The sequence below is a fragment of the Geotrypetes seraphini genome, chromosome 15 (genome assembly GCF_902459505.1).
Source record: "Geotrypetes seraphini chromosome 15, aGeoSer1.1, whole genome shotgun sequence".
NCBI classification, from domain to species: domain Eukaryota; kingdom Metazoa; phylum Chordata; class Amphibia; order Gymnophiona; family Dermophiidae; genus Geotrypetes; species Geotrypetes seraphini.
In genome coordinates this window covers 60,486,282-60,630,460 of record NC_047098.1, presented here as the reverse complement: position 1 = coordinate 60,630,460, position 144,179 = coordinate 60,486,282, and the positions used below count along the sequence as shown (strand labels likewise).

General features: G+C 42.3%; 4 protein-coding genes and 1 long non-coding RNA gene across 7 annotated transcripts in view; 3 read left to right on the top strand and 2 right to left on the bottom strand.

Annotated features, from left to right (window-relative positions):
- The window catches only part of LOC117349102, a 19,608-nt gene extending 166 nt beyond the window's left edge, over positions 1-19,442 (top strand). The window contains exons 2-3 of the long non-coding RNA XR_004537115.1: positions 17,677-18,260; positions 19,167-19,442. This is a non-coding gene — a long non-coding RNA (uncharacterized LOC117349102). The remainder of the gene's footprint in view (positions 1-17,676; positions 18,261-19,166) is intronic.
- VKORC1L1 (vitamin K epoxide reductase complex subunit 1 like 1) overlaps positions 1-33,985 on the bottom strand; it is a 43,185-nt gene extending 9,200 nt beyond the window's left edge. The window contains exons 1-2 of the mRNA XM_033922106.1: positions 33,670-33,985; positions 12,938-13,047 (exon numbers count right to left, since the gene is read on the bottom strand). Coding sequence (XP_033777997.1) covers positions 12,938-13,047; positions 33,670-33,860 — 301 coding nt within the window. The 5' untranslated portion in view covers positions 33,861-33,985. The remainder of the gene's footprint in view (positions 1-12,937; positions 13,048-33,669) is intronic.
- Positions 33,986-57,496: 23,511 nt separating this feature from the next.
- CHCHD2 (coiled-coil-helix-coiled-coil-helix domain containing 2) lies at positions 57,497-69,458 on the top strand. The gene is made up of 4 exons (XM_033922751.1): positions 57,497-57,759; positions 61,527-61,767; positions 66,816-66,972; positions 68,820-69,458. The coding sequence occupies exons 1-4, from the start codon at positions 57,710-57,712 to the stop codon at positions 68,828-68,830; spliced, it is 459 nt and encodes a 152-aa protein (XP_033778642.1). The 5' UTR covers positions 57,497-57,709; the 3' UTR covers positions 68,831-69,458.
- A 7,134-nt stretch (positions 69,459-76,592) lies between these two features.
- PHKG1 (phosphorylase kinase catalytic subunit gamma 1) lies at positions 76,593-115,064 on the top strand. Its single transcript, XM_033922362.1, has 10 exons — positions 76,593-77,277; positions 81,044-81,173; positions 89,552-89,727; positions 92,822-92,876; positions 97,694-97,759; positions 99,496-99,659; positions 103,234-103,324; positions 109,146-109,299; positions 111,292-111,417; positions 114,644-115,064. The coding sequence occupies exons 2-10, from the start codon at positions 81,091-81,093 to the stop codon at positions 114,896-114,898; spliced, it is 1,170 nt and encodes a 389-aa protein (XP_033778253.1). The 5' UTR covers positions 76,593-77,277; positions 81,044-81,090; the 3' UTR covers positions 114,899-115,064.
- SUMF2 (sulfatase modifying factor 2) lies at positions 113,624-142,274 on the bottom strand. 3 transcript variants are annotated; one of them, XM_033922364.1, is made up of 10 exons: positions 142,083-142,274; positions 136,477-136,633; positions 135,375-135,489; positions 134,808-134,852; positions 134,164-134,314; positions 131,454-131,509; positions 126,704-126,788; positions 122,050-122,212; positions 118,540-118,642; positions 113,624-113,673 (listed from the first exon to the last, which is right to left on the bottom strand). In XM_033922364.1, exons 1-9 carry the CDS (start codon positions 142,150-142,152, stop codon positions 118,558-118,560), a joined length of 927 nt encoding a protein of 308 aa, XP_033778255.1. In that variant the 5' UTR covers positions 142,153-142,274; the 3' UTR covers positions 113,624-113,673; positions 118,540-118,557. The 3 variants fall into 3 exon arrangements, with proteins under 3 accessions (XP_033778255.1, XP_033778256.1, XP_033778254.1); XM_033922365.1 differs by lacking the exon at positions 113,624-113,673 and adding an exon at positions 138,809-139,000 and having other exon boundaries at positions 118,057-118,642; positions 142,083-142,271; XM_033922363.1 differs by lacking the exon at positions 113,624-113,673 and having other exon boundaries at positions 118,057-118,642; positions 142,083-142,272.
- Positions 142,275-144,179: the final 1,905 nt, after the last annotated feature.

Below are 144,179 nucleotides of genomic sequence, written 5' to 3'. Positions count from 1 at the left end.
GTTCTATGATGTCTATATTACTATAAACCACAGAGAATATAGAGATCCATGGTATGATAGAAATAAATAAATAAACTGAGCTATGGTGTCACAGCAAACATAGGCTGGTGCTTTAATCAGCATAGCTCATTATCCTGTTTGCTTATCAAATTTCACACTGCTGAACCAGCAGGAAAAACCATGTGGCAATGTCTTTTTTAGCAATCTGTTTATAGTGCAGAGACAGCAGGTGGGGTTAAAGTCTCAACCAATGGCTTAGGGGCAGGTTCATACATTACTTATGTATGACCGGGATGTTACAATAAGCATTAAAAAAAAAAAAAATTCCACCCTCTCTCGCCCATTATTTAAAAGTTTTTCATACTTAGTGCAATCAATTACATTGTATTTCTTTATTTTCCTTTTATTGTTTTGATAGTTACTCCTTTCACATTTTATTTTCAAATCAGTTGGAACCACTGCTGGAATGTGTCACAAGTTTTCATTCCTAACTACCCAAAGAATTTCTCATTTATTTTAACTGCATCTCCTATTTCTGGTCTGGACACTGTAGTAATGATGACAAAACAAGAAGGCAGCTGGTCCACTAGATCAGTGTTTCCCAATCTCCTCAAGCTAAGTACCCCCTAGATTGAAAACTTTTCAACCAAGTACCCCCAGTTCCGAGCAGCAGAGATTTTGAAATTTGACATTTTATTGCTAAACGGTAACTAATTAGGCATACATAACAAATACAGATCACTGGAACTGGTGTACAGATCAAGGCATACTTTACATGATCTCTTATATTTCGGTCTCATATAAACTGGTCTCTTGACAGGTGGTGTATCATTTTTACAAACTCAGTAAAAATGAATGATAATTAGTGTCTGTTTATAAGAACAGGAGAAAAGTGCCATTATTAGTAACAAATACAGTTTCTTCTTTTCTCTGGCAATATGAAATCTGATTGGTCACTATATGCAAGTTCTTTCACACTCCACTATGGGGTAAACAAAGAAGCAGACCAAACAAAATATAAATGTCTTTATTAGAAGTACTTCGCATTTCACCTATATGCCTGCAACAGGGAGCAAACCAGCTGGTGAAAGGTAAGCTAGAAACACCAAAGCTGCAAATACAAATGTATCTGGGTCATGAAGATTAGTTAAACACGGCCATGTCGGGCACATCTTTGCATTCCTGGGAGTACTTCTAATAAAGGAGTGTGTGGCACAGTGGTTGGAGCTACAGCCTTAGCATCCTGGGGTTGTGGGTTCAAACCCCGCGCTGTTCCTTGTGACCCTGGGCAAGTCACTCAGTCCTCCGTAGCCCCAGGTACGTTAGATAGATTGTGAGCCCACTGGGAAAGATAGGAAAAAATACTTGAGTACCTGATTGTAAAACCGCTTAGATAATCTTGATAGGTGGTATATAAAAAAATATAATAAACTTGATTTGGATTTTGTTTGGTGCACTGCAGTATTGATCCAGAGGAGAGGAACTATGTACCAAAGCTTCTTACCATGGATCATGACCCCTAAAATCCAGCTAATAAGTGTCCCTCCTCAAAGATGCAGACTAAGTCACAAGGTAAGGGTAGGGCAGTTGTTCAATAAGATATTATACAAAAATAGAGATCAAAAGAAGTCAATATGAAAAGAAAAAGGATCTCTACATATACAGTATATTCACGTTTTGTTTGTCACCATTCCATACACAGTGATTGGGTGGTGGGTCTGGCTATAGCAAACAGAATGCTGGGTATCATCAAGAAGGGTATCACGACCAGGACAAAGGAAGTCATCATGCCACTGTATCGTGCAATGGTGCGCCCGCATCTGGATTACTGTGTCCAGTATTGGTCGCCATACCTCAAGAAGGACATGGCAATGCTTGAGGGGGTCCAGAGAAGAGCGACGAAAATGATAAGAGGTATGGGAAACCTTTCGTATGCCGACAGGCTAGAACAGCTGGGGCTGTTCTCCCTGGAAAAGAGGAGACATGATACAAACTTTCAAGATCCTGATAAGGTAGACAGGGACAGATTCTTCAGACTGTGGGGAACAACAAGTACAAGGGGGCACTCGGAGAAACTGAAAGGTGACAGGTTTAGAACCAATGCCAGGAAGTTCTTCTTCACCCAGAGAGTGGTGGATACATGGAAGGCACTACCGGAGGTTGTGATAGGGCAGAAGACACTACAGGGATTCAAAGAAGGTTTGGATAAATTCCTGAAGGATAAGGGGATTGAGGGATACGGATAGAAGTAGTGATAGGTTTTTTAGGATGAGGCAGGAACCACTTGACAGGCCATGGACCTGAAGGGCCGTCGCGGGTGCGGACCGCTGAGCGCGATGGACCTCTAGTCTGACCCGGTGGAGGCAACTTCTTATGTTCTTAAATAGGAGCTTCGGCTCTTGGTCCGATTACACAATTCTGAGTGTATGTGAATTACTGTATTCATGATATTTGAAAAACGTGAATATATATGTAGCGATCCTTCTTCTTTTCATATTGGCCTCCTCAAAGATGACCATGAACAACTTCTCATCCACCCATCCACTCACCTGTGGAGATAGAGAATAGTGAACAAACCATCCCATATATGACAGAGCTTGTGTTCTCTATCTCAGTCTGCTGGTAGGTGGACTTTACCCACTCGTCTCTAGATTTATCTGCTGGATGACAAGGAACAACTTCTCATCCACCCCTAAAGACAGTATCCTCAAACCTAGTAAACCAGCAGTGAAGAGCATGCCTAAAGAGCCACCAGGCTAGTCCTGCAATATATCTCTTTTGCTCTTCATCAGGAAAAAAATCTAGCATTTGCAAAAATCACCCATACTTTATCTTAAATTAGCATCCAGCAGCAAGACTATATCCTTTTGAATTTTATGTGACGGTAAGATGCTCATAAAATGAAAGAACAGAGCTAAAACAAAAACTATGCCAAAAAAGTTTGGCCAGGAACCAACTGAGCCAGAGTGACCATCTATGTTTGCAACTCACTCCAGTGGAAAAATACGCAGTCCTCTGGAATGGAGAATGCAGAAGGTTGAACTTTCCTACTAGCATCAAGCAATTTATGCGAAATTCTCAGTGTGTTTTCCAGACATTTAAGCAAACAATCTGTGGACATTTAGTCTCTTTTTAAGTAATCCTGATCAGTAACACAGCTTTAATCTTGTCTATCAAATATTCACCAAATATATTTGGAGCAGTGGTTCTCAATCTTATTTCGGTCAGGATACATCTGGTAGACATGTCTCTAAGTCTGATTTGGACGTAGGGTGCTAGTTGCCCAAAGTCGGCAGCGGCAAAATGTCCATTCTCAAAAAGTATGTCTAAATTTTTATTTTTTTTTGAAAATCGTCTCTCTGTATGTCCAGGCATTTGATCATCCAGACTGCCACTACATCTATCTTTATATCACATTTTCAACCAAAAATTTGTCCAAAGTTCCAAACGCCCAGAACAAGACCTTCTGGATCTAGGAAGAGCCAGCACTGTGATGAACTGGCCACCCAGACATGGCCAGAGCAGAGAAGCACCTTACAGGGCACTGCTGTGAACTTCACACAAAGGGTGCCACATGAACATCTCACCAGAATTCCCTTATAAATTATGTTGAGCCCCCCCCAAAAAAAAAACACATCTCTAAAACTCACTATACCTACCTTTCTATGACCCCTGTATCCCTTATGGCTGCAGGTGCCACCTATATGGCAGTACAGTAGGGTTTTGGAGGGGGTTTTGGTGGGTGCACATGTTCAACCCACATGTAGTAGTTAGAGTGGCTTATGGGCCTGGGTCCTCCTCTCTATGATTCAGTAGCCCAACCACCAGACTACTTAAGCCACCTCTGTGCAGTTCTACTAGGCTTTCCTATACGAGGTGCTAATGTTCTGGAGGCAAGTATGTATGTTTTTATTCCGAATTTTGTGGAGTGCAATAGGGTCAGTGAACACCAAGGGGGGGAGTGTGTGTGGGTCTTTACTTTGCTCCTGCAGTGGTTATATGGTCACTTTGGATACTTGCTTTTACATCGTCTAACTCACAACAAATTTCACCTAGGTAGTCTCATGAAATATTCGATTATACCTGCAGGACGACCAAGTCTAGGTTGGCCCACATCCCACCCTAACCACTCCTTCAGAAATGCCCCTTTCAGCTCTAGGAATACAGTGGGATTCAGAGGCCTAAAAAGTCACTGAATATGTCCAAAAAGCCGTTTCGATTATTGGCACCAAGTGCTGACTTGGGCGGGTTTTTAGACATGTTTAAATTTTTATTAAGAGCCCCATAGCATTCATGACCCTCACAGACCTTTGGTCTGATCTTACGAATCAAATGTAAACATTTCTACATCCACAAAAAGGGATATAGATCGGAACTCACATTTTCTCCTTGGAAGTCACAATGCCAAAAAAAAAATTCTCATACCACCAGTAATAGTAGCACAAATCTCTCCATTAACAAGCACAAGTTTATGATACATTCCTCCTGCCAGCGATCTTTGCGGGGTTCATGGGGGGAGTTCAGCAAGAGGGATTGGGCATCCCTCCTGCCAGCGATGTTTTTGGGCTTTGTGGGGGGTGTCCGGTAGGAGGGACTGGGCATCCCACCTGCCGGTGATGTTTTTGGGGTTCAAGAGGGGTGTCTGGCAGGGGGGACTGGGTATTCTTCCTGCAGGTGATCTTTGCGAGGGGTGGGGTATGGGTTCCCCGATTCTCTAACCAGCACTTATGACAGACACCGGTTAGAGAATTGTGGTGTTAGGTGAAGGACTGGCCCCTCCTATGCCTAAAAGGTCTTGTTTTGGGCGTTTGGGATTTAGTCAAATTTTTGGTCGGGAATATGTTATGAAGATAGACGTAGTGGTGGTCTGGGCGATTAAATGCCTGGATGTAGAAGTAGACCATTCTAGAAAAAAGCCACATTTTGGACTTTTTTTTCAAGAATGGACATTTTTCTACTGCTGACTCTGTACGACTAGCACCTTAGGCCAAAAAAAGACAGACATTTTTATTATTATGCCCCTCTATGTTGTGGTAAAAGCGGATAGCGTAGCTGGTTTTAAGAAAGGTTTGGACAAATTCCTGGAGGAAAAGTCCATAGTTTGTTAATAACACATGGGGGAAGCCTCTGCTTGTCTTGGATCGGTAGCTTGGAACGTTGCTACTCTTTGGGTTTTGACCAGGTACTAGTGACCTGGATTGGCCACTTTGAGAACGGGCTACTGGGCTTGATGGACCATTGGTCTAACCCAATAAGGCTATTCTTATGTTCTTATATTCAATGCACGAACCGTCTTTATTCAAAGCCTTTACAAATTGTTTCATCAGGCCTTGCTTTATATGTAATGGTGGCAGTATAATTGTCTCTCATGCTACCAAAGGTTCATCGATTATATTTTGTCCTATAACCACCATATATTCCCTCAAAGGCCAATCTTTTTTTGCCCTATGGTCATGTTTGGCTCTACTATCCCAAAGGCATAAAAACCAAGGATACTTTGTGTAGCCAATTTGTTGACCAAGAAGACAATTAAGCATCTTCAAGTCTACACAAATCACTCATTGATTTCTTGGTAATTTATCATCTTTTCCAAGACTAAAGAGATGGCCTTGCTCAATTAGGGCACTGGTCTTTGACCTAAGGGTCACCGCAGGAGTGGACTGCTGGGCACAATGGACCACTGGTCTGACCCAGCAGCAGCAATTCTTATGTTTTTATGTTCATTCTTCTTTCATCCTGGTGGAGTGACCGATTGGAATTGAACCATATATTTTGCCGTTATCTATAGGAGCACATTTCAAACTATGTTTTGAACTGTTGATGAAAAGACGCCACTCACTTGGGTTACATTCTGAAAGATCCATTTTCTTCAGAAGGTTTCCGATGTCATTGCAGAATACTAAGTTGTTGTCTTCGGTAAAGAATAGAAGCAAGCCCTTTTCTCTCCTTCAATAAAATGTAATTTTTGTTCCTGGCTGAAGTATATTCTTTTCCTTTAGTCTGGAGGCAAGCAATTCAGAAGACTCCTTGGAAATATTTAAGGCCCTGATCAGATCACTCAATTAATTCTGGTCAAAATGTTCACTATGTGAAGCGGTTTGGGAATCGCTTTCACTGCTCCCACTTTCTTTACCTTCTGCGAAATCAAGACATGCAAGACTCATCCTCTGAGAGCTGTAGTAGTAGTTCAAAGAAAGGTGGAACAGGTACAAGATCTGAGTGTGGAACAGGTCTCCTGGCTGAAGGTAGATCAGGGTAAGACCACTTGTCACGATTATTTTGATTGATGCCTATGATATTAACAATACAAAAATAACAGTCAAACTGGTTTTTCAGTTCCCTCCAAACCATTGGTACTCCAAATTTCAGGCAGCTTCTCTTTCCATTTGTCCACTGGCACAAATGGCCATACAAGTTTTGCATATAATATGAGCAGCCCATGGCTTATCTTGATCTCCAAGCTCGACACCAAAATAACCTACATATGCTCTTTATTCAAATGTAGAAATAGGTTTCCTACTTTCTTCAGTGTGTATTCCCCACAAATACAGCAAAATACGTCAGGATGATTCAAGCAGCTCCTCCTTGAAGTAGCCATAACCTCTACGGTATTTGATCTGCAAAAATGAAATGATATGAGTGGGAATATACACACACCTCCTATATGATCATAACTATTATACAATTAAGTTACTTACCTTTTACAATTCAATGTTTTAGATGTAAAACTACAGTTGGAAATATGTAAACACTCTCACTATACCTGCTAACTTGTATACAAAAACACAAACCAGGTAACAGAAAACAAAGTTGAAAAACCCGTTAGAATTTAAATCCATGTGCAATTGTTTTGAACAGATCAGGATGAGAAACCTTTGAAATACAAATTTACGCAGTCTAAAGAAACCATGTTTACCATCTAAATTTTTTTGCACATAATTATGTAATATAACAGAACAAAGGCAATTTTGTCATTTGAGCTTTACATTTTTATGCCAGTGTGCATTATAGGAAAGGAAGTAGACAAATAGTTGTGAAAAAATGTCATTCATTATACAGAAAAAAATGGGTATTTTAAATACGTAAATTTCCCATTCAAAAAAGAAAGTTTGTTATGACATCCCGATTCTGCAGAAGAGATCTTTTAAATAGCAGTAAAAAAAAAATTAATAAATTCAACCATATCTAAGATACAAGAGCTGATGCAGTCTATCCAAAGCAATTTTCTGAATCAGTGCCCCCAAAAAAACAAGGCACCAAGAAAAAAATTTTTGGGGGGGGTCTATGTTTATTTTTCCAGGAGGGCTAGAGGTTTAGTCTAAAGTTTCCTCAAAGCAGCTGCTTCACTGGGCCAATACATTTACTAGGCCAGAATGAAGATGTGTTTCTCCTGTGCAGTGTGTCACATGATTTCTCACCAACTTGTTTCTTAGCCAAAAAGTGAAAATATGCTGTACAGTTCAATTGCACAAAGCAAAGTGGCAGCTTCTTGTTTTAGCCAAGAAAAACAAAAGCTAAAGTAAAGTCTGCCCTCTAATTACAGGTTGCATAACCAATTTCTTTCCCAATTTTGTTGCCTTGCTTGTGTAATTCTATACCACAGTCCTGCTGGAATAAGTCATTTCTGTCAAAATATTAAAAATAATCACCAAAATCTATAGCAATTTGGGATTTGTAACAGCATTAATCTCCCAGCCATATATATCGTATTTCCCCACATATAGGCTGCTCCTCTACCTAGGCCACAGAAAAGGGCAACCTATGTTTAAAAATCGGAAGATAAGCCACCCATGGTATTAGCCACAGCTTATCTTCCGGTATCTCCCCTGCCTTTTTCAATTATCCCCCCCCCACCCAGTATCTCCTTCAAAACACCCTCGTTGGACGGCTCGAATCTCCAGCGGTGCAGGGCAGCAGCAATCTCTTCGGCATCCGGTCTGCCCCCGCACTGCCCGCTGAATGGCCGACGTCGGTTCTCGTGAGAATTGATATCAGCCACTCAGCAAGCGGTGCGGGGGCAGGCCAGATGCCGAAGAGATCGTGGCTACCCTGCACCGCTGGAAATTCGAGCTGTGCGCCATCCAGCAAGGGGGCTCAAAAAAAGGCACCGGGAGTGGAGGGGATGATTTAAATTGCTACATAGGCCGCCCCATTTAACTAGGCCAAGTCCCATACACAGGTTTGTAAACTCCATGTATAGGGCACGGCCTATATATGGGGAAATACGGTACTGTGATGAATGCTAGACATAATCCTTTTTTCAGTTCTCTTTTGCTTTCTTCAGTGGCTGCTGGTCTAACTGCTAACTTGACAGATGGATGCTTTCTGTTGCTCCTTCTAACATATCACCACTTACAGAATCATGAACCTGTTGTCTTTAACAAAGCCAAAAGAGGCTCAAATAGCTATAATAGGTATTCTCTATAATAATAATAACTTTATTCTTTATACCGCCATAATCGTGTGACTTCTAGGCGGTTCACACTGAAGAGAGCTGCACAATCAGCACAAGGATTGTGTTAACCTGGTTCTTTTGGCTATCTGGCATTTGAACATTAGAGTTTCTGGAAGTTTGTGGGATTTCAGGTGTGTGTTAATTCACTTTAGAGTGCCATTGATATGGCATGCCTATCTTTTGATTGGGGAAATGGATGCTCTTACTGTCCCACAAGAATGAGAATTCTAGCTTACATAATGAGCTGTAGGGATGCACATGAAGAAAATTTTCATTTCAGATCAATTACCGGTACTCATTTTCAGATCCTGAATCTTGGTTGTAAACTGTTCCATCCTTTTGTAATAAAACTTGCTTAAACCTTTCTGGCAGACATTTTGATGGGCAAGATTGACTGGGGATTGCACCTGTCCAACTAGGCCACTAAATACCAGGGTTTTAAGGTAGGCCTGGGAAGAGTCTACTAGTGGTGGGAGGGTGGTACTTTTGGATTGGGGGAGATATAGTCTACTTTTAGTGGGGGCAGGTGTATGCCTGCAAACGCACAGTGAATTTTAGTCACAGATTTGGTTTTGACCAAAACCAATAAACCTAGTTTTGGTTGGCACAGAAGGCAACTGAGTATCTATTGCTTCAGCAGAGTTGGACACACAGACATCATTCCTATCACATGGAAATTAAGGGAAACCAAGTAGGTCTGTCTTTAAAAGCCATTCTATCTAAGCTTGGTGGTAGTTGCAAACAATGTGGCCTCATGATATTCCCTACTTGAGAATGCCTCTTTACTGGGCATGATGGTTGGTGGACAGGAAAGGAAATTTGGGGCATCCCTGACTGAGTTTGTTTATGTTTATTAAAATCTTTATAGACCACCTATACAGCCAAAAAGGATCAAAGCGTTTACATCATAACTAAATTTTGTGAAAAGAACTCCATTCAGAAATAAAAAACTTTTCAATTGAATCTATGCTCTGTTTGTTGGCTACAGCACAATACTTTATGTTTTCCCCTATTCCCTTTGCGCCTTTGTTATTACAATTCTAATTTTTCTTGCCTTTCCTTGATCTTTTTTTTGTCCTAACTTTGGGCCAGATGCACAAAACATGATCATTAAGACCGTATGAGTCGCTGTTGGCCGATTCTGGAACAACGATTGATGTTCCACCAAGTTTCCATGCAAATGATTTGGACAGAGACTTGTCGTAATTCCGTCCAATCATTTGCTGTGAAAGTGACAGAGAGTGACCATGTGCAGAGCCAGTTTGGAGAAGCCCAAACAGCTGAGTGGCATGGGAAGCCCCAAAGCAGCCTCCTGACACTCAACTGTTAAGAGGGTTTTTCTCTCTCTCTCCTTTTTTTTTTTTTTAAATGGCACAGATGTTACATCTGCAAATTTTAAAAAAATGACACCCCCCGACAAATGACCCCCATATCAAGAAATTGGCAGAAGAAATGCCTACTCCCTCCTACCGCCACAAACATCCCATGTATTAACACCCCCCTCCCCCATAAGGGTCCCCAAACCCCCTTTCCCAAGTTAGCAGGAGGGATATACATTCCCTCCAGCCACTGCAAATCAACTTCCAGCCCTGAGAGTGTAGCCCTGATGAATGATGGTCAACACCCAGAGATCTGTAGTGATGAGCTCCCAACAATTGATGTAATGTTGAAGCCGTCCTCCAATCAGCTGAGGTAACCGTTGGAGAATGGGAACTGTGGCTATGCTTTTGAGGAACACGTCAAAAAGGCTGTGTGGGTTTTTGTTGAGCAGCCTGTTGCTTAGGTTGTTGACGTTCTTGCTGCTTCTGCTTTCTAGGCTGAGGAGCAGGCTTAGCAGAAAATCTGCGTTGATAAGAAGAGGTAGGCCTGAAAGCACGAGGTGGTGGAGGCTTCTTCTTAAGTTTGACCAAAGTATCCCACCTGGTCTCATGGGCAGACAATTTTTGGGTAGCAGTATCCATGGATGGTCCAAAAGTTCATTCCCAAGATACGAAGCGTTAGCTAAATGATCTTAGAAACATAGAAAGATGACGGCAGAAAAGTCTGCCCACCCTACTGACCCACCCCCTTTAGTCTATGCCCTAATACCCCAATTCCTTAACTTAACCTTCGTAGGGATCCGACATAGGCATCCCATTTGTTCTTAAAGTCTGATACGCTACTTGCCTCTATCACCTGCACTGGAAGCTTGTTCCAATGATCCACCACTCTCTCCGTGAAAAAATACTTTCTGGAGTCGCCATGAAATTTCCCGACCTTGAGTTTGAGCGGATGTCCTCTTGTGGCCGAGGGTCCTTTGAGAAAGAAAATGTCATCTTCTACCTCGACACGTCCTGTGATGTACTTAAATGTCTCAATCATGTTTGACATCAAGTTCAGAGACACGGAGCCAGGCAAGACATCTCATAGCCACCAACATGGGTGCCGGTCGTGAGGTAAGCTTGAACGTGTCATATACTTCCTCAATTGTAGAACTGAAGCAATAAGATTTTTGAAAAGCTTGAGTTTTGCGTGAGGGAATATATTTTTGAAAAGATGAAAACTGCTTAACCAGATGTTTCAGGTAGAATGAAAAATGGAAATTATAGTTTCCAGCTCAGTTCGCCAACATAGCATTTTGGTAAAGGCGTTTACCGAATTTGTCCATCGCTTTACCTTCTCAGAAGCATAGACACTAGCACCTGCAGACTTCAAGGTCGATTCCACCACAAGAGACTCATGAAGAAGCTGAGGTTTATCAAACCCACGAATAGGAACCACTCTGTACAATGAATCAAGCTTTCTAGGAGCCACAGGAAAATGGAGTCTCCAGATTTTTATAGAAAGTCTCACATAGAATGTTGTGGAAAGGAAGCTTCAACAGCTCCTTTAAACTGTTGCACTCGCTGTCAGCTACCAGCTTGATGTGTCTCAAGAGAATTGATTTCAAAACATTTGGAGCAACACATTTATGGTTTGACTTAATTGCAAGACTGCTGAGGCAAGCCTTTTTGGGCTGAAACACGATCATGTCGAGTCTGATATTAAATAAAAGGATTGAGCACCATCTAGTTTCCTTCATTGTTGCTTTTGTGCTTTTCATTGTTAGTATAATGCCAGAAGACTACCTGTCCCTAGCGAGGTGCTCAATCAAGGATCCTCCTCCTTGTATCCCAGGATTCAGAGAGAGGAACCCCTTCCCCTGTGGGCCTTCCCCTTTCCGATCAATACATCCTGGGATGCACAGGGAGAGGCCAAAGGCCCCAAATGGCTCGGTTAAGCCAATCAGGGCCTTAGGCTCCTCCCTCTGTATCCTGGGATACAAAGGGGAAGAGCCTAAGACCCTGATTGGCTTGACTGAGCACCTCACTAGAGATAGGTAGTCTTCTGGCATTATACTAACAAAGCATTGCCAACTAATATAAACCAGAAATCTAATTTTAAATGTTTCAAAAAAGACCCTAAGATCTATCTGTTTCAAGAATTTGTTACAAATGATTCCTAAATATTGTAATATTTGTTTTCAATTTGTATCAACATAATTATGTAAACTGCTGTGAACTTCGGAGGTATTGGTGGTATACAAATAAAGACTATATTGTATTATAAATAGTTCTGAATGTATCCCAAGATACTGTTAAGTAAATGTATCTGCCTGCCTGTCCCTAACTGGAGTAACTAATCTCAATATCCTAACCTGGATGTAGAAAGCTGAAATCCAAAAGCTGCCAATTCTTCAGACATCAGATTGCAGTTTCAAGAACTGGCACCATCACCACCCAATCTTGCTGACTGCAATGAACTACACTTCTCCCTTGGTATTCACGGGGGTTAGGGGCAGAGACAGACCGTGAAGTGTGAAAAATCACGAATAACTTTGTGCCGGCTCTGACCCACCCCCGGACCTTACCTGGTGGTCTCCGCCTCCGATTGCCTCCTTCCGTGCTTGTTGCGTGTTTGCAGGGGCCAGTGCAGGTGCTTCGGTCTCCTCTTTCCCCGCTTTGGTGTCGGGCCGGGCAGAGCGAAGATCATTCCTCTCTGGGCTGGGCAGCCTGTGCCAGCCTTACCTGGTGGTCCAGCAGGCTTTCGGGGCAGAAGCAATTTTCCTACGCTCCTGCCCCGTGCAGATTGCCAATAGGAAATGGTTGCCGTGAGCTCCCATAATCTCTTGAGACTACAACAGGAGCTCACGGCAGCCATTTCCTATTGGCGATCTACACGGGGCAGGAGCATAGGAAGATCGCTCCTGCCCTGAAAGCCCGCTAGACCACCAGGTAAGGCCGGGATGCCGGGGGGAAGGCGGGAGGGAGGCAGGGAAGGTCCGAAATGAAGCTTTTTTTTTTCCCCCTAAAAAAATAAAATTGCGAATAACCAAATCCGTGGATGCTGAAACCGCGGATTCGGTGGGGGAAGTATATATTTTATCTTCATTTGTATAAATATGCAGACAAAAGTTAAAAGCTAAAAGATCAAGAGACATACAAAATGGATAAGTTCACTTACCAAGCAACATTTGTAGTATATAAAATATAAGTCCAAAGACACTATTTGGCTGATTCATTGCACTGTCCTTTCCAAAGATGGAACCCAACAGTCCAAATCCTCGACCCCATCTGTAAAAGAGGAAAAATGAAAGTGAGTAACCTTGCTTTTCATAATAAGAATTTCCTCCCCCAGCCAGCTAGCCTACTTTCACACTTCTTTCAGATACAAACTAAACTTAATAATATCAGCTTTTCCTCTGCAAAATTCATTTGTGTCGGCAAACCCAACAATTCACTATGATCACCACCATATTTCCAACATTAGACATTTTTGGTAGAACTAAATATTGTAGAAAGAAAACATTTCAGATTCAATAATAAATCAACCACCAATATTTTTCTTCTTTTTGGTCCTAACTCAAAACAAAATATTCTCCGAGACTGGTTTAACAAAACATTTTAAATAAACCCTAAAAAAAAAAAAAAAAAAGGAACAAGCAGCTCTACAATCTCCGGTGCAGCCAAGTTTGAGGAATACCGTATTTTTTGCTCCATTAGATGCACCTGACTATAAGACACACCCTAGATTTAGAGGAAGAAAACAAGAAAGAAAACATTCTGAACCAAATTCTCCCTGTCAGGCTCTGCACCCACCCCACACTCCTTGCCAAGCTCTGCACCCTGTACCCCCCTCTGGTGGTCTAGTGGTAGGCCGGGAAAGGGCAAGCAGGCAGGTAGGTAGGCAGGCCTCTTTTCCCCCCCCAGGCAGGCAATATGAAAGCCACAGCCTCTCCCTCCCTATTTTTAATTCGGCAGGGCAGGCAGGCCCCAGCCTTTCCCTCCTCCCTCCCTACCAGGCAACAGGTAGGCCCTGGCCCTCTTCCTCCTCCCTCCCTACCCCCTCAGGCAGGCAGTAAGCAGGCCACAGCCTCTTCCTTCTCACCCCCCAGACAGGCAGGCCCTGGCCCTCTTCCTCCTCCCTCCCTACCCCCCAGGCAGGCAGCAGGCATGCCCTCTTCCTCCACCCCGCCTCCCCCTGCGCGTACCTCTTTTTTCTTTTTAATACTTCTTGGCGCAGCACCTTGCTGAGAGCGGCGCAGCAGGCTGACTGCCTCGTTCCCGCCGCTTCCTCCGAGGCCTGCCGGCTACCTCCTCTTCCGTTCTCTCATGTAGTGATGCACCAAGTTGCCTGCCTGGTCCCGCGCCACTTCCCGCAAGAATTGAGTTCTTGCGGGAAGCAGCGCAGCCAGGCAGGAAACCTGGTGCGCCACTACGCGAGAAATCGGAAGAGGAGGCAGCCAGCAGTTCTCGGAGGAAGCAGCACAGGACCAGGTAGGCAATCTGGTGTGCCACTACACAAGAGAACGGAAGAGGAGTCAGCCGGCAGTTCTTGGAGGAAGCGGCAGGAATCAGGCAGCCAGCCAGCTTTGTGCACCGCTCTCAGGGAGGGAGAGCGCCGCATCCAGCGAGGGAGGGCGGCTGCATTAAAATAAGGTAACGGGGGGGGGCGCTTTGGGTATTTGCTCCATAAGATGCACCCTAATTTCCACTCACTTTTGGAGGGGGGAAGTGTCTAATGGAGCAAAAAAATACGGTAACTCGCATCACATTTGGAACAGACTGTCCAAGTTACTATGTCAAGATCTGTCTCTAGCAGTATTCAAATATAAGCTAAAAGGACACTTTTTTGAGGCTGCTTTCAACTCCTAACTCCCATTTAAAGTAAGATACCTATGAGCAGCATATCAAGAACTGGCCTATTCTGATGACAGTTTGTGAACAAAATCGAGAACAAATAGATGGCATTGTTACTGCCAAAATCCCTAACATTGGGTTTAACAGAAAATCCTGAAACCCATTCTGAAACTTTAAACAAAATACAGAAAAATACAGTTTTATTGCTGATGCTGTTGACATTTGGAAGGAACTGAGTGAGCACTTAAAAACAGAACTGCACAATGACAGAATTAAATTACAAGCATTACAATTACAGCTCATTTTCTTGCAAATATTATCAATATCCAGTACTAGGTTCAAACCTTAAATGCTGAAGAGGCATTAACTATGACATGGTGTTCCGCCACTAATTTCTGACAAGTGGGATGATCAGTGACACTCAGGAAAACACACAGACAATATCAAACATAAACAATAACACTTTATTATACTTATATATATATTTAAGAATAAAATAGCATCACCATATCTCACGTAAACCCTCCCTTCACCATTCGGAATCCCTCAATGGATAGGCGAGTAGGACACGGGAAACTGTCCCTTTAGGCATCTTTTATCCTGTCCATGGAGATGTCTTGGATTCTAAGGTTAGAGGCAAGTCCCGTCTTTTATATTGGGTGAAAAGCTGGGAAAACTGCTTGCCTCTTAGTAAGACAGCTGGTACTGGTCCTTTGTTATTTGTTTTGGCAACTCCTAGGTCAAAAAGGTCAAGATAGCAGATACTTGTCACTGTCCCTTTCTTTTTGATGTATTTTCCCATCTGTCTTTACTGATGATCATCTGGTTTTACTGTCCTTTGAAGATCAATGAGGTCAGATCTCAGATAAGCAAGGTTATTGTAGAGACCATCTGGTCTTACTGTTCTTTGGAGGTCAGGATGTCAGGTAAGCAGACTTGAGGATACATATCAGTAATATTCTGAACATGTCAGTAAGTAATATGCTGAACATGTCAGTAATATGCTGAGGTATAACACATGGGTATCCAGGAATCATACAACTATAATAAAACTTCAGGGCAAAGGAGGAACCATTTAAGAAATATACGTTTACTGATGACGTTTTAAAGAAAGTCACACCAGTGAACTGGTGGTGGGCACTTGTTAAGCACTTGGATTTAGAGCAGGGGTGTCAAACTCAATCACAGTAAGGGGCCGAAATCCAAAACACAGGCAAAGTCGCGGGCTAGACTCTGCCCCAGACCCTGCCCTTATAATAGTACTAATTATAACAATTTTTTCCATTCATTTTTCATATATACACACACACACAATATAATCTTATTAACACATAATGGTAATGGTTAACCACAAAATTAAACTACACAAAACACACTGTATGCTTCTCAACATTAATTCCTACCGGAACATAGATGCAAATACAGAGCCAAAAACTAAAAGTACTAATATATAAAAATGAAACTCTAAGATTCAAGACTGCATGCAGTACAACCCCAGAGAAAAATAAACAAATGCATTTCTTCCTGAGCAGGGCAAAAGATAGCCGATTAAAATTCTCAAAATTGACACAATTCAAACACTAAATTTAAAATAAAATCATTCCCCCTATCTTTGTCGTCTCCCTCCCTCACCACTACTCATGCTCCCTCACCTCTGCGCACATTGTACTGCTGGGCCAGGTGGAGCTGGAGGAAGTCAGGAGAGGAGGTGGAGCTGGAGGTGGAATCAAGAGGGCAAGCCTACGGTTATAATCAGCACCCCGTCACGCTGCCTCAATTTTCTCTTATGATCTGGCTTCCTCCTCTCTTCAGCAGTAATTTAACAGTGCCAGCCCGTAATTTACACCGCTGGTGTGGTGTCAACTTGCGCATGCCAGTAGCGCACCATAAATGAATTTAACTGTGCCGGCCCCAGTGATGCTTCCCAGCTGGGGCCGGCACAGTTAAATTCATGTCTGCTGCGCTGCTGGCACACGCAAGTTGACAATCACACCAGCGGTGTAAATTACTGGCCGGAAATGGGGTGAGTCACTGGGGTAGTTTTTGTTGTGTTGCCGACACACACAAGCTGATGATCACCGCGGCCCATGAGTGCTATTGTTGCAGTCAGGTGAGGGCCCCAAAAAAAAAGCAAGGCAACATTGTGAAGCACTGTTTACTCCCCCGTAATGCCGGCCCTGAACTGCGGGCCGCATAAAACACAGAGGCAGGCCGAATTCACACTGTGGGCCTTGTGTTTGACATATGTGATTTAGAGTGTTGCTGTTAAAAGTGAAACCATTTCTTCAGTAGCTGCTTCTGCTGGTATAGAAAGAATATTCTCTTCCTTTGGACTCATTCATTATAAACTGAGAAATCATTTAGAACCTGATAAAGCAGGAAAGCTTATTTTTCTTTTTACAGATTATGAACAAACAAGAAGATGAAGATGAGGGAGCTACAAAAGACAGTATTTTAAGGTTTTCATATGTGGACCTGGCTGATAGTCTAATTTTTTTTTTCCAAGATATTTTGTTTAACCGGATCAATTAACATGGATATTTAAGTATATACAAGAATATATATTCTATAATGCTACTGCTTTGATTAAACTAATCCATTTAAATTAAAGTAATTATTTTTCTCCTGTCAAAGTACAGCAGAAAAATTGCCCAAATATGAATAATTAACCTCACAATGATTTCATATTTAATATATGTATTTCTAATAATATAGCCAAATCAGTAATTTTTTATGTAACTGGTTCAAAGGTTCTTATATCAAGGACCTGAGAACCATATCCAGGTATTCCACACCAAAGGCCTAATAGAAACTATTATAAAGACCTGGTCCTATTAAAAAGAGCATTTGATCTTGAAGGAAAAAGAGAGACCCCTCTTTCTAGCCCTCTTGCAGAAAGCCCAGAACATGTTATCCTTGAAATACCAGATTAAGCAAGTCTTGATTCCAGTAAAATGTCTCAAATATTCTCCAGAGTTTAATGTAGACACTGAAGTAGAGACCTTGCTAGCTTTCAGCATATAGTTTATACTTTGGCTAAAAGTTCTCTCTCCTTCTGTCCAGGTGATAAGTGAATAAGCAGCAGGATCTTTCATTAGGATTGGCCCCTGCCATAGCAGATCCATCTTTTTGAATAAAGGAAGAAGCTCTGCTTCCACCAGCCTCCTAAGATCCCTGTACCATGGTCACCTGAGCCAGTTTAGGGCTAAGATCATCAAGTCTCCATAAAATGCCTTGGGAGCTGGCCATCTGCTGCCCAATGCCTAAGCCAAAGATCTCTGCAACCCAGACCCACCACCACTGGGCTGATGCCCAAATAAGATCATAGAAAGCATCTGCCAAGAATGCCACAGCTGATTCAAGGCCCAAAACCTTCAACCTTCAACCTGTTTCCTGAGTTCATCTCAGCAGAGCTTGGCCAACACTGCCTCCACAGTTACACCAATGCTTCCTCAAATACCCCCGCCCATCCCTTTCCTGTGGAAATGACACCCTTACAGCTAAAGATAACGTCCGCAGCCAAGGAGTGATTCTTGATTCAAATATGTCGCTCTCAGATCACCAACACATCCACCTTCAGAAGCTGAAACTTATCCAGCTCCTCCTGAATCACAGGATACAACACCAACTCTGCTGCCAGATTCTGGGTACTACTATTTATCATTTCTACAGCACTGAAAGGTGTACACAGCACTGTAAATGCGCATTTAACATGTAATAGACGGTCCCTGAAGAGCTTACAATCTAATTTAGATAAACAGGACATATAGGGGTTAAGGAGTTTCTCACAGAGAGAATGGTAAGATGGACATAGGTATCTTATGGTGAGTGGGAGTTAGAAGTTAAAAGCAGCCTAAAAAAAAAATGAGCTTTTAGCTTGGATTTGAATACTGCTAGAGATGGGGCTTGACATAATGACTCAGACATATGGCACAGCAAGATAGAAGGGGCAGAGTCTGCAGTTGGCAGTGGGGGAGAAGGGTACACGGATAGGAAGTCCTTACCCAACGAATGGAGTTTGAAGAGAGAGAATATGGGAGATAAGTGAGGAGAGATATTGAGGGGCTGCTGAGTGAATTCACAAATCTTAACCAAAGGGTAGAGGGTCAAATGACTCATCTTCAGAATAAAGGTTGAAGCTCTCTCTCTCAGCAGAGTGGGTACCAAGTTCATTTTGCATGTTATCTGCTGTACAAGTGGCAGTTTTGCTAGATAGAGCTGTCCAGGACACACTAATTCCAGCAGGCTTCTTCAGTGCCTAAACCTTCTGTTGCCCTTTGCACCTCCTCTCAGAATCTATATTACTGCTGCTATCATTATGTATCATACACTGCTGGCTAAGAAAGGAGGTTAAGAAAATCTTATAGAAAACTATTCAGTACTCACAAGGAACTAGCATACATAAGTATTTTCATCAAGCTCAGTATCCTGTTCCCAACAATGGCCAATTCAGGTTACAAGTAGCTGGCAGGATTCCAAAAAGAGAAATATGTAGAAGTTGATAAAGATAAGGCTGAATTGCTTAACAAAATATTTCTGTTCTGTGTTCACAGCTGAAGTGCCAGGAGCGGGACCATAGAAGACAAAATGCAAGTAGGGATGGAGGCGAGATAGACCCTGATCAATTTTCAGAGAGAACTGTGTTCGTAGGAGTTAGCTAAACTAAAAGGTGGACAAAGCATTGGGGCCATATGGTATACACTCAAAACTACTGAAGGAACTTAGGAAGTTCCAACAGTTCTGCTGGTTGACCTTTTCAATGCTTCTCTAGAATCGGGAGTGGTACCGGAAGACTGGAGAAGGGCGGATGTGGTCCCTCTTCATAAAAGTGGAAGTAAAAAAGAAATAGGGAATTAAAAGACAGTAAGTCTGACTTCTGTGGTAAGTAAATTAATGGAAACACTCTTAAAAACAGAAAATAGTGATGTTTCTGGAATCCTGTGGATTACAGGACCCAAGGCAACATGGATTCACTAAAGGAAGGTCTTATCAGACAAATCTGATCAATTTCTTTGACTGGGTGACCAGAGAATTGGATAGAGTGTATGCGCTAGATGTGGTATATTTACATATTAGCAAGCCTCTGACAGTGTTCCACATTGGTGTCTAATAAATAAACTGAGTGTCCTCAGGATGGGCCCCAACTTTGGGGTTGAGTGGAAGGCAACAAACTATAGTGGTCAACGGAGATCTCTCTGAGAAAAGGGATGTTACCAGTGGAGTGCCTCAAAGTTCGGATCTTGAGCCTGTTCTTTTTAACATTTTGTAAGCGATATTGAGGTTCTCTCTGGTAGCACTCTAGAAATAATTAGCAGGAGTAGTAGTAGTAGTAGACTGTACTGGAGAGAGGAAAGAAACAAGGTATCTGGTAATACCGACATGTCTGAGATAGCAAACAGGCTAATGAACATCTGGCAAGAGCAGGCTTCCAAAATGATTTGTATTTACTAGAAAGAAGATTATCAAGGTAGTGCAATAGGAACATCATTCTGGAACACATGGGACATATCAAAGTGGGGCAGGACGGATGAGCCTGCTGAAAGTACTGAAGATTCAAATATGATATCTAGTTTGGCTGCTACAGCCACCCTATAAAACTTTGTGGCCACTCTACAAATTTCTTCAGGGGAAACTGCTCTAGACTCTGTCCAGAAAGAAGATACGCTCCTAGTGGAATGGGCCTTTATGGCTATTGGTGATTGTTTTCCTCTGCCGATGTAAGCTGAAAAAATGGCCATACAAATCCATTTAGAAATGGTCGTTTTTGAAGCCAGCTAGTCCCAGTGGCTGGTACCCACTAGTACAGTGTTTCTCAACCTGCGGTGCGCATACCTCAGGGGGTATGCGGGCTGGCCACCTCCTGGGATCTCTCCCTGTCTGCCCCCCCTTGCTGAAGCCACCGCCGTGAAAGCCACCACCACCGATTACTCCCTGCCCCCACTCTCCATTCCCCCACACACACCCCACTGCAACAGGGAAAGGCCAGGCGTGTGCAGTCGCTGCACAAGCCTGGCCCGTGCTTGTTGTTGCAGTGGTGGGAATGGAGCATGTCGGGTGGCAGGGTCAGCTTCGGGGGGTGGGGCATGGAGGAATCAGGGGTGCCGGCTTCAGCAGGTGGGGCAGGCAGGGAGAAAGGAAGAAAAAGTTAGGGGGATGGAGAGTGTTGGGTGGCAGGGTTGGCTTCAGGGATGGGGTGGGGAGGCAGGGTGAGAGGAAGAAAAAGTTGGACTCGTGGAAGGACAGAGAGATGTTGGTTGAGGAATGGAATGAGGTCTGGATGAGAGGAAGCATGCAGGAGGAAGAAATAAATAAATAAATATTGGATGCACAGTCAGAAGGAAGTGCAACCAGAGACTCATGAGATCACCAGACAACAAAGATAGGAAAAACGATTTTATTTTCAATTTAGTGATCAAAATGTGTCAGTTTTGAGAATTTATATCCGATGTCTATATTTTACACTATAGTTGTCTATTTTTCTATAATTGTTACTGAGGTAATATTGCATATTTTAAAGTCATCTGCCTTGACCTCTTTGAAAAAAAACCCAAATATAAATGATAACTAACATTTTCTCTACATACAGTGTGCTTTGTGTTTTTTTAAATTTTGTGGCTACCATTATGTATTAATAAGATTATATTGTGTGTATATGAAAAATGGATGGAAGAAATTATATTACAATTACTACTATTATTATGGAGGTGGAGTCAGGGTGGGGGCACTCGTTGGTATTTGTTAGGGGAGTGCTTGGCTTGAAAAGGTTGAGAAACACTGCGCTAGCACAATGAACCAAATGTTGAAAATACATTACTTCCAGATAATACAGCAATACTCTCCAAACTTCAAGCAGTTTCAGAGCTTTGTCACTCTTCTTGAATCCTGTGGGCGTGAAGGCCAGCAACCGTATTTCCTGGTTGACATGGAAATTGAAGACTAACCCCCAGTCTTCGAAACCCTTAGAAAAAGTTCTCTGCAAGACAAAGCCTGTAGTTCAGAATTCAGACACCCAACATGCTAATGTGACTGCCACTAAAAATGCTGTTTTGACTGTCAGGTCCATCGATGATGTTGTCTCCAAAGATTCAGATAAAAACAACAGAATGTGGATGCTCTGAAAAGATGATTTTTATTCACTCTTCACAATAAAAGCACAAATAAAAGTCTGAATTGGTAATACATGTATATTTGTCCTGACGGACCCTACACGGTCTGTGTTTCGGCAAGACCGCCTTCCTCAGGGATCCTAAAGTGGATAAGATATATTGAAATGAAATAAGATAAATGAAAAGTAAAAATGACTTGAAGGTGACTGTGGTGCCAACCGTATGCATGCAAATTTGATGACTGACCTTGACCACAAGATAAAAAGAATTAGAGAAGTGCTAAGTGTGACCATGCTGCCTAAGGTGGCAAAGAACAACAACAGACATAAGAAAAAAGAGAATGTAAACGAATGGAGAGTACTGAGACTAGCCAGTGAAAATTCCATAGTGCATGATGTGCACAAACAGATGTGGGAAGAAGCACTGATGAATGTCATGATGTGACAGTAAAAATGTGCTGAGAAAACCATACACATAACGGATGATGTGGGTACAAAGATAAATATATGAGCTTTGAGCTAGGGATAAAAAAAATCATGTATGAAATTAAAACAAATGCACAGAGTACGTAATAAGCATATTCATTAAAAAAACATATCATAACAAGCATTACATAAAAAAACAAAAAACATATAAAAACTCACATTTTGTTTTTTATGATATGTTTTCATGAAATGCTTGTTATATAATGTTCTTTTTAAGTTATTGTGGTTATGATTGCTTTTTTTTAATTAATGTTAGGCAGGAATTCCCATTTGTTGCTTTCATTGTTTCATTTCATATTGTTATTCATTGCCATATGTGTTTTTCATGAGGGCACATTTCATACTTTTCTGTTATTATAGCTTATTACGTACTCCATGCATTTATGCTTCTGCTTTTTTCAGCTTTTTGCATTATAAAGCTTTATAACTTATAATCTATTTATATAAAAAAAGATTTAAAAGAATGAAAAAATATATATAAAAATTTACTGTGCACAGTAGTGGCTTTTCCCCTCTTTAGATCTGTTAACATTGTGTTGCGGGTGTGAGTTTTTTGCCAATGACAATAAGAATGCCAGCTGTAAATCATCAATGATTGCTGCGAGCTAAAAGTTTTTGAGGCTTTTTTGCCACCTATTTTGGATTTTAATGTTAGATCTTGGAGAGGTAGCCCACTGCTGGTGAGTGACTTTTTCTTGTAATATTTTGTTTAGTTGTCACTACGATTGTGTTCTTGAGAGACATTTAAATACCTACGTAATGTAAATGCACATGAGTCAAGTCTCTGTCATTTGAAAGGAAACTGCAGTGAGAGGTCATAGAATGATGATATACAAAAAAAAAAAAGAGCTGATAGGCTCCAGAGTAATCTAAGGAAATACTTTTTTACAGAAAGGGTGGTAGATGCATGGAACAGTCTCCCGGAAGAGGTGGTGTAAAAAGAGAATGTGTCTGAATTCAAGAGGGCCTGGATAGGCATGTGGGATCTCTCAGAGAAAGAAAGATAATGGTTACTGCAGATGGGCAGACTAGATGGGCCATTTAAGCCTCTATCTGCCATCATGTTTCTGTGTTTCACTGGAACAGCATTTGGACCTCCAGCCATAGTGCAGCAAGCACTCTTGGTGCCTCCTTGCTGGTTAACATAGGCTACTGCGGTTGCATTTTCCGAGAAAACGTACCGCTTTGTCTTGCAGTAAGCTTCCGAGCACCTATAGTGCCAGGCAAATGGCTCTCAGCTCCAACCAGTTGTCGACCACTTTCTCTGTGAAGGGGACCAACGTCCTGCACCAGGCAACCCTTGCAATGAGCTCCTCAGCCTTAAAGGATCACCTATGCGAAAATGCAAAGCGGCACTCTCGGGATAGAGACTATGGCTCCAGCCACCAGTTTAGACTGCAATGCGCCTCTGTTGTCCAAGGTAGGGGCATCTGTAACACATTTATTTGCGGTGACCAGGGGGATACGAGCACATCCTGGAGAGGGTATAAATGTGCCCTCACCCAAGGGACCACATCTATCATTGCTACCATTGACTCTAGCACCTGAGAATAATGCCAAGATGTTGGTGCTGACCTGTCCCAAAACTCCCTGATCCGACGTGTGAGCTTCGCTCTGTAGACTTATCTTGAGAGATACCTGGGGTGTTTAAACTAATAAAAATAAAACAAAAAAATAATACTCTTTTTTCACTAACTTCCAAAGGGCAGAAGAGTCCATATCAAGTTGACCAGGGATCAACGCTAAAATCTCCATCAAATTGAAGGAAATTTTATGTTGATGCTCCCTAGGGTCTCAAATTTAACCAATAAAATTTTTAGTTGGATCTCTATTGGTTCGAGACTTACAGGCAGCTGAATTGAGGTCGCTTCAGAGTGCCTCGCTCCACATAACACAAAACTACTATGTAGAGGTGCTGCAGCACAACAAAACCTGTCAGGGGACTAAAATATTTTGGATTAATACAACCCTTGGTACTAAGTTCCTGTGCAAGGTTTGGAACCTAACATGAGCTTGTCTCACTTTTTATGGGCCAACAAGCTTATGTGAAAATGTTACAATAATAAATTTAAGGCCTTCTTTGAGAAGAAGAAATCTGCCTCACAGATTCACTGGATGAACCTGGTCTTCTGGCTGCCAATGAGACTGAACCTCAATTCCCAGAAAACCACGCCGTGAAAGGGGGGGTGAGAGAAGAGCATGCATCCAGCCCACTATTAGTCCCGGCCAAGCTGGGAAGGAGCCCACAGCCTGCACTCAAGCTCCTGACTGAATCAGGAAAACGAGCAGCTATGCAGGGGATGACCCCTGAGCTCTAAAAACTACCCGCAAGCTGGCTAGCAAGGTGTCCCCGAGGGGCTGATCCTACTAGTAGCAGACTTCCACCGTGTGAGTCTGCCTTTTCTCCCTTGCAAAGGTACCACCAAGTGGGAACCTCCAGGCACAGAGCCTCCAAAGATCACAGAGCAAAAAAAACCTGAAAATAAAATCACAGAACAGATCAAAAATACTTCTGAGTAACTTGTTTGTAGAAAACAAACTGAAGGGGCAGGAGCAGTTCCCTGGGAAGGAGGTAGAGCTGGAAAACACGATTGACAGTTTTCTGCAAGCAACTTGATGGTTCAGATACAAGACCCTACAATTCAGGACCATTGCAATAAAATTGTTATTATTGTATGCCATTTTGACAGCATATAAAAGGTTTTTTTAAAAACAGAAATACCATCATCTGAAACTGTTAGATCAGCTCTAAAACCAACAGAGTTGATCAAGTTACATGAAGAAAATATCAACCTAAGATTCCAACACAGCAAATTCTCTCCAGATCCTCTGTGCTGTGTACTAAGCAGGGCTGTGGAATCGGTAGATAAATCCTTTGACTCCAACTCCTCAGTTTCTGGTGCCCACTACTCCGACTCTAGGTACCCAAAATTGTCTCCAACTCCAACTCTGACTCTACAGCCTTGGTTTTATCTATATGTTTTGAAATCAGGGCTTTGGAGTCGGTAGATAAATCTTTCAACTCCGACTCCTCAGTTTCTGGTACCCATGATTCCGACTCCCAAAATTGTCTCAGACTCCTCGAAACTGACTCCACAGCCCTGGTACTAAGTACATATGCAAACTATTCTACAAGAAAATGAACTTTTTCTACATAAGAAATCAACAAGATAGATAAGCCAGCAAGAGGAAAAGCAGGTATCAGAAATAGCTAGTAGCAGAACATCAAAGATTTTTTTGAAGATTGCAATACTTGTAGTCCGTTCTCCGTATTCGCTGTAGTACGATTCCAAAAATGTTTGCGAACTGCGAAATCGTGAATAAAATGCCAAGTCTATGAGAAAATAGAGGTTAGGTTCCAGCAGTATACGTCGTGCCTCAAAACCACAGAAAAGTGAACAATGGATCCTATTGGTGGGAAAACAGGGTTAGGTTCCCGCATGAGACAGCACTTGGAGTACCTGTAATTCACTCTCCGGACATTTGGGGAACATATCTGGAAACAAACGCCTGACTGCAAGGTGAAAGTGGAAGCAAAGCAAAGATAGCTTTTAAGAGCCAATCCGTGAATACACAAACACAGTGGCACGAATGGGTAATATTGGTATCAACTGTTACAACCACGGATACAAGAAACTGCGCATCGGGAACGCGTGAATAACAAGAACGGACTGTATGTCCATACTGCATAATGTAGACAACTCCTCCCTAACTACAGTCAGTCCTAAATCACTTGAGTTGTTTCTAGAAAAAGATCCAATTAGTGTGAGAGTGAAAGTGACTCGTGATTAAAGACAGTAAGGAAAAGTGGATGAACAAGAAATGCCAAGGTAATGTGTTTCGGATTCAAATGAAGAGTCTTCATTAACCTCCCCCTTTTACAAGACCGTAGCGTGGGTTTTAGTGTCAGACGTGGCGGTAACAGCTCCAACGCTCATAGGAATTCCATGAGCATCAGAACTGTTTCTGCCGTGGCCGGCACTATAAACCGCACTATGGTTTTGTAACAGGTGTGGTGGGGGAGGTAAATCCTTCACTACAAATTATGGATTAATTTTATCATCATCTCCCTAATGGCTCGTTCAAGTCCCTCGCCTTAGAGAGCGGCTGCTATAATAACTACATATGCAGCATTCCACTAAAAATAAAAATGTTGTTTTAGAACTGTGCTTCTCAGTCCAGTCCTGCATACCAAGAAGGCAGTGCAAGCTTATCTATTTCATCATATCCACTGTGGATATCCAGAAAACCTGACTAGCTGAAGATACCCTGAGGATTGGGTTGAGAAGCACTGTTCTAGAATGTGTTCTACAGACCAATCAAAGGCCACTGAAGTTTATAAATTACACACATTTATTTGGATTTGGCTCACACCATCTTCAGTTATAGCTCAAGGCAACCTCTGACTGTGGATCAAGACATTTGTAGACAAATATCTAACACTACCAATTCTTCAGAATTTTATCATTAACTAAAACAGATTAAGAGATAGAAGGTAGAAGTAAGGAGGAAAAATCCACCACGTTTTACTTAAGAATATTTAGGAATATCTTATCTGTAAACCAGAGAAACAATAATGGATATCATTTCGGTTATAGCTGAGTAAGCTGCCATCAGAATACAGTATTTGCAGAGTCAGAAAAAGAACAAAGTCCCACCCAGAAGGTCCTGCCTTCCAGTCTCAAAATCTAATCAGTTAACTAGCTAGCTATGCTTAAAAAGGGTTACAATTCCTACAAATACTGGTAGCTCTTTTTTCACAGGGAGGGTGACACAGAAAACCATATGGTAGATAGAGCTGAGTGCTTGCTGATAGTTGAGCACATGGCTTCTAGTGCAAGATAAGTGATTAAATATTCCACAAATGCAGTAATCTGAGATATAAATTCAAACTACACAAAACTTGCATGACAATCAGGGAAAGTAACTGACATATGCCCACAAGGCCCTTCAATATGGGCAGCTTACTATATGTATAACCAAAAAAAAAACCCCAAATAGCAGGTATATCTGTATATGTTATTCTGCCCCTAAATATCAGCCTCACAAAAGTTTCTTGCACATAAAATTTTCATAAGGCTAATACTATTTAAGCGCCGATGTGTGTAGTACTTTTGTTTTCAACTGTTACTATCACCACCCACAACGGTTAATTCCATTCTACCTTTTAAAATTGCAAGCACTTGAAATGGTCGCAGAAAAAAAGAAACAGTAAATTCTGAAAACTGGCATAAATCCTCTCAATTAAACCTATGCAGCCTCAGACCTGGCAATCAATTTCTCATATTGTATACATATTAAAATCTTCCACTTACTTCTCTGCATTGTGGTAAACTACCTAATGGCCTCATAATAGAGAGCTGCACGGGAATGGGGATGACAGAAATCCCGCGGGACCCACGGGGATCCCATAGGTTCCCCCTCCGGGTCACGGGGATCCCGTGGGGTTGGAGGGAGCTCTGTTAATACGCACCTTTCACTGCTCTCCATGTTGTAGTCTTCTTTGCAGTGTGCAGCGCTCTCAGCAAGCCACCAGTAGCTGACCTGGAAGTCTTCCCTGACATCAGAGGGAAGTCTTCGCGTCAGCTATGTGTAGCATGCAGGGCCCACTGCCCTGCGAAGAAGTGCGGCTGGAAATAGTGCTGCCCTTCAGCTACGGTAATTAGGGCAGCCTACAAAAAGATTGTAGGTGCACCTGAACTCTCGCTGTTAGTCACTGTGCTGGTTCTACGTTAATCGATATCTGAGTTCAGGTGCAAAAGAGCTGACTCTTGCCTTTGAGGTACAGAAATGAAGCAGTCATGTGACTAGTGTGATACAGGAGTGGCCAGTGCTAGAAGTCTGGCAAAGGGGGAATTTGGGTTGGACTTCACCTTGAGAGCTATGTCCATGAATTCTGAGAGAAACAGAGGCTGGATATGGTGTTGAAAGAGGCACTACAGAAAAGAGAGGGCAGAGATATCATCTGATCCAAAAATCCACATAAATCGGGCATAAGAGAAAAAGTTCCCTTCAGAGGAGACACCGCCTAGGAAAAGGATCTAGTCTGCCCTAATTAGCTGAAGGTGAAACTGGGAGGCCAGGGGAGAAACCGGAGGATGCTGCAAAGAGGAGAGGAGGGGGAGGATGCTACAAAGAAGGGGGAGGGAGGAAGTCCACTTGCATATGCTGGGGAGGAAGAAATAATGACTCTGAAAACAGGAGAGGGTGAGAGATGGTGGACAATGGGATTTAGGGAGGGAAGGAACAGAAAGGGAGAGAAGTTGGACACAAGGGATGAGTGGGATAGAGATACTGGATAGGAGGGTAGTTGGGAAGAGAAAGGGAGAGCTGGTGGACCCTGGGGTGGGGGGGCAGAAAAAGAGAGAGGGAGCGAGAGCATGCACACATTGCAACAAAGAGGAAGCACATTGGGCCATGGGAGGAGCCCAAATATGGGACACCGAAGGGGGTGGAGGGAGTGCATTTTTGAACATAGAAGGCATGAACTTGGGAGAGAGGATGGAGGAAGGGAGGGAAAGATGCTGAGGTGGGGGAGGGAAGGGAACAGAAAGGGAGAATTGGGCATGTTAGTGAGAGGGAAAGAGAGATGGTGTACACGGGGAATGGAAGAAAGTGGAGAATTTTTGGTCATAGGGAGAGAGGTACATATGATAGGGAAGAGAAAGATGAGAGGGAGAAATGTTGTGGTGGAAAGGGAACAGTGGGACAGATTGAAAGGGATGCAAGAGGGAGAAATGTTGGACATAGTGATGAAGGGAATGGAGGGAAAGATGTGCTGGAGAGGGGTGATAGAAGGAGAAATGTTGGGCATGGGGCTGGTGGACAGGGGCGAAAGATGCTGCACATGGTCCAGGGGATGAGAGAGGGATAAATGCTGGACTATGGTAGGAGGAACCAATGGACAGCAACAGAAGAATTTGTAGAAGACAGAAAAGCGGAAAAAAGAAACTGGGACCAACTTGATGAAAAAATAAGTCTCCAGACAACAAAGGTAAAAGATAGAATATATTAGCTTTGGGAAATGTATATAGCAGATGTCTTTGTATTGTGTTCAAAAGAAAAGGAAAAGCATTTCTGGTTTTATTTCTACAGTGTTAAAGTACTTGCTGACCCTTGCTGTGTCTGGTGGGGGACCCTCAAGCATCGCCAGCAGAGGACCTCCTCTAGAGACGACCAGAGCTCCCCTCCACCAAGCGCAGCAGTTGCTGGCAGCATCCATGAGCCACTGAGGTGCAAGCATCTATGACTCGGACGCTACTGCTGCCTGCCAAGCTTAGCAAAAGGGACCCCAGGCCAACTGCAAAGGAAGTCCTCAGCTGACAGCTTGAGGGTCCTCATCAGCTGAGTATTTACATTAGAGGTTCTGGTAGAAACCCATTTACAAAGTATGTATTCTTCTCAATTAATATTTCCAAATTAAAGTGTCTTTGCTTATTTGTAAATGGGTCTCTACCAGAGCCTCTAATTCAGTAGCATAATTAAATGAAATAACTACTTCTGAAATTTATAGGGACAGGCGGGGAAGGATTTGATTCCAGTGGATTTCTGTCCCTGCGCAACTCTCTACCTCATAACCATGTAGTGTGTGCTCATGCATGCAGTGCAAAGTAACTCTTGTGCCAAGTCCTTTTCTGCATTCTGGTCCATTAATGTGTCCGTACAACTCAAGGCAGCTTTCTGCATTGGCCGTTACCACTACTTATCCTACTAAGCAAGGCTGTGTTAAACAATAACAAAGACAAAGCATTGCTAGAACTGCTCTGAAGAGAGCAAAAAAAGCAATTGACAAGAGATCATTTAATTCCCAAAGTCATCTACTTGGAAAGAAAGCAAAAGTTGCTAATTAATACCAGAGGTGCCTAACATATTTATTCCAGATGAACACTTCCGCAGCCACCGCACGCGAGATACAAGAAGAACATGCAGAACTTGTGCTCATTGCAGCCAAATCCAATTCAAATGATTTATAAATAGACTAAACCCACCATGATGTGTTCCTGTTAAGACTGTTTTGACACTTGATGCTTTTTCAACCAAATCCTAAAGTCCCAGTATTCTCAGTAGAATATTCTTCCAGGATTTGTGACTTTGCTTTCTAGGCATTTTTAGCTTATGACTGCAAATGATGGCTGTAATTCTCCCAAGGCCACATAAAACCCCCCTCAACATGCTATTTTGTAGTCTGTTAAACTCCTCTTTCCCTCTTAGTTTCTCTCATATCCTTTCTTTTGCTTTGCTAGAAATACCCTCATGAAACTAGGAAGATCGTGTTGCTTAATATATCGGTAAAAACAGCCAAGCCTACTGTCTTCATAACCATACAAATCCCTTTCTACCAATGGTTCTCAGCCCAGTGCTCAGGATACATCCTAGCCAGACAGCTTTTCAGGTTAACCACAATGAATAAGCATGGGAAAGATCTGATTATAATGGAGATAATATACCAGAGAGATTTTGATGTAATAATTGTGGATTTCTGAAAACCTTACAGGCAAGGAGGGGGGGGGGGGGGAAACGGAGAGACATTTCCTAAACTGTTTAGACTCCTGCTTTATACAGAAGAGCAACATAATTGTCCCTTAAATATACTGACAGCCTTAAGACAGATAAGGCCCCATTAAGACATGTCAATGATCTTTTGAATTGACTAGGTCTCAGTTCTGCAATTTCCTGAAACACAAAAAGAGAGAAAACCCAAAGCACTTTAGAAACATAACAGAAGGCAAATTTCACCTCATTTCCCTTCTCTTTATTGACATTAAAAAGGTCACCCCAAACCTTTGTTGTAATATATTGTCATCACAGAAAATCGTACCCTTGTCTCTCAGTCTTGTACTGAAATCAGGGTGCACCCACAAGATAATAGAACCAAACCCGTCTCCCATGGGTTTGACAGCTAACAATCAAGGGTCTAAAAAGTCTTTTCCAAAGGCATCCCTAAGAGATAATGCTCAATTGCCTTTGCTGCGAGGCAAATGCTCCGACGCCCATTCAATTCCTATGGGCATCAGAGCATTTACCGTGCTGACCAGCACTGCCGATTTTAGTAAAATAGGAAAATAATTATTTTGGAGCATAGCAATAAAAAATGACTAATTTTTGAGCAATAGTATGTAATAAACTTCAATTGCACACAACGTTTCCCAACTCTCATGGAAAAGTTCCCAACTTTTAGAATTTATTGTTAGAAGTTCCAAGTCTAGTATACCAAAACATGTAACAAAAAATTTTAATTTTATCACTATTTCACTCATAACAACAGATTGATATACAATCAGAACCTTCAGTATTTACCTTCAGCAATTAAAAGAAGGTAATGCAGTGGACGTGGAAGAAAATGAACAGATGTTGGTTCCATGAAGTAACTCGTGCATTACAGAGAAATTCCTGAAGCTGAAGAAACAAAAGACATGTAGCATTTTGTGGCTATGCAATTTAAGAAAGGTGGGTACTCAGAACAACTTATAAAATGGATATATTGTTATGCCAACCTAGTTAGGGTAAGAAAGGAGTTTTGGATTTAGCTCACACCTTTTCAGTTGCAGTTCAGGGTCAATTATTATTCAGGTACTGTAGGTATTTTCATATCCCAAGAAGTCTTACAGGCTAAATTTGGTTGTAGTAGACACCAAAACAAAATTGAATCAATAATTAACTTTTTTTTTTTTTTTACTTGGAACTATAACACTGGTTTAGACTAACCTGGTATGGTGCTATCTTTTGCTTTATGTTAGGGCTTAATGTCTTGATATTTCTTACGCAGCCACTGAGCTAACATGAATTGTTACAACTGATTATATTGTATGTACTTATGCAATAACGTATATTCCCTCCAGCTGAATTGTAATTCCTAGTGATAGTCATCTTTTTGTTAACAGCAGTGAACGTCAAGGTATCTAGTAGAGTATAAGAGAGATAATAAAAGAAAACTGGACCATTTGAATTTGGAAGCTAATGGTGGAAGAAAGCTCTAAAATAAAATTAGTAAAGACCTGCAAAAGCATTATAATACTTGTCCAGGTTGTTTAATTTAGAACATGCAAAAATTACATCTTCACATTTATATTTGGAACAGCTGTCAGTGTGCAGATTGTATCCAGAACATAAAATCTAGCACACCAAAGTTTAAAGAGACAAGTATATTCTGACCTTTCATTGAAGTACCATGTCTTTTTTTGTTGCAGATGATCTTTTTTTGTTGCAGAGAAGTGGAATTAATCATTTTCATTTCTCCTTAAGGGTTGCACTATCATTTCCATTTTTCTCATGTATGTCCATGTTATCAATTTTATTCAAAAAGGTTTTATCATGGGGTCTATGCAACCTCGATCAACAAAAAACTCCATAGTTCCTAACTTTCATTTTTTCTGATGAAGGAAAAATTAGTGTAGCGAAAATGTGACTCGCATATAGCAAAAGTCAGGAGATCCAGAAAACAAGAACCAATGCTTTTAAATCAATATAGAGAAAATGAAAGAGTGGTGGTTCTCATGGACCAAACTGATCTCCTTCCCAATGCAATATTACTTGATCTCTGGTCTTATTCTTGTCTTCTTTATAGTTTAACTAGTGTCCCTGCTAGTGAGATTTTTCATGCTTTTTTGTCTTCCAAATTAAAGATAAGTGACTTTATAGGGAAATGGCTATTCTGATAATCAAGAATGAAAACTGGCAAAAATACTCTAGGAAAATATTTTAATTCTTACAATGTTATGAAGCCAAATACATATATATAAAAATACAATCACACTGGGCCAACGATCCTTGGGAGAACTGGAAATTTCATCTATTAAAAAATACTCCACAACTAAACATCATACTTTTCATACACCAGAGGCAATGTGCATTAACATATGACAGATGCAACATAAAATATGTCTATCTAGCAGGGTAAAAGCTGTTTTAATAATGATATTCAATGGGTCAATTTTAAGGCACATACTGAAGGAATTTTCTTGCTCATATTCAACCGCAAACACTACTCCCAAATCTGTACAGCCTACAAATATTTAAAGTGTTCTCCACACACACTCGTGAGTCATTCATGCTGGAATTCAACTCCAGAACAAGAAGAAGAAGGAACCAAAAAACCCACGAATGAGAAATTGACACATGTTGCCAAATGCTTCTAAGGGCAAAAGTCCTGTGATGTGTCCGAGGGTGAGGGCGGGGGTCGTAGTAACAGAATGAGTCACAGCAGAGGTAGCTCACTGGCAGCTCAAATAAAGAAACGAAAGCCCGGGGGGGGAACGAATTCTCTGTGGCACACAAAATATAACCCCTCCCCATTTATGAGGTTTGGAAAGCAGCAATCTCTTCACATTAGTCCCTAGGATGGGTCATTTGGAGCTATCAAAACCTGCACAGCCAACACGCTACAAGCACCCCTAATGAGCATGGAGCCGCACCCCCCCCCCCCCCCATTCAGCGCCCCTCAGCCGCTCCCCTGCATTCCCTCTCACCTAGAAGCAAACACCGCCGAGCACCTCACGCCGTCGCTCAGGTCGCAGACGGCCTGGTACTGCGGGTTCCGTTCCTTCTCGTGCTCCACGTGGTAAGCGTAGAGGGAGAGCAGGATGCCCAGGGCGCACACCAAATAGCGGGCGGCCCGCTCCCACCGCGGCACCGACACTCGCAGGACGGGCGCCGCCATCTTCCTCCCGGCCTCACAGGCACACGCAGCCACGTACCATTGGCTCGCCGGAGCGCGCGCGCAGGGCGGACGGAGACGCGCGAGCCTGACCCGGTGGGCGTGTCTGACGTCACAGGGATGGGAGTTTGTCCCTCTCCCGCCTTTCCTTATGGTATTTATTAGCGCCTCTCTTTATGTGGCGCCTGCCATCGCGTATTATTATTATTTTTTTAATGTTACTGTGGTTATACGTTCACTTTGTATTCCATTTCGCCCATTTCATGTGGAGTTCAAATGTAACCAGTCCCAAGAGGGAGACATTTTTGACTAGTAGTCTTGCTTTTTCACATACCTCTACCCAAAATGTGATAATGTCCCGAATGAAATCAGTGCTACTGCTACATATTCCATTATCTAAGCTGGCAGCTCTGTTGACTAGAGAAAATAGTTGTAGTTTTCACACTTTTTACAATAAATAAACCTGATGCAATTTCTCATGTAACACTTCTCATATAACCCCAATTTTTATGTAACTTTTCCCCTCTTGCATTCTGTAAGTCGCTGATTGTCCAGCCTTCTTTCGATGTGAACGGCCTAGAAGTCTTTCGACTATGGCGGTATAGAAAATAAAGTTATTATTATTATTAAATCGGTGTGTACTATTTTTGGCCCCACCTGTTGGCTTGCAGTAGTAATCTGTTTTAGCAATATTTTTCCTCCAGTGCTCAGTCTCTCTCTGCTGGAGAAACCAGGAACACAAGAGATGCCCTGACTCGCCTAAAGTAGATTTGTCCACCCTTTTGATCCACAGCAGCCTTTATTCCCCAAAAGTATTTTTTTTAAAAGCATCCTCAATTCTATACACATACCACGTTCCCATATCGCATATTTGCCAATATGTCCCCTCTCAGCCTAAGTATTTATATCAGTACTTCCCAAACTTTTTTCTTATATGAACACATTCATGTGGTCCCCTGGTATGCAATGCTTGAAGGTAGGCAGCAGCAAACACAGGTACACCCAAAAAATCCAGTGTTCTGCTTGGGTTTCCACAATAAGAAGAAACCCCTATATAGAGGGAGAGGACAGAACATGTGAGCATTCACTGACTCACAGGCACTATGCTGATTGTCACTACTAGGCATGGCTCACAAAACGAGTCCATTGGGGAGGGGGAGTTTTGCCCTATTTTGTAACTTTATCTACTAATAATATGACCCCATTTGGGGTCCCCCAACCTACAGTCTATATAAAATTAAAGGTTTGAAGGAGACCAGTGGTCTCAAACTCAAACCCTTTGCAGGGCCACATTTTGGATTTGTAGGTACTTGGAGGGCCTCAGATAAAATAGTTAATATCTTATTAAAGAAATGACAATTTTGCATGAGGTAAAACTCTTTATAGTTTATATATATTTCCTTTTGGCTAAGATTTAATAATAATATTGTAATTTATAGCTAAAGAGACATATGATCAAGAAACTGTTTTATTTTACTTTTGTGATTATGATAAACATACTGAGGGCCTCAAAATAGTACCTGGCAGGCTGCATGTGGCCCCTGGCCACGAGTTTGAGACTACTGAAGTAGTAAAGAAGATGCAATGTAGTTTTTCAAACAAATGGTCCTCATGTGTGAGTACACAGGACACAACACGGTCCGTGTTTCAGAAAACACTCCTTCGTCAGGGGTCCTAAGGGGGAAATTATATAATGACAATGTGAAATAAAAATGATATTTGACATAAATGTGAAAATAAAATTGGATAAAGTGATATGTGCATATTTATAAATGATATTGGCTGAACATGTGAAAATAAGTAAATAAGATAGAAACCCAAGGTAATATTGATGAGAAAATTTGGGTGAAGTGATATGTGTACTAGTATAATAAATAATGACTAACGTCTGGAAATAAGTGAATAATATGGAAAGGAAAGAAAGATGGAAAGGGAAACAACTTGGCAATGTAAAAGGAGCAACACTGAATGGCAGTGGAGAGAGAGGAGGAAACAGTGGATGGAAAAAGAAGGGGAGACGCTTGTTGGGAGGGAGAAAGAGAGGGAGGAGATGCTGGATGGAATAGGAGAGAGAGGATGAAAGAAAGAGAGGACACAGTTAATGAAAATGATAAATATGAGGAAGGGTGAGGGAATGAGATGGAGACCTTTAGTTAGATGTGGTAAAAAAGAAGGAAATTGAAAACTGGGTAGAGAGACAGAATATAAATGGAAGAAATTGAAATGAAAAGATCAATGCTAGAGATGGATGTAATGGAGGAAGTGAAGAAGACAGAAGAAGAGAGAACAATTAGAAATGGACAGGAAACCCTGACAAGAAAGAGTTAAGAGAAGACAGAGGAAGGCAGAAATCGGAGACTGGATTCAACACGATTAAAAAAATTAAATGACCATACCACAAAGGTAGAAAAATTAATTGCATTTTTTAGTTTAGAATAAAGTAGTGTTGTAGCTGTGTTATTCCATTCTAAAGGTTAATAGATAAAAATGCAACATATGTAGATGAAAATTAAATTAAACCCTTAAGAAGTCAGACATTGCACCCAATGCAACCCCACAGAAACAGTGACTTGTGTCCTCTTGTTTGATGGAAAATATAAAAATAGCAGGTGTAAATTTACAAAACTGACATATTATTGTGTATATTATAAATTAAATATAAATTTTTTAAAAATGGAAAATAAAATGCTAGCTTTCAAATGGAGTATGGTACTACATTTTTCAGAGATACAATGGAAGCATCCTTTCCTTCTGTGTTCAAAAATTACCCTATTGTACCTTTACTGTTGACGTAGGTATTGCCTCCCCCCACCATAAAGAATTAAACTAAAATTGTATTATGTGTTGTAATGGGGGGAATAAATACTCCAAAAATTTGTGAGACACACTACAACCTTTGAAACTTGGCTAAAGTACAAGATACCATTACCTGTTGTGGGTAATGGTATCTTGTACTTTAGCCAAGTTTCAAAGATTGTAGTAATAGGGGGAATGACAAGGAAGAGAGACAATTGGGTGGAGGGCTTCTTAATTACTGCCTTGGGCCCAATGTCTAAAACCAGCCCTTCAAAACAAGGTAATTAATCAACAAAATGTACAGATAAACTATAACAAGTCAGAAGGACTTTGCCCTGGGTGAGTTTATTTCTCATATGGAAGTGACGGAAACAGATGTGGGAAAAGGGAGGTGCCGGTGGATAACAAACAGCGGATTCCTTACCATGGCATAGCTGCTAACTTACCCAGCTCCAGTAGAGACATTTTAGGGCAGCCCTGGATTTCTGACAACTCTATCATGATTTGGGTAGAATCAAGGACTACCAACACCACATCAGGATGAATTGCTACAATATATTATCTGCATGCCTATTACCCTTCACAGGAAATCTCTGGAAGATTTGTCATATTGTACAATGGCACTGCGGGAGTCCCTTTTATTTTTTGGACAAGTTCTTATGCACAGTCAGACTTCACAAATTTGCCTGCAGAGCCAAAAGTCTACAGTACAAGTTTCACATGAAGAAACTAGCAGTAATTCTTCCCTAGTCTTTCAGATACTTATAGATTTTCTATCATTAATGTATTTGTAATCAAGAATTTTAATAAATTTAATAGCCCATATATAAACCCCACAAATTAGAAAAAGCCATATTATCTCTGGGACAAACTGCGGTATATAAAACGCACTACCTATTTCACCCTAATATTCTCTGTTTATCTCCTGTTCATATGAATCACCAATACTCTATTTTGTTTTTGGAAAGAGAAGTCAATATACTGTAATCTTCACAATCTTTGTACTTATTATTTACAATGACTTTCAGCCTCACTAAATAGAACAATCTGAAGTTTATTTTCAGTTTACTTAATCATGTTCCCATTGCCAGAAGTGTCTTCCTGTTCTTTGCTCTGGCTTTGTTTGGATCTATGACAATCACATCTTTCTTTCCCTCCCACAGTACAAGTGTCTGCACCTTAACTTTTTTTTTGAGGATTTATAATGTTGAAGGCATTGAAAAACAATTCACAATTGATCGTGAGTATTTTTTGTTGCTAATGTTGTGGGAAGGGGAATATCAGAGGAAGGAACGTCACTGTGATCCTGGACTGTAAGGAAGAGGGCTATCGTTCTCTGGTCCCCCCCTTCCCTCTGCATTGTGAAGCAGTTGCTGCAGTCTGTGAAAGGCAAAGTAGGGTCAGAAAGACATCTTTGTGGTTGGACTAGGGTTACCATATTTGTAAAAGTAAAAAAGAGGACATGTGACCCTGTTCTGTCCCAGCCCCGCCCACACACAATCCTTGTCTCCTCTCCTTCCGAGCTTGGGGATGAATCTAGAGCAGTGTCTTGCAAACTATTTCCAGCCGTGGCACACTAAACAGGTGGCTATGGCTCGAGGGCACCCGGAAGTGCGCAGATGTCAACGCAATGACATCCCGCGCACGCGTGACATCATCACATTGACATCTGCGCATGCGCAAAGACCCTACAGATGGGGGCCTTCAGCCAGCAGTGCCGGCGACTCTCCTCCTCGCTGGTGTCTCAGGGCACACTTCAAATCTCACCGCGGCACACAGTGTGTGATTCGCTGATCTAGAGGGTCTCCGAGCATATGTGGATGCAACGCAATGACATCACACACGTCTGGATGCATTGCATCGCATCCATGCATACTCGGAGGCCCTCCCGATGCAGTCCTGAGCTCTGGCAGAAGCAGGGCCTTCCAAAACTGGACCAACTGCTGGGTTTTCCAAAATCCATTCAGACACCCGGACAGTCCTCTAAAAAGAGGACATGTCTGGGTAGATCCGGTCGTCTGGTAACCCTAGCTTGAACCAACCAGTCTCTAGTCCTCCACCACTTCATCCCTCACCAAGTTTTTTGGTTGCTGGTAATACTGTGTTAGGCAAAATATTGGTGGAGCCATGGCCCCTGTGGCTCCTCCCATTGCATTTAAGGCAAAGTCTGTCTCCTTACATGACTGCCAAACTAATGCAGAATGGTGCAGGTATAGGCCTTGGCTAATCAGAAGGGAACAAATTCCAATACATGACAGAGTTATGGGCTAATGTTGAAATATGAAGATAAAGAAGCAGATTGAGTGAGACATTGCCATGAGATAAGTAATGGAGTTCAAAGTATGCTTCTCATATTATGAGCTCCAAGAAAGGACTAGTGAGACAAATCCTGAATGAAGTGGAATGGAGAATGGGAATCAATTGTTTCCTCTTTCAAAAAGTACAAAAACTAGGGGACACTCCATGAAGTTACATAGTAATACATTAAAACAAATGAGAGAAAATATTTTTTTCACTCAGTGAATAGTTAAGTTCTAGAATTCCTTGCCAGAGTAAGAGGTAAAAGCAGTTAATTTTTAGGGGTGCCCAGAGGTGGATTTTGGGGACCATGCATGTCCTTTCTGCTCCCCAACATGCAGGTCCAATGTCTCTCTCTGCTCCCACCACTCCGTGCAGGTCCAGCATCGATCTCTGCTACTGCTTACTCATGTCCCCCCCCCCCTGCATATCCAAAGTCTCTCTGCTCCCCCTACAGTGGTCCTCCAGTCATGGTATGTGACTGGCAGAGTCAGTGAAACAGATTGCCTGCAGCCAGTCCTGCTGGGGCCTCTTCTCATCTCCCCACAGGAATTTACATCACAGGAAGTAGGATGCAACAGAGGAAAAGTTCCAGCAGGACCAGCCATAGACAGTCTGTTTCACTGCCAGTCACACACTGGACTGGAGGACCAACAGCTGGGGTAGGGAAGGAAGCGAGCAGCTGCAGAGATCGATACCTGACATGCATGGTGGGATAAGAAGAAGAGCTGCTATATTTGAGGGGACCTGACTCCAAAGTAGGGGAAGAGCTCAGATCCCTAAGCGCCCCCCCCCCCCCGGTGGCTATTCTACTGGTTAATGCAGCTGAGTTAAAAATAATTGGACAAATTCCTGAAAAAGAAGATGAGGGAAGAAAAAAAAATGTTACGGCAAATCTGGAAAAGAATTTAGGAGAAGACTGACATAAAGAAAGTGGGAAAGAGACTGGAACCAACCCAGTTAGAAAAATAAAATGCCCAGACAACCAATGTAGAAAAGAAGTAATTTTTAAATAGTTTTTCATAGGACTGGATTGTGTCTGCTTTGAGAAATATACAGGAGAACAAGCATTTGCGTTTATCTTTTACCAATATTTGCACTGCTTACCGTCTGACTTTCTAGGGTGGTCTTTGTTATAGTTTTTGTCTGCATTTTTTTGTGGGTGTATGTGTGGTTTCTTTGTCACCTAGGATAAGGTGGACTAGTGATCTCCATGTCCTGCAGAGTCATCACACAAACAAAAGCCTGTCTGCTTTAAAGTGTCTGGCAGTGGAAGGTGTTCACACAGATAAACTATTGAATGATGCTATTAATTTTACTGGGTAGCTGAAAAAAAGCTTGAAAAGTGTAGGGTTTCTTTATTGCATAGAAGGCCCTGGTATCTTATATTGCTAATTTAAAAGTGGAGGATTTTTGTGTAGAAATGCCATTTTGGCTTGCCACCCCAAATATTTCTGTCTAGAGACACCACTGGGGAAAGAAAGAGGGAGCCCTATGGATGTATTGGAAAAGAAGATGACACTTTCATCTACCCTAGTGAATGAGTAGCCTAATAGTTACTACAGAAGGCTACGAACCAAAGGAACTGGGCTCAGTACCCACTGTGACTCTTATTGACCTTGGGCAAGTACAAACATTTAGTTTAACACAAGGTATCATCTTATCTTTATTATTATTTCTATTCATAACCTTGAAAGTGAACTAAGGACTACCGCACCATTTTCTGCAATAATGACAACAAAATAAATGAGATACATTTGCATATATTGGGAAAGCCTTTGTATACAACTTTATCTTGTGCATATTCTTTGCTGTCATCCTGAAAACTCCACTGGCTAGAAATGCGTCTAGGCTAGGGCACCCTATGGAGTCCAGGAGAGAGAAAGAACTGCCTTAGGACTAGGTGACCGCGTGATTCTTAAGTTTCCAAGTTTATTAGGTTTTTATACACCGCCTATCAAGGTTATCTAAGCAGTTTTACAATCAGGTACTCAAGCATGCCTGGAATGCGCTTCCGAGAGAGGTGGTGGAGAGGAAAACGGTGACTGAGTTCAAAGAAGCATGGGATAGAAACATAGACGATGACGGCAGATAAGGGCCATACCCCATCAGGTCTGCCCACTCTACTGACCCACCCCCAAGTCTACTATCCTAGGGATCCCACTCCTGGTGACAGGTTCCCTTGGCTTAACCCTCTAAGGGATGAACACAGAGGATCTAGAATCAGAAAACAATATTAAATATTGAACTAAGGCCAGTACTGGGCAGACTTGCACGGTCTGAGTCTGTATATGGCCGTTTGGGGGAGGATGGGCTGGAGAGGGCTTCAATGGCTGGGAGGGTGGAGATGGGCTGGAGTAGGTTTTGACAGAGATTTCAGCAGTTGGAACCCAAGCACAGTACCGGGTAGAGCTTTGGATCCTTGCCCAGAAATAGCTAAGAAGAAAAAAAATTTAAATTGAATCAGGTTGGGCAGACTGGATGGACCATTCGGGTCTTTATCTGCCGTCATCTACTATGTTACTATGTGTCCCGGTGGGCTCACAATCAATCTAACGTACCTGGGGCTACGGAGGATTAAGTGACTTGCCCAGGGTCATAGGGAGCGGTGCGGGGTTTGCCCAGCGGTTAGGCTGGATCTGCCAAAGACTTCTACAGAGAAATAGTTCTCATGCATGTTAATTGTGCAAATAGTGAAAACGGAGAGTTGCAGCCTTTGAGCCCCTGCTCCTAAGTAGCAGATCTTCTCGTCCATATGTTACAGCGTTTCCTAGTGGTTGGTGTCCTCCGGTGACGTCACAAAGCCACAGTGACCACGCCCGGGGGGGGGGGCGGGGCACGTGCTGCGGGGAGATGTTTTTGTTTACAAGCGGCGCCGGAGGAGGCGGAGTTTGGAGGCCCGGAGGTGGGAGGGGCCAGGGGCGGGAACCCCAGCGATCGGGCAGAGCGAAGAAGTGGAGTTCGGGGGGAAACATGTCGCACGAAGTGGAGACTCTGGTGGATTTCGAGGCCGAGCACTACGACGAATACGAGTACTACAACCTGAAGGACTACGGCTGCGGCGCTGGGGGCAAAGGCCGCACCAAGAGGGAGATCGAGCTGCATACGAACCGCCACGTGCCGGCCGGACACGAGCGCAAGATCGAAGAGAAGCTGCACAACAGCGAGCTGAAGCGCCGGAGGTCCCGCAGCTCGTCGTCCTAGGGCTCACGGTGAGCTAGAGGAACCGGCTCTGAGAGATCGCTTCCCCGGCAGCTTGCAATCTCTGAAAGGGGTGGCAGGGTGTTCGCATCCCGGGGCTGCCCCGCTCAGAGTGGAAACTTTTTTTTTCGTGCATCGACCGGACAGGGCGAACGGGATCTGGCAGGAATCGGGTTTACACGAGGCCAGCCTTGGCATTTTAAATATACTTTCTGTCTGAGGAGGCGGGGGGGGGGTGTAAAGCTGGGAAGAGTCATCCAGGCAGCAGCTGGCAGACGCCTTCCTTAGCGCTCAGCTGACGTTGCAGAAACGGAGTAATTAACCGTGGCAAATTAAACGCCAGAAAAGGCCTTACCATTAGGAAAACCCGCTATGCAAACAGAAAAAAACCTTAAAAAAAAAAAAAATCATGTATGTAAATTATAGATGGATAGAAAACGTGCACCCGTTTTGCAGGATCTGCGTGTAAGGCATTCGGGGAGGGGGGGAACAGTGTCATTGAAGCTGGGAACTGCACTGTATATACCATATATTTTATCAAGTTTAGCACGTACAGTTTATACCTTATTTGGAGCAAGTGTACGTGAAGATATGTGCTGTATGGGAGCCAGTTCAAGGTGTCTATGTTGCTTTATAAAATAGGTTTACAATAGGCACCTTTTTTATATAGGAGCTGTTATAAAATTACCCCCTATATATATACCTGAGCAGGAAATACAGCTACAGTGGTCCTAACATTCTAAGTAACAGTAGAAGCAGGGGTACATTTAATCCTCTGGCTGTCCTCTCTCCAGCAAAATTGTAAATTTGCAGCAATATATTAAGCGGTTGGCCTAAAATGACAGGGCGTATGTAGGGTCACCACTTTGTTGGGGCAACTGCTCCAAGGGTATTGCCTATTCTGCCTTTTGGTAAGCCTGCCCCAGCACACTGGAGCCTAGGGCAAAAGCTTAAGAGTAGGCCCAGCCAGAGTCAGGCAACCTGCAACTGTGTCTCAGTCCAGGGCTGGCTTAACCACTGGACCATATGAAACACTAGCTCAGGGTGCCACTGATTTAAAGCAGTGTCTCGCAAAAACTGTGTGCCACGAAGAGATTCCAGGTGTGCCGCGAGAGACTCCAGAATTTATTTTTAAAATTCCCTTCTTAAGAGATAATTCATAAAATAAATATACACTAGAATAGATGACATGTACTTTGTGTACATAGGAGTCTGTCACTGCCAGCACTGGCACCTCTCCTCTCCGCCCCTAGCATACCTCTGTAAATGTTCACCAGAAGTATCTTCCACCTGCTGCTTGCGCCAGCCTTGACATCATTTCCTGTCACAGGAGTAGGACGTGACATCAGAAGGGAGCTGAGGGCAGTGCAAGAAGCAGTGAACATTTACAGAGGTATAATTTCTGTTATACAGTAATGTGTCGGGGAAAAAAACCTTGCTTTGTTTAGTGTGCCGGAGCTAAAAAGAATTTGAGAGATACCGATGTAAAAGGTGCCGAAATCCCTAGCTTTTGACATCACCTGGTCTTATTGTTGAGTCTTTTTCTCTGCCCCAGAAGTCCAGCATCTTTCTCTTCCTCCTTCCTTTGCTCCCTCACCTCTTCCCCTCCCCCTGGCCCTGTAACCTATGTGTGAGTTACCCATAAGGCTGCTTTTGACCACATTCTGTAGCGTCCTACCCATAGGAAATTGCATCAAAGGAGGTGGAATGTGGAAGAAAAAAAGACCCAGGGCCTGGCCAAAGGCAGCCTCATGCTGCTGCTGCCGCCACGTACAGATAGAGGGAGAGAGGAGAAAGAGTGACATCAGACGTGTAAGGGCGGGGTGGTGCCACTGCTAGCTCTGGGCACCATAGTCACTTGAGCTGGACCTGCCTCAAAGACATTATTCAACTTTTCCAAGGTAGCCACTATGAGTACAAGTTTTATTGGAAAAATATATGACAACAAAGGAGAAGAGAATTCCACATCAAACAGTCATACAATCTGGCACGTTCTGCCTCTGCTTATTAAGGAAAACAGACTGCAGCTAGGTACAGGGCATAGATGGCGCCTTTTTTATTTATATAGCGATTGCCCTGTCTATAGCACTGGGGCATTTCAAAAGCCATTTGTTTTTTTTAAAATCAAAACTAGACAATTATGCTCCAAAATATTTCAGTTATATTTTTCAGAAAAATTGTGCATATCTAAGGGGCAATTTTAAAACAGGGCACCTATGTCAAAGTTGGGGAAAAAAAAAGATGCCTGTTCTTTAAAGGATACTTAACGTATACAGACATCAAAGCCCAGAATGGAATACTATTGAAAATATCACACCAAAAAGCCAATCCAGAAAACAAGGGGTTAGAATGGTTTCCCTCATATTAGAACTGCATTCAAATGTGATAAAACAAAGTAAAAAGGACCTTGGAGCCACAAGCCAATTTAAAACAAAATGCTGACTTTCACACGGTCACCCAGAATCAGGTCCAATAGCTATGAATCTTCATACATCAGTGTGCTGGAGGTTGACTGAGTTTTTGCTTTTGGCACTGAAACTGGACTGAAATCCATATTCAGCCTTGTTTCAGTCTTAACTGAAAATGCCGCTGTGTATCCCATCTGCAAATCTAGAAAAAAATAGATTCCTTATAAAGGGCTTTGTTTGCTTAGACAATGTATGTATATACATGAATATAAGTCGATCCAAGTTTAAGATGATACCCTTTTCGCTGTTCACTGATTTTCCGAAGGATTTGATTTGATCTGTGTTCATTTGTTTTATTTGTAAAATTTTATGTATGTAACATTTTTGTAAACCGTTTTGGTTTAAAAAGGTATAGAGACTTTAAAATAAATAAAAAGTCGACTCAAATATAAGATGGGGGAGGGGTGTTAATATTCAAGGGCCCTGCTAGGATCTGTACCCTGCCCCCCCCCTGCCAGGCTCTGCACTCAGCCCCCTTCCTTCTCTGCCATGCCAGGCTCTGCACCCTGTCCCACCTCTCTGCCCTGTATCCTGTCCCCCCCCCCCCCCCCCGATGTCCTGCAGGCCTCCACCGAGCATGCTGTATGACCTGGTGGTCCAGTGGTAGGTGGTCTCCTGTCCCAGCGGACTCTTGTCAATTTTTTACCTCCCTCCCTCCTCTCCCTACGTACATTTTTGAATCCCTGGTGGTCCAGTGGTGTATTGGGCAAGAGTGAGCTTCCCGCGCTTCTGCCTCGCACTGAGTCCCTCCCAGAATGGCTACCTCGAGTTTTTGCGGCCCAACGGTCTACCAGGCAGGCGCAAGCTTTTTGTGCTCCTGTCTGGCCCTGAACCGCTCCCTGAATGGCTGCCGCTAATTCTCATGAGTCCCGTGAGAGGGGGAGGGCAAAAATCTCATCTTATATTCAAGTATATATGGTATTTGGTTTTATATCCAGTCATCCCAGGAGAGCTCAGAATGTGTTACAAACTTACATTGTGGTATAACCTATCAGGGGAGGGTTGACAGAGGTTTGTAATGAAAGAAACTGTGCTATGCCTGGTAGCTCCCTCCCCCTAGCAGGAGCAGCCCCTCATGTCTCTCCATCACTACCAGTAAGCCCTGCACACCCTATCTTACACTTGCTGGAGGTTTAGCGGGGTCAGGTCTGCCGAGAGACAAAGCCGGGCCCAGGGCAAACGGTGTGGATGGTCTGGCCCCACCCTCTTCCTCACCTCCTGCCATCAGCAACTTTCACACACTGCCTGCGGCTCAGCGGGAAACCTCCCCTCTACCACATTAGGAAGTTACATGAGAGGGGTGGCAGGACGCAGCATAGAGGTTTCCCAGGCAGCATGTGAGAACCCGCTGCCGCTGACCCCTTCAGAGAATAGCTTGTTAAAAAAAGGAGGGGAGGGAGCCCAGGATGGCTTTTCTATGGCTGGCACCAAACCCCCCTTGGAGGCTGAGCCAGAGGGAATCTTTACCCCCCCTCCCTTTGATTGTACTGCTAGATTATTAGTGAGTGTAGAGTAGGCTAGGGGGGGGGGTGTCTAGTTTTAGTTTTGGCTGAAACACAGTGATAAATTTCAAACTCAGTTTAATCCAAAACTAGAAAAAGCTGTTTCAGTTGCCCTCTAAAATTTTGCCTGTACTTTTTCCTTTATTTTAATATTGTATCCTTACCATTTTTCCTTTTGTTTCAATGTTTTTAGTTTGTTTGTCCATTCCCCTGACTTTTAATTAATATTTATAATTCTGTAAGATGTAAACCGCTTTGGTAATTAAAGCGGTATATCAAGTCATAATAAACTTGAAACTATATAAGCTATAGAATTATATAGTTTTGAGTTTCCCGTATGAAGAGGTTGTCAAGGCTGGTGGTTGCTGAGGTGGGGGGGGGTGCCCGCTGGCAGACATGGCACCGAGATTCATTGTTGCTTGATCAGCAGGGGAATTTCAATTGCCCGGGCATGCCGACTGTGAGTGAACTGTGCAAAAACATGACTCCCTTTGCTTGCCTGTAGTGCTTTTGTCTGGTACTTTCCTGTGTAAACTCCTATCATATACAGTGGTGCCTCACACAACGAACTTAATTCGTTCCAGGAGCAAGTTTGTTATGCGAAAAGTTCGTTATGTGAAACGCGTTTTCCCATAACAATACATGTTAAAAAAAATAATTTGTTCTGCAGCATAAAATATGCTAAGATGACATAAAAAAAGATAAATTTGTCAAAATGGTGAAAATGGTGGTCTTGCTGAGGCCAAACTCTTTGACGAGGTCACACTGTTTTACCCCACATTCACTCCTTCTAATTATTTCCCGTTTCATTTCAACAGAAATCACCTTCCTGCTTTTTTTAGAAGCCATGATCTATAAAAAATATTGAGTTTATCTTAAAAGGACGACTGTATACAGTGAGAGAGGGCAGTTAAGCGCAGTGACTAACGACTGCCTGCAGTGCCTGCGCGGAAGGATGCAATACATCGGCAGCTCGGGCGACTTTGTTGTGTGAAACGAAGTTCGTTGTGTGAAACGAAGTTCGTTGTGTGAAACGAAGTTCGTTGTGTGAAACGAAGTTCGTTGTGTGAAGTTCGTTGTGTGAAAAGAAGTTCGTTGTGTGAAACGAAGTTCGTTGTGTGAAACGAAGTTCGTTGTGTGAAACGAAGTTCGTTGTGTGAAGTTCGTTGTGTGAAACGAAGTTCGTTGTGTGAAACGAAGTTCGTTGTGTGAAGTTCGTTGTGTGAAACGAAGTTCGTTGTGTGAATCAAGACACGAAGTTCGTTGTGTGCAGCGTTCGTTGTGCGAGGCGTTCGTTATGCGAGGCACCACTGTATTTGACTTGATTAGTTAAATAAATTGCAAACTGTGAAATAAGAATGTTGCAGTGTAAAATACAAAAAGTATAAAAATACATTATGCATCATTACAGGCTAGATTCAGTAAATGGCGTGGAAAAAGATCAACACTAAACACGATTCTATAGCGTGCACACCCTTTATAGCAGCCAATCCCAACCCATTCCTTGGAGCACACCTAGGGCAGGATTTTCAAAAACCCGCATTAAAAAGCGACTGTCTGCTACTGCAGCTGTTTTGATACCGAATCTAAAAACCCAAGACATTCTTAAAAAATCACGCACAGCAGCCATAACCCTCCCTCCACATACACACACACACTCTCCTGCTGCACTATTGGACGAATGGAAGGGAGAGAGGTGGAGAAGCAAAGTCGACTTTTTTCAATCGCGCATAAAACATGCCTCTCTCTCCAAAAAACTACTATAATTCAGGTAAATCTTGTAATTTGTTTTTAATGTAAAATTTAATGAAGACCCACAGCCAGAAACACACAAGACAAGGGTATCATACACACGCTCAAGAAGAAACGTTGACTTTTAACAAGCGCGCATGAAACATGCCTGCCTCTCCCAAAAACTCAAAAGAAGCATGATTTTACTACCCTCCACTAAAAATATGTAGATACACTTTTTTTTTCCATTAGCCACAGTCAAAACACAAATGCCGACACTGTAACAGCACCCCCGGACTAGTCGCTGCTTTTTGTCGCCAAAAGCAAACGCTGCTCTTTGAAAATGCCGCGGCAATTTTTAAGAATCCACTGGAGGGCTCATTTCAATGTTAAAGAGCACATTTGCATGCCATTGTCGGAGACTGCTAGAAACCTCGCTGAAGACAGAGATAATCCGTTTTGATAATCCACCGTTAAAATGCGTGCAGGCTAAACCACCGGAAAACAGTTTAGCCACGGTGTTAAAGTTTTGAGAATCTTGCCCCTAGTCCGTCGGGTTTTCAGGCTACCCATAATGAATATGCATGAGAGATTTACATGCATGCAAATCTAACTCATAAATATTCATTGTGGACACCCTGGAATCCTGATGGAACCAGGTGTGGTGGAGGACAGGGTTGGAAATGGCTACTTTATAGAAGCCCCCTGATCACACTCCCTTTTCAGATATGTGCCGTGGGATTTAGGCGCCATGCCTCGTAGATCAGCATGTAGCCAGATACACACACAAATCCTAATTGATACCAATGAACTGCAATAATTGGTAGGTAACACCCAAACAGAGCTAGTTAAGGGCTAGTTATCTGGGGTGCATGTCCAGATTTAAGCATACAAATTAGGATGTCTTATATAGAATCCAGGGGTATATAATAAAACTGTAAATAGCATAACATTTCTCCAATAATAATTTTGATTGCTGAGTGACGGTATTAGTTCTGTACAAACAAACACCAAAATATCACGTTCCTGGGTTTTCAGGGTTCTGTTGATTGGTTGGTTTTGCCCATTGTACAGTTCATCCATGAATTCAACTTTTACTAAATGACTCCCTTCTGCCCCTTGCTAGACAGAAGAGTACAGGTCATTCTTGAAATAATTTTGCATTTTTTTTTAATTTGAAAAAAAGCAAGCTCATAAATAATGGGACCAATGTGATCTGTTTCTTACAGGATGGATGATGATGGGGCTCCTTTTAAACATTCTACTTGATGTCCCCTGCCGGATTATCGTTCCGTTTTAGCAAATGCACCATGGGCTGCAGAAAAGTGTACAGTCAAGGTCTCTTCCAACATCCTGGTCCAGTGATTAAATTCAAGACACTAAGTTACATGTTGCCTCAGTAAGACCAAAGTGTGCCTGTACTTGGCACACATGCAGCCGTCAATTAAACAGTAATAGATTCAAAGTTTTTCATCAAATTAAAAGGATTTTTTTTTCTTTAGGTTGGTTCTCTTGCTGTAATTGCTCACTGGCTCTGAAGTCTGTTCGCTCTATGTATTTGCATAGAAATGTGAACAGTGCCTTTAATCTAAAAATGGTTACTTGTACTTGAAAATCGCAGAATAATCTAGTGTTTGCCAACCTACACGTATGACTTTTAGTTTAATGAATGCACACAATTGATCGTTACCTATCATGCCTGGCCAAACAGTATATCAGTTATTATTCAAGTTATGTAGATTGATTATATATTATAGGATTGATTAAATATAGTTTAAGAGGGCTGTATTGCATAGAACTTCACGGTATTGCGGTATATAAGCTGTTATTATTATTATTATTGAGAACCGACTCAGAAAATGCTAACTCTGTATTGTAACACCTTTACAAAAGCTCATGTATTGTAACACCATTACAAAGCTCATATAAACAGTTGGAATTGACTCCACCAGTCATTAGCAGCAGTATAGAAGCTTTCAATAAACAATAAAGTTTACAGCTCACCTAAACCAGATCAGCTACATTTGTTAGAAAGTTTTCAAAAAGGCTGTTTGAGCTGATAGTTGTAAAAGATATGCCTGGAAAACAAACAAACATCGACTTTCATAAAGGCTCAACACTGAGCTCCTGGTATTTCAACTACTTCATCTGTAAAGCTTCTTGTGCTGCAGCACTGCTTATCTGAAAAATATATAATAAACTGGAGAGGTATCGAATACCCTTGCAGTGTGCTTAGTACTGTATCGAATATCTTAGAGCAGTAAAAGCTATCAAAATATTGGTAAAAATTCAGTTTGAAGTTAAAGCAAGCATAATGGTTGCGATCTCTCTAAGTTAAACTGGAGGGATTTAAGCTTTGTGAGAATTTCTAAGTAATCACTTCTGCCATCATGCCCCAAAGGCAGGTGTTCTCAATACAGGCCTTACAACGTACCCAGCCACTCAGGTTTTTTAATAGCTCTACCGTGAAACAGCATGCCATAGATTTTCATACAGTGCATGCAGATCTGTCTCATGGTGGAGATCCTGAAAACCTGGCTGGCTGGGTGTGTCCTAAGGACTGGATTGAGAATCCCTACTGTAAGGAAAGTACTGTTGCTCCTATGAGAACTCCCCACAGACATATCAGTGCATGTTGGGGGTAGTTTATTTGAAAAGTCCAAAAAGTGTTTTTCTTTTATAAAGGCACCAAAAAAAAATACCCACACTGAAATACTGTGTACTCCAGTGGTTCCCAAACTGATCATGGAGGCACTCCAGCCAGTCGTGTTTTCAGGATATCCACAATCAAGTTTATTCATGGCTTGATATATTGACCATCACATGTATCTGGACAGTTTACAATATTAAAAATTAGAAAGATCTAATATAATTTTTGATTTAGGTGCGATAAAATAAAAAGAGGTTAAATCTAATACTATAACAAGTTAAGACTGATTGGAAACGAGAGGTTTTGGGGGATAGAGAAGTTTTAATTACAATGATAAATAAAAATAAAAGGGAGGGTAGAGGGATGGGGAGTAACGAGAGGGAAACAGGGATATCGCATTTACTACCTCCAATGTATGCAAATCTTTTTCATTAATATTCATTGTGGATATCCTGACTGGCTGGGGTACCTCCAGGACCAGGTTTGCAGTTACATTGTTGTGCATTAACTGGATGAGCATTAGACCCTGATTCGATAAAGTTTGCCTAAATTTAGGCGCCGATATCAGCACCGATTGTATAAAACTTAGGCACCCCCCGTTAACTTATTTTAATGCTGCCACCCTTCCTTTCTTGCCAGCCCTCCTCCTCCCCCCCCTTTTGGCGCCTCACTCACAGAGAGCGGTGCACAAGGATTACTGGCTGCCTGTTCCCCGCCTCATGCGGCTGCCGCCTGTTCTCTCATGGCATAGCGGCACACCAGGCTGCCTGCCTAGTCTCGCGGGAAGCGGCGCGGGACCAGGCAGGCAACCTGGTGTGCCACTCTTAGCGAGTGAGGCACCAGAAGTTACAAAAAAGTGCGTGCGTGGGGGGAAGAGGAGGAAGAGGGCCGGGGCCTGCCTGCTGCTTGCTACCTGCCTGGGAGGGAGAGGCTGGTGCCTGCCAGCCCTGCCGAATTAAAAATAGGGAGGGAGAGGCCAGGGCTTTCCTGCTGCCTGCATGAGGGGGGGAGGGAGAGGCCTGCCTGCCTACCTACCTGCCCTGTCCCCTGTCCCTACCTGCCTGCTATTAGGCCTGCCTGCCCTGTCCTGGCCTACCATTAGACCACCAGAGGAGGGACAGGGTATAGAGCCTGGCAGGGAGGGGGAACAGGGTGCAGAGCTTGGCAAGGAGTGGGGTTGGGTGCAGAGCCTGGCAGGGAGAATTTGGTTCAGAATGGGTTTTTTCTTGTTTTCCTCCTCTAAATTTAGGGTGCGTCTTATGGTCAGGTGCGTCTAATGGAGCAAAAATTATGGTAATTCACAAAGAGGTGCCTAACTCAAAAAAATGCCCTAACCACACCCAATTTTAGTGTAGTTGTCTACTTTTTATAGAATTGAGTTTTTTTAGTTAGGTGCCAAACTTTCAGTTAAGTCCAATTAAAGCCAATTGCGAGGAGTTGAGTGCCAATATCGGCACTATTGATCAAGTAAGGTAGGCGCCAATACTTTAGGTGGATTTTATAGAATCAAGGCCTTACTGCCTACAAAATAAGTGTCAGTAAGTGCTCACGCACTAATGGGAAAATTTGCGGTAAAAGTGGCCTTAGTGGTCAATAAACCTGGAATTGACCTGTGTATGTACGCAGTGAAGCCATTTTTTTTACTGCAGTTTGGTAAAACAAAATACAGAAAATCTTCAGCTCCAATTTCTTCACTTACTGTGGGATATTTAGCTTCTAGGATATAGTGCTATTCAGTTCCACCCCACTAACCTTGGCAGCAAGCTATGCGTTCTGTTTTGCAAGTCTGACCAGTTAGACTAGTTTTAGGGTGGTTCTCTCAGACATCTTTTCTACACAATTCCTCAATTCTATCTAACTTTCAATTTTAATGGTGTTTTTTTTACATATCTGGAAATCCTTAGACATTTTACATATCTGGAAATCCTTAGACATTTCCTCCGCTCTGTAAGATGGAATTATCTTCTTTTTCAAATGCTCAGACAGCTGCTTGGAGAAGTGAGCATACGGGTGATGGAAACAGAACAACAATCACAAGCCGAGAGGGTAGAAGGATCAGAATATTTGTACTACTAAGGATTTGTCTTCACCTGACTGATTGAAAGCCTAAAGAGTTACTAAATGTGTTAGGCTTTATTAACAACATAACCCCTCCCCCTTTTTACAAAACCGCAGAAGCGATTTTTAGCGTAAGCCGGTGCACCAAATACTCTGCGCTGCTCCTGACACTCATAGAGAAAAGGCCAGTTTACCAACGTTGAAATCTCAAGGAAAGAAAATGTGATGCTGTAGAACATTTTTTTAAAATTTGTTGATACTGGTATCTATAAATTCTGAAGAAAAGATATGTGGAACCAGTTCCTGGACTCCAAGAGCTCAAAGTCGCAAAGTTTATTGGTATATAAAACAAATAAAATAGAGTAATAGCTAGACCCTACACGGGCCGTGTTTCGGCTTATATAGCCTACCTTGTCCTGACCTCAGCCGAAGTTTCAGGCAGTGAGGATATAGAAGCTTCTGGAGGCTAAGACACAACCTGCCCGAACCAAGCTCCTTTCAACCTCTGAGGAAGGTTATATAAGCCGAAACGTGGCTCGTGTAGGGTCTGGTCATCACTGAAGTACTATTACTAAGGGCCTAACCCTCGCGCTGGCCAAAAAACTACTGCCTGCTCAAGACATGTTAGCGGCTAGCGCAGCCAGCGGTTTAACACACGGTATTACGCACGTTAAACCGTTAGCGTGGATAAAAGGAGCCCTAAATTTTTTGTGATGTTTTATATACCAATAAATTTTGTGACTTTGAATGCTTGGAGTCCAGAAACTGGCTCCACATATCTTTTCTTCTGTTACCAGTTTTCCTGTGGTACCAAGGCCCAGTTCTGTGGTAGGTAGGACCGTCTTTGTGACGTAGACCTACCCCACAGTGTTCTTCTGTATTTGGAGGTCTATAAATTCTGATCGCATATGGGCCCTGTGTAGCAAACATTTTTCCCATATACACAGAATAAAATCTGTAGTACCGAACCTCAAGATTTAGATCAACCAAGGATAAACTGAAATCTAGTCACAGTACATTATGATGTCATAACGCAAACCTACCTCTGCATTTCTGTACCAAGAAAGGACCACCAAAAGTTTTGCAAATAACCCAAAAAACATCCTACCGCAGCATAAATTTCTATTTGAACTTCGAGATACTTCTGAGTACTTTCTCTTTCAACAGGATGGAAGTACATTGAACTCACTAAAAAGCTGAGCTCTTAATGAAATCCCAGAATTCGTTAAGCCAACAGCTCCATAGCATTGAAGACTTCATAAATGTGTCAAGGTTCAAGGTAGACATTTGGGGGATGATTCTGTGACGCCTGACGTGGCAGGCACCTAGAAAAGCGGTGCCTGCTGCGGGTCAATCACGGACAGGTGCTGCTTACAAAATTGCGGCTAGCAAGGACCCTTGGTGCCTGAAATGTAGGCCTGTAAAACCCTGGCTTACATTTCCGGCACACAGGATCCTTGTAGAATCACGGCCAGCAGCACCTAGTGACGCCAAAGTCCAGCGCAACCCCTTAACACACCCACTTCTGGCCTTCAGTGTCACTAGGCACCAGTCCTGGAGGGTACCTATCAGTGCCTCTTTTCTAAAAAAATCTGTTTTTAGTTGGTTTTTAATGGTGCCATTATCGCACCACTTAAAACCAGCTTCTGGGAGAATGGGATAGAAATATAAATAAATAAATAAACCTCGATTTGCAACTTCAGGATTTTTCCTCTTTTATATCCCCTGCCATGGTCCCTTCAGTGAAGGTCCTCAGCTGGAGATCATGCACCTTTAGTAATTCAAGGCAGCTGTATGCTCTCCCTCTCCCAGCACCTCTTAAAAATCACGCACACACACAGTTCTGGCATACAAGTTCATACCTTTATTGGAAATACGTACAGTAATATCTTAGTGTCTATTCCTGTTCTCAGCCCTCAGCAAGGCATCCAGGGCCAGTCAAGCCAATACTGTGGTTGGTGTAACCATTCAGAGCTAGCCCACATCCCTTTCTGTCGTGTCTCCATCAAAATCCCTCAGGCGGCAGTGACCATCCCACCTTTGGTTGTACTGTGCCCTGCACTCCTGCTTGCCGACTTGCCCACAGAACACAAGGGACCCTTAATTCACAGCTCCTTAAATGGCACTGCACCTGGTTGGGAAATAATTGAATGATATTACTGATACAAGGGTAGCAAGGGAACTCACTGCTTCTCCTGGTAACAGAATACATAGTCTGAGAATGTTTATCTCCCAGTCCTCTGGTGTGCAGTGGCAGCCCCACCTCTCCCCAGGAGCTTTGGTTGCTGCCCCTATGTGGAAGGAATGCAGACTTATCCACCTCTTTGCTGAAGCGGATTACATATTATGTACAAGTACTTATTTTGTACCTAGGTGCAATAGAGGGTTAAATGACTTGCTCAGAGCCACAAGAAGCTGTAGTGGGAATTGAAACCATTTTGTCTGCACTAACCATTAGGCCGTTCCTCCTTGGATGCATCTGGCACCTGTGGCTGAATGCTCATCAGTAGTTTGATCCCTTGCTGCTCTCCCTCCAGGCATGCTGCTACATCTATGAAAACAATGCATTCATTGCTCTCAACTCTACTTGCCTGGATCGATGACCCACTAGCTTCTTCAACCTGCACCTCATAATCACCCCTGATCAAAATGAAAATTTGTTGCAGGTCTTCTTGGGAGAACCATGGTTTGGGTTAGATCAGTGTCTCTCAAACTTTTTTTTTTTTTCTTTTTAGCTCTGGCAACTAAATGGAGCAAATGTTTTCATTATAATTGAAATGATAAAATTGCAAAACCAACACAAATTAAATTTGATTATTATTTAAAGTTTTTAAGCTATGTATGGGTAATTGTAACAATGGTGAAACTAAAGTAATCAATGCGATGGATGTGCTTGTTTTTGAGAGCATATTAACTCAAAACACAGCTCGATAGTCGACAATCAAACAGGCATTTCATCATCTGTAGTCTCCCTCTTTTTTTTCAAATTTAATTTCTGTCAGCTGAAAATCCAAGTTTGCAAAAATAAGACGATCCAAATGGTAACAAAGCCTTGATTGCTTTGTTGCTCATGTTAGGATAACTACTGCATAAAAAATAAAACCCATAGAGTAGTGGAAAACTGGAAAGCTCTGCCAGAGTCTGTCACAGGGGAAAACACCCTCCAGAGATTCAAGACAAAGTTAGACAAGTTCCTGCTGAACCAGAATGTACGCAGGTAGGGCTAGTCTCAGTTAGGGCGCTGGTGTTTGACCAGAGGGCCGCTGCATGAGCGGACTGCTGGGCACGATGGACCACAGGTCTGACCCAGAAGCGGCAATTCTTATGTTCTTATGTAGTATATGTGAATATACGCAAGACGATTGATTTAGTATAAATATATGCATAAAAGTAGGATGATCAATGTGCCGATAACATAAGTAGGATTGATTATGGCATAATTATGTTGGCATTAATAACTCTATATTGTAACATCTTGCAGAAGCTCATGCAAACCACTCTGAATTGACTCCCTAGTCATTAACAGTGGTATAGAAGCTCACAATAAACAATAGGGCCACAGACTACTGCCCCCTTGCCTTAGCTGTTTTGTGAACGCAGTGTCATGGCACCCTCCACCCCAAGCTGGGACTAATACAGACTCAAGATATATTGTATTTCACACAACTGTCCACAAGGGAGAGGTTTATGCGCTGTGTGCTGTGAGCCCATAACTCCCATTGTGTGTGGAATGGCACCAAATAGAATGTTGTCTCCATCTGCAGCTGGGGCCTAACAACATCCTTTGTGCCTCGCTCTCAATTTCAGAGATTTCCCTTCGTCACAGCTGCTCCAAAAGGGTGAACTAGCAAGGGGCTCCTAACCATCGTGCCCTAAGTACGCATGCGCACTTACAATGCCATGATCCCTGCCACTGTGATGTGTGCCTCTGTGGCCGTATTCTATTTGCAGCACGTGTGGCTATTTGTGGCGTGCAGCACACGCGGCAGTTGGAAACCGGCCTCAACGAAAAAAAAATAAACAATGCCGGCCTACACACACACACACATAAATGCTGTCCACGGAGACAAACAGGCAGCAAAGGACTGCCACACGCAGTCGCGCAATCAACTCTAACATCTGTTGTTTTTTTTGGGGGGGAATCGAGCACCCTGGAGCAGGAGGACAGGGAGAGAGTGTGAGCATTGGAGATAGCTCTACATAAAGTGCTGCTGCAGGCACCCCGGCAATGGGAAGAGGAGGAGAGGGAAAGACCGCTGGAATTTGGAACAAATGGTGCTGCTGGACCGGAGAAGGTAAAAGGAAGGGATAATGGCTACTGTTGGACAGGGGGAGCAGGGAAGAGGTGCTGCTGGACAGGGGGGGAGGTAAAATCAATGGAGAAGGGCTACTGCTGAACAGGGGGAGCAGGGAAGAGGTGCTGCTGGACAGGGGGGGGAGGTAAAATCAATGGAGAAGGGCTACTGCTGAACAGGGGGAGCAGTGAAGGGGTGCTGCTGGATAGGGGAGAGAAAAAAGTAAGAAGGGCTGCTAGCACCCGTTAATGTAACGGGCTAAAAAACTAGTAGCATAATAAATTGAATATGGTCTTATCTACAGAATATTAATTAGACAAGTCATAAGAGCTGACTTTTCAAAATGACTGGGAATACTAAACCCAAAGGAAATTACCCCTCCCTGGATACAATGAGGTTGCTCAAGCACGCACAGAGCTGCCTCCTATGAGAGAAGCGATGAAAGAGCAGAATATAACCAACTTCTCAAAATCATGGGTACAAAATGAAAAAAAAAACCATGTCCTTCTAGAAACCCCAAATACTACCGCTCCCAACATGCAAGCTGATGCGTCATAATGGCGCTCACGCATGCGCCCAATCGACTTTCTAGCTCAGAACGACCTTCACGAAGCCTGAAGCGCCGGAACAGAAGGTCAAAGGAGCGGCCTCTGGTTGGCTGAGGAAAGGTTACGCAAGCGCTGTGCACGCGCCGCATATAATACAGGCGGTAGCGCAGAAGGCTGACGCAATTCGTAGGAGAGCAGTTGAGGTGGACAAGAGAGAGCGAGAGTGGCTTTTTTCCCCCCCCCACACCCCCGCAAAATAAACTTTTTATCTTCTACTCGCCAGATTTTACACTTCTAGGACCGAAATGCCGCGGGGTAGCCGAAGCCGCACTTCCAGGATGGCTCCTCCAGCCAGGTGAGGCGTGACTAGGGCTTCTAGTACTTTCCGCAGGGTGGTAGGCCTCGGTGGCCCGTCGTCTCCTTCTTTCCTTCCCCACGAAGCGGAATTGTCGGCAGGGTGACGAATTCGTTTGATCCTGGGCTGGCTTGTAATCAATATTTTGTCTAAAAGCTTCCTTACCGCCTGTTGAGTCCCGAAGAGTGTGGCGCAGTGGTTGAAGCTGCAGCCTCAGCACCCTGAGGTTGTGGGTTCAACCCCACGTTGCTCCTTGTGACCCTGGGCAAGTCACTTAATCCCCCCCATCGCCCAGGTACATTAGATAGATTGTGAGGGAAAAATGCTTGAGTACCTGAATAAATTCATGTAAACCGTTCTGAGCTCCCCTGGGAGAACAGTAGAGAAAATTGAATAAATAAATTACTACTGGAACTGGCAGCAACATCTAGTCTCTTTTGCTGTCTGAAGAAACAGCTTATGAGATTTGCTGTGTCTGGTGCTGTCTGACTATTTCAGTTGCCTGGCCTAGAAGGCATCTAGTTTTGGGTGGGCACAAAGTCCTTTCTGTGTGCCCCCCACCTTACTCAAATATTGTGCCAGAGCTTCTGAACGTTGTCACTGGACACCCAGGTCTTAGACCTACATGAAAACCAGAATTATTAAAAAGTGGTGATAGGGGTTTATGTAGGTGATTCTCGGAAGGATTATATTATTCAATTATTTATATACCACCTATCAATGGAGGTTGTCTGAGTGGTTTTACATTCAGGTGCTCAAGCATTTTTTTTCCTCTATCCTGGCAGGCTTATAATCTATCATGTGTACCTGGGGCATTGGAGGATTAAGTGACTTGCCTAGGGTCACAAGGAGCAGCTACTTCTTCCTAGTGCAACCAACTTTCATGTATGGAAGATATGGTGCAGGTTTGTCCAGTCTCCCCTTTTTTGTTGGGGGCTGCATTTTAAACATTTAGAGGGCCAAAAACACGCCTTTTGTATTATTGCATGTTTTGTCACAGTGGCAAAACATGACTGTGCATTGTTCCCTCTCCAGCCTTCATCCTAATTCTCCATCTCCTGTTTTCATAAGTTCATACACTTTCTTTTCCCTCACTTGGCTTCAGCTGCAGAAGAATCTTTGAATTCCTGCTTTCCCCACTGTGAGCTCTGCAAAATTGAGCAATGCACTGCTGGAAGTTCATGTTGGTCTTGATCTTAAGTCTCATGAGACTCGAAATTGGGTACCTGAATATCTGGTACCAAGTGACCCTTGCTTACACAGCAGAATTGTGGTAGAGAAGTGGGAATCCCATTGCAAGGATCATAAGAATTGTCAAGAGCCAGAAGAAAACACTTGGTTGGCCAGGTGCTGTCTTATAGATTGGACAAACCTGGAACTGTTTAGCACACATCTTGTTCAAGTGTGAGCCTGGTAGACCAGCCTTCTATTCATGACAAGGTAAGGGAGAGTATGGTGGCTCATTCCAGAAGTGGGAATCCCCTGCAAGGATCACAAGAATTTCCAAAAGCCAGAAAAAACATTTGGTTGGTCAGGTGCTGTCTTTTATAGATTGGACAAACCTGGTACTTTTAGCACACATCTTGTTCAAGTGTGAATCTGGTAGACCAGCCTTCTATTCATGACAGAAAGGGAGGAAGTTATGGGAGAGTATGGTGGCTCATTCCAGATAGAATAAGATTAAGGGATTCATAAGTCTTCTGGAGACTTGGGAGACACTTATAAAGGCAAGATGATTCCTCCAAAGGATTGGGAAAAATTTAATGATGCCCATTGGATTGGATTGATTAATTGCCTGGGATGGGTATGGTATGCATGTGTTGGGTCATCCCCTATCCAGAAACACTGGATGCAGACCCTAATGCTCAAGTACTCTTAATATTCTAGGTAGCTTGTACTGTCCCAATACCCCCAAACCATTTCTGATACCATTTCTGAGGAAGGGGGATGGGAGGGATATCTGAAATTTAGACACGAGTGACCAAATACTGCTGTTGCTATTGGTGCCAAAGAGCTCTAATGCCAACATCCTGTTTTGTGGGAGATGTGGCCTCGCACAATTTAGCTGTCTCTAGAATGTCACCCTGGTGGAGGTAAGATGAAGGAATGCAAAAAATGAGTAGGATATAGTTAGGAAGTCTCTTAAGAGGGTATAAGCCAAGCATAGAATCCATCATCTCAAAACAGTATGGACATCATATCTAAGAAGGGGGGGGGAGGGGATAAAACATGCATGGAGTGGCAGTTAAAATCCTTTAAGTGAGTAGATTGGAGGGAGTTGTATTAGTTTGTCTACCATCTTATTAGGCACAAACTTGTTTAGAAATGTGATTTGACTGAGAAAGTCCTTGTGCTTTTTAAATGGCAAGCACATGTAAACTTTGAATGTAGTTGTCTAACCAGGATAAGCACTGCCTGGCAGCAAGCTACGTGGATACCAGTAATTGATGTATCACAAGTCCTTGTAGAATCTACCTTCAAACAAGTTTTGTTTTTAGAGTAATTCTAATTTAATTTGTATTTAGTGCACATTTTTTCGCCCAAGGGGGAAAATTTCTCAAAACTCATTTGCATGGCTCTGTCTCGTTTTTTTTAAATTTGCTATCAAAACGGCTGCGTAAGCAGACTGTCACTTTTTAACGTGGGTTTTTGAGAATCCTGGCCTTAGACTCTTGATCTTCACAAGCCAGATAAAGAACAAAAGACGACTCATTAATTTTAAAATTTCAGTTTCAGACCCTACCATATGCCTGAATGAAGAAAAATGTTCTTATTTTTGTTTAAGATCCAAACTCTGAATCCCTCTTAAATTATAGCATGTGGCAAAGAATTCCAAAGCCACATACCAACTACCGTATATTAAATATAGCAGAACAATACTCCTCTGATCTTGCTTAAAAACACCTAATTATTTCCAGAACTAATGGAGTCTGTGGTTTACTTCCTGGGGCATGTACATGTGTTAGTAGCCACTCCAGTTCATATGAGCAGATGCTAGTTAGAATCATTGTCCTTTGGGCAACCTAAAAACTAGTTCTGATGGCACAAAGCACTTAAAACATTTAGCAGGTGACTTGTAAACTGGGTGGAAATAAATTATTCATTGCTCTTAGTGCAGGATTGAGAGCACTGTTTACCAATTCTAGCATACTAGAGAAGAAAACATCCTACTGTGTGTACTTCAGTTTGGTATTCTAGTCCAGGGGATTCTCAACTCAGCTCTCAAGACTTGAGACTTTTGTGTCAAGACTCACACAGTGAATATATCGTGAAGGAGAACGGCTTAAAGTGGCAGCAGTGCATGCAAATTGATCACAGGCACTGGCTGGATGTACCCTGGGGAAAGATGTAAGATGAAATATAGGGTCTGAGTTTGGCTGAGGGAGAAGGAGTGGTGACTGTTGGGTGCTGAGTGCTGGTCATGGAGGTTTTCGATGGTCGGTCTGTTCCATTTGGCATAATGTTTGTCATTGCTACATGCAATTTTATATTTTGATGTATTTTAGGGTTTGGCCTTAAATGATGATAGTCATTGATGTGACGTATGTCATATGAAATTTGATTTTTATATGTAAAGTGTGTAATTAATTTTATAGTGTTTTATGTGATTTGTACGATATAAATGTTATATCTTATATTGTATGTTAATATGTAACTCGCCCTGAATAAGGGCGGGGGATAAACCTTTTCTAGTCCATAGTGTTCTGCTTTGATTTTGAAGTCTATTATGAAGCTGCTTTTCTATATAAACTTTATTTCTCCTACAGTCGGGCACCACCAGTGAGATCAGCACCTGCCGCTCGTGCTCCAGCACCAATGGCATCTCCACCTTCTGCAGTGGCTCCAGCTGGTACAGCACCAAGGCAACCTGGCCTGATGGCACAGATGGCCACAACAGCAGCTGGAGTGGCAGTAGGCTCAGCTGTGGGTCATACACTAGGCCATGCCATTACAGGAGGCTTTGGAGGAGGCAATTCTGAACCTGCAAGACCAGATGTCACTTACCAGGTTAAGAAAAATGATCTTTTTGTAATTTAAACTTTGTATTTAGTTAAGTATTACAGCGTAAAATGTTATCTAGTCCACAGCCATGTAGTACAATTCCTGGTCGGGACAGACCTGTTAAAAGCCTAATAGTTATCTTCTCAGATCTGACAGGTTTCAAGTTTCTTTAAAAATTTGATTTGATCGCAATATCGTATTCCAATTTGATTTACAAATAATAAAAACAGGGTTTAAAAAAACACACATTTTAAAACTGACACTACAGGACACAAGAGGAAGACAGATTTAATTACAATTCATAAAAAAATAAAATGAACATAGAGGTTAAGGCAGTAGGATGGGGAATTGTTACCCACTCAGTTTTCATTTAGAGGATTTTAGTCCACTATAGAATGTTTCAGTTTTATAGAATTCAAGCAGCTCAGTTGAAAACGTCCTTAAAGAGCCAGCTTTTTAAGAGACCTTTGAACTTACTAAGTGATTTTTCTTCCCTAATTTATATTGGAAGGGAGTTCTAAGTTTGAGGTGCTGTGATAGACCAGTGATTCCCAACCCTGTCCTGGAGGAACACCAGGCCAATCGGGTTTTCAGGCTAGCCCTAATGAATATGCATGAGAGAGATTTGCATATGATGGAAGTGATAGGCATGCAAATTTGCTTCATGCATATTCATTAGGGCTAGCCTGAAAACCCAATTGGCCTGGTGTTCCTCCAGGACAGGGTTGGGAACCACTGTGATAGACGATCGTGTCCCTCATGTGTAATGTTGATGCTGTTTTACAGCAATAACTTTTGGGAACTTAGCGATTTTTTTAAAAATGAAAGTGATCAATAAATCCTTAAAGAAAAGTTCTCCTGTAAAGGTCTACTGAGTAACATAATGGGACAGTGTTTGACATTGCAAAAGCTGTCTGGTATATCTTAAACCAGACTTAAGATAACTGAGGAGTGAAACCTCCAAGTACCTAAGGTGGCTGTACTTTTCACTGTACAGTATAAACAAGGACAAATGACTAATTGTTTTTCATCAGTTCAATGTTTATGAAATAGCCACCTGAAGTTTTGTAGATGTTTATGAAATAGCCACCTGAAGTTTTGTATGCTATAAAAAGATTTGATTAATTGTTTTTCATAACATGTTCTGTCTATAAAACATTCTTGTTTTCTAATCTAATCTAATATTTTATTTTATTTTTTTAAATTGCATGAAACTCTTACTAAGCTTATTTAAATAGGAGAGTGACCAGTGAATATCTTTTACTTGTAATGCTGATTTTAATATGGTCTTATATTTTGTTGAATCCAGAACTATTCATTTTGGTGGGTTCATAAAACACCAATTAAATTTTAAACAAGGCTTACAATGAATTGACCTCTTATTGACAATGAAGCAATTAAGGGTCTGGTAATTCAATTAAAAGTAGCTAGCCATTGTTTATAAAATGAGGATAGTTAAGACAAAAAGGCATTTCAAATGTGCTTTTTGGTCCTACTTGTCTGTTTTCAGTTAGAATGAAAATCTGGCAGTTATAGGGTAGAAATAGTAAAGGTTGGAACACCTCTATCCCCTAGATCAGGGGTAGGCAATTCTGGTCCTCGGGAGCCACAGGTTTTCAGGATATCCACAATGAATATTGTTGCCTACCCGGCCTTCGCTAGGGTAGCTATAGTGCCGTGGTGGGTGACTTTACCAAGACTGGCGCGCCTCTCAAAAGAGAGAATGGCCCTTCAGGGTGAAAATGCCAAAAAGGCTGCAAATGTAGTGATTTTTGCAATTCAATCAGAAAACTCCTCAAATGGGTCTTACTTTCAAGAGAAAAGCTCAGGTTTATTATATTTTCTTTCTCAAAAGATGGATAGCTCAAAACTCAGGAAGTTCATACAGTGAAACAGTCCACAGTATCAAGTGAAAAAACCCCCACTTGCTTCTATCAGTTCAGACAAGTACCAGTAAGTTGTGAAAAAGTTCAACTCCTTCTGAGCTGCCTTACTTCAAGCATGCCCAAATTATCAAAGGGAAAAAAACTCCTCAAAAGAAGGAAGTACCACTTCAGTAATCCTTTAAGCTGGCAACAGGCCAAGGTGCCCGGACCAGTAGTCCTTGCAAAGTTCCCTTCACTGGGTCCTTGCAACAAACCCAAGAGTTCACTTTTATGTAAGGGTTTATCACATCTATAATAAAAAACGCTAAGCGCGCATGCACACTCTTAACGCTGTGTTGCCTGATCTGTAGTTCCGTGGCCAGCAGAGTGCACATGCGCGCTTACCACGCATCTCTCTGTCTCGCAGCGGGCTTGCCGCCTCCGGCCAGACAAAGTTCATTTTTTTGTTCAAAACCCCTGCTGCGGCTCCTCTATCGAACCTCACCAGAGTTGGAGAAGACTTCTGACTGGTGGGGATCGAGAGAGGAGACACAGCATCAGCTTTGAACTAAAAAATGAACTTTGGCTGGCCGGAGCCGGCAAGCCCACTGTGTGACACAGGCATGGCTCCCTTACTGCCCCCCCCTTCCCTTCCTGCAGCATGCTGATTCCAGCAGCATGTGCAGCACTCTACACACGCTGCTTCGGGGCCTTCTACTGCCCTGATTTGCTCTGCCGCGTCTCTGATTATGTCATCAGGGTCGTGCCAGAGTAAATCAGGGCAGTAGAAGGCCCCGAAGCAGCATGTGTAGAGTGCTGCACACGCTGCTGGAATTGGCAGGTTTGTCGGGACCACGGGAAGGGGGAGGGCAGTAAGGGAGCCAGCCAGACTACAGGAAGAGAAAGGGGAGGTAGGGGAAACGCTGCTGCTGCACAGGGAAGGGTGTGGGGGGAGGGAAATGGAGGGGTAGGGAATGCTGCTGCTGTGGCTGCTGCACAGGGAAATGGGAGGGGGAGGGAATACTGCTGCATAGGAGGCAGGGAGAGAGACAGATAGGTAGAAAGAAAGACAAGACAGCAGGAGAAAGGGAGACAGAAAGAAGAAAGACACAGGGGCAGGGAGAGACACAGAAAGACAGACAGACAAAGGGGGCCAGGGAGAGAGACAGACAGAAAGAAAGACAGCGGGAGGGAAAGAGAGAGACAGATAGATATTCTAGCACCCGTTAATGTAACGGGCTAAAATACTAGTTAATTATAATTGCTTTTCCTGCCTCGCACCAGCAGTGGCAGGTTCTTGCTCCATAGAGCTGATTGCAGGGCAAAAGTTGCTGTGTCTGCTTTTAAATTACTTTTTGGATAGCACAAAAAGTATCCCTTAAAAATAATTCCCACAAAGATGTCACAGCACACTCTCCCACAACTTCATACATCCCCAGCAATGCCACCTGCTTTAAGGCTTTGATAACAATAAAAAAAGAAAACAAGACTTGAGGCCCACAAACAAAGGAAAAGAGAGAAACTTTATTTTCCCCAAAAAGGCAAAAAGAAGAAAGATTGTCCAAGTAGTCCTTTTTTAGCAGTTTGCTGAAACCCCTATCAGCAAGTCCTTTAAACTGAAATGGCTTTTTCAAAATGCCAGAAACATGCCTCAGTCTTTCCCAATTCAAAAGAGAAAAGCAAACAGTTACTTGCCAACCACAGGCTCCAGCTCAGTAACTTCCATGCTTTCCATCCTTTTACATGACTCTGGGGTCTGTGGTTCCTCAGGACTCTGCCATTCCATCAGGTCGTCTTCTGACCGCTACTTGGCCTGGAGAGCTTTTTGCAGCAACTGCTCCTGTATTGCTCTGCTTAGCTTCTGTAAGCTGGGCTTAAGTTTCTCATGGACACTCCCTAACCTAGTTGAGAGGGAAGCAGGCTTCAGCTCCCTCTGGCTCCTGTTGTGACCACTCATGAGATTTTCCTGCTCTTTCATAGAAGGAATCTGTCTGAGTTCTGGCTGGGGATAGGCAGCTCTAAATGCATTGGATTGATTTCTATTGTGTGCCTTCTTTTTCTTATTTTCTGGAAGTACTGCTGCTGTCTTTTTCTGGGTGACAGGGCTGACTGCAAGGTCTAAGGGTACACAGGCTGCTTGTTGGGGGTATGAGAGAACAAGAGGGCACTCTCTAAAGTTAAAGGGGATAGATTCTGTACAAACGTAAGGAAGTTCTTCTTCACCCAGAGAGTGGTGGAAAACTAGAACGCTCTTCTAGAGTCTGTTATAGGGGAAAACACCCTCCAGGGATTAAAGACGAAGTTAGACAAGTTCCTGCTGAACCAGAACGTACGCAGGTAAAGCTAGTCTCAGTTAGGGCACTGGTCTTTGACCTAAGGGCCGCCATGTGAGCGGACTGCTGGGCACGATGAACCACTGGTCTGACCTAGCAGCGGCAGTTCTTATTCCCTAAAGCCGCTGCTGGGGATCCTTCCCTGCCTGTCTGAATGCCACCGCACCACCCCCAAAGCTCTCTGCTACTTTGTCAGAGCCGGACTCACTCCAACCTCTCCCAGCAGCAACTCCGTGCAGGGACATAGGCAGCGACTCGCAACCTTCTCTCTAATGTCAGATGGAAGGATTGTAGGCCAGCCACGTGCAGTGTATAAATGGCTGCACGTGCCATCCTGGGGGGTGATGTAAGGGAAGAGGAGAGGTGCTGGCGCTAGCTGAGAGGCATGTCCTATAGGCAGTCAGCCTGCACCTCTCCTCCTTAGAGGTACCATTCGCTTCCAGCAAAAATCCCTGTAGTGGGGGAGCGTGGTTGAAATCACCTGTGCTACAGGCACTGTTCTGGTTGCCTCTGCCTAACATTGGAGGGACTTCTCAGATACTACATCTGGGTGCATTTGGAGCACCTTCGGAGCAACTTGGGAGCATTGAGCATAACGCTCTGCCCCATATTTTGATGGGGAAGAGGAAAGGAGAGGTAAAAGGGAAAACTGGACCTAGTGGGACTAACTTTAAAGGAAATATTGCTGGTAATGATCGCTCCTTGTTTTAGGAAGGCTTTCTGCTGGTTTTCATTTTGCCCCGATTGGGAAGAATTGCTTAACATCTATGTATTGGCTTATTTGCTAGAGTCTTAAGACTAAAACTAAATATCTTTACTTAGTAATCAAATTTGATATCGATGTATTTTTTACTAGGAACCAGCTCCAGCCCAACCAGTGTACCAGCAGCAATCCCAGTACAGCCCTTGTCAGTATGAAATGAAACAATTCTTAGAGTGCGCACAGAACCAGAGTGACCTCAAACTATGTGAGGGATTCAGTGAGGTGCTGAAACAATGCAGACTTGCAAATGGTGAGTAACGGTTCTTGGGTCACAACTGATCAGGGTGAATGTTTAGGTACTACTTCCAGAATCTGCAGATTTTGTTGTACATAATTGCTATAGACATTCCACAGTCCAGACTAGTTGAACTTATCTAACCACCTCAAACTGTCTACATTTTGTCTTATTTGAAAATTGCATGGCCTATGATTTAAGGAGAGCTTTTTCACTTAACATTTTATGGAGAATAACTTTTATCAAATTTATTTTTAAAATTTTATATTCCACATACACTTATGCAGATTGCAATAAAGCACACACAATCTTAAAAAAGACATCATATAACAAATTACCTGCCTTTCTAAACATGTGTTCAAGATGAGTCTTGAATGAGGTATAAAAAGTAGACTCCCCTCAAATTGTGGAAAATGCTTCGAAAATGTTTAGATGGTTATACAGGCAGTCCTGTTTTATGAACATCCAACTTAAGTTGGATTCATACTTACAGTATGGGACAGTAGAGTGGGCAGATTTGATGGGCTATAGCCCTTTTCTGCCGTCATCTTTTTATGTTTCTATGTTTACTGTTCTATTTTCTGTGTCCCATTGTGCCCATCTCCCTCCCTCCCTCCATTCTGTGCCTGCCTGAGGTGGTTATTTACATTCTGGCCAGCTCCCTTCCTGCCGCAGTCATTTCTCTGCACAAAGCTGTGGATGACGGTTCCTACATGTATACCATGGCTAAGCCAGAAGCCTTCCCTCTGATGTAGGAGCTGCCACACCTGGGTGTTTATCTTCTGGCCGTCTCCCTCCTCCTTTCTGCCGCAGTCGTTTCTCTGCACAAAGCAGCAGGCAGCTCCTACATGCATCCTGCAGCTGAGCTGGAAACCTTCCCTTTAACATTGCTACTCCGTCAGAGGGAAGGCTTGTGGCTCAGTCGTGGGACACATGTAGGAGCCGCTGCCTGTGTCTTTGTGCAGAGAAACGACTGCGGCAGAAAGGAGGGGGAGCCAGCTAGAAGGTAAACATCTGCCAGAGAGAGGCACATACTTGAGGCACAAAATGGAGGGGAGGGAGAGGGGTGTGTTGGGACTCAGGAGGGAGCACAAACTTTGGACAAATGGAGGGAAGCATAAGCCATAGGATGGAAGAATGGAGGGAGGGAGGGAATAGGGAGAATTGGGTGTCTGATAAAGGAAAGATGGTGCACATGGGGAGATGAAGAAAGAGGAGAATTGTTGGGCATAGGGAAGGAGAGAGAATTATTGGACATGGTGGGAGAGGCGTGAGGTAGAGATGCACGGGGGAGAGATGAGAGGGAGAAATGTTGGATGTGGTGGTAGAGAGGGAACAGTGGGATAGATGGAAAAGGATGCAAGAGGGGCTTCAAAGAGGTGAAGGTGGGACAAATACTAGGATCTGAGTTGCATACAAATTCAGCTTAAGAATGGGTTCCATTTTTTTTTTTTTTTAAACCGTTCTTAATCCGGGAACTGCCTGTACACCTGACTTGTAAGTGGGATATACAGTCAATGTGGGATGGTCACATTTTAATATTGGTGGTATTGGTCCTAAGATGAGTTATCTTCCAATATTGTACAACATATGCTGAAGATTACATTCATGCAACACCAGTCGTAGCACTTTTGAATAAGAGGGTGTTGAGGGTCAATAATTGAAAAGACAAGCTCCAGATGCTGACTTTTCAGCAGACTGTATAGTGACAAGAAGGGCTTGAACAATGGAAAAAGCACATTCTCTTTTACAGGTTAAAAGTTGAGGTATTTAATGCAAGTAATCTCTAAAATTAAACCATACAAGCTATGTTTTCACTTTAGCTGAGGTGGTTCATGATTCTTTTTTTTCTTTCTTTTCAGGTTTGTCTTAAAGTTCCTCAGAAGAAACTATAGAAGACATTTCAGAAAATCCAGTTTTAGCTCAAATGTTTAAAATTCTTCTTGAAAATAAACATTACCATTTAGTCCACATTATCAGTTGCAGTGAGATGGAGAGGAATTACAATCAAAGTATTGTATACTGAAGCCATAGGCAACATGTTTCTGCAGCAGTTAAGATTCAAAATGGAGGTTGTGACCAAAAAGTCAGTCATATAGAAATAACTATGGCCATTATGGATATTTAAGTGTTAGTCCATTTGAGCGTTTAATCTGTTTAGTGTGTTAACTGATGAGATGAACGAATAGGATTAAAACCTCTAAGATATCCTTAATAAAGGGTTAACATGCATTGTGTGTAAACATTTGTTTCATATTCACTGTGGATATTGCTGAAAACTTGGACAGACACCACAAGCTTGGAGAGCCACTGCTCCAGCTAAATCTTCAGAATATCCACATCGAGTATGCCTGGAAGCTGGATGACAGTAAGGAAAGTATGTGGAACGTGGCTCATCAAATTCTTTTCAACATGCCTTTCCTCTGAATGGAGGAGTGGTTTGAATAGAGCTGTACCTAAACTTTTCAAGAAAGACCAATAAAATGAAACAATGGCTGTTGCTGTTTCATAGGATTGATTTTATAGTTTTAACACAGAGTATACTTGGCATTAACGCTAATAGACAGATGGTTCAGTCTTAATTTTTATTGTAGAACTGATGAAAAACGAAATATGTACCTGAATCACTGAGATGGAAGCATCAGCTGTGAGGTAGGAAAAGCATGTGGAGCTTTGCAAACAGTGTGTCTAGCAGAGCTGATTCAGTATGAAAGGAGGAATCTAAATGCTATTTCAGTGCAGCACAGTTTGTATGCTTCACAAGCTGGAATATCTCCCATAGAAAATATAGTAGGCTTTTATAGGTAGAGGTTTGGGGGGGTTCTTTCTGGGAGTCAGACTTTTTTTTTTTCCACAAGTTTATTGAAGAAATGCAAAAATACATAACGATGAACAAGGCAACCAACATCCCATACAATCGCATCCCCCCCCTCACTGCCAAAAGTCATACTGGGATTCTTCAGTATGAGACAAAACAAAACCCCCATTAGTGTGCAGAAAGCTAACTAGGAACCACAAAAGTAGCTGGGTGAGACCACTAGGAGACTGACGACCACTTAATGTAAGGATCCCAAACCTTCAAAAACCAAGAGAGGCAATTATGCATGAGAGCTATCAATTTAGACATACGAAAAATAAAAGCTAATTTCCCCAATAAATGCCTAGTAGGTGGATGAACCTGCTTCCACTGTGCAGCCAGCAACAATCTGCTAGTTGTAAACACATGAAAAGCCAAGGTCTGACAGGAGCGTGGCAATGCCCTATGCGGTATATGCAATAAAGCACTGTCCATAGATTTACGAATAGGCCTATGAAAAATTTCAGTAAGAATATCAAAACACCATAGACCACTTTAGGACAATCCCACCAAATATACCTTTTTGCCCACACTGCCTTCAACACAAGTCAGATGTGGGAGTCAACATTTTTTATTGTGATACAGCCTTTACCTGACTTTCCTTACACCAAATTTAGTACCTTTCAGTTAATGTTTAGGGCCCAGTATTTAAAAAAAAAAAAAAAAAAAGCTGAGCTCCCAAATTTGTGCTCTATTTTCAGCCAAACCTTTTGAGCTGCAACTTCATTTTAATTTTGTAACAGTTATACTTAAATTTTATGATTATTTGAATACTATGCTGTCAGCCTAGCTATCGCTACCATTCAGCATTTTTAGTTGGCGTTACTTATGTCAGCGAGGCCTATGGGAAAATTATATCAATCTGACTCTGGCATGGGAATGCAGATAGACCTTGAGGACAGGGAAACTGTTTTAAGTTGCCCTGATTGAATCATGACTAGCTAAAAGGTGTTAATGTCTGATTAAGAGGGTGCTTAGGACAATGGCCTGCTTGAATGGGACAAAGAAGCCAGAGACTAATCCCATCACCATGCTTGCAAGTATCACACCCTCCTTAGCAATTAAATTAACCATTGTTTCAAACAGTTTACAAATTCTAAACAGAAAGATACTGGAAGATACAATAATTTCTTTATTCAGAATAAGATTCCAAGGTATAAAAGCCTGCTCTCTGCTCTATCAATCTATTTCTTTTTCTATCACTTATTTGGATCACACTGGAGTACAGCTGCTGAATGATATCGGGACTCTTTTCAAATCCCTCCCTGTATGCACAGACATCATTTCATCTCAAGGGTGAACACCACTAGTTTCCAGTGACTGACAGATCCTGTGCAAACATCATTTCATCCCAAGTGTGCATCTCACCAGTTTAAAGAGACTGCTGGTTCCTGCTGGACTAATTCATCTTCCTGCACCCTGACTGCAAAGACTTTTCCACACATGCTGTACACAATGTATCCTGTTCATCGGATATAGCTACCTTCCAGTGCGCATTTCACTTAACCCCTACCACCATACATGGGGGGGCCACTAACAAAACTGACATGCTAGCACTAAATCTTTTTTCTAAACAAAGACCTTCACAGATAAATGTCTAATTTTATCTGTGAAATCTCCCTTTACCAACTGAGATGAAGGGAGATTCAAAGAATAAGTGAATGTGTAGCACATTGACATTTGATTAATTGTGTAGGTGTTAATACTTAACCCTCAGTATTTGTTGCTGATTTAGCAAGAAGCACATTTTTTTTCTTTTTTTAATTTATATTTTGATATATTCAAAGGTATGAAATACAAAGAAATAAGTCCACATTAATGCTGTTTAAGATGAACTAAACAAATGAAAAAGAATAGACTTGGTAATTATCTACCTAACCAACTTCATAATTTCTAATGAATTTTTATTCCCAACCACTCAAACAGGTAATCTTTGTCAGCTAATAATCTCAAGTTGGGCAAGATCAAAGTGTGCATTTTCTTCCTATAGTTTTAGAGATTTTTTTATGCAGTGGCTGTTTTTGCCACATCGAGAAAAATCTGGACTGGATGCCCACAAGACTGAATGTCTTTCTTTCAGAAATAGTTTCACTGTTTTTTTTCCTGTTTGGTTGGCAAGGTGACCTGGAGGGGTAGCTCTTGCAGAAATATCCTCAAGAGCAATTTTAAGAAAATTAGTCAAATTGAGATTTTAAATTTGCTTCCCTTATAATTGTATATCTAATTCAAATATCTGTGCAACAATATTGACGACAGTAGATGATGAATAAGAAAATTCAATATATCTAATGTTCTGGACCAAATATGGTAATCTACAGACAGATGGAATTTCTAGAAAATCAAACTATCCAGAATGAAAGCTGGAACCTGATTGAAATTTAGAAACACACATAGATCTGTATAATTTGGTAGCCGTTAACTATACTTTTGAATCCATATCAAGAAATTTGGCTATAGGCTGCTGAGTGAAACTATGAACCTTTGTAATTGTTGACTTGCACATTCTTCATTCCTAACTATTACCTGCCAGTTATCTTTTAAAATAATGTCTGGTGGCTGGCTCATAGATTTAGGACAAACTGAAGAAAATACTTCTGAATTGGTAGATATCCTCCCCCTAGGAGCTATACCATCTTAGGAAAGTGCCCCTCTAAGATGAAAGAGAGTAAAAGGAGGGGATGAGTTGAGGGACCTCCTTCACTTAATGAGGTACCAGAAGCAGATAATTCATCCAGTACAGGGGCTGGTAACTTTCAGCTGTACATGCTTATTCATAGTGACTATTGGTATAGAAGCAATAGGGCCTTTTAACTTTACTTTTACCTTTCAGAATAGTAAAAAAACAAACAAAAACCCTCAATAGACATTATATATCGGCGATTATTCTCCCCTGGCTCCCTTCAGGGCTCTCAATGGCCCTAATATGTCCCTTATGGCATACCTGCCACTGGTGTGGTCTCTTGTTTAAAAAGATGTTCCTGCCAGTGACCTGTGATGTTAAGACCCCTGGTCCATGGCCTTGGTTCTCTCTCCCAGGGGGGTCCAGTGAACAGAGCAGCCACCTCCCCTATTATACTTTTTTTTTTTGTGTGTGTGTGTGTGTGGGGGGGGGGGGTTAACTAGAAATTTAGGCCTGTTATTCATTAGCTTAATTTATGAACCTAATGCTGAAAGTTCTCAGCTCCTAACTACTTTCCCCACCCTAAATACACTGTAGTGATATACTGCTTATGCACCTAAATTCATTTACTGAAATGGAGTATGATCTGATGCTCAACCCAAGCAAATTTTCAGAGAGGCCAATTTAGGAGCATAATTTTGTTCCCAGGCATAATTGGTATCTTTTATAGCTCATTTCTTTGAAGCAACTGTTGGGTTGGAAATTAAAAAAAAATAAAAATAAATGAAGCAATGAATGAAACCCTTGCTGCTTCATTGTGGATGTCCTGCAAAGCCTGACCACCTGAGGAGTTAAATATTTGTTTTAATATGTTTCAATTATTACTGTGGAATATTACTGTTCCTATTTGTGACCCAGGAAGTGTTATACTACAGCAAGACTTGTAATTGGAAACAAAGTACAATAGTATGCTACTGTACTACAGGGTTGGAGAACATTCATAACTACTAGTATATTTTTAATGGAGAAACTACCAGCTGCATACTGTGCAGCTGGTTTTGGCTGCTCCCTGTTCTTCCTATTGCAAACATACTTAAATGATCCAGAAGTGTTTCTCATTGTGCAGCGCTGTCCAGCTGTAGCAGTATCTGCCTATATAGCATGGTCATCGGTGGTCTTCAAATGATTGCAGGTACTAACATTATTGTACCCAATAGCAGCAATCTGCTCCATTAATTTTCCCAGTGGTAGACAGCACATGCATTGTCAAAAGAATTTCTACTCCATCACCACAGGCAGGAGGTGAGATTTGCAGTTGATAGAGTTTACCACCAGTGTCTTACCTGAGTTGCCCAGGCCAGGTTTCAGTGACTATTTTGTGTTGCTTATGAAGCAATTCTGTGGATGCTTAGGGACCGCTGGTGTTCTACTATCCCTGGACCTTTTTTTGTGGTTTTTCCAGAGAACATTTGGCCATTTTGTAGTGGAGGGCACTGCTGTAAGAGGGTTAAGTGCTTACGGGGGTAAGAGCCCCATATCTGTAAGGAAACTTGGGAGAGTATTGCACATGGGTAGTGATATAAACATCAGCATTGTGATATCACCTGCTTGTTGACACAAATATTTGACTGCTGTACACAGAAGAAGAAAGTGTTGGGTCTCGTGCTTGTACCTTCTCCGTTGTGGGGCTATTGTTATGGAATAGCTACCTAGCTGTGAGACTGTGCTAATACTTTTCATTTTTAAAATATTTGAAGGCCCATTTTATACAAACTTAATTTTTGTAGGAAATATAATAATAACTTTATTCTTATATACCACCAAAGCCAAAATCGTTCAAGGTGGTTTACAATAAGAGGTACTGGACATTCAGAGAAGTATACAAATCATCAGAAATACATAATAGGCAAATGAGATTAAAACAATAGAACAGGTTACAAATTGATCAAACAATTGTTTTTACTACATTTCTAAAAGAATAATAAGATGAAACACGCCTGAAAAGTAAGAGTTCTATCCAGAAATCTTTTAAAATGACATGCTTTTACTGTTGGGTAAGCAAACAAATGAATTCTGCGAGTGGACTTATAGGCATAGACTACTTATCTTCTTTGGCTTAAGTAGAATATAAAAAGTAAATTTTGCTGTGCTTAGCAACTACTGTTCACACTGCCAATCACATTTTCAGGACATCCATAATAAATATATATATAAGAGATTTGCATTCATAGTCTCCTTAGTGTACAAATTTCTCATTATAGATATCCTGAAAACTCTACTGGGTTGAAAATCACTGTTCTTGTATGTGGTGAGGTTTCTACAAGGACAAGCAGGCCGGCTGCTTACCATGAGGCTGCCCAGGGTTCAGAAGATTCTTGAAGCTATTGGCAGGCCTGACCATAAACATCTGCCTGCCTGACTTGCTTGGCAGCCACTATTTATTTTTTCTTCAACCTCTTATTGGTGGAGCAGACAAGATATGTCTTCATTGTCATGTATGTTTTCCTTAATGACTTTTCTGGCCTTCCTGCTTCTGTTTTCTTTAGCAGGAATTTGCATTTTGTAAGCTCTTCTGTGAAAGTATGAACTTATAAATATACAGGTGGAAAGTAGCTGTTTTTTTAGCTGGAATACAGTCATCAAAGCAGCAATTTTGTTAAATAAGTATGTGGGGGATTTCTGTTAGCACCACATATCAACTTTTACAAATACTGTGGTGCTCATAAGTTTAGCCCCCTGCCAAAATTTGTAAGATGTGTACCATTTGTGGAAAATGAGTGATCCTGCAAAACACCATTGTTTAATTTAGGAATATTAGTTAGGTGAAGTGGGCTGTTAATGTACGCTCAAGTTGATACACCCAGGTTGAGGCTACCTGTAACAAACCAGCATGTACAAATCTGTGAAATCTATAAATAGCAGTTTGACTTAATGGTGATCTTATTTGAAATGGCTTTGTAGTTTTTAAATAGAAAATTATATAAATTTAGGTGCTCTAGGGCCATGTGCTTTGTGCCAGTTCTGTAACAGCATCTTGGTGCCAAGATTTTATATGATACGAGTGATATTGGGGGGAAAAGAAAATGTCTCTGGTTACAAAACATGTAATATTCTAGTTCTAACAAATGTTAATTATAGTTTTTATTCAGTTCTCTTCTAAAAATTTTCATTTTCTTCTGTTAACAAAATCACAATGTCAGTTCTGGGGGGAAGGGGGAGTTGTGAGCAAACAGTGTAAACCCCAAACCTAGCTGTTTATATTTGTGCCTCATGTATGTAACTTAGTGCTTTTTCAGTATGCGGCTGAGGTATTTATTTAAAAGATTTATCAACCGCCTATTCATAAGCAGCATTACAGAGGTAACATACATAAAATAAAACAAACATGACTTATACACATATCTTAAAATACAAGCGAATAGTTACATCTTAAAACCAAGATTTCATAAATCCTCACAGAATCATTCCTCTTAAAACCAGCATTAAGGTTAAGAATTGCGGGTATAGGGTTTAATGTGCTGAAAGCTTGAGCATGGATCGTTGCATCTTCCTGAATTACCAAATTGAACAAATTTACAGGTAAGGAGTGACCTAGTGCTTGAGGTTGTGGATAAAATGCCAGGGCTGCTCCTTGTGACCCTGGGCAAATCATCTAACCCTCCATTGTCCCAGGTACAAAAGATATACAAATCCCAATCCTTTCAGTGCTGTTGGACCTGGTCTTCAGCTGGTAGGGCTTGGGCTCTCAATCCATCCTCATTTTTCTGGAGCTACATGGTAACCCTATAGCAGGGCCCCTTATGTCCTGAGAATGTTCTATGGCTAGGCTACCAAAATGAAAAAAATAGGGGTAAATCAGAGTCATGTATCCCCCCCCAAGCATAAAGGGACTAGCTTTGGGGTTGCTTGAACACCCCCAATATTGAGTATACGGTAGGTTTTAACTATGCCTATGGAAGGGTAATTTCCTTTGGTTTTTTAACACCCACAATCATTTTGAAACGTTGGCTCTTATGTTTCCAAGTTATTGCAGCCTAAAATAAAACAGCTCCAGCATCCTAACTACCTATAAACATAATTATAAAGCACCTGAGTATCACCTCTTTGGCCAAAGGAGGAAGATACTTCAAGCAAGAGCGCTGGTCTCATCTTATTGCCAACAGCGTCTTGGATTGATGACGTCAGAAGCGTCTTGGATTGATGACGTCAGAAGCTTGGCAGCTCCTCCCGGCAGGGTTTGAAAATAGAGTTGGGAAAAGTTCTCTCTTTCCCTTTAGCTTTCTGTCGCTCAGAGCTTCTATGATTTTGAGGCACCTAACTTAGCATGTCATAAAGGCTGAACATATTCTACAGTAAAGGTATCTGGAGAAATAATAAGACAAGTAGGAACATGGTAAAAAACCAGGATTTGCAGGAAAGCAGCGCCGTATTTTTGTCTATTGCAGAGAAGAGGATTCTTGACCTTTAACTGGTATTTATAATCTGAGAACTCCTCCCAGGGAAATGCACAGCGAAGAACCAATATATCGTGCAACAGACGTTCATATAGGCAGATTGAAGGCCAAAGTGGCTGCAGCTTGCACTGTGCAGTCGGGTCAAAGTGTTGGACGGGGTCCAGGGTGCTTAACAGCTTATTTTTGGATTCCCAGCACACGACACCCAACAGTGATTGACCCTGGTGTGATTTCAGTACTACTCTCGGACCGGCCCCGCAGTGCCTGGTATCTTTTTTTAAATTTATTTTTTTTTCCCTTTCATTTATGACCATTACATTATTGCAGTTTGATGGATGAAGAACGCATGGAGGAGTCCTAGAAGCCTGAACAATTTCCAGAGAAGTCAGGTAAAGTTAAACTGGGCTGTTGTCAAGGGTCTCTGGGGCTAAAAAATTAAAACAGTTTACACCCGGGCAAAAATGAAACTCAAGCCTGTGGGGTCTCCACAGCCTTCTAAATGTTCAAGCTAAACATTAGGAAGGTGTGTAAAGTTAATCTTCCTAATGGGCTTGGATCCTGCTTTAGGCGCAGGGTTTATTTTAACGCATCCACTGGTCTGAATGGCTGCATGTTAGGACTTTATCCATCTCTAACACAGAATCCTTTTGTGTAAACTATACAATCGGAATATATTTAGCTTTTGTTTCCATTTTCCCCTTAAAGTGTTTAGTTAGACCCTGTTGCACAAATACCCAATTTCCTTTTCTATGCACAGGTGGATTCCACTGTTCCACAAGGTGGCAGTATAGCTAGAGCTTAAATTAAGACTGCAGGAAACTCCTGGATTCACCTAAAATGTCTTTACCCCCCGCCCCCGGAAGAGGAATGTATATTTCCTTAGTGGAATACAGTATATAATTTTTGTCCTGGTATCAGCTGGGGTTGTGATGTCTCTTTCCTTGTTTCTGCACAGAACATGGATTGCCAAACCTTTCCTGAAAACCCCATAGCAGTCGGTGTTTTTCAGCATATCTGCAGTGAATATGTTGGTAATAAATTAGCATACACTAATTTAACTCGTGCATATTCATTATGGATATCCCCCCCCCCAAAAAAAAACAAACAGATCAGCTGTGGGTTGCCCTAGTCAGGTTTGGGAAGCCCTAGTATAGGATATCTAGAACACCCCAGTCCAATTTCTTTACCCTTGCTTAGCCAATAGAAAGAACATAAAAATTGCCACTGCTGAGTCAGACCAGTGGTCCATCATGCCCAGCAGTCCACTCACACGGTGGCCCTCTGGTCTAAGACCAGCACCCTAACTGAGACTAGCTCTACCAGCACACCTTCTTGTTCAGCAGAAACTTGTATAACTTTGTCTTGAATCCTTGGAGGGTGTTTTCCACTATAACAGCCTCCGGAAGAGCGTTCCAGCTTTCTACCACTCTGGGTGAAGAAGAACTTCCTTATGTTTGTACGGAATCTATCCCTTTTCAACTTTAGAGAGTGCCCTTTTGTTCTCCCTACCTTGGAGAGGGTGAACAACCTGTCCTTATCTACTAAGTCTATCCCCTTCAGTACCTTGAATGTTTCGATCATGTCCCCTCTCAATCTCCTCTGTTTGAGGGAGAAGAGGCCCAGTTTCTCTAATCTTTCGCTGTACGGCAGCTCCTCCAGCCCCTTAACCATCTTAGTCGCTCTTCTCTGGACCCTTTTGAGTAGTACTCCAGGTGAGGGCGTACCATGGCCCGGTACGGCGGCATGATAACCTTCTCAGATCTGTCGTGATCCCCTTCTTTATCATTCCTAGCATTCTGTTTGCCCTTTTTGCTGCCGCCACACATTGTGTGGACAGCTTCATCGACTTGTCGATCAGAACTCCCAAGTCCCTTTCCTGGGAGGTCTCTCCAAGTACCGCCCCAGACATCTTGTATTCATGCATGAGATTTTTGTTACCGACATGCATCACTTTACACTTATCCACGTTGAACCTCATCTGCCATGTCGATGCCCATTCCTCGAGCTTGATTATGTCACGTTGCAGATCTTCGCAATCCCCCTGTGTCTTTACTACTCTGAATAACTTTGTATCATCCGCAAATTTAATCACCTCGCTCGTCGTACCTATGTCCAGATCATTTATAAAGATGTTAAAGAGCACGGGTCCAAGCACCGAGCCCTGCGGCACCCCACTGGTGACGCTCTTCCAGTCCGAGTATTGTCTATTTACCCCCACTCTCTGTTTCCTTTGCTCCAGCCAGTTTTTAATCCACGTGAGTATTTCACCCTCAATTCTATGGCTTGCAATTTTCCAAAGTAGCTGTTTATGCGGAACCTTGTTGAACGCCTTCTGAAAATCCAGATATACAATGTCGACCGGATCGCCTTTGTCTATCTGTCTGTTTACTCCCTCAAAGAAGTGCAGCAAGTTCGTCAAACACGATCTGCCTTTGCTAAAACCATGTTCCTTAATGCCAAGGAAGAAATGACTGCAAGCCACAACAATCTGAAACCCACGATGATAGTCATATTTTAAATAGACCTATAAAAATATTCCCCACAGTATCCCCAGTTTAAGGCTTGAGCTAGGAACTGAGTGAGCTCTGCCCTTTTTGTCTGGTAAGATGCACTATTACAAACCCACTAATATAACATAATGAGGGCAGTCTGATGGTCAATCTAGCCCAGTATCTTGCTTCCAGCAGTGGCCAATCCAGGTCACAAATACCTGGCAGAATCCCAAACAGTAGCAAGAGTCTGTGCTATCAATCCCAGGGGCAGCAACGGCTTTCCCCATTTCTGACCCAGTAGCAAATAGGGACCTTTCCACCTTTTTTTAAAACACAGATAACACTAACTACTGTTGCCATACCCTTTGGTAACGAGTTCCAAAATGTTTTACGCCCAATTATTTTTATAATAATGACCACATCCTCTGACAAATTTTACAGTCCATTGACTGAAAAGATTTATTCTTGCACAGAATACAGTATACTGAGAAATGACGTACAATTTCCCAATATGCACTCAGAAAATTTTTTTTTTAAACCCCATGAAGTAGAAAGAAACATGTTTCCTGGGGTTATGAGTAGTGCAGAAAGGTTCAGCCTCTAGCAATGGTCTAGAATGGGTTCCCAAATCCTTGAGAGCCCCTTGTAAATTTTCAAGGTAACCAACATATGCAAATTGGATTTATTTATGATTAAATATGGTCAAATATCTTGTGCTTGTTCACTGTGGGGATCCAGAAATATATTTTACCAAGAGTTTTCAAGGAATGGACTTGGGAACGGTGGTCTGAAGCAGCTTTCCTGGGGAACAGGGCATAGGAAATAGAATTAAATATATATTTGCATTACATATGTGCATGCAGTTAAGAATATAGGAAGTTGCCTCCGCTGGGTCAGACTAGAGGTCGATCGCGCCCAGCAGTCCGCTCCCGCAGTGGCCCATTAGGTCCATGACCTGTAAGGTGATCCTTGTCTAAAATCATTTAATCCCCCTTGTCCTTCTATCTATACCCTATCATAACCTATCTCTACCTCTGTCTATATCCCTCAATCCCCGTATCCTTCAGGAATTTATCCAATCCTTCTTTGAACCCCGGTAGTGTACTCTGTCCTATCACAATCTCCGGAAGCGCATTCCAGGTGTCCACAACCCTCTGAGTGAAAAAGAATTTCCTAGCATTTGTTCTAAACCTTTCAATTTCTCTGAGTGCCCCCTTGTTCTTGTGGTTCCCAATAGGCTGAAGAATCTGTCCCTTTCTACCTTCTCTATGCCTTTCATGATCTTTAAAGTCTTATCATGTCTCCTCTGAGTCTCTGCTTTTCCAGGGAGAAGAGACCCAGTCTTTCTAACCTGTCTGCGTATGAAAGGTTTTCCATACCTTTTATCAATTTCGTCACTCTTCTCTGAACCCTCTCAAGTATTGCCATGTCCTTCTTGAGGTACGGTGACCAATATTGGACACAGTACTCCAGATGCGGGCGCACCATCGCGCAATAAAGCAGCATGATAACTTCCTTTGTCCTTGTTGTAATACCCTTCTTAATAATACCCAACATTCGGTTTGCTTTCTTTGAGGCTGCTGCACATTGTGCCGTTGATTTCATTGTTGTGTCTACCAGTACACCCAAGTCTTCCCAGTTTTCTCTTCTGTTTCCACCTTAGCTTGATAAAGTTCTTGCCCGTGGGTGTCCTCCGGTGAGAGGCAGAACATGACACGGGAAGAAGAGTTACCTGACTGGCTGTCAGCCAAGGAGTTTTATGAAAAATATGACCCAAAGGAAATTCTAGGAAGGTAAGGGGAACAAGATGCATGTTTTATTTATTCTTTCGGTCTCATTGTATGTTTGTAGAATCTATACATTCCCCTATCTCTTTCCAGTTCTCTTGCTCTTCTTTCTTCTCCCCTCCCGTCTTTGTCTTTCCTTTCTTTTTTTCTTCCCTTCTTTCTCTCAGGTTGTATTAGCTTGTGGTGCTTATTGGTGGCTAGGTTTAGTTCCGAGGAAGGTGAGGGTGGAAGCATGGATGTAACCAAGACAAAACGACAATCTATGGATTGCAGTTTAAGCTGGAGGAAATTTAGGGCCCCTTTGACAAAACCGCAGTAGTGAGTGCTGGCATGGCAAATGCGACATAGGCCATAGGAACTGAATGGGATGTGTTGCATTTGCCGTGCAAGAATCGCTACCAAGGCTTTGTAAAAGGGGCCTTTAGGTATATTTCAGTTAATAACTGTCTTTTAGAACTCTTTTAAGTTAAAAATGGGGGAAAAGGGGAAGGAATTGGGTATATTTGCTTTTAGTGATAATGTTTATTATATATTAACTCTGTAAATGTTGGTTTTATTCTAGTATTTGAAATGATTTTTTTTTTTCATTATTTTGTTTGTATTTGAAATTTAATAAATATGATTTACATTTAAAACTCTTTTGACAGCAATGTATGATTTAAGGTTTGATTATATTTCTGAATTGATTGAATTTGTGCTTTATTCTTGTTTATTAACAGGGACGATTAATGATGTTATATGTGTTAATCACAGGGAAACAAGATTTTATGTATGTGATATGGAAACCGCATAGTTATATGCGGTATATAAATTTTTAAATAAATAAATAGGTCAAGATAAGTATGTATGGAGAGATCTAGAGATCATCGCTTCTGCAGGAATTGGGCGAAGGATCGCTTAGCTGCTTTAATCAGTAATGAATTTCTGGGCGAGAGGGAGGGCCATTTGTTTCTCCTCCCATCTCCTGCAGAGCATCCCCAGGAAAACATAATTTTATTTCAAAACATTTTATTAAATTGCCAATAAACCTAATTTGAACAAGGAAGTAAGACATATCGATACAAAATTCAACCCTTCTACCTCACTCCCATCCCTAAATCCACAACAAACTTCTTCATCCAGATTGGGTGTCTCAAGGAAGGCAAAAGTGCTGTTTGTGTGTTCATAATGTGCAGTTCAGATGTGTCCAAGTCCCTGGGAGGCCCAGCAGTTCCTAGAAGTGATATTTAATATCCGTTCCTGATCTCTGTGCTGTAGAATTCCTGGGCATGAAGCATCAGAGCTGTAGCTCCAGACACGGCACATTTTCCATAGAGCTACAGCAGGAGCCCAGAGCTCTTTTGTGTCAGTGGTAGGGTGGAATGTGGTGTGTCCAGCTTTTTTTTTTTTTCTCTTTGACACAGAAAACCCAAGCTTCACTCCTACCACCCATGTGCAAGGAGTATCATTTAGATTCTACCGAATATATTATTTTGTTGAATTTGAAAAAAAAATTAAGAAAGAATGTGCTGTAGTTTTAAAATTACACAGACATCATAATATTTGTTGCTAGGCATTCATCTAGATCAGGGGTAGGCAATTCCGGTCCTCAGGTTATCCATACAATAAATATGCATGAGGTGATAATAATAATAATTTTATTTTATATACCGCCATACCCAGGAAGTTCTAGGCAGTTCACAACAATTAATTGAAATACAAACAATGCAAATCATTGAAATCAACAAGTTATAGGCATATAATATAAGAAAAATACATACATATAAAGAGGGTACAACAATCTTAAAAGAATAAAAGATTATAATAATAAAATATATTAAGAACTCAGCCTGTTAAATAATTGAGTTTTAATCTGCTTTCTAAAATCAAGATAAAGAAGAGGCATCGAGCACAATTTGGGCGAGTCATGAATTTAGTTTAGCCACCGGGAAAGAAAAGGTTCTTTCAAAGAACCTTTTATAATGACATAATTTCAATGAGGGAAAAGCAAACAGATGTGTTCTTCGAGAGCTCTTATTGTTATAACTCAAAGTGAAGTGAGGGTTAAGATAACCCGGTGACGTACCAAATACTGTTTTGTAGCAGATGCAAGGAGGCAGTGCGTGCAAATCCATCTCATGCCTATTCATTGTGCAGATCCTGAAAACCTGACCTGCCTGTGGCTCTCGAGGGCCGGAATTGCCTACCCCTGGTCTAGATGATCAGTTGTCCTTCCAATGTGGCCAAAATCCTGTTTCAGTGTGCTGCGACTTATCTGCACTGTTTGGGATTATGTAGATGATTCTGCTTGTATTACGCTAAATATTCTTTGGCAGCATAATATGATCTATCGTGATGTTACTTGTTCTCAGCTTAAAAGATGGCAATCAGTGGCATAGTTGGGGCCGGGGGGCAGGCACCTATCCTCCTCCCCACCCCCTGGTCCCCATTGTGGCGTGCGCGCGGTTTCCCTTCCCCATACCTCTGTAACGTTCCTGGCATGAGCAGCAATCTCCAACCTGCTGCCACGCCAACATCAGCTCTTCCTCGGACATCGCGTCCTGGACCTGCGCCTAGGAAATGACGTCGGAGGAAGAGCGCGACACTGGCGCGACAGCAGTTTGGGGGTTGCTGCTCGCGCCAGGAACATTACAGAGGTACGGGGGATGGGAAGCGGCGCACGTGCGGCAGGAGGGTTTGGGGAAGGAGTGTGTGGAGGCGGGGAAGTGGAGAAGAGGGTGGGGGAGGGACGTCTCTCACCCTTGCTACACCACTGCAAACAATTTAGAATATGGTCATACATCTCTTGTTGCACGCAGTGCGTTTTGACAGGGTCACCCTGCTGCTTATACATCATCGTAGTCTCCCAAATAAATTCTAGGTATAACAAAAAAATCTTAACTTTAGCTGACAAGACTCTACATACTGGTCTACCTCCTTATTTGGCTTCAGTTATTTCACCATACACGTCTTCATGGCGTCTACCATCATCAACAGTGATCCATCTATCCCTTCCATCAGTTTTCAGTTTGCCTCCACTAGAGACAGTGACTTTTTTCACTAGGTCCCTCACTATGGAATCCACTAGCAACTGCTATCTAAAATGAATCATCTTTCCCTAAATTTAAGGTGGTGCTGAAAATGCGCCTTTTCACCCTTCCAGGCAGAGTGGTGGTACTGACGATATTAGTGGATGACCTCTTAGGGAGTCCTTTTACTAAGGTACGCTAACGGATTAGTTTGCGTTAAGAACCTTGCAACCCATACAGTGGGCTATGCAGCAGTTAGGGACTAATTCGATTTTAGGCGGCAGTAGGCATCCTGCCGCTGTCCGGCAGCCAATCGAGACGCACATTTTTAGAAAAAAATGCTGCCAAGGAAGGATGCCTACGAGGAAGGCATTTGTAGTGCGTCTGCATAGACGCGCAGGTACGCTTAAGCACGACCAAGGTGGGGCCTGGGTGTGGTTTCGCCCGGAAGCGGCCTTGGGCGGGCTTAAGCATTGGTACTCATCCAGGGCCCTCCGATCTAACAATGAAAACCTACTTTCCATGCCGTCAATACCGTGAACTGTTTTACGATGCTACTCGCAAATCCATTTTTTCAATCACCGCTCCATCGCTGTGGAATGCCCTCCCATGAGATCTCCGATTAGAGAACTGTCTTGAAAAATTTAAATGAATACAAAAATAGTAACAAAATACCACTCTATCGGACCATACACATCAGTATTGCAAAATTTTTCTACATACAGACATCCTATACGGCCTCAGAAATGGAGCCTACGCATAGCGACACAGTCATAAACTGGAAAAATCTGCGTAGTTCAGATGCTCCTGCTCCAATCATTGGCCTTTAGAACTAATTTTTAAGGTGTTCTTTTTTTAGTTGCTAATGTTTAATTCAATGAACCCCACACCATTCAGTGCTGAAAAAATAATTCCAAATATACTAGTACTATTTCAAGTGCTCTGTATCAAATGCTGTGTGCAGTGTCCAAATTTGAAAAACTCGACCAAAAACTTATCTTATTAGTTGAGTATTTTTCACTGTCGGAGTCTTAGCAGTAAAATTTCAAAAACATGTCCGTTCGCCAACGCGGCCAGCGTTTCGCGGGAATAACATACATCCGCTGCGTCAGGGCCACCGGAACATTCACACACACATCCTAACTGAAAAAAGTACAAACATTAACACATTCTCATTCAAAAACTCAAAAAATTAGTTTAAAAGTTTAAATAATCCAACACTCACTTTAGTGTACTCAGTCAAAGCTAGTTAAAGCCAGACTTAAAATTTTTCTCTTTAAAGATGCCTTTACTCTCTAGTACCAGCTTCCGCTTCTCAAACCTTTAATTCTTGTGAAGCCTTGAAACATCAAACGCTTCTTCTGAAGCGATCCCCATCCTAATGTTTTACCACTCCCCGTTTACCTTCCTATTTTCACTAATTTTACTTCGATGTATTTTAAACAACCTTTCCCTCCCCAACCTCCCTTTTGTTCCATGTACGTCGATGTGAATTCATCTAGTATTTTTAATATTTGACAAAATCTTGCTTTTATTTACCTGTTTTAATTGTTTTCTACAATGTTTTTATATTGTACACCGTTTAGACACTTGTTTTGATAGACGGTATATCAAAAATAAAGAAAATTGCAAAATGCTGGCCTACATTTAAGGCGTCTATCTGGAAGTGTAGACCCAATTCTGAATAGGACGCTGCTGTACGATTGACACACGATCAAGCGGCCACCGATACCGACGACCTGTAACAGAATCAGGCCCTTTAGTGTGTGCTAAATCCATTAGAACTCCTTAATGAAAGGACTCCTTAACCTTTTATCCTCTTTCCCTACTTGTTTCTTTTCTTCTCCCTTTCTTATGAATTATTGGACCGTGTTTCCCTGAAAATAAGCCCTAGCATGATTTTTAAAGATGCTCCTAATATAAGCCCTACCCCAAAAATAAGCCCTAATTAAGATCGACCCCCCTGAAGTCCCCCCCCCAGAAAGTCCCTGACACTCCCTGACACTAGTGCTTTCTGATTTGCTGAAAAAAATTGGACTCGTCGATTCAGCAACCCCCACCCCTGCTGCTTTAGGAGGCCTCGGAGCGGAGGTATGCCAGTCTCATGGTGGGAGGGGGATGGGAAGGAGGGATAGAAAGATGCTGCACAAGGGGATGGGTGAGAGGGGAAGAAAGATGCTTCACATGGGGGGGGAGAAAGGAAAGAAGAAGAATTGGGATGGAGGAGAGGAAGGGAGAAATGATTGTTTACATAAAAAAAATAAGACATCCCCGAAAATAAGCCCTAGTGCATTTTTTGGACCCAAAATTAATATAAGACACTATCTTATTTTTGGGGAAACACGGTAGTTTCATGAACTGCTCGGTTAATTTTTTTGTTTTTTGAAGGGCGGTATATCAAGAAAATAACAAACATGAACCTAGTGTCATTTTAAGGTGCACAAAAATAATTTAGCAGGCCCTAAAACAGTGTCCTGAAGAGATTCCAGGTGTGCCAAGAGAAATTCCAGAATTTTACTTTATTTTAAAAAATTCACTAGAATAGATGACTTGTATGTCACGTATGCAAGAGACGGTCAATGTTATGAGTGTCTGGATGTGTAAAGGATACAACTGCCCAGACAAGCATCGTTTGATGTGATTGGTCCTTGAAAACTAAGGGCAAGTGATTTTATTTTTATTTTTTATGCAATAGTTATCCTAACTTGAGCAACAAAGCAAGCAAGGCTTTGTTACTGTTTGGATCTTCTTTTCACCGTTGTTAGAATTACCCGTGCGTAGCTTAAAGAACTTTAAATTACAGTAATAACTCTCAAATTTAATTTTTAGTTGGTTTTGCAATTTTATAATTTCAGTTATAATATAAGTTTGAGAGACACTGCACTAAAACAGAAACAAGACGAAAGCACACAAACGGAAAGCGAAGGACAAGTTTTTCCATTTATACCCCTAGGGGACATTACTCTGGCATCGGTGCAGAAAGCCACACAGTACAGCCACGTACCGATGGGTTAGCATGTGGCTTCTATTGCAAGACTGGTGAGGAAATCTTCTGCGGCAATGCAGTAAGCTAATTAGATGCAAATTCAAAGTGGGCAGAACTTGCGCACTAAGCAGGGAAAGCCTCTGAATCTGATGAGGAGATATATATATATAACATTAAATCAAAAGCTCTCCAAAATAAAGCATTGACTTCAAGAAAATATGTTATCTTTGAACCTCACAAAAACAAAATCTCTCTTCTTCCCGTGGAAAGAAGGACCCAAGAGTCCACCCGCAATTTACTTCAACAATTCTTCGATCCAGTCCGTCGACAGGATAAAAAATTATCGGCGTAATCTTAGATAAGAAACTAAACTATCATGACCAAATTAATTCTGTTGTCAAAAGCTGTTTCCACAGGTTGCGTATGATTAGATCTTTGGTCAATTTTTTAGATGCTTCTTCTTTGAACACTTTAATACAGTCACTGATAATATCAAAAATGGATTATTGCAACTCACTTAACAAAGGCATCGCACAAAAGGAAATTAGAAGAATACAAATAATACAAAATACTGCAATAAAAATGATCACAGGATAAAGGAAACTTGGTCACATCATACCTTTATTAAAGAATGTGCATTGGCTCCCTATCAACCACAGAATTATCTATACACTTCTCTCTCCGAATCCACGGTTTCAGTATCCGCGGATTTGGTTATTTGTGATTTTTTTTTTTTTTTTTTATAGAAACAATTTCCTTTTTTTAGGCTATTTTTTAGCCGTCTGAGCCTCCTCAGAACCTTACCTGGTGGTCTAGCGGTGAAGCGGGGCAAGTAAGGTTCTGGGGATGCAGGAGGGAGGCAGGGGTGGATCAGAACCAGCCGAAAAGTTACTCGCGGTTTTTCACACTTTGTGGTCCGGCTCTGTACCTAACCCCCGCGAATACGGAGGGAGAAGTGTAAACAGGCATTAATTGCATTTAAAGTTGTACTATTCAAAGCTCCACTATTCTTAGACAGAGTCATTATCTAATATAATCCCTTCTGTTCCTTACAATCTGAGGATAAAAATCTTCTCGTAATTCCATCCCTACGAACTATAAACACTAGGTGAAACACACTTTTCTCAATTACTGCTCCCTCAATCTGGAACCTATTACCAGCCCTGGTAAGGGAAGAAAAAAATTCTTGAAAAGTTCAAATCAAAGTTAAAAAGCTACCTATACAGGGATGCTTTTCATTAATTTGATTTTGGAGTCCATTCAACACTTCCACTCGAAGCAGGCAAGCATTGATCAATCAAATTACCCTTCTGTTTTATCCCTTTTTATGTTCTCTTTCCTATTCCAAGTTGTAGTTCCTCCCTCTCGTCGAAAGTACATCTGTGATCCCCCTAAACATTGTTAGTCTCCCCTATTTTGTTATTGTTCATCTATGAAAAAAGCGATTTTATCAAATCTCAAATAAACTTAAACTTGAAACATGCGTAAAAAGTTCTGACGTAAGAGCAACTTCACTGTATGTTTGACCAAAGAAAAAAAAAGCACCTGCACTCATTTGCGCATGAACTGGAATGTCATATGGAATTTTTGTGAAATATTTCTGCGTAGAACAACAAGCACAGATAGAAACAGAGAAATATAGAAATGAAAGCAGATAAAGACCATATAGCCATACTTTAGGGTTCTTTTCTACCGTGGGCCAGCGAGGTAAATGCTACAGTGCTCATAGGAATTCTATGAGCATCGGATGATGTACCTCATCGGCCCGCAGTGGAAACCTCAACCGCAGCTTTGTAAAAGCCAGCGTTAGTCTCCCATCCAAAATTGATTCATGCTTTTATTACAAGTTGATTGGATTATTCACGGGGGTTAGGGGCAGAGCCGGCCCGTGAAGATCGAAAAACGCAAATAACTTTTTGGGCCGACTCTGATCCCCGCCCCCACCTTCCTCCTGCACCTCTCCGCACCTTACCGGGTGGTATAGCGGTGAAGTGGGGAAGTAGCGATCATCTTACGCTCCTGCCCCGTGCCAAGCCATCCATAAAAATGGCTGCCGTGAGTTCCCGCTGTAGTCTCATGAGACCACGGGAACTCGCAGCAGCCATACAGGTGATTGAGGCCAGCAGCGTGCCTGATTTTAAGGCCAAATGGGATCGGCACATGGGATCTATTCACAGGGCAAAGGTAGGGGAGGGACATTAAGGTGGGCAGACTAGATGGGCCGTGGGCCCTTATCTGCCGTCTATTTCTATGTTTCTATGAAATAATCTAGTAAACATAAACATAGACAAGAATCTGCTTTTCTATTTGAAGCATTAGCTTTGTTTCTGATAGGTAGGCTCAGTCTTACTTTTGAACCCAGTACATTCTGTGTCCCACCTTGCTTCTAGGGGAGTGAGCAGTGTCGTCCGGCGCTGTGTCTGCAAATCCACTCAGGAGGAGTTTGCAGTGAAGATTATAGATATAACAGGAGATCACTTGACGGCAGATGAGATCAGCGAGCTGCGTGACGCCACCACCAAGGAAATAGACATTCTTCGGAAGGTCTCGGGTCACTCCAATATCAGTAAGTGATGAAAAGAGGAAAGGGGGGATGCAGGGAGCGAACCAGAGGGGATGCTTTTTTGTTTTTTTGAGGCATGGATTCTGGTGGCATGTTTCTTTGCGCCTTTAGAGATGGATCCAGGCTCATCATTGTCCAGGGAAGTTTTCTTCAGCAAATAGGGAATAAGAGGAATGCTGGACACCATAGTGGAGGGTGTGAGACGGAGGGAAAGAGAGAGATGCTGGATGCTATGAGGGAAGGACTATGGGATGGTAGGGAAGGGCCAGGAGCGGGGGCAAGGCTTGAACACCGCCAAATAATAAAGCATTCTGCTGCTCCTGATTCAGTGGTGGTTTTCTGCCAGGTCAACTGGCACGTGATCCTTTTCCTCATTGCAGCTGGATTGGAAATTGGAAGCTCTTCTGGTTCTGTCCTGGTATATTGAGAGAATGGCCTCTGAATATAGTCCTGCTTCTCTCGGGGAAATCAAAGCTGGGTCCTCTTGCAGGGCTTAATTTGTAGATAAAACAGAAATGGATATTTATTAAAAATTGGTTGATGCAAAAAAACAAACAAAACAGAAATGGAAAGGCGGAGCTTGGAGAGATGACAGGTGGGTCAGGGTCATGAGCAACAGGAGAATAGGGGATGGGTGAAAGAGTAGAGCAGTGGTTCCCAAACCTGTCCTGGGGGACCCCCAGCCAGTCAGGTTTTCAAGATATCCCTAATGAATATGCATGAGAGAGATTTGCATACCTGTCACTTCCATTATATGCAAATCTCTCTCATGCATATTCATTAGGGATATCTTGAAAACCTGACTGCCTGTGGGTCCCCCCAGGACAGGTTTGGGAACCACTGGAGTAGAGTGACCATTCTCTGCTCTACTCTGATCTACTCTAGTCTTACTTCCTCCCCTCCTCTTCACTACAGGTTGCCTGGAAAGATGGGTCTGCTACTTCTATTTATCATTTCTATAGCTCTGAAAGGCATATGCAGTACTGTACATGGTCTGGAGCAGAATACACTTCTCCCTCCGTATTCGCTGTGATAGGGGATTAACAGACTCCCTAATACAGAAAAACTGTGAATAACTTTCTCCTATGTTATTCGTTGTTTTCTATTAGAAACCATTGTGAATATGGTGAAACCGCAAATAATATGGTGGGAGACCTGGCCTGTTCCTGAAGGAGAGGCAAAACACGGTGAAGAAAGTGCTGGGAATCAGCGATTTTCTCTGTAAATGCTTGGAATCAGCAATTTCTCTATGCAAGCTGATGTAATTTGGGGAGGAGCCAGCAAGCTAAAAACTGTGAATAATTGAAACCGCAATTGTTGAAACCGCGAATACGGAGGGAGACGTGTACACCTACTGCACTTGAGTCTGAATACAAGTGGTAGAACTGCATTTCAGGCAGTTCCCTAGAAAGTAAGGCATGTCCATATGTACCATACGGCAACGCCAGGACTGGGGCTACATGAGCTGGTCACCTACTTGTGAAAGAACAGAATTGCAGCAGAGAGGCAGGATGATGGATGAGGGCAGAGAAGGATCATATAGCCCAGCTAATCTGCCCAATTCAATTCTTGTTACAGTGCATTAGACTGGTCTTGGGGACTCCGCAGTTAGGTTTCCATAATATCCAGAATTCTATATGATTATTCATTTTGGATATCCTGAAAACCACCTGGCTAAAGGAGTCCACAGGACTGGTTTAGAAAGCCCTCCCATATCTCTCTGTCTTCCCCAGCACTCTTTTGCAATCGGAGATTCTCAGTCCTTATCCCCTACGACCTTTCCCATTAAAGATACACTTCAAAAACTTATTTCTATTCTAGATCAAACCAACAGTTCTGTAGCCATATAATGTACAGAGTGGAGATTCTCTTGACCACATTAGTCTGTCGAAGCTTCCCTGATTTTGGATTGTTTGAATGGCTATGTGCAGGTTTAAAAGCCTGGCTGTCAGCTGTTCCCTTTTTCTAATGACTCAGCTCTGGCGCAAAATGTGTCCTGAAGGGATCTTTCTCGGCTACAGATTTCCAGCAGCTGATGAGTCTGCTGGAAAAGTAGCTAATCTGGTTGTGGAGGGCATAATAGAGGGCATAAGAAGGAAATAAAACCAGAATAGTCCATGGTCTCTTCCAATTGCTTGATGTTCATTCCCATGTCATTCTTGAGGGTATCCAGCCAATGGGCCTTTGGCCTTTCCTGCTTCCTTTTACCACAGACCATTCTGAATAGCACCTCCTTTTCTAGTGAATTTTCCCTCATCACATATCCAAAATAGACCAGTTTCTGTCTGGTAATCTTGCCTTCCAGGGATAATGGGCTTATATGATCAAGAACGTTTTTGTTGGTAATCCTAGTTGTCCATGGGATTCATAGAAGTCTTCTCTAGCACCACAGCCAGGTAGGTAGGGCTTAATTTCTGTGAGAGAGGTATGCAAAGTAGTTCTACTACTTTTTTTTAAGAAACTCCAGCCCCTCGCTTCCAGGTAGCCTGCAGTAGATCGGAGGGAAGAGACCCTAATCTAGTTCCTCTGGTTCCTCCCCACCCACCCCCATTCTTTAGTTCCACTACCTTTTTGTCTATAAATTAAGTCCTGAATGCAGGAGCTTAGCTGTGCCACTGTTATTGTTACAGTTATTCAGTGCTGGTGCTCATATATGGCCTGGCATTGAACATCTGGGGATAATTCTGCTTGCGGTAGTCAGCATTTAAAAAAAATCACAGACTGTTGCGGACTGAATAGCGAGCTATTAGGGAGCTCATGTCTTCCAAACAATCAGTGTTGGCGTTGCCTTTTGAGGGCTGAGAATGAAGCTGAGCTGTCTTATGGTGGTTGGTGTTCAGTAACTTTGCGCCAACATTGTGGCTTGCAATTCTGTTTGATTGTAGAGAGACGAGAGTTATGTTTTAGTAGGAACCAGGAACTGGGAGTGGGAGGCAGGTTGTGAGAGTTTTGGAGGGAGAGGATTATTGAGATTTCTGATCATTATATCTCCTGCTTAGTCTTGTACCTCACCTTTTGATGTTTGTAATGAAAGGCAAGTAAAATAATCTTAATGATTTGAGTTCAAACCCAAACAATTTCTGCTGTTTTGTTGCAGTTCAGCTGAAGGACACCTATGAATCTCACACATTTTTCTTCCTGGTGTTTGATCTGTAAGTAGTGTTTTTTCAGGGGAAAGGGGGAGGGAATTCAAGTTTATTTAAAAATTTTATAAACCGCCCGATCGGCCTTCTAGGTGGTGAACATTATGTTAAAAACATATATGGGATAACTATTCATCCTTTAAAACAAGTATTCCAAGTATTTAGCATATTTGCAGGATGTTAAGTTTTGTGAGATTGTCAGTAATGTCTCTTATTGAAGAATATTTTAAACATAATAGGACTGAAGATATGACTCCAGTGAGTTAGTGGGATGTTTACCCTTCTGGGGGGAATGATTTCCTACACAACTTGAACATACGTTGTTATCTAATTTGGAATTTGAAATAAAGATGCTCAGACAGCCCTTGATTGATAAATATGACCATATAGTCCTTAGGAAGATTCAAACTCTTAAGTGTTAACATAATAGTGTATTGGATCAGAGGACAGGAATAGTGACTTTTTGTCAACAGGGGTGTTAGTAAGAGGAAGGCAATAAAGCGGAGCTTAGCCCAGGCATGAATATGTAAAGGGGATAAAATTAGGATGCAGAGCCTCCTCGTGCCTTCTGGTGACTTGGTTACAGGTAACAGGGATATTTTACAACAATTTTGCCAGTACTATGAGTCTCTGTATGTCTCAGAGATTCAGGGTAATTGGTGGTAATCTGATTACTTTTCTAGATAACTTGGAATATCTGGTATTATTTCCTGTGCAGAAGCATACATTGGAGGCTTCCTTACAGTTTCAGAGATAATGGAACTGTGAATAATATTAAATATTGAACTAAGGCCAGTACTGGGCAGACTTGCACGGTCTGTGTCTGTATATGGCCATTTGGTGGAGGATGGGCTGGGGAAGGCTTCAATGGCTGGGAGGGTGTAGATGGACTGGAGTAGGTTTTAACGGAGATTTTGGCAGTAGGAACCCAAGTACAATACCGGTTAGAGCTTTGGATTCTTGCCCAGAAATAGCTAAGAAGAAAAAATTTAAAAATTTAAATTGAATCAGGTTGGGCAGACTGGATGGTCCATTCGGGTCTTTATCTGCCGTCATCTACTATGTTACTATGTCTGGATATAGTGTTAATTGGGATACATCACCAATCCTGCAGTTTAAATTGATATGCTACTAATGATTTGGTTAGCAACTTCCATTTTCATTGGTCTCCTGGGATAAATTATCTAGGAAGTTGACATTCAAAGGGCTAGATTCACTAAGGACACCGATCGTGTCCTGACCACTTTGCGACCTGATTGTTCCCCGACCCGATTCACTAACCTTGGTGCCGATCAACCTCCGATCTAATCTGCACAAGCAAATGAGGGGGAACGGCATGTAAATATAGACAGAAAGCGATTCACAAAAAAAATGAGCAAAACCGACTGGGCTGGCTCATCAAAAAATAAGCGACTGCTGAGGACCAGTCGCTCAGGTCCTTTCCGACTGCCCTGCTCTCTGCCCCGACTCACTACCCTGCTCTCTGCCCCGACTCTCCTGCCCTTCCCTGCAGCGCAAGCCCATGGTTTTAACCCGCGGGTTTAAAGCGAGTTAAAACCACAGGCTCGCAAAGTAAAAATGTGTGGCCAATTGCCAAAAAATAAAGTAAACAAAAGTTTCCAGCTCTGCCGGGCATGGTGGTCCAGCGCATGCGCAGAACCATCTACAGCCAAAGAAGATGGTCTGCACATGCGTCGGGATCGCTGGAGAGTGATCGTACGGTCAGTTGGGGGTGTGATTCCGTTTGCCCTCATTTGCATGAGGACACTTTGTGAATCATCCCCACAGCCACGGATCGGATCGCTCATGGATCGGATTGGATCCGTGGGCTTAGTGAATCCAGCCCAAAGAGATTTAACCAGCAAGAGATGGCTCCTGGTCAGTTAAGTTGTTTGTTTGGGGCTAACCAGTCATTGTCGGCGGCTTATATAGAGGTGTTTGTGTGTTATATTGTAATAGTTATCCTTAGAGCTTATTTCTTGTATAACATTTCTTTCTATGCGTGTATGAGAATATAACTTTGTGAAATGTGCTATCGTAATTTTGCTATTTCATGGTATAACAGCAATTGCTGACAAACTGATGGAACATGAATTAATCTCGTGTTTAAGAGGAGCTCAAAATAACTTCTGCTTTTGACTGTTCTTTGCCTTGGGTTAGTTACAGTGTGAGACTGAGCAGCTGCCATGGCTGCCTTAAATTCTCTTCCCCATGGACCTAGGGTCTGGGTATCTGAAGTGTAAACAATGCATATCTAGTGTATAGGAGGAGGAATTTATGAATGATCTTCTGGGAAGCTATGCATTTGTTAACTTATCCATCCCATGCCAGGTCGTAGTGAGTTGGCACCTGGTGGTAGCCCAGAGAACTATCTTGGAAGCTGACCACCTGGCTGAGAAAGGGCTTGCCGCCAGTGTAGACCTCAACCTGGTGACGCTCTGAGTATGCTCGCTTAGGTTTCATTAACCTTTGGCAGGTCCACGTGGATTCTATTTTTACACATTGCTTGGTCTGCCTTCCTGGAGGTATCCAGAGTTTGTGCAGAATTTGACACCAGTCAGGTCTTATGAGGCTGCAAGAAGAGGCAGACCTTTAAAAAGTGAATGAAAAGACTGTTGTTAAAGAGCTTTTTTAAAACCTTTTTTTTTGGTAAATTAAGGATAGTGTTTTTTTCATCCCCTCTCGTGAAACAGAGGCATGTCAATGATTAATGGGATGTTTTTGTGGAATAACTTATCCGGTCAAATAAGATTATGTGTGAAGCATTCTATTTGGAAAAAAACTGCTTAAAACTGAACTATTCATTGTTGCTTATTTATGATACGGTATGACAATAATTCCTCTGAAACTGTTCTGGTTTCCCTTTATTGTAGTTCATGAGTACTTGGTGAAAGTATTGTTAAGGGCATTTTTCTTATGCCATTAGCTATATGTATGACGATTTTGGATTACTGTGTTCCAGTGTATATGTATTTTTATGCTTTTATGTATGTTACTTTGGAAACCGCTGAGACTTTTGGTGGTATAAAAAATTTTTAAATAAATTACCAGATGAAGCTTTCTGGTTTTCTGGGCCATTCCTGCTCTCATTCTGCACGTATCTGCCGAAGTATTGGTCCTGAATCATGGTACACTTGTGGCACACTGTATTCTCAAAGTGTAAAGTGGAGGAGAGGACGGCCCCGTTGCTTAGGTTACACCTCACAGGGGTGAGCTCCTGGAGAGATTAAAAAATGTATAAGCCCAGTGTCCCAATATTTTACAACATAGAGGTATACATGTATATTCAAAAGGATTTAACCAGGCAGGAGAGGCTGTTCTCCAGTTTAGAGCCTGACTGAACCCAGAATTTGACCTCTTGCAGCTGCTTGCAGCATTTCCTGTAGTACCGCGAGCTGCAGCGAGAGGTCACATAAACCATTTTAGAAGGCAGCCACAAGGAGACACCTCAGTAGGCCTGGAGAGGGAGGGATGAAAGGTGCAGAGACCTGTGAGGGGTTGGAGGTAAGAGAGATGTCAGACCAGGGGAAGGGGGATGGAAGGAGAGAGAGAAATGCCAGACTAGGAAATTGGAGTGAAGGAGAGAGATGTCACCCAGAGAGTGGTGGAAAACTGGAACGCTCTTCCGGAGGCTGTTATAGGGGAAAACACTCTCCAGGGATTCAAGATAAAGTTAGACAAGTTCCTGCTGAACCAGAACGTACGCAGGTAAGGCTAGTCTCAATTAGGGCACTGGTCTTTGACCTAAGGACCGCCATGTGAGTGGAGTGCTGGGCACGATGGACCACTGGTCTGACCCAGCAGCGGCAATTCTTATGTTCATTTGACTTTTTTTTTTAAAGGGACAGAGTTGGACACTCGCACACAGCACTCAGTGGTAGAATTTTATTCTGTTTAGTGAGAACAAAAACTCTGTAGAGAAGGTGATATTCAAGATGCAGGCTTTATTTAAAAATATACAAGTTCATAATCCACATAAAATATATCTAGGACCCAAACAGTTGGGAGATATGGAGCCAACACGGTCCGTGTTTCGACAATGTTGTCTTCCTCAGGGGGTCCCTAAAAGTCCTGATATAAAAACACGTGGATTAAAACTAAAAACAGTAGTGAATCGTAACTCTGCACGAATGAGGAATACTCAAGAACAGTCCATATACTCTAGATCAGGGATCTCAAAGTCCCTCCTTGAGGGCCGCAATCCAGTCGTGTTTTCAGGATTTCCCCAATGAACATGTATTGAAAGCAGTGTATGCACATAGATCTCATGCATATTCATTGAGGAAATCCTGAAAACCCGACTGGATTGCGGCCCTCAAGGAGGGACTTTGAGACCCCTGCTCTAGACACACTGGCTTAGTAAGGAGGGATGCGGAGGGGGCAGTCTGCCCCGGGCACCGTCTTGGTGAGGGCGCAGGCACCTGTCCCCTGCCCCTTCCCCCCCAGCCCTCTACTTCCCATCCCCCGTACCTCTGTAACATTCCTGTTGTGAGCAGCAATCCCCAACCTGCTGTCGTGCCAGTGCCGGCTCTTCCTCTGATATCACTTCCTGGACTTGTGTCTAGGAAGTGACATCAGAGGAAGAGCTGATGCTAGCATGACAGCAGGTTGGGAGTTGCTGCTTACGTTAGCAACATTACAGAGGTGTGGGGAAGGAGCGTGTGGAGAAGAGGGTCAGGGAGGGCACCTCTCACCCTCGTTACGCCACTGTCTAGGCATGGGATCTAAATGCAAATTATCTTTCATATTTCTGATAAAGGGAGGCTGTAAGATTTTCTATTGCTCCAGTCTCCTATGCTTTAAGACTCTTCTCTCACTGTGCACAGGATGAAGAGAGGAGAACTCTTTGACTACCTCACTGAACAAGTAACCTTGAGTGAAAAAGAAACCAGGTGAAGTACACACACATACTAGACTGATTTTTCAAATGGGAAGATCAGAGAGGGCTTTATCCACTCTTGAGTCATTTACATTGGCTCTCTATTGATTCTACAATAAAGTTCAAACTTGTTTAATATTTAAATCTCTTTATGGTTGTAAGTCTAGTTATTTGGTTCACATTTACCATTGTCTTTCTGTATGGCCCGGAAAGAGCGTCGTTTAAAACTGAATTATCCATCAGTAAAAGCATTCTGATTATAAATCTTTTTTTAGATTCTTAGTTTTTTTCCACTAGGGAGTAAAAATGTTGGAACAAGTTACTCTTGTTACATTCCCTGTAACATCGCCTCTGAAATACTTATTGCATCCCTGACACCAATGTAATTCGAAACTAGTTTCTGTAACATCGCTGTCTATGCGCAGTCTCTTCCTCTGTAAACCGCTCTGAACTGTTTGTGGTACTTGCGGTATACAAAAATAAAGTTATTATTATTATTATTATTCTTAGGGGGAATTCAGACTTACATTGTATTTTGTAAGGCTTTGAAAAATGTTTAATGAAAGGACTGTGCTTAGTTGATTCTTATGTTATACTGTAATTCTCTTGAATTGTAGGGTGTTTTCTGCTGTGATCCATCTGGAATCCAGATAGAATTTAGCGGAATATAAGAATTATATAGACTAGTCTAGCACAGCACACAATACGCCCCAAAGTGTACCAGCAGGTTGCATCTCCTTCAGTTTTAAGCAGGCTTAGGGGCCCCCTATAGCATAGGAGCCCAGGGCAACTTCCTTGATTACACTTCCCTAACATCAGCTCTACTTACACACACACACACTTACACACACACACACATGTTGCGGCTCAGGGTGGAAACTTGAGAGAGATCTCCAAAGTCTACCAGCAAGCTGCATCTCCTTCAGTCTTAAGCAGACTTAGGAGCCCCCAAGGAATGGGGCCCCAGGGCAATTGGCCTGTTTGCACTCCACAGGGCAATCCACCAGTTTGAATTTTGGCAGGAAAGTCAGTTGATCAGAAATGTGAGTTTTGTTGTGAAAGTCCATAGACTGGAACATCTTTAACTTACCAGAGACTTTTTCCAGTCTATGGACTTTCACAACAAAACTCACATTTCTGACCAACTGACTTTCCCGCCAAAATTCAAATTGGTGGACTGCCCTGTTCCCAATCAGGTCAGTGAACCCACTACTTACAAAGTCACACTGTAGACTTCAGAGCATACCTTGAAGAAAGCCACGTCGGTTTCTACCTGACCAAGATACAGCGAGACCCGGAAACCTGCAACAAGCACAGCTGTAGAAACCCTGGAAAAACAAATATAGCAGTATCCAACTACAGGAAGGCGCTTTAGCCCCACCAAATAAAGTCAGCTATATTGTACTGTGCCTTTGGATAGAAGGACAGAAATGCTAGACATAGGGGTGGGAGAAGAGGAAGGAACACTGGGGGGGAGGGAGAAGGAAGGAAAAATATGCTGGGGATCGTGGGAGTGAGGAAGGAAGGGAAGGAGAGAAACGCAGGAAACCATGGGGGGGGGGAGGGGGAGGAATTTGATGTGTGCAGCCCCTGAGGGATTATGCTGACATTCATGCAGCCCGCCACATAAAAAGGTTGCCCACCCCTGACCTAGGAAGAAGTTACCTGTTGCTTTGGTCTAATATGAATCTGGAATTTCTGATTTGAGAATTATATTCTGATAAATTCTGTGTTTGCTGCCCCCTCCAGAAAGATCATGCAAGCTATGCTGAAAGTAGTTGCTTACCTTCATTCTCTCAACATCGTTCACCGGGACCTGAAGCCGGAGAATATCCTTCTCGATGATGACAAGAATATCAAACTAACAGATTTCGGTTTCTCCTGTCAGCTGTCTAAGAGCGAAAAATTGAAAGGTAGAAGTGCCTGAACTTCATCACATCTCGCTGTCCAGTGAAATGATTACAGGGAAGATGGGCCAAGGCTCTTACAGAAGATCTGGGATTGATTCTGGACCCAGGGACCAATGGGGATGGGGATGCTGGGGGTTACAAGGGGTTGCTGAAAAGTTCTCAGACCAACCAACTTACTAGATTCTGAGCATAATTTTGCTACTGTAGCTGAAAAGGGTGTTATTTTGCAAAGTGCCAATTTGCAGAATTGAAAATGCACTTTTTGACATTGTTTCAGATCATTGATTGAACCACGTCAACGTAAAGTGTGGAACTCCCAGCCATCATGAATTTCCTGTTCCTGCAGAAGAAAACTCCAAAGGAAATCCAAGAATGTATGATGCAAACACTGAGTGACAAATGTCCATCATACTCCACAGTGAAGAAGTGGAGATTTTGAGACCGAAGATGCAGCAAGATCTGGGAGGCCTTAAACAGTTTCAACTCCTGAAATTGTTGACCATATCATGACCTGATTTTGGCCGATCGGTAAATATCAGCTAAAACAATTGCTGAGGCACTGCAGATATCCAGGAATGTGTTAGGTGTATAATCCACAAACAGCTGGGTATGCAGAAGTTGTCGGCCCAAATGTTTGAATGCTGATGAGAAATGACGTCAAGTGGACATTTTCAAGTTGATTTTGCAAGCATTTTCAGCAAGCTAGTGCCAACTTTTGGAACGACTAATTACTGTTGATGAAACATGGTTACACCGCTATGATCCTGAGACAAAACAGTCCATGCAATGGTGGCACTCAGTTTCTCCAAGGCCAAAAGTCACAGTGTTTAGGGATCAGGAAGGTGTTATGATGACAATCTTCCAAGGGGCCAAACAATTAATGCAGAATGCTATTGTAACTTGCTGTGCTGATTAAAGGAGGCATTGAAAGAAAAAAAGAGAGGGAAGCTATGGAAAGGAGTTCTCTTTTTTACAAGACATTGCACCTGTTCACAAGGCTGGCAAAATGATGGATGTTTTGATGTATTTGGGGTTTCAGTGCATAGACCAGGGGTAGGGAACTCCGGTCCTCGAGAGCCGTATTCCAGTCGGGTTTTCAGGATTTCCCCAATGGATATGCATGAGATCTATTTGCATGCACTGCTTTCAATGCATATTCATTGGGGAAATCCTGAAAACCCGACTGGAGTACGGCTCTCGAGGACCGGAGTTCCCTACCCCTGGCATAGACTATCCACCCTACTTACCAGATCTTGCTCCATCTGACTGTTTTCCATTTCCAAACCTTAAAAAGAGTTTAAAAGGGTGATAATTTTTGAGTGATTGCAGCAGCAGAGCAGAATTTCAATGACCAGACATCAGAGTATTTTTTTTGAAGGGTTACAGAAACTTCAGACATGATGTGCCAAGTGTGTTGAACATAGGGGTCAATATGTGGAATATCTTGTAAGTTTCATGGCTCCACATGATTCTCTTCTTGGTTGGGCTGAGAACTTTGCAACACCCCCTTGTAGAGCTATTCATGGGACTTTGTGGGGGTGAGGCCTGCATTCCTATGGTAGCTCCACCCCAGCTCTAGAATTTCCTGTCAGCTTGGAGGAATAGCCAAAGGTGTCCATTTGTTGTTGAATTTTGTTATGACTGATTCATCCCGGGTCTCACACTTCCTTATGGTCAGTAGAATGACATTGAGATTGTGTCTCATGACTTGCAGGGAACAGAACTGGGGATAATGGAATCTAGGCTGGAACCTCAGGTATGCTGGAAGTAAAAATCTCTTCAAAGGGAATCTGAAAAGTCAAATATTTAAAAAGACTCTCAAGAAATGCAGTCATTTTAGGCTCGGTAGCATAGGTTAGTAGATCAGTCACAAAAAGAGTCCAGCAGAGAGCAATTCCATGAGAACATAAACCAAACAAGAAGTGAGATGGGTCTCTGCATCCCTTATGCAGCAGGAATATGGCCTTACGGCATTGGAGGTTTTTCAATATAATCAGGTGGTGGATTTTCTTCACAGAAAAGTCCTACTGGATCTGCTTCAAGATACCACGGCCTGGGATAGAGCTTGGGAGTCCTCTAGTGGGAGGGGCTGTATTTTTAGACTTTACAACTTGTTGGTGCACCATGACCCCCCCTCTTCCCCCCCCCACCAGTATTGGGAGACTTGTTACAGCGCACATTTATCAAGGGGCAATGGAAATCTATCTTGCGTACATTATTGCGGGTTTCCATTGCTACCAACATGGTGGAAAATGGTTACAAAGTCTTCTATCAGTGGTATTATACCCCGTAGCGCCTCCACAAGCTTAATTCCAATCTGCCAGATGTTTGTTGGTGTAACTGTGGAGTTCAGGGGACATTTGTTCATATTTGGTGGATGTGCCCTAAGGTGGGTCCTTACTGGGACATGGTATTTTCTATCTGTGGGGTTTTAATTGTTAAAGAGGTGGGTTGTGCGTTGTTGAATTTGACTCCTATTGGAGTTCCTGCCAGGTTCTCTCCTGTCATTGCCTCCTTGATGACTGCGGCACGTCTGGTTTTAGCCGCGGCGTGGCATCAGGAGCATATTTCTTCCAAGGATCAAGTGGTTCAAAAAATAGATTATGTCTACCGTATGACCAAGTTAACTGCTATGAAGCATCATAGATTGGGAAGGTTTCAGACTCAGTGGACTCAATATGTTGTATGGTGTGAACGAAGAGGACTCTCTGTCTAGCTGAGTTATGCTATTGTGATACTTCCAGAATTACCGGTGTGGGGAGGGTTGTAGTACAGTTGTTGATGTGTTCTTGGGCATTGTATCAAAGAGTTATGATGGAACTGTTTTTTTGCTGTACTTGTTGTTCTTTGTTTTGTTTTTTCACCCCCAAAAAAGAGGGATGGGACAATGGTCTTCCCCCAAAAAATAAGAGGCCAAAAGGGTCATGCAAAACACTAGTTAATTATGTCTATCCATAAAGATATAGACCCAACACAGCATAGTGTTTTGGCACAAAGATGTAATAAATAAATTAAAACCACTCATAAAAGGAGACTTTGTGGACCAATAGTGTTGTAAGTATACACTATTGGTTCACAAAGTCTCCTTTTATGAGTGGTTTTTATTTTTTTTTTATTTTTTTATTACATCTTAGCTCAAATTTGTGCATATTTGACCCCTGAGGCAGGTGTATCGTACACCAAAACACAGTGCTGTGTTGGGTCTATACGAACATAATTAACTAGTGTTTTGCATGACCCTTTTGGCTACTTCTTTATTTGGGAAGACCGTTGTCCTATCCCACTTCATGTTTGGTTAGTAGATCAAAGCATTGGCAGCCTTGTAGTCACTTGTTACCAAGTCTTAATCCAGTCTCATTTCTTTCTTTCTCCACTTCTTCAAATAGAAAGTTCTAACAAACAGTTGTAGACTGGTGTCCACCACAGACGGGTCTATCATGATATTTGCATGGAAAATAGCATATAAAATTCTCCTTTATTTCATGTATATAGGATCTTGATAATACTTCCTCACATGTCTCCTTCAAACTTCACCCCCCCTGAATTTCTAGAAGTCCATTCTTTACTTCTCTTGTAGAAATATGTGGTACTCCAGGATACTTGGCTCCTGAGATTTTACAGTGCTCGATGGACGAATTCCATCCAGGCTATGGGAAGGAAGTTGACATGTAAGTAGAAAAGACATAAGAGCATAAGAAAGCCTTACTGGGTCAGTCCAATGGTCCATCAAGTCCAGTAGCCCATTCTCAAGGTGGCCAATCCAGGTCATTAATATCTGGCAAAAACCCAAAGAGTAGCAACATTCCTTGCTACCGAGCCACGGCAAGTAGTGGCTTTCCCCATGTCTTTCTCAATAACAGACTATGGACTTTTCCTCCAAGAAATTGTCCAAACATTTTTTAAAACCAGCTACGCTATGCATAGGAATATGCGCTGGTGTACCTGACCACCATCCTAGGGATTTGAATACCATTGTTTAGGTGCTTTCATAGATAGATTAAGTCTTTTCAGATGCCGCATTTTGGCCCATTTTGTATTAAGAATTGTGTTCTGATTCTCTGATGAAGTTTTGACGAAACGGACCTGTCAAAAATCAGTCCCTGCCACTCAGATAAGTGGTTTTTATATATACAATAATTTTTCAATGTTTACATTATCAACTTATAGATAAATTGCTGTTCTTGCACAATATTTAATATATTGGCGAATGTTGCACATGCAGTGAAGGTGGACGAGGAGGAACAATGATTATAACCACAAATTGTACTGGCTGAACGGCCGTTGGCTGGCATGAGATACAATGATACGGTCTGAGGTCTTGCCTCCTTTCTACAGATGACTCAAGTGTTTATTATATTTTCCCAAATAAGTTACGTTTAACTTGAGTTGATGTAAGAAGCCAGTGGGTCATATTCTGAGGACACCCTATAGATTTCTTTTGGGAGAAGGGGGAGGGTAGGCCTGTTATATTACAAGTTAATCAGCCTGAGGTGCAGGGACTGGATAAGGAACCAAACTAGAGGTCTGCATGGGAACGGGGATCATGGGAATCCTGCAGGTCCAGCGGGGTTCCCATAGGGACCCCCCTCTGGCCCACGGGACTCTCACAGGGACCACCCTCTAGCCAACGGGACTCCCACGGGGATGGTAGGCTTTGGAAGCAGGGCTCGTCCATATAATATAATGGACACGTCAGCCTTAGTAAAAGAGGGGGTTTATAAGTTAATTACCTGAACAGAAAACAAAAAAAAAGGGTTCCACTAAAGAGATTCCACAAGGAAAACAGCAGCGCAAACACAAAAGAAACTGTGGAATTGATGATCCTGTCAGAAGTAATTGCTGCTTTTTATGGGGACGGGCGGAGATGGAGGTAATTCCTTGCGGGGATGGGTGGGGACGGAGAGGATCCTGGCGGGGACGGGTGGGGACAGAGAGGATCCTGGTGGGGATGGCCGGGGATTGGTGGGATTTCTGTCCCCGCACAACTCTCTAAACCAAACCTAGGTTTCCCATATGGATCACTGGGCCAGCTCTTCTCCCAGGGGCTTTTTGGTTAAAAATATTGCTTGCTTGCTTGTTAATTGTATAAAAATCAATAAAGATATCTGAAAAATATATATATATATATATCATAGCCTAGCACAGGGTTGCCTCAATATTAGTACTATCCCTAGGGGGCACAACATCACATAATGTTGGAACCAAAATTGTACAGAACTCCAGCGACCCTCTGTGGTAAATAAGTAAAAATGTCACTAAAAACTATGGAAACAAACTGCTTTAGTGATTATTCTGAAAATATTTGTAAAATACAATATTTAAAATTGCCAAAACTCTGGTTAATGATGTTTTCTGTGTCTACGTCCCAGTCTCATGGGCTGCATAAAACTGAATAGCGAACTGCATTTGGCCCATGGGCCACTGGTTGCTCACCCCTGGCCTAGAAATGATGGCAGGTAAAAGTCAATTTGGTCCATCTCTTGTATTCCATTATTCCTTGTTCTTTTATGAAAGAAGTAACCTCAAGGCCATTATGGCCCAAAGATTGCTTCTGTTCTCTGGTCAAAATCTTTTCTAAAATGGGATCTGGGGTGACTCTGGGAGTCCAGAAATGATTACATATTTCTGAGGGTTAATTAGAGGATAAGAATATATTACAGGACAGGTAAATGGTAATCTACAGCTCTCCAAAAATACCCATGCAAGCTAATTAGCTGAAAGACTTGACCATGGCTATTTGCTTTATCAAGACTTACATAGGAACATGTTGGCAGATAAAGGCCAAGTGGCCCATCCACAGTAACCATTATCTCTTCCTCTCTCTAAGAGGTCCCATGTGCCTATCCAGCGCCTTCTTGAATTCATACACAGTCTCCGTCTCCACCACCTCTTCTGGGAGACTGTTCCACGCATCTACCACCCTTTCTGTAAAAAAGTATTTCCTTAAATTGCTCCTGAGTCTATCACCTCTTAACTTCATCCTATGCCCTCTCATTCCAGAGCTTCCTTTCAAATGAAAGCGACTTGACTCATGCGCATTTATGCCATGTAGGTGTTTACAACATCTAATAATAAAAGTTGCGGATTCCAGAAGAATATTAGAGTGAAGCCCTGTAACACAGCAAGGAAAGGGATATCCTAGTACATGGTGGGCACTCTAACATAATATGTTAAATACAGTAAAAGATACAGCCTGATTCTCTATGGTCATCAACAATCCCAAGACATGCATGAACTCTTCTTCACACTTTGCTTAGGTTAACATGGATACAGTGGTATAGTAAGCGGGGAAGGGGGCGGTCCGCCCCAGGCGCCATCTTGGTGGGGGCACTGACACCCATCTTCCTCTTGCCCTCCCCCTCCTTCCTGACCACCCCCTACCGTGTGTTCTTTCCTTTCCCTCCCCTCCCCTTCTACCACTTTAATTTTCCCGGTGGAGCAGTATCACAAACTTGCTCCCCACATTGGTGTCGGCTCTCTCTGACTTTATTTCCGTGTTCCGCCCCTAGGAAGCGATGTCAAGGAGAACTGACACGATATGGGCAGCAAGTTTATGCTGCTCGCGCTGGGAAAATTAGAAATACGAGGGAAGGAGGGACATGCATGTGGCGGGGGAGGGCGGTGAAGGAGAAGAGGGCAGGGGGTGGCATTCCCCCTTGCTACGCTACTGCATGGGTAAACATATGCTGGTTTCAGATCCAGAAACAGCCGTCTATTTCTATAAGGTAGAGGGAGGGTCATTGAGGTGGGCAGACTAGATGGGCCGTGGCCCTTATCTGCCGTCTATTTCTATGTTTATTTCTATGTTTCTAACAAAAACCTTCCCAGAATTAGATAATTGAAGATTACAATTAAAGCAAACAAATTTTCCTTTGCCAATCTGTATTTTGTTACGGAGGAGTTGCCTAGTGGTTAGAGCACCAGGCTGACAACCAGGGAAGCCCGGTTCAAGACCCACTGGTGCTCTTTATGCTGTTGGGCAAATCACTTAACCTTTCATAACCTCCGTTACAAAATTCGATTGTGACTCTTTCCTGCTATCACCTTGAGCTACTGTTTTAAAAAAAAGTGAGCTTAGATATCCTTGTAAATGTTTGATCATGTTGGATCAACATTCATATTTATTTTTTTTTTTTACCCCTTTCAGTTACAATTTTTTCTTGAGGCAAAAGGAGTAATACAGTGAAGTAAAGCCTAGCAATTAATGTAGACGATGTAACATTACACTAATGATTGTTCTTTATTCAGATCCTACGTCTCTCCTAAAATTGTCTCTCCTAGAATGTGGGCTTTATTTGCCAGATTGGTAATATTATATTACCTGATTTTTTTTTTTCTTTTTACTTTATATGTAAAATCTCTCCTTTTCCTTATATATATATATATATACTGGTATATGTATATTTATAAAAGTATATAAAAAAAAGCTAAATTCAAATTAATTTTTGGCACCTTCTTCCAAATTGGTTACTTCAAGAAAAACTGAGCAAGTATAGAAGGAGCAAACGTAACCAATCACAAAGATGCTAGCGAAAGGAGGGCGGGCTGTTCTGAGCACGTAAAAAAGGAGCTAACGTAACCATAGTAACGTGAACGTGCGTGTGATTGTCGTTGTGCTGATTTGTCCTTCCGCTCAATTGTCTTGCCTGCAATTGTCTTCTCGCTCAATTATCATTGCGCTCACTTGTCTTCGCGCATTTGTCCGTGCGCTTTTGTCTTGCGCGCATTTGACTTGCCACCATTCTTTCATGCCTTTTTTATGTTTTGTGCTGATTTAGAGCGTGGCAATATTAAGAAATTCTACTTTTCGGAGAGGGTGGTGGATGCCTGGAATGCTCTCCTGAGAGAGGTGGTGGAGAGGGAAACAGTGACTGAGTTCAAAGAAGCGTGGGATGAACACAGAAAATCAGAATCAGAAAATAATAGTAAATATTGAAGAACTAAGGCCATTACTGGGCAGACATAGAAACATAGAAACATAGAAAGTGACGGCAGATAAGGGCCAAGGCCCATCAAGTCTGCCCACACCAATGACCCTCCCTACCTCCCTTTGCGAAGAGATCCCACCTTTCGATCCCATTTAGCTTTAAAATCAGGCACACTGCTGGCCTCAATCACCTGCATCGGAAGACCATTCCATCGATCCACCACCCTCTCGGTGAAGAAGTATTTCCTGGTGTCGCCATGCAATGTCCCTCCCCTGATTTTCCATGGATGCCCTCGTGTTGACGTGGGTTCCTTGAAGAAGAAGATATCCTCCCCCACCTCGATACGGCGCGTGAGGTACTTGAATGTCTCGATCATGTCCCCCCTCTCCCTGCGTTCCTCTAGGGAGTAGAGCTGCAATTTATTCAGCCGTTCCTCATACGGGAGATCCCTGAGCCCCGTGACCATCCGTGTGGCCATTCGCTGGACCGATTCAAGACTTGCATGGTCTGTGTCTGTATATGGCCTTTTGGTTGAGGATGGGCTGGGGAGGGCTTCAATGGCTGGGAGAGTGTGGATGGGCTGGAGTGAGCTGTGACGGAGACTTCAGCAGTTGGAGCCTAAGCGCAGTGCCGGGTAGAGCTTTGGATTCTTGCCCAGAAATAGCTATGAAGAAAATTTTTTTTTTTTTTTTTTAAATTTAAATTGAATCGGGTTGGGCAGACTGGATGGACCATTCGCATCTTTATCTGCTGTCATCTACTATGTTACTATGTAATATTTTCAAGGGAGGGATTTATGCCTGTTTTCTTTTGCTCCTTTGTAGCTGTATCGATCTCTGGGCTGTGTTGCCTTTTTTTCTTGGCACTGTTGTTGTATTTTTTTATTTTTAAATATATTTTATTGAGCATAACAATCAGAATCAAACAAAATACAACAAGATAAATAGCTCAAATTTATATATTAAAACCTTCAAACCCATAAGATGTGTATGCATTCACTCTGTCTGTTTGCTTCTTTTTCCAATAATAATATTTCAAATCAAAAAGATCTCTAAAAGCAGGCCCTTTAAACATCATATAATTTGACATTTCATATGCTTTAGCCAGTTACCTGCTACATTACCACATCAATAAAATGGAGAGAGAAAAAATACTTTTGGAAAAAAAAAGAATTATAAATAAGACAAGAAATAGAGAGGCAATGAAAATATAGAGGAGAAAAAAAAAATGAATCCTGAAAGTAAAAAGCAACTGGCTTAATTAATTATACTTTTACGAAGCCGTGTCGGAGCTCATACCACCGTGGCTGGTGATAAATAAGCCTAACGTGGATTCGTAAAAGGGGGTGGAGTGGGGTAAATGAACAAAGATATCAAATCATAAAACATGGCCATGTTTGATTTTAACCAAGGATGGACTAGTTTCGGCATAATTTCTGTTATCAGCGGTGCAATTGATTTGAAATTCTGTAAGAAAACAATACCTAGAGTAAAACTTTTGGATCGGCAAATAACACAAAACCAAATGATAAAAATGTCTTTTTTTCATTTCTGAAATGCAGGTGGAGCTCCGGTGTCATCATGTACACGCTTCTGGCTGGGTCCCCTCCCTTCTGGCACAGAAAGCAAATGCTAATGCTGCGGCTGATCATGAATGGAGATTACGAGTTTGGCTCTCCGGAATGGGATGACCGATCCGACACTGTCAAAGATCTGGTAGGCATTTGGATTAGCTCCGCTATATCTCCTCTCTCATTTTGAATGGTACTGTTCGACTAGGCCTACTCGGCGTACTGGTTTATTTATTTTCCTAATCCCAAAAATTGCCGTTGTAAAAAAATATTTGATCGATCTTTGGCTTATCAAGCAGGTAAAGTTCAAGTATGGTTAGACGACCTGATTCAACAATCTGCATCTTATTGCACCTTTAAATAATTGGTTAAGACCTACCTATCTGTTCAAAAAATTTGTTACTTGATTGATGATATGTCATAGTTTCTTATTGTATTTTTCACTATTGAAATATTGTACTGCTTTTTTGTGTGCTTTGTATCATCACTGGAATGTCCAGTTCTCTTATTCTGTGAATCGCCTAGAACTTTTTGGGTGTTGGCGGTATAGAAAAATTAATTTATTATTATTTACCCAAGGTCATCTGGGTTTTAGTCGTCCTCTCCATCCCCAATAATTCTCACGTGTCATGGCTAGGAGAGCTTGCCAGCAGTCTCTCAAGATCGGAAAAAGAGTGAGGCCCGAAAGAATGATGCTATGAAAATTTTATATCTCACACCAAAAATTAGGAGTGGTTTTTCCATTAGCGCGTCCTGGATGGGCAGATGGACGTTATGGAGGTAGTTCTATAATGGTCTCCCAAATTTGGATGCAGAAATTCAGGGCTCCGAGTGCAATTTCTCTAACAGGATTTGGACACTCGGATTCCATTATGAAATATAGTGTTAAGTCGGCTTTTGTGCACTCACATTTAGGCACTAATCACTTATACCATATAAAAGGCAGGCATAAATGTGAGCTAGTGTTGCACTTTCGTGTGTAACTTAAGAGTACTGTCATGCATCTAAGTGTGGGACCTGCCTATGCCCCACCCACATGTGTACACCCCTTGCAGCTGTGCATTATGGGGGTTGTGAGCTAAGCTTGTAGAATACCATATAGCACAAAGATATTCAAACCTATCCTACAGGTTCACAGGCCAGTTGGGGTTTCCTGATATCCCTAAAGAATATGCATAACCTGACTATTCAACAAGATTTTTCAAAATTTCAAATAGCTTTAATCAATTTAATATTATTATGGTCACTAAAGGGGTTTTGTAGTATGAATGAGAGTGAATGAGTGGGGGGTATTGCTTAGTATAATATTGTTTTGAATTATTATATTGAATGATAAAAAAAAAAATTTATAACAAAATGTGATATTTATAGTTTAAAAATGTGTTAATAGCTTTCTCTTCCTTTAGTAGTAAAGAATATGTATGAGAGAGATGTGAATTTCTGTCGTGTATATTATATGCATATTGGCTATGGATAGGGAACCAAAAAAAGTACACTTCTCCCTCCGGATTCGCGGGGGATAGGGGCAGAGCCGGACCGTGAATGGTGAGTTCCCGTAGTCTCTCGAGACTACGACGGGAACTCCCCAAAGCCATTTTCTATTGGCGATCTACACGGGGCAGGAGCGTAGGAAGATCGCTCCTGCCCCGAAAGCCCACTAGACCACCAGGTAAGGCCGGGACGCCGGGGGGAAAGGCTAAACTGTGGGCTTTTTTTCTTTTTTTCCCCGTCCCCAAAAAAATCGCAAATATGTGAAATCTTGATTGCCGAAACTGCGAATGGGGAGGGGGAAGTGTATGGTATTTTTAGGAAGGCAGCAAAAACATTTTTATTTCAGAAGTTTGTAGGGTACTCCTACAAGTTCTTGATAAATAAGATTAGACTTTTATGGTCGATTAGTTTTATAGTAAGTTATTTTATAATCTGATAATTTCTAGCCTCAACTATAAAAAGATGCATTTTGATAATAATGTATTTTGTCGATAGTACTATATTTCCTTGGAATTGGCCAAGTCCTCTTATGTGTAATCTGCACAGAACCTGAGTAAGGAAGCTACAGAGCAGAAGAACCAATATGTATGTATTTATGGTCGTGAGGGTGAGGTTCCTAAAAACTTTTGGATTTCCTTATCTCCAGATTGCCCGGATGCTTGTGGTAAATCCAGACAGGAGGTACACAGCTGAGGAGGCGCTGGCTCACCCCTTCTTTCAACAATATGTGGTGGAGGAAGTACGTCACTTCAGCCCTTACAGAAAATTCAAGGTACTCCTAATACTCCCAGGCTTGTCTCAGAACTCATTTCTAATTGGGTTTTTTTTTCCTTCCCCCCAAATATATTTTATATATATAATTATTTATTTATTTTTTCAACAATTTATACCAAGCATTATTATCCTTGTACAAAAAGATAGAATAAGACAATTATAATTTGAAATTATCAGCAGCATAGCTTATACAGGAAATCAAACAATTCAAAATACAGGAATAAAATCTTAAACTAGAAATTAATCAATTCTTAATCTATCTCAAGTCCTCAAACAAAAGAATATAGGATCCAAGATTAACTTGAGTGATTTTTCCAGATGTTTCAAAGGAAACCCAAAAAAGGAGGCGGCAGTTTTTGATTTTGAGACCTGCAGTAACCGAGATAGGAGGTGTATTTCACCTTAGATTTCCTTGTAAGTTTACAATAAGGTATTAGTCTGTAAAATATGTTTTTCAAGAACCTTCCTACTTATCCAGCTTTGTGTGTCTTAAACATCTAGGGAGAGAAAATAGTTTAACAGCCTCAAAAGAATAAATATCTCTCATCCACCTGTAACTACTGATTTTCTTAAGTTAATGAATTTTTTTTTCTTTTCTTCTGTGAGAAAAATCCCCCAGATATATTTTAAAACACTGCTACAATTATCTATATGTTTTTAGACTTGGTTACTCATGGTATGGCACGATGAGATTATTATAAAGCATGTAAAACTCCGGCTTCACAGTCACAATATGCAAAGCTGATTCTCCTGATAAAAATAGTACAGAAATAGATCTAGCTGAACCGGTTCTCAAGGATCGTTGAACCAGGGACCTCCTGAGCCAGAATCAGATCCTGTGTGCCACATCAATTTGTGTCCCCCACCCCGCCGACTGCACCATAACCACAGCAGGGAAGATAATGGATGGGACCAACTTCTGTGCCCCTGTCTCCCTTATGACCCTTTGGGCCACACAGCCCTCAGGGCGGCCCTACATTCAACCACTCCTGTAGGTCCTTTTTTTTTTTTTTTTTTACTAAAGCGTAGCATGCACTAATGGACATTAGCGTATGCAAATTGCTAAGAAGCGTACTTTATACTCTCTGAGTTTTAGTATTTAGTGTAGTGTTGTTCAAACTGTGTGCCACGGCACAGTGGTGTGCCTTAAAGAGATTCCAGAATTTTACTTTATTTAAAAAAAAATCCCTTTATAAGTAGACACTAGAATAGATGACATGTACATCATATACGCAAGAGTCTGGTAATGTTATGCGCATCTGCGTGCATAAGGATACAACCGCCCAGACAAGCATCATTCTTTGATGTGATTGGTCCTTGAAAACAAACAGCAAGTAATTTTAGTTTTAGGGGGGATTTTTTTTAACTTGAGAAATTTTTATTAAGAAAGTCACAGCAAACCATACATAGACATCAATTCAAGAACCACCACATGACAGTGAACGGGAATTCTGCAATGCACCCATCTCACTTACAATAAGAGAGCAAAGCATTACACACCACCAAAACCAGAAAACCCTCCCCCTAAATCCCCGAAGCTTAACACGTTAAGACCTTTCTGAAAAGACAAAGTTCAACATAGTAACATAGTAGATGACGGCAGATAAAGACCCGAATGGTCCATCCAGTCTGCCCAACCTGATTCAATTCAAATTTTTTATTTTTTTTTTTCTTCTTAGCTATTTCTGGGCGAGAATCCAAAGCTCTACCCGGTACTGTGCTTGGGTTCCAACTGCCGAAATCTCTGTTAAGACTTACTCCAGCCCATCTACACCCTCCCAGCCATTGAAGCCCTCCCCTGCCCATCCCCCAGCAAACAGCCATACACAGACACAGACCGTGCAAGTCTGCCCAGTACTGGCCTTAGTTCAATATTTAATCTTATTTTCTGATTCTAGATCCTCTGTGTTCATCCCACGCTTCTTTGAACTCCGTCACAGTTTTCCTCTCCATCACCTCTCTCGGGAGCGCATTCCAGGCATCCACCACCCTCTCCGTAAAGTAGAACTTCCTAACATTGCCCCTGAATCTACCACAATTACAAGGAGAAGAGAAATGAACAAATAGTCTTATTGTTTATGTAGTAGTTATCCTAACTTGAGCAACAAAGCAATCGAGGCTTTGTTATCGTTTGCATCTTCTTATCTTTGCGAACTTGGATTTTTCAGCCCTGAGAGAAATTAAATTGAAAAAAAAAAAAAAAAGACTGCAGATGATGGATGATGAAATGCGCGTTTGCTTGTTGACAATCGAGCTGGGTTTTGAATTAAGTTGCAATCACATCCGTCGTATTGATTAGCAATTCTATCTACTTTAGTTTCACCGTTGTTACAATGTCCCATGCGTAGCTTAAAGAACTTAAAATAAATAACTCAAATTTAATTTTTTTTTGTTGGTTTTTTCAATTTATAATTTCAATTATAACATGCTGCATAAAACATTTGCTCTGTTTAGTATGCTAGATCCTAAAAAAAATTTTAGTGTGCGCTAATCCTGTTATCATAAGCTAAGCTAAGCTAATCTTTAGTGAAAGGGCCCCTCAATTACTAGATACTCGGTACTGATGTCAAAAGTTAGTGTCTCATTCTCCACCTGCTGGCAGAGGAGTGTAAACCTAGCCATTTCTGTGCCGGTCTGGAGGGACTAAAAGAAAGAAAATTAGCAGGAAAGGACCTAATTTCTCCTTATACGTAAGCAACACTATATTACAATCAATTCAAGACAGACAAACGGGACAAATAAGGGATTAAGGAGACCTGTACATTTATTATGGAAATGATTAAAACAACATGGGTTTTGAACATCTTTTATCTCCAGCCAGTATAAAAGGGAAATAAATATATTTGGGATAAAAACACACCCACACAAATATATATATATATATGGAAGATGACCTAAGAATTATTAGGAAAGGTAAAGTGCCATGAGTGAACAGGTTGTTAATTTTGAGCAAACAAGGCAATGAGTACAGCTCTTGCAATTTTTAAATTAGCAGCAAAACTGTCCCCTGCAAAAAACCCAACTTGTTGCTCACTGACACCATTGTGTGCATGAATGAAAACCAGTCCTGAGAAAGCCGTGACATCATTGTTGTAGCAATATAAATTTAAAACAAAACAACCCTATCTTTTCTTAAGCAGAAAATAAATGAATCAAATACTAGTCGGGAGCCATTTTGAATCCAGTTAAGCCTGCACTCCATGGGCTTTCCTCTCTCGTTTCAGGTGATCTGTCTGACTGTGCTGGCCTCCGTGCGCATTTACCAATACTACCGGCGAGTGAAGCCTGTTACTAAGGAGATTGTGATCCGAGACCCCTACGCCCTGAAGCCTATCCGCAAGCTGATTGACGCCTGCGCCTTCCGCATCTATGGGCACTGGGTAAAGAAAGGAGAGCAGCAGAACCGAGCTGCGCTCTTTGAGAATGCACCCAAGGCCATCCTTCTGGCTTTGGCTAAGGAGGAGGAGGAATTATTTTAACTTCACTTTACCGAATGACACTCTGACGCAACTTGGGTCTCTTTTGTCTAATGACCTAGAAGAAGCTGGGGTAGGTATTATTTTAAAAAGATGGACAACAATAGTCTCCTGACCTTTGCTACATACTGAATTTTTCTTTAAATGAAGATTAAAAAGCACAAAAATACCAAAGAACGCCATGTGTTAATTTGTTCTTTTTATTATTACAAAAAAAAAAATTTGAAAATGAGTCAGAGAGCCAAGACATTGGCCCTAGAACAGTGTATCACAAACTATGTGCTGTGCCAGATTGCAGGTGGGCCGCGAGACGCCGATGAGGAGGCACCAGTGCTGGCTGACTGCTTACAGGACGTGCCTCTCGTGGCGCGAGGCACGTCCTATAGGCTGTCTGCTTGTATCTCGCCTCCTCTCCCCCTTCAGTAACCCTTACCAGCATAAGAATAAGCTCAGGGCCACAGCTGGAGGGCCTCCTTGAATGCACAGACATCAACGTATGGTATAGACGTCCATGCATTCTCCAGCTGAGGCACCGAGTTTAATATGCTGTGGCGTCAAAATGTTGGCGAGACACTGCCCTAGAGCAGGGGTAGGCAATTCCAGTCCTCGAGAGCTGGAGCCAGGGCAGGTTTTCAGGATATCCACAGTGAATATGCATGAGATGGATTTGCATGCACTGCCTCCTTGAGATGCAAATCTATCTCATGCATATTTATTGTGGATATCCTGAAAACCTGACTGGCTCTGGCTCTCGAGGACTGGAATTGCCTACCCCTGCCCTAGAGGAACCACTTATTCTTCCTGTAGGTTGATTGGCTGCACAAGATTTGTTGCTAAAGGCTGATTGGCTGGAAGGGTGCATCTTATTCCTGATGGATCTGCCTCCAGTTCCATCTCTGAATGAACATTTGTTTTTTGTTTGCTCTTGCTGGCATTTATAATCATATTGGAGTACTGTGCCACCATTAGTGTGTAGGCACAGACACTGCTGTACTCCTATCCAGCATTTGGCTTGTACCATTTTCAGATTTTACAAGTAGTCAGACCTTCAACAAATTAATATGGTTTGTAATAATCTTTCTGCATAATGATTTTCAATTTTCCAGCAGTGTTTATTACCCAGACTCACATAAACACAAGTCATTCAGCGCAGCATACAATATTGACTTCAGCTGAGGAAAAAAAAAAGGGTTACAAGTTAGGTTTACTGGTCTGTAATGTCCCAGATCACCTCTTGAACCTTTAAAAAAATAAAAAAGACATTACATTGGCCACCATCCAATCTTCAGGAATTATGAATGATTTTAACAGCAGCATTAAGAGCAGGTCAGCAATTTCAGGTACATTTTCCAACGCAAAATCCTGGCTTATGTACCCAAAAGCAAGGCATCACGCTTTTAGTCTGGCTGGATGCAAAGTCGGTTTTCAGTCCCCTAAAAATACACTTATTAATGCAGAATGTACATAAATTTCCACCACAAAAAAAGGTATTTCATGGACTGGGTATTATGTCGTTATTGTCACATGTACAGAACGTCACTGTGCTTACAATCTGATCACAATAGAAAGATGAGAAACATACCAAAAGGGTTATGAATTCAGACATTTTATTTAATCATTCAGTTTTCTATACTGTTCTCCCAGGGGGAGCTCAGAACAATTTACATAGAGTCCCGGTGGACTCACAATCTATGTAATACACTTGAGGCAATGGCCAAGTGACTTGCCCAGGGTCGCAAGGAGTAGGGGGGGGGTTTGAACATGTAAGCTGAATTATCATAGATCACTCTAAACAAACCTCCTATGGGAATCACTATTTATACTTATAGGCACTCTAATTTCAATATTTTGACTAACAATAGTGCCACTTTCATTCAAAATACAATTTTCTTATATTTAACGTTCAATTCATGACCAAATAACCACTTTGCCAATATAAAAAATTATAAATAAAGTGCTCAGTGCCACCACCGGGTCATTGCTAATGCAGTTCAGATCAGGATAGTTTTCGACTCATCGTTGCACTTTATGGCTCCCTGCCTTCAATAAAGTACAGTGTGCAATGGCTTAGATGTTACTCAAAAAAATCGCTAATGTTCTAATTGCCTATAGAGTTGTTTTAAAATGGTATCAAAAACATGTTTAACACTGTACTTATCTTGTTGCCCTCCTGTCCAGCGTTTAACTCTCATGAGCAATGAATTAATCCATATAAAGTGCTTGTGTGATAAAAGTGCTGTCCCGTGTCACTTTAAAATAACATAGTCATGCTTGCAATCAAGTCTAATATTTCACTGCCCTCCGATTGCAAGCATGACTGTTATTTAAAGTGACACTGGACAGTATGTATCACACAAGCACTTTATACGGATTAATTCAATTCGGTTTATGGCTCATGAGAGCTAAACGCTGGACAGGAGGGCAACAAGATAAGTACAGTTCTTTTTTTTATTAAATTTTTCATACAATTCTTAAAGAACAATAAATGATAAAGATATACATCAAAAGAAAATGAAAAAAATATCATAAATATATCATACAAATCTTTCTAGCCCACATTAATTAGGGGGAGCCACCTTAAGTTCAAGCACAATTAAAGAAAATAAGATATTAACCTTGAGAAAAGATACAGGTATAATTGAGAAATAAATAAATCCAACCTGAGAAAATAGAAATCTTCCCCCAAGTTACATCATTCTAGTGCTTCACTTCTTATTCTCAGACTCCTTTTAAAGATCAGTTGATAACTATTTTACTTGATCTTTCTCTTTGTTCACGAAAACTTAAAATTTGCTGAAGCTGTGTGGGATCCCCAAAAATAAATTCCTTCTCTTGTAGTTTAATTATACATTTACAAGGGAATTTTAGGAAAAAACTAGCAGCTAGGGCTAAAACCCTAGGTTTTAACTGAAGAAATACCTTCCTTTGCAGTTGGGTAGCTCTAGCCACAAAAGGGAATATCAATACAGTATCACCACAGAATTTTGTCATTTTATTTTTAAAATATAATTTCATAAGTACAGTTCTGACCATGTTTTTGATAGCATTTTAAAACAACTCTATAGGCAATTGGAACATTAGCAATTTTTTTGAGTAACATCCAAGCCACTTTATGGAAGGCAGGGAACCAAAACTATCTTGCTTTGAACTGCATTAGCAATGACCTGGTGGTGGCACTGAGCACTTTTTTATATTTTTTTTATATTTGCAAAGTAGTTATTTGGTCATGAATTGAATGTTAAATTGTATTTTGAATGAAAGTGGCACTATTGTTAGTTGAAAGCTGAATTATCATGTCATGGCACAAGCTCAGACACCATTACTCACAACTATTTAGCCAAGTAGCAATCTGATAATCGGGCTAATCTGTGGTGTGCTCAAAATGCCACATCTATTTTGGCAGGCAGGTGCGCTGCTGAATATTGATTTCTGTGCCCACGAGTCCAAGATGCACAAAGCACCAAGGAAATAGCAAAAATATTAAAATCGTTAGACTTTTAAAATATAGAAATTGTGATCTGGTAATGCCAAGTATTATGTACAGAGTGTGCTGGTGGTAGTTTTACAAAGTTTTACAATCTCAGATAGCTTAGAAAATGCCGAAGTAACATAACTTTCTCATCTCCACAGGAGAAAAAGGATACGACTGGCTACGGTCTTCCTCATAGGTCTGTTCTAGGTGCTTCTCTGTGGCCAGCACATCGGAAGGTCAGGTTATCGGATGCGGAATCTGGCGTGTTTCCCATCCTAGATAACAGTACACGGACAGGAAATATTCAGCACTAAGGAAACAGCATGCTAGACATGGCCTTCCTTTCATAAATGTTGTCTAGTTTAAGACAGAGGAAATTTGCTTGTCCTACATATCTGGGTGGGGGGGAGGGTAATATGCATAGGCAGTCGGTGACTTAGATGTTTGGGGAGGCTAAAGTGGGTGTGTGTGTGGGGGGGGGAGATGGCAGGACAAATTTAAATCCTTGGGGTTAGGACACCTATATCAGAGGGGGCACTTTTTTAGCATAGCCAGGTATGTGTGTGTTGGCCTCTCCCTCCAGCCATACAGCATCTCTTCTTTATGTGTGTTTATCTTCCTCTCGTCCCCAGCTATGCATCTCCTCTGTATGTTGCCTTCTCCCTCCAGCCATATAGTATCTTTCCTCCCTCCCTCTCCCATGCATTATTTTATTTATTTTAATTTCTTATATACCGCTATACCGTGAAGTTCAAAGCGATTTACAGTAAAGATACATTTTTTACAGTACATGGGATACAAGTGGTTTAACCATAAAGATACATTTTGTCAGGACATGTTGTGCGAGGGGAGAGAGGGGGAGAGAGGGTAAGAGTTGGTCTCAAATCTAGAATTGGGGAGGCGGGGTAGAGCGGAGAGCCGTTGCGAGGAAGAGGAAGTTGGGCATTTAGAATTTGTTAACAATTGATCAGGGATCTTCTCTTTGTATGTATGTCTCCTCTTACTCTGTCATGAAGCATATCCTCTGTGTGTGTCGATCTCCCCCACCCCCCTCACCATCCCAATACCAACCCTCTTGTTTCTTTCTCTCTATCCTCCGGCTATACACCATTCCTTTCCTCTCCTCAACTCCCAGCTATCCTGGATCTCTTCCCCTCTATCTAATATTGCCACTGTGCCTCTCTCTCCCACACCATCCAACATTGCCCAGCTCTCTCTTCACCCCACTGGTCTCCTCCTTTTCCTCCCCATCTGCTCACAAGCTCCAATACCTCCACCAAACCAAACCACTAACCAGAAAAACAAACGGTTTCTCTTTCCCACCTGTCCGACCCAGTGTCAGCAAAGGAACAGAACCCATGCATGGGACCCTAGAGCGCTGTACACTGCTCTATGACCCTGCAAAAAGTTTGTTTCTTTGCCCTACTGAACTGGACAGGCAGGCAGGCACCAGGTCGGGAGGAGAAAGAGAGAGAGTAGAGCTCCCAGTTTGTTTTTGTAGTTGTTGCTGCAAATTGTGATATAGCAGCCTCCTCAAGCCTCTTACACTGGGTGCTTATAGGGATGCAAGTTAGAAAAACATGAATTGCCCCTATACAATAAAGCAACATAGCCCACATCTATCAAATGAACAAAAAGGCACCTAGATCATATAAGGACAGGCTCCCGGTGGAGACGGAGACTGTCTGAATTCAAGAGGGCCTGGGATAAGCACGTGGGGATCTCAGAGAGAGAAAGAAATAAAGGTTACTGCGGATGGGCAGACTAGATGGGCCGTTTGGCCTTTATCTGCCATCACGTTTCTATTTATTTATTGGGATCTATTAGCCCTTTATAAAGAGAATCAAGTAGGTGCCTTTATGCGGTAACAACCCAGAACCAGCCTACAAAACATGCAAATTCTCATGTACAAATTTACACCTGCTCTGAAGGTGAAAACATGCATCTGTATTCTATCTGTGTACCCACATATTTTATAAAATGCATATATACACTGCAACCCAACCCTGCACTGCCCAAACTCTGTCCATGGGAACACATTGTTATGCATCCTCAGGCTTAGAGTCAGAAACTTCTATAAAACCTTCTCCTGTGTGCAAGGCAAGTTTTTACAGGTGCTGGGCCAGTTATAAAATTATACCAATGTACCACAGTATCACTTATATTTAAATTAATCCATCCTCAGCTAGGCTAGGCAATAAATGAATTATTGTCACTGCTTGTATAGAATGAGAGCAAATGTACAGGAATGAAGGAACATGGGCTACCTGGAAGGCCCTGAATCACGCTGGAGAAGGTGGAACAGGGATATTCTACTAGACTGGGGCCTAGAGACGTATGATTGTGGTGGGAAGTGAATCACACACATCCCTTCTTTTGTCTGCCCTCTGTTCAAGTATGGCCCCTGCACAGTACACAAAAGTAAGGAATCACATTTGTGGTCTGGCTGGATTCACTGAATTCAATGTTCAGTACCCTAAAAATACACTGCCCAACTCACTGTGGCTGACAAGACATGAAGAAAAAGTATAGTCTTCCAGAAAGTCTTCACCTACTCAAGGAGTGCCATTAAAGAATTTCAGGCTCTTTAATTGGTTGTAGGCCTCTCTCTTATTCCAAAGAGATATTTGTCTTTTCAAAAAGTATAAACAAAAACCTATATTTGTATAGGAAAACATATAATCTCTTTAAATATACCAAGGCAGGAAAACATGATTTCTTTGCTTTATGAGAAAAATGGGCATATCTATGCTACCTACAAAATAGGTTTCATTAAGATGGAACAGGTTTGTGATATCCAATAAGGGGCCTCAGTTGAAAGGGTGCCTGGCATGCATCTATGAGACAAACATGGTTTTTTCTGTTACATAGATCTTTTTGGACCCCTGTTAGATAATTCTAAATCTAATAGATGCTGGCATTCTCATTTAGACATTGGGACACTGGATCATCTGTTGTTCTATTGTCCTTTGATACTTAGCTTTTGGAGGTCAATATGGGGTAGAATTAATAACATTTTGGAATCATCAATTCCTCTAACATATTAGGTAGTCATTTGTGGTACAATATTATATGTTAAGCCCTATAGATCAATATAGAGGCTGTCTTTTCCTTATAATGACTAGGATAGCCATCCAAATGATCACCCAAAACTGGAAGAACTGTGATCGTTTAAATTTTTCATTCTGGTGGGCAAGTCTTTGCTCTAGTTATAGATTTGAAAGGATGAACGCTGAGAATTTGGGGCATGGTAATATATTTAAATTGATATGGGGCCCATTGACATTGTATGTTACCTCATTAGAATTGATTACTGAATGTGAGTCAGTTTTTGTTATTTTTGTACATATCCAGGGAAGGGTGGTGGGGGAGTTATTTCTGTTATAAATTGATTTTTAAATATTTACACTTGGGGGGTGGGAAGATATCAGTATTTTGAATGGGGTAAGGTTTTTGTGGTAATATATGTTTTGTGTTCTATTGAATAATCATTGGGTGGGTGGAGAAAAATAGTTGATTATGAACATGTGTAAGATGAATGTGCTTCCATTGTATACTTATATGTTACATTTGTTATATTGCATTATTGAAATTTTGAAAATTAAAGTTAAAAAAAAAAAAAAGAAAGGGTGCCTGGCACATTACACCTTGCTAGTTATAAATTTTAAAAGTATGAATTTACCTAGTAGTAACTCGAGCTTTATGATTTGTGGATCCATCTACCGTGTCAATCCAAGATGCGCCCCGCAACACATACATCTTCATGGCCTTCCTTTGTGTGCGTCCTGGAGCGACAAATTCCGATGACGTCCACTCCCACGCATTCCCCAGCATGTCGTACAGACCTAGGGAACACAGCCGATTATTTGAACATGTAGCTTGGACGTCGGCTTTTCCACATACATGAACTGTGCTCCATGCTTTTTACATCATGAGGAAATTGTCTGGTGAAAGAAGGACTCTGAGCTCCCTATTAAAAAGAGGCCTTATCTTCTGCCATTCAATAAGTCAACCAAAACATTTCAGTCCTACTTTGTATCGCTCTAAGCTGTGACCTCACCATGTGTTAAATTCTGGTCGCTGTAGCAAAAAAAAAAAAAAAAAATACAGCAGAATTAGAAAAGGTTCAAAGAAGAGTGACCAAAATGATAAATGAGATGTAACTTCTCTCAAATGAGGAAAGGCTAAAGAGGTGAGGATCTTCAATGAGAGAGATTATTTAGGTATTTATTTACCACGTATCAAGGTATAGGGGGAAAGAAGAAGTGAAAGGAAAGCTGGTGGCACAGGGGAGGAAAGGGGAGAGGATGAAATTGCACATAATGAAGGGAAGGGAGAGATGGGGCATGGAGGGAGATAGAAAGATTTGACATAGGGCATAAGGAAGAGGGGGAGAGAGAGATAGAGGTGTTGGAGATGGGGATAGATGAGAGGGAGAGATACACAGGAGGTGGGAGATATTGGATCCAGGAGCAGAATGGAGTGATGGAGAGATGCTTGGAAATGGGAGTGAGGGAAGAGAGTGGGAGAAATGCTGGACCATGGGGGAGAGTGCAGCAGGGAAGAGATAGGGAGATGTCAGGCTACAAGGGTGGGGAGGAGATGCTGAGAAAGCACAGTTACTTACCGTAACAGGTGTTATCCAGGGACAGCAGGCAGATATTCTTAACGCATGGGTGACGTCACTGACGGAGCCCCAGTACGGACACTTTTTACTAGAAAGTTCTAGTTGGCCGCACCGCGCATGCGCGAGTGCCTTCCCGCCCGACGGAGGAGTGCGTGGTCCCCAGTTAAGATAAGCCAACCCGGGGAGGAGGGTGGGACGTAAGAATATCTGCCTGCTGTCCCTGGATAACACCTGTTACGGTAAGTAACTGTGCTTTATCCCAGGACAAGCAGGCAGCATATTCTTAACGCATGGGTGACCTCCAAGCTAACAGAGAGGGAGGAGGGATGGTTGGCCATTAGGAAAATAAATTGTGTAACACAGATTGGCCGAAGTGCCCATCCCGTCTGGAGAAAGTATCCAGACAGTAGTGAGTAGTGAACGTGTGAACTGAGGACCAAGTGGCAGCCTTGCAGATTTCCTCGATGGGCGTGGAACGGAGGAAAACCACAGAAGCAGCCATAGCTCTGACCCTGTGGGCCGTGACAGCATCTTCCAGTGAGAGACCGGCCCGAGCATAACAGAACGCAATGCAGGCAGCAAGCCAGTTGGAAAGCGTCCGTTTAGAGACAGGACGACCTAGACGGTTAGGGTCGAAGGACAAAAAGAGCTGAGGAGACGAGCGGTGCGCCCTGGTACGGTCAAGGTAGTAAGCAAGGGCACGCTTACAGTCCAGTGTGTGCAATGCCTGTTCCCCAGGATGAGAATGGGGTTTAGGGAAAAAGACAGGCAACACAATGGACTGGTTGAGATGAAAGTCCGAGACCACCTTGGGGAGGAATTTCGGATGGGTACGCAGAACCACCTTGTCATGGTGAAAAACAGTGAAAGATGGGTCGGCAACCAGTGCATGCAGCTCACTAACCCTCCTGGCAGAGGTGATGGCAATGAGGAAAAGCACCTTCCATGTCAGAAATTTGAGTGAAGTTGTGGCAAGAGGCTCAAACGGAGGTTTCATGAGGGCTGATAAAACCACATTCAGGTCCCAGACGACTGGAGGAGGCTTCAGAGGTGGTTTGACATTGAAGAGGCCTCTCATGAACCGGGAAACCAGGAGATGAGCCGTAAGAGGTTTTCCGAGGATAGGCTCATGAAACGCAGTGATGGCACTGAGGTGGACTCTGATTGAGGTCAACTTGAGGCCAGCGTCAGAGAGAGAGAGCAAATAGTCCAGTACAGTTTCCACCGCCAATGAGGCGGGATCGTGATGATGAAGCAGACACCAAGAGGAGAACCGGGTCCACTTCTGATGGTAACATTGGAGGGTGGCCGGTTTCCTGGAGGCATCCAGAATACGACGGACAGGCTGAGACAGATTATCTGGAGAGGTCAGCCCGAGAGAAACCAAGCTGTCAGGTGGAGCGAGGACAGATTGGGATGTAGTAGAGACTGATGCTGCTGTGTAAGTAGAGTAGGAAACACAGGAAGAGGAATGGGCTCCCTGGAGCTGAGCTGGAGCAGGAGGGAGAACCAGTGTTGGCGAGGCCACCGAGGAGCGATGAGAATCATGGTGGCTCTGTCCCTGCGGAGTTTGGACAACGTCCGCAACATCAGAGGCAGTGGAGGAAAGGCATAGAGGAACCGATCCGTCCAGTCGAGCAGGAATACATCCGGGGCCAGACGATGAGAAGAGTCTGGAACAGAACTGGGGCAGCTGATGGTTGTGAGGAGCTGCAAAGAGGTCCACCTGAGGAGTGCCCCAGCGAGCAAAGATGGAGCGGAGTGTGGGAGGATCCAGAGTCCACTCGTGAGGCTGAAGGATGCGGCTAGATTGTTGGCCAGGGAGTTCTGTCCGCCCTGGATATAGACAGCCTTGAGGAAGAGACTGCGGGCCGTGGCCCAGGTCTAGATGCGGATGGCCTCCTGACAAAGGAGGGGAGATCCGGTGCCGCCTTGTTTGTTTATGTAGTACATGGCGACTTGGTTGTCTGTGCACAGGAGAAGAACCTGTGGGTAGAGAAGGTGCTGGAAGGCCCTGAGAGCATAGAACATGGCCCTGAGTTCCAGGAAATTGATGTGATGTTGACGCTCCTGAGGGGTCCAGAGTCCCTGGGTGCGAAGATCTCCCAGGTGAGCTCCCCACGCATAGGGGGAGGCATCTGTGGTTATGATCATGGAGTGAGGGGGTAGATGAAAGAGTAGACCCCTGGAAAGATTGGAGGAGTATGGTAATGGAGGTACATTGAAGAAGAAAGGGAATTGAGGGCTGAGGAAAGAATGAAATGGGGAATGGAAGAGAAGATGAAAATTTGATAGGTAGTTGAAAAGTGAAAGAGAGGAAAAGGGTAAGAGGCAGAAAAGAGCTAAAAAGATGATCAATATGTCTAAGGCAGATGTAGTGAGGGAATAGACAGGAGAGAGTAGAAAAGAGAAATGGATAGCAGCCACTTGAAGGAAAATTAGCAGACGTCAGGAAAGCAGAAAAGAGAAACTGGAACCAACATGATGGAAAAATAAAACATCGACAACAAAGGTAGAAGAAAAACATTTTATTTTAATTGTTTTAAATTGAATATGGATAATAATTAGCAAAAATATTGTTTAAAGTTTGACAAATAAAAGTACAGAATTTTGCCAGGAGTAAACAAAGAGGTAGAAAGGGGTGAGAGGGAGAAATCTTGAATATGATGGAGGGGAGGGAGACATGCATGGATAAGAGAGAGAGAAAAATATTGGATATAAGATGGAGATGGTGCATGGGGAGAGAGAAAGAAATGTTGCACATGATAATGGAAGGGAGGAAGAGAGAGATGATGCATGGAGGAGAATAGAGAGATTTGACCCAGGACACAAGGCAGTGAGGGAGAGAGAGAGAGTGGGAAAGAAACAAAAATGTTGGATATGACAGTGGAAGATGAAAGATGAGCACGGGGAAAGAAGAAAACGTCAAATGAGCAGGAGACACTAGTGAGCGAGTTAACAGAAGACAAACTGAAACCAGAGCCTGGGACCACCATGATTTGAATAATAAGATAATCAGATAACAAAAGGTAGAAAAAAATAATTTTATTTTCTTGTTTGTGATTACAACATGTCAGATTTGAAATGTGCATCCTGCCAGAGCTGGTTTTAGACAGCGAGTGTGAACTAGGACCTAACAGAGAGAGGAAAAGTCTTTTTTTGTTTTGTTTATACTACAGTACCAGTGTGGAGTTGGAAAGGGCAGGAGGGAGGGGGGTGAAGAGGCTACAAAATAAACCCACCAGTCCATTTAAAAAAAACCAAAAACGCTTGTTTGGGTAGGAAGCGTGAAGTTGAATTGAAAAATCAATTCAATAGGCCAAACTGAATCGAAAATTTTTTTCCCTGAATCGGGCAGCGCTAAGATGCCATTATACCCCCTCTAGAAGGCTATCCTCCATGTTGACCCATCTTGCTGCATTAATAAAAACTGTGAGAACTGGGAACACCTAAATCCTTAATGGGTATAGCCAAAGCATGTGTGCACAAGCATACAATGGATATGATGGTCCAGATCAATACCAGAACCCAGGATCAGACCACTAGAGCCCAATCGTCATCTGGATACTTTAGAAAAGCAGAGCAGGGAGATGGCTTAGCTCCAAACATTTTCCAGTTGAGTTCAACAAGACCAGGCAATATTTTGACTCCCAAGATCTTAGCTTTAAAAAGCTATAGAGTAATAATGGCAAAGGGAGAAAATCCTTACCATAGTTATTCTGTGGCAAATACGCCATCACAGGAGATATTCCGTGGTATCCATCGTCTGCAGTGTCCTGTTCTGGGAATCTTCCCTGCAGTATGACAGGACAATCAAAGAAGTTATTTTATTTATATATATATGGTTTTTTGCTATACCACTACTACCAACAAGCAGAACCGAGCGGTTTACAGACTAAATAGCTAAAGAACTATAGTCATAGAAAAGAAAGGGAACTCATTCAAACAGTAACCTACCCCGAAATATAATCAAAGAATCCGAGTGAGGTTTTACTCTCAGGTCAGTATAATCTAATGCTTCATCAGTGGGTCTGATGACCATGTCTTAGAACGTGATACAGGCTACACCCATTCAAGAACAAAAATTAAAGAGGTTGGTGCTACCATTGTTCTTGCCAAGTGTAAGTGATTTTTGCACGGTCCTCTTCCCTCCCTCCCCAATGGAAACCTTCATGGGTTTCTCTCCTCCCCCCCCCCCCAAAAAAAAATAATAATTTAATGAGTGTCTGAACACATACTGGGAGGTTGGATAAAAGTTATCAGACTTCTAACTTTCCTGCAGTGCTAAGTTACATTACGAAGTATTACAAAGCCCCTGCCCAGCATATAGCAAACCTGCCATACTGTAACAGTGCTGTGAGATCTCACAAAAGCACCAACCCTACCTAAGAAAAGGCAGTACTACAAATATTATATTGGGCTCAAGAACAACAGAGCATCTCCTAGGGGAAAACAGAACAGGTAGGATTGGTACCAGTCCCTACAGAAAGAGTAACTTTAGCAGAATGCTGCACTTGAGGTCACACAGTCAGCCCTATACCAATTAATAAAATACATATTCTATTTTGTTGTCTGGCCATTTTATTTTTCTAATCATTTTGGTTTCAGTCTCTTTTTTCTGCTTTCCTCTGTCTAGGAGCATTATCATCTCTTTTGGTTGCAATGGCCAAACTAACCAATCCCCAGCCCCACCCCAGCGCTCGCTAGTTGCCGATACTGGTGTACATCAAATACTAGTGGAGCCGCTGGCCCACCCCATTTTGCTGCCTATGCCTCCGTCTTGGTTTTTTCTTCGCTGTTTTTTTAGGGAGCAATGTCCATTTGACATTTCTCCTCTCTCCTCCAGTCCCAGACTCCTTCACTCCCTTATCTGTTTTTGAAGTTGATCCTTTCAGCTATTTTTCTCCATTTCTTTCCTCAAACTGCATTCTCCTTCTCACCTTTCAGTCCTCAATCACCTTTTAACCTTTATCAATTTTCCGTCTCCTTCTCAGCTCACCTTCCCATGCTTAACCCTCCTAATCTCCCCTTTCCCTGTCTCACATTTTCAGTCCTTCTCTTATTCTATTCTGCTCTCTCTTCTTCTACCCTGTGTTTTCTCTTCCTCCCTAGCCCTCATTTACATAGTAAATGACAGCAGATAAAGACCTGAAGAGTCCATCCAACCTGCCTTCTAATTACATGCACTATAAATTCATGATTAAATTGTCTTTCTTTGATATTTCTGGGACTTAGATCGTAGATGTCCACCTGGTACTGTCCTTAAGTTCCAATTACTGAAGGTGGCATCAAAGCTCACTCCAGCCTATCCAAACCATCTCATCATTTGCGGGATACAGACTGTAAAAGTCCGCACAACACTGTCCTCATGTTCCAAATTGCTGGGGTTCCCATTGAAGTCAGCCCATCTTAAATCAAATTGCCATATATGGGACACAGATCGAGTAAGTCTGCCCAGTACTGTCCTTAGCTCTTCATTTTCTAATGCGAGATCCTCTGTTTTCATTCCGCTGTTTTTGGTATTCTGTCACCGTTTTCCTCTGCACCATCTCCTTCGGGAGGGCATTCTAGGCATCCACCACTCTCTCTGTGAAATAGAACTGCTTAACAACTGAAAATGAGCACAAAATGCTGTTCTGCTGGTAATGCCAACCAGCCCACCTCCGTGCCTGGTATCGCCTGGGGAATGGAGGCTGCTGGCGAGACTGTGGCAGCCAGGGCAATATTCATCATATTTGGTGGACCTGCCCAAAATTACAAGGTTTTTAGCAATCAGATTTTACCCTAATCCATCAGGTTACTGGAGAGCAATACCCAATACAAGTGAAATATTGTCTCCTAGCTATCTGCCTGTGGTCCATAAAACGGACTCTCATAGCTTTATAGCAGCTCGATTGGCACTGGCCAGGGAATGAAAAAAGCCATCATCCCCCTCCTTGGAGGTTGTCTATCGTAAATTGGATTATATATTTCTGATGACTAATTTAACGGCCCTGAAATCAGATGGCCTGGTACTTTTTTCTTTTTAGAAAATCTGGCCTAGTTTAGGGAAGAAATCCCTAAACTTAGGCCATTGGTACTTCTCTCTTTGAACAATCATTGTTTCTATTGGCAGTAGGGGAGGACACTTATGGTGGAGGGGAGGATGGGGATTGGGATTCATTTTTCCTTTATTGTCTTTTTGAGCTATGTTGAATATTATCTCTGCTTTCTAATGTGTATATTTTTTCAAAAGTATTATGGTTACTGTATATGGTGTGTATGACGATCTTTAATAAAGAAATCAATTTAAAAAAAAAAGAATTTCCTAACATTAGTCTACCACCCAGTAACCTCAATTTATGCTCTCTATTTTTATTTCCCTTCTCTGGAAAAGATTTGGGTCTATATTAATACTTTTCAACCATGTATTTAAACATCTATCATATCTCCCCTGTCCCCTAGAGCAGTGTTCTTCAACTGCCGATCCGCAGAAAATTCCTGCTTGTCTGTGCAGGGCCGGCGAGAGCCTCCGACAATAGCTTCTTCCCCTCCGCTCCCCTCCCAGCAGCTCTCAGTACTTGTCTGCAGCAGCGATTCACTTAGGCAGGTTGGGGCTTTTGCTGAGTCACAGCCCGCCTCTGATGATGCAACTTCCTCTTTCCTCAGAGGCGGCGCGACCCATCAAAGAACCCAAGGCTGCCTAAGTGAGATGCTGCTGGGAGGGGCGGAGGGAAAGGGAAGGGAAGAGAGTTACTGTTGGATAGGGGGAGGAGGGAAGGGAAAAGGGGTACAGCTGGACAGGGGAGGAGGAAAAAAAGGAAGAAAACAGCTGGCAGGGAGATTAGAGGAGGGGAAGGGGTCAGGGTGGAATGGAGAGATCAGATGAGGGAAAGGGGGGGGGAGACAGGAATGAGAAAGTAGAGAGAGATTGATGCTGGGAAGGGGGTCAGCAGAGAAATAAGGAGAGATGGACAAAGATGTTAGATCTGGTGTAGGAGAGATAAAAACGAAGAGAGCAGTGAAGCTGGAATTAATCATGTAAAAATGAAAGAGGGGCATAGAAAAAAAGTTAGATACCATATGGAAGGGGGAGAGGGCAGACAGTGGATGGAAGGGGCAGATGCTGGATTGAAGAGACAGAGAGGGCAGACGCTGGAAGGGAGTGTGTGGCGCAGTGGTTGGATCTACAGCCTCAGCACCCTGGGGTTGTGGGTTCAAACCCCGCGCTGCTCCTTGTGACCCTGGGCAAGTCACTTAATCCTCCATAGTCCCAGGTACGTTAGATAGATTGTGAGCCCACCGGGACAGAGAGGGAAAAATGCTTGAGTACCTGATTGTATAAACCGCTTAGAGAACCTTGATAGGCGGTATATAAAATTCTAATAAACTTGAAACTTGATACACCAGGGATTCTTAACCAGTGGTGCCAACACGAGGTCAAAAGGGGTATGGAGAAGCGTCTTGAGATCTGAACCAATTTATTGAAATTTTCTAGACAGTTATGAGGATAGCTATTACCCTGTTTCTCCGAAAATAAGACCTATCCCGAAAATAAGCCCCAGCATGACTTTTAAAGATGCTCCTAATATAAGCCCTAGTTAATACTGACCCCCGAAGCCCCCCCTGACACTCCCTGACTCTATCCCTGACACTAGTGCTGCTTGATTTGCAGAAAAAAATCAGACTCATCAATTCAGTAACCCCCACCCCTGCTGCTTTAGGAGGCCTTGGAGCGGAGGTTCATCAGTTTCATGGTGGGAGGGTGGACAGGATTCTGATGCACGGGGGGATGGGAGGGAGGGATAGAAAGATGCTGCACAAGGGGATGGATGAGAGGGGAGGAAAGATGCTGCACATGCTGGGGGGGAGAAAGAAAGAGGAAGAAATGGGGTGGAGGAGAGGAAGGGAGAGATGATCGTTGTACATGAAAAAAAATAAGACAACCCCCGAAAATAAGTCCTAATGCGTTTTTTGGACCCAAAATTAATATAAAACACTGTCTTATTTTCGGGGAAACACGGTAGTAGAATAACTAATTTTGGCGGCATGCTAGCACAGTGACATACGTAGCTAGCCAGTCACTAGTGCGCATGTGGTTTAGAAAGAGGATGTGAAACTTTCCTTAATCAGTTAAAAGTGGTGTAGGGACCAAAAAAAGTTAAGAATAGAAAATGACACAGGGACAAATTTGTCCCTGCGGGAACTCAATTTCCCCCATACCCGCAAGTTTTGTCGCTGTTCCTGTCAGCTCTGCCTTAACCACACAAACCTCAAACACTTATGATTTTAAAGCGTTTGAGGCTTGTGTAGATGAGTGTAGAGCTTGCAGGAAAGGGGCGCGGACAGGAAAAGAACTCACGGGGAAGGCGGAAAATCTGTCCTCATGTCATTCTCTAGTTAAGAACTCAGGTTATCCAATTTAGGCATAGAAAAGGTCCACCTTAGTGCCTGGGACAGCTGAGAATTGAGAATTGTACCTGCCATAAGTTTGAACGATTTTGCTGAAACTTGTTCCCCCATGGATATGTCCTATCTGTAAATAAAAAGCACAGATGAACATTAAAAAGAAGAACTCATTTCCCGCTATTCACCTCTTCCATTCTGGTTTCCTTCCCTCTGTTTGAGCTGCCTGGGTGAACACAGATGGAGTGACAGAAAGGTCGGGCTCAGGGCCTGGAGAAAATCAACCCATGAGCAAGAGTAAAACCGAGCAATTTCAGCTTAATGTGAATTTAGACATGCATGTTATACATAAATATATTTTTTATAATATCTTCAAAAAGACAATTTTATTTTTCTAATTTTGTAACATGGAAATTTCAGAGAGATGTCCTTTTTTTTGTACCATCAACAGTCATATATAAGCCCACTGCTATCAAGGAGGAGTGTGTGGCGCAGTGGTTGAAGCTACAGCCTCAGCACCCTGGGGTTGTGGGTTCAAACCCACGCTGCTCCTTGTGACCCCCATTGCCCCAGGTATATTAGATAAGACTGTGGGCTCACCGGGATAGACAGGGAAACATGCTTGAGTGCCTGAATAAATTCATGTAAAACCATTCTGAACTCCCCTGGGAGAACGGTATAGAAAATTAAATATAAATAAATAAAAAATAAATACATTTAAAGTCTTACTATCTAAAGCTCCACTATTCCTAGATAGAGTCATTATCCCTTATAATCCTTTCCATACTTTACGATCAGAGGATAAAAATCTCACAATCCCTTCCCTACGAACTGCTCCCCAAATCTGGATCCTACTACCACATCTGGTAAGGGAAGAAAACAATCTTTGAAAAGTTCAAATCAAAATTAAAAAGCTACCTATACAGGGACATTGTGAATTAATCTGATTTTAGAGTCCATCTGGTATCTCCACTCGAAGCAGGCAAGCATTGATCAAACAATTGCCCTTCTGTTTATTCCCTTCTTTATTCTCTTTCGTAAACTAATTTGTAGTTCCTCCCCCCATTTCCCTCTCGTGGAAAGTAAGCCTGCGATTCCCCTAAAAAACTGTTTGTCCCCCCCCTCCCCATATTTTTTTTTTTAATTGTTCATCGCTTTGTAATCTATGAAAAAAGCGATTTTATCAAAACCCAAATAAACTCGAAATGAGCAGGAGCAAATAAGCCGGCAAAAGCGCAAGCAGATCCAAGACAATTGCGCCCCTGGACAACTGTACCCTGCACAGTTGCACAGCCCTTGGGACGTCCCTGCTTAAAACCAACCCAGCACCACTTAAAAAGAACTGAAAAGTCAGTTAAATATTTTGCGGAGGTGGTTGATGCCTGGAATGCGCTGCCGAGTGGAGTGGTGACTATGAAAATGGTGACAGAGTTCAAACAAGCGTGGGATGAACACAGAGGATCTCTAATCAGAAAATAATGGGTATATATCGAAGGAACTAAGGCCAGTACTTGGCAGACTTGCACAGTCTGTGTCCCGTAATATGGACATTCAGTTAAGGATGGGCTGGAGAGGGCTTTGACGGAGACTCCAGTAGATAGAACCCAAGCATACTACCGGGCAGAGTTCGGGGTTTCTAGCCTAGAAATACGAGGGTCATTTCATAAATAATGCACACACTATATATATATATTTTTTAAATTTACGTGTTTTATTTCTTTTTCAAGTATTTCTATACAATCCTTCAATATAGTCTCCCTGCTTTGCAATGACCGAGCCCCAATGTCCGGGAAGCTTCATTATTTCATCCAAGACACCATTTTTGTTCAGTTGCCGAATGGCTTGGGTACCGATGGAAAAAAGCTCCACATAGGTTGTTTCAACTTTGGAAAAAAGTCAAAGTCTGGTGCTCTCATGTCTGGACTGTAGAGAGCATGAGGTAACACTTCCCAGCCATATTTGTATAGTTTTTCATTGACATTCCCTAAGTGCGGGTGGGCGTTGTCGTGAAGAATGAGTGGCCCAGCCAAGAGCAACTGAGGTCAGGTTTCGTGCATTTTTTTGCAAAAAATCACAATAATACACTGCTGTGACACTTCTTCCACATGGAACTTTGTCTGTAATGATGATGCCTTCATGATCATAAGCAAAAATCATCATTTGTTTGACTTTTGATTGAGCTCATCAAAATCTTTTTGGCCGTGGGGAAGATGGAGCTCTCCACTCATTGAAAAACTATGCGAATAGGGCTGGGAGGTGTTACCTTATGCTCCCTACAGTCCAGACATGAGTCCACCAGACTTCAACCTTTTTCCAAAGTTGAAACAACCTAACATCGTTTTGCATCTCTGGAAGAGCTTTTTTTCTGCCGGTACCCGAGCCATTTGGCAACTGAACAAAAACGGTGTCTTGGATGGAATAATGAAGCTTCCCAGATGTTGGGACTTGGTCATTTCAAAGCAGGGAGACTATATTGAAGGATTGTAAAGAAATACTTGGGAAAAAAAAATAAAACATGTAAATTTAAAAAAAGTGTGCGCATTATTTATGAAATGACCCTTTGTCTAAGAAAAAGGACCATTTAAATTAAATTATTAATTTATAGAGCATGTATGGTTGGGCAGACTGAATAGACCGTTCAGGTTTTTATCTGTCATCATCTACTATGTTACTATTTTTGGCGCTAAAAAAAACATGCTTGTAAGCCGATAGTAACGAGTTGCTATTGGGAACAGGGATTTGTTTTCAGATAAAGGAAGAATAAACGCGCCGTTTCTTCCATACTCTCAAGCCCGCCTCTGGCAGCATATTCCCATTCCTCTTCCGTTGGTAGTCTCTGACCCTGCCATTTGCAGAAAGCCTGTGCATCGTTCCAGCTGACCTGCAGCACGGGAAACCCCAGACGATCTTTTATACCGGATCCAGGACCTGTGGGCTAAAGGCACAGTTTCAGCCGTAGGGCAGCAGGACCTTTCCAATATAATAGTGCCAATTTATTCAACTGCTCTGAATGTTTAAAGTATTTCGCTAAGAAACAGTACAAAAAAGACAGCCAGATGCATATGAATTATTACACACCCATACAGAATCTAAGTAAAAATTCAAATGTTGTTGGTACAGACTGCTAGTTACACAATTACTAATTTTATAAAGTAGAGCATTATCTTAATCTGACATTTTCATTATTTGTAAAAATCAAAGGTCCTAATTGATTATCCATAAAAACATCTTTTATCCCAAAACATGCCAGTGTTACTTGATCTGTTATCTGGAAAAGCTCCCACTCTCTGAGATTATCCAGAAAAGTCTATTATCCATAATGCCTTGGTCCTGACAAATTTTCCTTCATTTTGCAATTTGACTAAACATTAAAATGATTTAAAAAAAATAATAATCTTTAACATAGAGAACATTAGTTAAAAACTCACCTGACGCCAGAATGCTCTCTCAACAGGCAGCCACCAAGGAGCAGACTAACCCCCCCAAAAAAGAAAAAAAAGAGAATTATTATCTTTTAAACTTCTGCCCAAAGAAACTTCTTTTATAAACAGCAAATATGAGTTTCAGAATTAAATTAGACAAGAGATTGCTGAACTAGAATTTTACTGTTATTATTGCGCATCTATAAAATATGATAAATTCTTTAATAAAAATCCAGATGTCTGTGGGATTAATTTCATTAACAGGGCACCTATGTGAAATGTCAAAAAAATGTTCCTATTGCTATGGTTAATGTATAATAGCTCTTCTTTAAAAGATCTAATTACCGCATAAACTAATGCAAACTTCAAGCTATTCTAAAATATTTTAATTAATAGGAACTTCAGAACAGGAATTGACTACCATAGGTCCCCTTTAACAGAGCCGCGGTAGCGATTCTCCCGTGGCAAATGCTGGCAAGCAGACAGCAAGTTTAAATAAATGTATTTTCTCCAGAACGTAGGATTTTATAGCTGACCCATCCTCCCCACCCCCAATCAGAAGCTTACACGCACCTCAATTTTTTGTGAGACTTTTTTCTTCTGCTCCGCCGACACAAAGTCCTGGAACACGAAGCTCCACCCAAATGCCTCAGCTTCCGTTTTGTACTTTGTTGCCCTTACAAACTCCCTGTGTGAAGGGAGCACAAATACATCAAACTTAGATCTCGATATTCAGAACTAGCGCAGGCTTAACCTATGGACCATGTGAGGCCCTGGCCCAGGGCACCGGTGATAAAGGGTACCAAAATCCCAGTCAGGCATCTCTCTCCCCTCTCTTCCTTCTGCAAGCAAGGAGGGAGAGATGCCGAACTGATAGCATTTTGGCAACCTTTATCACCAGTATGAAGGGGGGGGGCTTGAGGTGAAGGGAGAGCTACTATACTTCTTTCTCTGTATTCGTGGTTTCAGCAACCGCGGTTTTGATTATTCGCGGTTTTTAGCTTGCTAACTCCTCCCCCCCAAATGATGTCAGCTTGCATAGAGAAATCGCTGATTCCATGCATTTACAGAGAAAAATCGCTAAATCCCGGCACTTTCTTCATCGTCTTTTGCCTCTCCTTCAGAAACAGGCCAGCTCTCCCACCATGTTATTTGCGGTTTCACCATATTCACGATGGTTTTTAATAGAAAAAAGCGAATAACATATGAGAAAGTTATTCGCGGTTTTTCTGTATTTGCGGGTCTCTTAATCCCCTATTACAGTGAATACGGAGGGAGAAGTGTATATCGTTGGGGGAAGGGTGACAATGCAAAAGTTGGCTCAAGGCAACTTTGAATTCTATAAGCATCAAAGCTTTTACCACCGTGGCCTGCAATAAAAAATGCTAATGCGACTTCATGAAAAGGGGGGGGAGAGGGGGAATTATTTGGTAACTATTTCCTTAATTTATCTTTATTTTGAGCTACATCATGCATTTGGTATACAAACATTGTGAACTTTTCAATTGTTTGGGAGCCTAATCCAAGTCTCTCCTACTGAGACTTCATTCTTGTAGCCTTTCCAAAATTATTGGAGAGACCCCCCCCTTGCACAAAAACACTTGGTAATTCTCTGAGAAAGGTCTCTGCCCCAATGTTCACTTGAAATAAAACAGGCTAAACCTGGGCTTGTCACCTGAAATCCTTGTTGGTAACAGGAAACTTGTCAATAGTGAAAGCCTTCACCGTCACCTCCCTGACAGGCCCCTCGCCGTCCTTAGCATCAGCAGAATTGATTCCCATCTGGAATTTTCCGCCAGGCAGATTCACCATGTTGTCAACCTTCTCAGGAACTATAGGACACATTTCCATGCAGCACATACAGAGAGAAAACAGGAGTGTAAGAAATCCTGTATTTTTTTTAAGACAGTATATGGTACATGTACACCAATGTTCATGCGTGCCAAACTCCACTGCGGATTTGGAGCTGGCAAGTGAGGGGAGGAGAACAGGAAGGCCAAATTGTTAATGAAAGAACAATTGCTTCTTATGCATGCATCCCTAAAATCCAATACCATCTCCGTCAGAATCCAGAGCAGAAAGACCCCGACAGATTTCTTTTAGTTAGGTATGGCGGCAATTCTGATGGGGTTGACAGCAAATCAGATTTTGCTGCCACAAGATAAGCTGGAACTGGGCAGGGATGGTACAAGGACATTAGCTACCTAAGACCAGGGGTGGGCAATCTTTATAACAGTGTTTTTCAACCGCTGTTCCGCGGCACACTAGTGTGCCGCGAGATGTTGCCTGGTGTGCCGCAGGGCCGCCGGGCCCGGAGCTGACAGGGGGCCCGAGGCAGGGGCGCCAGTAGCTCGCCAAGGCAAAGTGAGTCGATCACCCAGGACTCACTTTGTCTTGGCGATCTAATCTATGGAGCCGATAAGTCTTCTTCTCCCCGATGTCAATTCTACAGTCGGAGAGGAAGTTCGGGCCAGCCAATCGCTGCCTGGTTCGGGCCAGCCAATCGCTGCCTGGTTCGGGCCAGCCAATCGCTGCCTGGCTGGGCGGAACTTCCTCTCCGATTGTAGAATTGACGTCAGGGAGAGCATGCGTCGGCGTCGGCTTTGGGGCCTGTTATCCATTGGTGGGTCCTGTTCCCCGATGGCAGCGGCAGTGGCTTGGGGAACGGCAGGGAGAAAGAAAGAAAGGGGGCAGGCAGGGAAACAGAAGGAAAGAAGAGAAACAGAAAAAAAGAAAGAAAGGTCAGGGAGAGAGGAAGAAAAAGTTGGGGGAGGGAATGAGGTGTGGAGGAGAGAAAGCATACAGGCTGATAGAAGGGAAGAAAGATTGGATGCACAGTCAGAAGAAGAAAGTGCAACCAGAAATCACCAGACAAGGTAGGAAAAATGATTTTATTTTAAATTTAGCAAAGTGGAGGCAGTATTACCACAGTTTTCAAAGGAATTTGCCCAAATAACTTAATAGTTAACTGGGTAAATTCCCAGAGATGAAAACTTCCCTTCACTTACTATGCACAGTTCTGAATTTATATCTGCTGTCTATATTTTACAATATGGTCACCTTTTACTAAACCGCAATAGTGGTTTTTAGCGCAGGGAGCCTATGAGCGTCAAGAGCAGCGCTGGACATTCAGCGCAGCTCCCTGCGCTAAAAACTGCTATGTGGTTTAATAAAAAGGATGGAGGGTATATTTGTCTATTTTTGTATGCTATAAAAACCAAATACAGAGAGAGACTGAGAGCTGTTGACGAAGAGCTACGTGTGTGTCTTTCTTCGATTCCAGCCAGAATATCAGCTTTGTGTTCAGCCAAACAGGCCCAGGTTTCGCACTGAATAAAGTATTTTATAATTTTTATTTCATAATAAAGTAATTATAAAATACTTTCTTTGTGTTTATTTGATTCCTATTCAAGAGAATTACTTTATATATAGTCAATATAGGCAGAGAGTTAAATTTTTTAACATTTTCTTATGGTGGTGTGCCTCGTGATTTTTTTCATGAAACAAGTGTGCCTTTGCCCAAAAAAGGTTGAAAAACACTGCTTTATAACATAACATAACTTTATTCTTCTATATCGCCTCAATCAAACGATTTCTAGGCGGTTTACACAGAAGAAAGCTGGACACTCAGCGAAATACAAATAGTTAAAAGAAATACAACAACATATTTCCTATATATACACCAGTGGTTCCCAACCCTGTCCTGGAGGAACACCAGGCCAATTGGGTTTTCAGGCTAGCCCTAATGAATATGCATGAAGCAAATTTGCATGCCTATCACTTCCATCATATGCAAATCTCTCTCATGCATATTCATTAGGGCTAGCCTGAAAACCCGATTGGCCTGGTGTTCCTCCAGGACAGGGTTGGGAATCACTGATATACACAATGTAAAATTTTTATTATCAATAAAGCTTCAGTTAAGAAATGAATTTATCAAACAGCACAGTCTTAATTGGACAGCATGGCTCTACCAATGTAACTACCCAACCAGGATTGTTGCTTACTTGCTCGAAATGCAAGAGTCCTGTCCAAAAAAAGATCGGTATCTGCAGCCGGTAATTTTAGGATAGGTGAATAATTTGCAATTCCTAGTTATCCTCGTAGGGCTGATATGTAGAGTGTCACAGAAATGTCCCGGGCAGACTGCAACATTACATCATGTTGAAACGGGAAATGCCTGGAGCCCCATAGACATTCTGCGATAAGTAAGTAAGTACAGTAAAACCTTGGTTTGCGAGCATAATTTGTTCCGAAAACATTGCTTGCAATCCAAAACACTCGTATATCAAAGCAAATTTACCCCTAAGAAATAATGGAAACTCAGCCGAGTCGTTCCACAACTTTAATACAAAATACTGTATGTACTTGTATTGAAAGACTTTGCTTGTTTAGAACAGTCACTACACTTCCGCAGCGTCAGAGAAAGAACTATCGGCTCAGTTGTGATGATGTGACGCGTGCATATTGTATGTACATTGTATTGCAAGACATAAGAACATAAGAAGTTGCTTCCTCTGGGGCAGGCCAGAGGTCCATCCTGCCCAGCGGTCCGCTCCCGCGGCGGCCCATCAGGTCCACTGCCTGAACAGTGGTCTCTGACTAATTTTATAATTTACCTCTAATCCTGTCCCTATAACCTTATCTCTACTCCTATCTGTACCCCTCCATCCCTTTGTCCTCTAGGTACCTCTAATCCTGTCCCTATAACCTTATCTCTACTCCTATCTGTACCCCTCCATCCCTTTGTCCTCTAGGTACCTCTAATCCTGTCCCTATAACCTTATCTCTACTCCTATCTGTACCCCTCCATCCCTTTGTCCTCTAGGTACCTCTAATCCTGTCCCTATAACCTTATCTCTACTCCTATCTGTACCCCTCCATCCCTTTGTCCTCTAGGTACCTCTAATCCTGTCCCTATAACCTTATCTCTACTCCTATCTGTACCCCTCCATCCCTTTGTCCTCTAGGTACCTCTAATCCTGTCCCTATAACCTTATCTCTACTCCTATCTGTACCCCTCCATCCCTTTGTCCTCTAGGTACCTCTAATCCTGTCCCTATAACCTTATCTCTACTCCTATCTGTACCCCTCCATCCCTTTGTCCTCTAGGTACCTCTAATCCTGTCCCTATAACCTTATCTCTACTCCTATCTGTACCCCTCAATCCCTTTGTCCTCTAGGTACCTGTCCAGACCTTCTTTGAAGCCCTGTAGCGTGCTCCTGCCTATCACATCCTCCGGCAGCGCATTCCATGTATCCACCACCCTCTGGGTGAAAAAGAACTTCCTGGCGTTTGTTCTAAACCTTTCCCCTTTCAATTTCTCCGAGTGCCCCCTTGTACTTGTGGTTCCCCTTAGTTTGAAAAATCTGCCCCTGCTTGTTTAATTTATAAGATTTTATTGAAGAAATCCAGTAAATATACAATAATATAATACAATAAAATAGTCATTACATTAAAATTCACCATATTCATTTCCATCAAATGTCTTTCATTTCTTCAAAATATATTTCCAAATTACCCATTACATCTCTCAATACCCTACCCCTATATCCTTCCCCCTTCCCTTTCCCCAAATTCACCTCTCCCCCATCCCCCCCACATAATTTTTAATTATAACATTGCAATAAATGAATTAAACAAAATTCAATTCTAATAATTCCACATATATTACTATCATCCTCCTATTCCCACCCCGACCCTAGAATGAAAGGCAATGTTAGAAGTTCTACTTTACGGAGAGGGTGGTGGATGCCTGGAATGTGCTCCCGAGAGAGGTGGTGGAAAGGAAAACGGTGACTGAGTTCAAAGAAGCGTGGGATGAACACAGAGGATTTAGAATCAGAAAATAATATTAAATATTGAAGTAAGGCCAGTACTGGACAGACTTGCACGGTCTGTGTCTGTGAATGGCCGTTTGGTGGGGGATGGGCTGGGAGGGCTTCAGTGGCTAGGAGGGTGTAGATGGGCTGGAGTAGGTTTTAATGGAGATTTCAGCAGTAGGAACCCAAGCACAGTACTGGGTAGAGCTTTGGATTCTTGCCCAGAAATAGCTAGGAAAAAAAAATTAAAAAAATTAAAATTGAATCAAGTTGGGCAGACTAGATGGACCATTCGGGTCTTTATCTGCCGTCATCTACTATGTTACTATCAATTATCAAGTATTAAAAATGCAAAGAACTTGTTTATCAAGATAAAATTTTGTCAACATAACATTCCAGCAAATGCGTGTACAGATGAGGGCTAATGCTTTCATTCCACTTGAACCTGCATACAGGATTAGCTGCCTTCAGCACAGAATAACCTTGCGCACATGCACCTGGTATGTTCGCTGTGATTAATTCTACATGCTTCAAATCTGCATATGAAGCAAAACTTCAACATTATATTTGGTTTAGAAGCCATGGCATCAGCTCCAATGCATTGGCCAATCAACACACATCCTAGGAAGGGCAGTGCAGACATGGCAATCACCTACACACACCTCCTGCCCACCCTTTGATATTTACCCATTTTTGATCCAACATGTACTTTCTACCTTGCCCATCTACAGATTTATTAAAGATAACTGAATGGTCAGTGCATGTGAAAAGATATGGAAATAGAAGGTAACCAGAGCTGAAGCCTTTTATGCTACTACTGTTCCAACTTGTGATGAAATCTGGTGGCCTGGCTTTTGTGTAAACCAGTAGTTCCCAAGCCTGTCCTGGGGGACCCCCAGCCAGTCAGGTTTTCAAGATATCCCTAATGAATATGCATGAGAGAGATTTGCATATAATGGAAGTGACAGGTATGCAAATCTCTCTCATGCATATTCATTAGGGATATCTTGAAAACCTGACTGGCTGGGGGTCCCCCAGGACAGGTTTGGGAACCACTGGTGTAAACTATTAGAGGTAAAACAAATCAACTGCATTTCATGAATCACAGCCGAGCCTGGAGCTCCCCCCCCCCCTGTGTTCACAGAATCCAAGCCCGAAGGGAGAATCCGGGCCAGATCTTGGGATGACCACCAGTGAGTCCGGATCCAGAGCCACATCACTGGGTCGGTTCTTTCCTCTTTTCTACTCCTGACTGCGAGAGATCCCACCGTAACCCTGTAAACCCCTTTTGGGGTGGGAGGTGGGGTTACCATATGGCTCCAGAAAAAAAGAGGGCGGATTGAGTCATCCGGGTTTTCCTTTCATTGTTTTCAATGTCTCATCCCGTCCTCTTTTATTTTTTCTGGAGCCATATGGTAACCCTGATGGGGGGGGGGGCACCGATCTATCAGCACTGACCTTGCTGAGCAGGAGTCCCGGGAACGGACAAGCCCACAACCACCAGCAAGAGCCGGGCAAGCATGACCATCAGAAGCAGGGAAGATCCGGAACCAAAGGCACGTGGACCCGCCCTGCCGCTTCCGCTGCATTTTAAAGGGGGCGGGGCATCACAGCAGATCTGCTTCTCCTACTTCCCCTCGCATGCCTTTATTTATTAAAGCAAAGTGCATAAAACCGTTACCGGTAACTTGTTCCGGCTTAATCCGGGACTTCAGTTGCTTGATGACTCCAGAGCATAGGCAGCAGAACACTTTTTTTTGTTTTGGGAGGTCCAAAAAGCTCCGCCCTAGACCTGACGAAGCTCCGCCCCAGACCCCGCCCCCATAATAGTAGTACTAATTGTAAATGCCATTTCTTCCATTACACACAATATAATCATATTAATAATACAGAATGGTAACTACAAAATTAAACTACACAAACTGCACTCTTTTTCCCTCTCTCCTCCACCCCCATGTGCAACGTCTTCCTCTCTTTCACTGTCCACCATCTCTCTCTCTCTCATTCCTTCCCTTATTGCAAAGGGAGTGGGGAAAGAGAGAGGCAGAGAGGGATCTAGGGTGCCTCTCTCCCATCCCCACTACTGCCACATCCAATATTTCTTCCTCTCTTATGCCCCGGACTATGGGCAGTATCGTTCGCCTCTGCCCACCAGCCCCATGTCCAACATTTCTGTTTCTATCACTCCTCTCCAGCTCCCTGCCACATCTCTTCCTCCATTCCCTCTACACCATGTGCAACATTCCTCCCTCTTGCATCCATTTCCATCTGGCCCACTGTTTCCTCTCCACCACCACATCCAACATTTCTCCCTCTTATCTCTCTTTACCTCACTCCTCTCCCATCACCATGCCCAATAATTCTCCTTTCTTCCTTTCCCCATGTACACCATCTCTTTCCCTTCCACCCCCAGATCTAACATTTCTCCTTCTTTACTCTCCTTCCATCCCCAAGTCCCTTTCTCTTCCCAACTGCCCTCCCATGCCATCTCTCTCCCTTTCCAACTGTCCTATTCTACTATTCTATATATCTCCCTCCCTCTACACCACCCCCAGGTTCACCATCTCTACCTCTTTCCAACTGCCTTCCCTTCAAGTATCTCATTCCCATTTCCTTCACAGCACCCCATGTCCAACTACTCTCCTGTTCTATCCCTCCACAACACTGCCCACCATCTCTCTCGCTGGTACCCTCTCTTCCTGGCCCTATAAGTTCTTCCCCTTCACTCCCCACCCCCAGTCTAGTAGGTTTCGGAAACCCATCCCCCATTCTACCTTTTAAAAAAAACCCAGTCCAGGGGGGTTCCTGGTCCGGCACATCCTCCCCCTTCACCTCCGCTTTAATCCGTTTTTGTGGCAGGGGAATGTTGGCTCGGCAGCAACTCTAAAATGCAGCCTCCCTTCGTGCTTTCAAGTTTCAAGTTTTCAAGTTTCAAGTTTATTAGATGGCTTGATTAACCGCCTTAAACCAGGTTTCTAAGCGGTGTACATTTAAAAAGTTACATATGTTGGGTAACAAAACAGTCCATACAATTAATAAATAAACTTATTGTGCTAAAAATTAACATTGTTAAACATAAGGTAAGGAGGGATGAAATACAATTTGTAAAGAAAAGAGGAGACATCAAAGGAAAATACAAGAGGGTAAAAAGACATTTGGGGGGAATAAAATAAACAAAGCAATAAAATAAAAGATTAACTTGCAAATGCATCTCTAAAAAGGAAAGTTTTTAACTCGTTTTTAAATTTTACAAACTCTTTCTCCTCCCGTAAAAACATAGGGAGGGCGTTCCATGTCTGCGGTGCTGTACAAGAGAAGATAAATTGTCTCCTTGTATTGATAATTTTTAGAGAGGGAATAGATAAAAGATTTTGTTCGCTAGATCGTAAGGTTCTCTTTGCAGAATAAGGGATAAGTAATCTAAATAAAAATGCTGGAGTCTTATTATATAAAGTTTTAAAAATAATTGTACATAATTTATGAGTAATTCTATGTGCCACGCTCTGACTAAGCTGAAAACGGAAGTAGCATCATTAGTGGGCGGAGCGCGGCACA

Coding starts and splice junctions, on each gene's coding strand:
- SUMF2 (XM_033922364.1), bottom strand. CDS start 142,152: ATGGTCATGCTTGCCCGGCTCTTGCTGGTGGTTGTGGGCTTGTCCGTT. Junction 126,789..131,453: donor ATCGTTCAAACTTATGGCAG/GTACAATTCTCA, acceptor GTCATACTGCAG/GGAAGATTCCCAGAACAGGA. Junction 118,643..122,049: donor AAAGCTCGAGTTACTACTAG/GTAAATTCATAC, acceptor ACTGTTATCTAG/GATGGGAAACACGCCAGATT.
- CHCHD2 (XM_033922751.1), top strand. CDS start 57,710: ATGCCGCGGGGTAGCCGAAGCCGCACTTCCAGGATGGCTCCTCCAGCC. Junction 57,760..61,526: donor AGGATGGCTCCTCCAGCCAG/GTGAGGCGTGAC, acceptor TTTCTCCTACAG/TCGGGCACCACCAGTGAGAT. Junction 61,768..66,815: donor GACCAGATGTCACTTACCAG/GTTAAGAAAAAT, acceptor ATTTTTTACTAG/GAACCAGCTCCAGCCCAACC.
- PHKG1 (XM_033922362.1), top strand. CDS start 81,091: ATGACACGGGAAGAAGAGTTACCTGACTGGCTGTCAGCCAAGGAGTTT. Junction 99,660..103,233: donor TAAGAGCGAAAAATTGAAAG/GTAGAAGTGCCT, acceptor CTTCTCTTGTAG/AAATATGTGGTACTCCAGGA. Junction 109,300..111,291: donor CCGACACTGTCAAAGATCTG/GTAGGCATTTGG, acceptor CCTTATCTCCAG/ATTGCCCGGATGCTTGTGGT.